This window comes from Crotalus tigris, unplaced genomic scaffold (genome assembly GCF_016545835.1).
Source record: "Crotalus tigris isolate CLP2741 ecotype Arizona unplaced genomic scaffold, ASM1654583v1 scf7180000018217.1405312, whole genome shotgun sequence".
In the NCBI taxonomy this organism is placed as follows: domain Eukaryota; kingdom Metazoa; phylum Chordata; class Lepidosauria; order Squamata; family Viperidae; genus Crotalus; species Crotalus tigris.
Window position 1 is genome coordinate 1,254,597 of NW_024096887.1, and position 144,179 is coordinate 1,398,775.

Consider the following 144,179-nt stretch of genomic DNA (forward strand, 5'->3'; position numbering starts at 1 on the left):
GCGCCAGCAGCGGCCCAGACCTGGCTCGGCTTGGACCGGCTGCTGAGCCAGCCCAGGGTGATGTCGGGGACGCGCATGATGGCACTGCGGCGGCAGGAGCAGGCGTTGTCAGAGGAGAAGGGTGCCCTGGAGGTGGTGGAGGAGGAGGAGAGCGGAGGAGGAGGGCGGTGGCGGCAGCCAGATAGAGAAGCGGTGTCTCGATTTCTAAAAACCATCGGAAATATGTGTTTTCCGATGGTCTTAGGCGACCCCTGTGAAAGCATTGTTCGACCCCCAAAAGGGTCGTGACCCACAGGTTGAGAACCGCTGGTCTAGGGAAAAAGAAAATCAATATTTTAAAACCAGAACAGGTAAAGATGAGTTCAAGACTGCCTTAGCTGAGGACTGGGGATAAGATATAACATTGTTCCTGGGATATGTTCCTGGTGGGATTGGGAGGACATAACGTTATTTGTAGCCCAGTATTATTTCAGTCAGCAGCAACTCAAGGTATCCAAAAACTTTAAAGGTTTAATTGCCTCTTTAAAAAATAGGAATGTGCAAATCATTTTGTGATTTGATTCCAGGAGAAGTCTCCTATTGAAAGATCCCTCATTCCATAAAGTGAGATGACTGTATTTCATAACTAAGCTCACATGATACAAGGCTGATAATAATACATTTAGTGAATGTAAATGTTTATTTTTATTTGAGTTTGCTTGATGCACTTTAAGCTATAAATATACTTCATTGCATTTTAATTTTAAAATAGTTGATACAGCTTAGAATTTACAATATCGGAAAGAACAATTAGTCAATAAGGAAGGATTATAGGACAGTTGTCTACAGGTTGCCTGAATCTGATGAAAATTGGGAAGATCGTGGAAAAGTAAATAGAATACAAAAGTTGCAGTTTCACATAAAGTCAGGGTGCTATTCTGCATAATCTGTGAAACAATCACTCAGGTTTCATGGGGTGAACATATCGGGAAATAAGTTCCATTGGACATAAACATTTTGAGCAAAAATACTATATATTACAAGATTTTTTTCCATTTTGTATGCTGCTTTGATGCTAGATTACTTTGTATTCCTGCTGTAAAATTATGAAATAAAGTTCTAAGATGTATACAGCACCTACACCTGGGATTAAAGTACAAACTTAATATATATAAACATGATACTAAGTGTTTTTATTATTTGGTATAAAATGAGTACAGAAGTATGTAAACATGAATGTAGTTATTCCAAAGAATGCCGTGAAGTGAAATATTTTTTTCCAAAGGGATGGCATGATATGTTTTGAAGAATTGTCTATGATCCGAGTCTTCAGGGGTTTGAGAACACGGTCCCACTGAGTCAAAATTGCATTTCTAGCTTTCTTCCACTTTCCAGGTCCACAAAGGCGATACTGGTAAGAGGTACAAGGACCAAAGAAGATCTTCAAAGCTAGTTTGGGATCCTGTAGTAAAAGTAATGGTACATTGGGCTTAACCCCTATGCAAACAGCAATTTCATCCATGTAGCAAACAAATAATTCTTTTTCTTTCTCTTTGCTGGAAGTACCCCTGGAGCAGAAGACAAATGGAAATAGTAATTAGTATTCTATAGCTATAGATCAGGGCTTTTAAACTAGTGGTACACATACCACCGGTAGGACATTGGCACCTGGCAGATGGTATGTGACCTTGCCTAGCCTAGATAAGTGTAGCGGGGGGAGGGAATGAGCTAAAGTGGCACAACACAGGACTTGCCATAAGAAAGTCATTGGGAGCTGCAGAGCTGCTGGGTCGAGACAAAGGCCCCAGGATCAGCACTTCCAGCACACCCAGAAGAGAAAGGAGGAGGAGGGTGGAGACAGGAGACATATAAAAGGAGGCAGTTTTGGCGGGAGAGGGAGAAAAAAAAAGACACTGGAGAAAGAGAAGAGAAAAGTCTTTTGCCAGAGAATGAATGAATGAACCTTTATTATCAAAGTATAACATGTATACAGTGAGATTGGCTGACCCTCCCTCCATGCCCCCCCACGACTCACAGTGACTACAAACCCACCAACTTATTACACCCTGTGAGCTAATTGCACAGCACGCCGGCGTTACAAGTCTATCATGCATAAAATTATGTCCCATTCAAGAGCCTGACAGCCCATGGATAGAAGCTGTTCTTCAGCCTGTTGGTACGGCTGGCTATATTTCTATATCTCCTACCCAATGGTAGGAGAGTAAAGAGGTACCAACCAGGGTGTGAGTCATCCCTGAGAATTTTCCTCACTCTACCAAGGCAACGGGCCCTGGCGATGTCATCCAGTAGTGTCAGGGAACAGCCCACAATGTTTTGTGCCATGCTCACCACCCTCTGTAATGCCTTCCTGTCCACAGCTGTCAAGCCAGCATACCAAATCACAATACAGTGTGTGAGAACGCTTTCAATAGTAGATCCGTAGAAGAAAGTCATGAGTCGATGTTCTACCCTGTTCTTCCACAAGACTCTGAGGAAGTGGAGTCTCTGTTGGGCCTTTCTGGCCACTTGGACTGTATTAATTTTCCAGGTAAGATCTTCACAGAGGTAGACTCCCAGGAATTTGAAGGAGGAAACTCTCTGGGACAATAGTAGCTGCTTTCAAGCATGATGGTATACAGGCTGTTTGCAAGGAGATGTCAAAGATCCTTGTCAGGATCCCTGCTAATTGATCAGCACAATTCTTTACCACAGTCCCCAGTACCCCATCTGGGCCTGCAGATTTGCTGGGATTCACAGCCTTCAATACAGCTCTCACCTGGTGTTCGTACAAAGTGAGTGGCTAAGAATCAGAAGGCTGGCCAGCAGGGGCTACACGGTCTGGTTCATTCATCTCATAATGAGTGAAGAAGATATTCAGCAGCTCTGCCAGCAAGGCATCGGTATTCACCGTGTTCCTTGTATTGCCTTTATGGTTGGTTAAATGCTGCAGTCCCTGCCACACTTGCTTCAGGTTGTTATCTGCTAGGTGGAGAAGCAGTGAGGAGAAAGAGAGGGAAGGCTTTTGGGGAGAAGTGTGCGTGAGAGAGAGGGGGGAAGGCTTTTGGGGAGAAGTGTATGAGACAGAGAGAAGGCTTTTGGGGAGAAGTGTGTGTGAGAGAGAGGGGGGAAGGCTTTTGGGGAGAAGTGTTCTTGAGAGAGGGAGGGAAGGCTTTTGGGGAGAAGTGTGTGTATGAGAGAGGGAAGGCTTTTGGAGAGAAGTATCTATGTGAGAGAAGCCCGTGTTTTGTGTTAATTGGAAAATCTGATTTCTGACAGCTCCTTTGGGGTTGGAATTGCAACGTTACTTTGTATCTGGAGGGAGGGAATTTCAGTTTTGGTTTCAACTATGTAAGTGCTGATACTTTGTTTTCTAATAAAATATTCTTTAAGGAAGAATTCTTGCCTTGAAGTTCTTTTACTGGTTTCATCTATCGGAACCATGACAGAAGCCTTTTTTGCTCCAGAGACAGTGAGGTAGGAAGTTGGCAAAAAAGCTTTTTATTCTTTCTCCGGGGAGAGAATAAAAAACCTGACCAATTACAAAAATGGTACCGGATAGATGGATGTCAAGCTAACCTGCTATAAGAAGCCTACGACTCCTGCGGTGGCTCCAAGACCAAAACCTGCTAGATGACCATCTCCCCATAAAATCCCAGCAACGAGAGCAGCTGAACCTCCCAAATCTTCCTTGGCACCACCGATCAAGCGTTTCAGATGTGGCCAGCCGGGACATCAGGCAGCGGCTTGCCCTGTCCTGTTCCCCCAGCAGAGAAACAGACCTGGGCCGCTGAAGAGGAAGAAAACTACCCAGCATCCAACCAGAGAAAAGTCAAGCTGCATTGCTCAGGAACCTGTGACCCAGGTTATCTCACCCACTCAGGAGAGGGTTGAGACTCCAGCTGGATTGACCACCATGCTGGCTCCGTACTACAGCGACAATGAAGGAGAAAATGATCTGATGGTGAGTTGATCCATTCCATCTTTTTCCCTCGCTGCCAAACTCATAGTCCCTAAGACAGGGGTACAAATGGGCTTAAGTGTGCTAGTGCTCACAGGGTGCTCCCGGTGCATTATCAGCCTGCCAATTGCCCTTAAAACAGGCATACGAGCAAGGTTGCTCTCCAAACCTATGAGATTTGAACAAGCAGATGGATCTTTAATGAGAGGAACCCTGGTCACCTATCTAACTGAACTGGTGCAGTTAGAAATAGATGCACATTGGGATTTGTGGTGACTCCAAAAATGACTGAGGCTGTGATTTTGGGTCTAGCTTGATTGGATAAGTGGAAGCCTTTCATTTGGTGGGAGAAGGGGATGAGGACCGTGAGATTGCCCATAGGGCCAAATCCCCCTCATGGCTCCTTTGACGTAAGTGGAGAACCAGATCTACCGGCAGAAACTGTGAAGATAGTCACCATCCCCCTGCCAGGGGAACCACTAATCCCCAGTGAATATTGAGACTTGGTGGAAGTGTTCAGTGAAAAGGAATGTGATGTCATACCACCATATAGGCCAAACGATTGCACCATTGAAATATTACCGGGAGCCAAGCTACCAAAAATATATGCCATGATCCCCCTCAAAGTGGAGGAACTATGGCAATACGTTAATAGGAAATTGATCAGAGGCTTCACTGAACTGGCTAAATCCCAAGTGGGGGTTCCGGCGCTATTCAAAGAGAAAAAAGACTGGTTGCTGAGGCTCTGCGTGTATTATAAAAGGTTAAACTGTGTGAATGTGGAGAATAAGTACCCCCTCCTCCTCTTGAAGGACCTACTAACCTATCTGGCGAAGGGGCATATCTTCACCAAATTAGATCTAAGAGAGGCGTACTACTACGTGAGAATAAGAGAAGGGGATGAATGGAAAACTGCTTTTAACTGTCCTTTGGGCAGCTATCAATTCAAAGTTATGCCATTTGGACTACGCTGTCTTCATGCAGCTGATTAACTAGGTGCTGCACAATCATTTATATAAAGGGGTTTTGGTGTATCTTGATGACATCTTAATCTATTCCAAAAATATGACTGACTATGTGAACTTAGTATGAGAAGTACTGAAAAAATTGCTAAGCATTAAGCTATACATTAAATTGTCAAAGTGTGAATTTCATCAGACATGACTGGATTATTTGGGCTACAGAATTTCCAATGAGGGCTTAGAGATGGACCCTGCCAAGGTAAAGACTGTAATTGAATGGCAACCCCCAAAGACTCAAAAACAGCTTCAGAGCTTTCTAGGATTTGCAAATTTTTACTGTCAATTCATCCCTTCATTTGCTGAAATTGCTTTGCCCCTGACATACTTATTAAAAATGGGTAAAGAAGGGGGGAAGCCATGACTGGGCCAGCCACTTGCATGGGCTTTGAACTGTCAAACCACTTTTGAAAATTTGAAAAGACTATTTGTAGCCAAGCCAATCCTAAAACACACTACCCAGGGGAACCATTTGTGATTCAAACCAATGCTAGTGATGTAGCAGTAGGAGCAGTACTTTTGCAAAGAAATCATGAAGGAGTCCTACAACCCTGCACCTATACTTCAAAAAAATTCACCTACTGTGAGAGGAGGTGAGCAGTTTGGGAGAAGGAAGCTTTTGCAATTCGATGGGTGCTACTGACATGATGTCATTACCTGGAAGGGAGCAAAGTACCTGTCAAAGTATGGACTAATCACAAAAACTTATAGGCACTGAAAACTCCTCACAAACTATCCCCCAAAAAGTGCGCTGGGCACAATACTTTAATTGGTTTAATTTCACCCTAAAATACATACCAGGGGGAAAGAATTTCTTAGCTGATGCCCTATCCAGATTGCCTCAATATAAGAGTCAACATGAGCAAGTCATTGACTCTATTATGCCAGCATCCCAGATTGTCATCCAGATAACACCACAGAAAACCCCACCCACAAAAGCTCCTAAACCTGATGATCCTGTAACGAAGAAGTTAAAACTGATCAATGATCAATGTTTTAAGGACAATCAAAGCATCTTGACCTATAGAGATGGGCTGGTGTACAAGGGGGGAAATTATATCTGCCCAAAACTCTCAGGCTCCAAGTGCTCCAACGCAGCCATGATGTAAAACAAGCTGGATACTTTGGTTATTTAAAAACGCTACATTTAATTCGACGACAATTTTGGTGGCCGGGTTTGAAGAAAAACATGGAAAACTATGTCAAAAGCTGCGCAGTGTATGCCACCATGAGAAGAATTCCAGGAAGCCCCCTGGGATATTGCAGCCAGTGGAAGAGATTGCTATGGATTTTATTGTTGAACTACCTGAAAGCAGAGGAAACACAGTGATATGGACTATGATTGATCTTTGCCTGCTCTGGTCTCCCATCTTAGCTCTGGCTAAGATGTTCCTTAAACATATTTACAGACTACATGGTGCGCCAAAGCGAGTACTTTCTGACAGAGGGGTTCAATTTATGGCTAAATTTTGGAGACATTTTCTGAAAATAATTGGCTCATCACAGGGGCTGTCATCGTCTTTTCATCCATCTATGAATGGGGTGGCTGAAAAAGCAAAAGCAATGGTGGAGCAATACCTTAGATGCTATGTGGATTACCAGCAAACAAACTGGGCTGACCTCCTCCCTTTCGCTGAAGTAGCTTACAACAACACTGTCCATAGCAGCACTGGTTTTATGCCTTTTAAGATTGCTACTGGGAAGGAATTCAACCCAATACCTGACTATCCCCAAGACCCCTACCTCCCAGACTCTAGATCAGTGGTTCTCAACCTTTTTAATGCCGTGACCCCTCAACAGGTTGTAAGTCGAGGACTACTCAATGGTCGTAAGTCGAGACTACTCAACTGGTGCAGCACCGTTTGCAGAATGGGACTTTTGGCGGGCTCAGCAGGGCAGAGACAGCCTGGACAATTCCTATTGGCTTTTGAAAGCCAATAGAATTAGACTCTATTCAAGAGAGTCTATTCTATTGGCTTTCAAAAGCCAATAGAATAAAAGGGAGTAGCACAGCTAAGAAAAAGGGGAAAAATGGCGGACTGCATTGTTTGGCGACCCCCGTGAAATGGTCGTTCGACCCCAAATGGGGTCCCAACCCACAGGTTGAAAACCACTGCTCTAGACCAATGGATGTCAGCTTGGAGGGAGGTGTGGGACAATACTAAAAAAGCACAGAAAAAAGCCTTGGAAACATATAAAAAGCAAGCCGATAAAAAAGAGCTCCCCAAAGATTGTTCCATGTTCCATCCACAAAATATCTGAGACTCATATTACCCAGTAAAAAATTGGGACCTAGGTCCTTTCCCAATTGTAAAAATCCTGAACTCAGTTACTGGGGTGTTGAAGTTCCCGCGACTTTTAGGAAAAATCCACCCTGTATTTCATTGCAGTTTATTTGTCAACGCTGCTAACATCGGATGCTCTTGCTTTGACAACATATAGAGATGCAGCCATTTTCCTTCTTATGTTTTACTCTTAGAATTAGAGTTAGAATTAGATGATACTGGGGGGGAGGAGGAGGAATGTGCATGGGAGTTTAGTTACACATAACAATATTGTAACTAGTGTGAGAACCAAGGTTTTTTTTTAAATAAGAGATGATAAGAAATGGTGAATTGAAGAACTGGAGGGAAAGCCTGCATTTCAAACTAATTGGAGAATGTGATTTATGACTGTTAATTAAAGAAGGGTATTGTGCTTTGATACTATGTCCTCAGGGGAGGGGAATCAGATTTTGGCTTTGCCTATATACGAAGAGATGGGTCTCTTCGTCTCTGCATTGATTATAAATCTTTGAACATGGTGAGTGTGGGAAATAAATATCCCCTCACCCTCCTAAAGGACTTACTAACCCACCTGGCTAAGGGGAATGTCTTCACTAAGTTAGACCTGAGAGAAGCATATTACCGGGTGAGGATAAATGAGGGAGATGAGTGGAAGACTGCCTTCAACTGCCCCATGGGAAGCTATCAGTTCAAAGTCATGCCATTTGGGCTACAGGGGCCCCCTGCCGTATTCATGCAGCTGATTAATGAGGTCCTACATGATCATTTATACAAAGGGGTTCTGGTGTATCTTGATGACATCCTGATATACAGCACAAATATGACTGATCATATAAAGCTGGTGAGAGAAGTGTTAAAGAAACTATTGAATGCCAAGCTTTATGTCAAACTGTCAAAATGTGAATTTCACCAGATCCGATTAGATTATCTTGGTTATAGAATTTCCAACGAGGGCATTGAAATGGACCCAGCCAAAGTGAAAGCTGTAATTGAATGGCAGCCTCCAAAGATTTGCAAACAGCTCCAGAGCTTCCTAGGTTTTGCCAACTTCTACTGTCAATTCATCCCCTCCTTTGCTGAGGTTGCCCTACCCCTTACAGAATTACTCGAAAGAGGCAAAGGAGGAGGGAAGCCGTGACCAGGCCAATCACTAGCATGGACTATGAGTTGTCAGACTGTTTGAGAATTTAAAAAGACTATTTGTTGCTGAACCAGTCCTAAAGCACTCCTGCCCAGGGGAGCCCTTTGTAATTCAAGCCGATGTCAGCAACGTGGCCATCGGAGCTGTATTACTGAAAAAGAACCAAAGTGGGACCCTGCAACCCTGCGCCTACACCTCGAAAAAAATACTGAGAGTGAAAGGAGATGGGCAATCTGGGAAAAGGAGATTTTCGCAATCAGATGGGCTCTAATAAACTGGAGACACTATCTAGAAGGTAGCAAAGTGCCTTTTGAAGTATGGACAGATCACAAAAATCTAGCAGCACTGAAAACTCCCCGCAAATTGTCCCCGAAACAGTTGTGTTGGGCACAGTACTTTAACTGTTTTAACTTCACTCTAAAGTACATTCCGGGAGGGAAAAACCTCCTAGCTGATGCTCTACCCAGACTACCGCAGTACAAAAAACAGCGTGAAGAGGTTAATGAGGCAATTATCTCAATCCACAAACTGCTGCTCAATTCACGCGTCGCAGGACCCCTAATCCTGATGACCCTGGGGCAAAGAAAATAAAAGAAGAGCTCATCACCGATCAATGGTTCAAGGATAATCAAACCTCCCTAACATGCAGGGATGGTTTGGCTTACAAAGGGGGGAAATTGTACTTGCCAGAAGCCCTCCATCTTAATGCTCTCAAACACAGCCATGATGTAAATCAGGCTGGACACTTTGGATATTTAAAAACTCTACATCTCATCCACTGGTAGTTCTGGTGGCCGGGGTTAAAACGGGATTGGAAAATTATGTCAGGAGTTGTACTGTATGTGCCACCATGAAAAGAATTCCAGTGAAACCCCCTGGGTTACTGCAGCCAGTGGCAGATCCTTCTCAGTCATGGGAAGAAATTGCTATGGACTTTATAGTAGACCTACCTGAAAGTAGAGGAAATACAGTCATCTAGACTGTGATAGACCTGTTTTCAAAGCAGGCTCACTTCATCACCTACAAAGGACTCCCATCTGCCCAACAACTGACTAAATGTTCTTGAAACATATCTACCAGCTGCATGGCGCCCCTAAATGAATAATTTCAGACAGGGCGGTGCAGTTCACAGCTAGGTTTTGGAGGAGCTTTCTTAAATTAATTGGATCATCTCAAGGTCTATCATCTGCTTTTTACCCATCTACTAATGGGGCTGCAGAATCTGCTAACAAGATGGTGGAACAATATCTCAGATGTTATATTTCCTACCAACAAACCAACTGGATCAATCTCATCCCTTTTGCAAAGGTGGCTTACAATAATTCTGTTCACAGCAGTACCAGCTTCACGCCTTTCAGAGTAGCCACAGGAAAAGAGTTCAGCCCAATACCTGAATACTCTCCAGTGTCCTCTGCTTCTCAGACACTTGATCAATGGGTGAGGGGGTGGGAAAAAGTTTGGAGAGCCATGAAAACTGCTTTAAAAAAAGATTTCTGAGACCTATAAAAAGCAGGCAGATAAAAAGAGGGCTCCTCAAAGAGCATTCCAAGTTGGGGAAAACGTTTATCTGTCGACTAATATTTACACCTCAAATTACCCAGCAAGAAATTAGGACCGAAATTCTTGGGGCCTTTCCCCATCGTAAAGATTATTAACCCAGTCACAGTAGAATTAAAACTCCCTAGGCTTTTAGGGAGAGTTCACCTGTCTTCCACTGCAGCTTGTTGAAACCTTTTCGGGGCTCCACTTTAAGACCTCACCCTAAGAAGGCATCCGGACCCCTTGTGGTAGCAGGTCAGACTCACTATGAAGTAAAGCATATTCTTGATTCTAGAATTTTTAAAGGGAAATTGCAGTACCTAGTACAATGGAAGGGATACTCGCTGTCTAAAGCCACTTGGGTGAAAGCTAGTGATGTGAAAGTCAACAGAGGTTCTATAGGAAACACCCTAACAAACCGAGAGACAGTCCCTAACATATGCTTTTGTTTATGTTACAGGATCTGTCCCTTTTGTAAGGGGAGCCAAATGTCAACGCTGCTAACATCAGATGTTCTTGCTTTGACAACATATGTAGATGCAGCCATTTTCCTTCTTATGTTTTACTCTTAGAATTAGAGTTAGAATTAGATGATACTGGGTGGGAGGAGGAATGTGCATGGGAGTTTAGTTAGACATAACAATATTGTAACTAGCGTGAGAACCAAGGTTTTTTGAAATAAGAGATGATAAGAAATGGCGAGTTGAAGAACTGCAGGGAAAGCCTGCATTTCAAACTAATTGGAGAATGTGATTTATGACTGTTAATTAGAGAAGGGTATTGTGCTTTGATACTATGTGCTGAGGGGAGGGGAATTCAGATTTTGGCTTTGCCTATGTATGTGCCAATGCTATGCTACTCAAATAAAGATTCTTTAAGGTAAACAATGCCTCAAAGTTCTTTGAAGAGTTTCATCTGTCGGAACCATGACATTATTAAAACCTTTCCGTGAATCAGCTTTGTGACCTCCTCCCAAGAAAGCTCCTGGTACTCTGTTAGTGGCTGGGGAAACACATTACAAAGTGAAACGTATTCTTGATTCTAGGTTATACCAAGGGACGTTACAGTATTTAGTACAGTGGAAAGGCTACCCACTGTCAGATGCAACTTGGGTAAAATCTACTGATGTTAAAGCTAACAGACTTATTCATAAATTTTACAGCAAACATCCTAATAAGCCTAGGAGCAACCCTTAACATATGCTTCTGTTTAAATCGCAGGACTACTCCTTTCTATTAAGGGGGGCCAGATGTCAATGCTGTGACAATGGATGTCAATGCTCTGACAACTGAGAATAGCAGCCATTTTACCTTTGCTTTAGAATGCCTTATTTACTGTTTTGAAGTTAAGATGTAGAAGGGGGGGATGGAGTAAATGCTTGAGGGTTTAGTTCACCATAACAACTGCAGCTGTGTGGGAACTCAAGGTCATTACTTGATAAAGTTTTGGCGGGCTGAGAAGCTGGGAAGGAAAGCCCACATTTTGTGTTAATTGGAGAATGTGATTTCTGACAGCTCCTTTGGGGTGGGAATTGCAACTTGTTACTTTGTATCTGGAGGGAGGGAATTTCAGTTTTGGGTTCAACTATGTAAGTGCCAATACTTTGTTTCCTAATAAAATGTTCTTTAAGGAAGAAATCTTGCCTTGAAGTTCTTTTACTGGTTTCATCTATCGGAACCATGACAGAAGCCTTTTTTGCTCCAGAGACATTTTACAACAAAACATAAAGAGCACACCAAAAAGTTTCTTTTGTGAAGAAGAAAGACAAATTTATAAAATGCCATGCTTTTTCATGAAGTTCACAACCATCTCGAAAAGGTGTCTGGAAGCATCTTATGAATTGTCCTTGATAGCAACAAAACGAAATAAGCCTCACACAATCGTTGAAAAATCGTGGTTCCCTCTGCCATTGCAATTGCTTTAATTCTCTTTGATGAAAAAATGGCTGATATTATTCATAATATTCCATGTTCTGATAACACCATCCAAAGACAAATACAAGATATGGCCACAGATGTTATTCAACAAGTAGTGGAAAAGATCACAGCAGGAGAAAAATTTGCATTTCAATTGGACGAAAACACTGACATTGCTGGTGAAGCACAATTAATTTTCTTTGAGTGTGTTCCTGATTCAGATGATATACTGGAACACATATTATTTTGCTGCCCACTACCTGGCAGAACCACTGGGGAAGAAATATTCACAATAATCAACAATTTTTTCAGTGAACATGGAATATTATGGACTCACTGTGTAGCAATTTGTTCCAATGGTGCAGCAGCAATTTACAGTTCAATATCATATTCAATGAATAAAAACCTCTATACTTGCATTAAGCTATGACTTAGCCTGATGTGTCTATCAGTTAGTGTTTGATTTATAGGGAAAGGAACTCTGATAGATCCTGTTGAGTAATAGTTTGAGTTTTCTTTTTGAAACTAAAAAGGAAACTTGCAATATCTGAAACATCAGAAACAATAGAAATAGAACAACAGAAAAGTTTCTTCCTCTCTGAAGTTAAATGTGACCCATTCATATGTAAAGGACATTCATGTCCTTTAAAACAGAGGTCCCCAACCTTTTGGGCACCAGGGACCGGTTCCATGGAGAGAAGTTTTTCCACAGACCAGAGGGTGTGTGGTTTTGTGTGCTGCCTGTATCCCATGGATGAGGCTTTGCTTGTTTGTGCGGACTGGTTGCTGGGCCAGGGGTTGGGGACCCCTGCTTTAAACCAGTAAATTATCTTCCACCCAGAGCAGTAAATTGCTCAGGTCTCCTCAAGTTTTGCCTTGCCTCTGGGGTCTGTTTACTCTCTCTCCTGTAGCACAAGAAAAAGCCAATAGGATATTATTCGCGTTTCTTAATATTATTCCTGATTAAAACAAAAACAATTGTCATATATATCCAGACCAAACATATGTTGCCTGAAATCAGAAGAATCTAATTAGAAGTGTCTAACCATGCAGAGGAGCCACAATTCTGGATAGTTACCACAGTTGAATAACTGAGATGCTTCTAGGTCAGATTTTGTACTGTGCCTCATCCACAGAATTTTACAGAAAAAAAAGGTGAGCATTATAACACCTTCTCCCTGTAATTCTCCTGTGGGTCATTCCATGTCAAGTGGTCTGGGGGTCCCTGCTCAAACATCGTGGATTTTGACGAAATTTTGTATGAACATGCACATATGTCCCCAATGAACATTGGTAAAGTGTTACGTTTGCTGATGCAATACTTGCGGAGATATAGTCATTTGTTTGACCCCATACCGCAGCCTTCTACAGTATGACTCTGAGATTCCAGCAACTTTGAGACATAATATCTCCGGCAATATTTTGCTTGAGAGAAACAAAACTTGGCCATCTCGTACAACTTTTGGTGCTCTATTAAACAAAATAATAAACACATTGTCATGAGCGATCTTCATCTAGATAATTTGGAGCAAATTTGGCCGAAAATATTGCTGCTCAAAAAAAGGTTTAAAGTTTGGCTTTTTATATATTGGAAGGAAAGGTATGATAAACGTGAAACTTTGTGCATAATAACTTAGCACCACAAGGTTTTCAAATATAAAATTTCATTCTCCTACTGCTTTCCAATAGTTTACAAATTGAGTGTAAAGTTGATGTTTTTTTGTAAAAACACCAAAACTATGATATTTTCAGCCCACTTTTACAAAAAAAAATCCTCCTGGAAACTCTGTTAAATCATTCTCATTAGAAAGAGCATGTTTCAAACCCCCTAAAAAAGTAGGGTTGGTTTTTCATCACTGATGTATAAAGCCCTAAAAATAGGCACCAAGTTGAGGACATTGCTATGGCAACATCACATGTATTCTATTATTTTTTCATCTTGTTTGTTTTATATAAACATCATTACTACAATAATATTGCATTGGTCCATGGCACTTGAACCAGCAACCCCATCGCCATAGGGGGCACGCCCAATAGTTGTGTAACACCAGCCACGGGTGGGTTTCTTGGTTTCTTTTTCTTAATGGCATTAAGCCTGGAAATACTTCATGAGTCAAGGTGTAATGGAACTTATTTTTTATGGCCACATGAAGGCACCCTATGGATGGTTGACAACTATAAACTGCATCATATAATAATTTTTTTCCTTCAATGCTTTAAGGCTGAAAACCCCTGGATCTTCAACCTGTCTTATGTTCTCTAATGCTTTTAAAGGGTTTGGGGCCAGTATTGCAGGTCACTATACATAACTCTTCTGTCTGGAGGACCTAGAAGATTTCTTTTTATCTTTGGTATATATCGCCTTTCTATCAGAGGGTACACTGTGTATCTCTGAAAATAGCATTCAACATCTATTTAGATTAAGAAAATAACTTGATAAAGAGTGTTAAAACAGCCAGGAAGAGTTACACACTCTTCTGTACCTGTTAGTTTTTTTACCTACATAAGTGAAGCAGCAACTCTTAGGCCACACCTATATACCAGTAATATCCACAAGCAGTATAATAAAATGTTTTATCCCAATTGCTGATCTTTACAATGCCGCAGTAACAAGAAAGCGGCATGTTCTACCCTTATTGTTTCAATGCATGACAAATTAAAGAAAGTTATTGATAAATTCTCCCAGCTTCCCTTCCCACTATATAGCCCTGCAGTCAGGAAAACACAATCTTCAATTGTAGTCGCTAATGTAGGAATGAGTCAAAATAGGCAGTTGCTTAGAATGCCTGGTTTAGCAATCTGTAAAGTTACTTAACATGACACATAGAACTATATAGAAGAATAGGGTTGGAAAGGATCTTGGTAGTCTTCTAATGCAACCTCCTGCCTATAGCAGCAGATCCTAGATTAGGGGTTCCCAACTGGGGGTGCTCGCACCCCCTGGGGATATGAGATGATATTCCAGGGGTGCAAAAACTTGGGCTTTCAAAATCATAGTGTATATGCATAATTCATTGCCGTTATTTTGAACTATTGTAAGGGGTGTGAGACTATATCAGAAGCGTTCTAGGGGTGCAGGGTATAAGTTGGGAGCTGCTGTCCTAGATCATTCTGGATAAATGGCCGTCCAGTCTCTTTCTGAAAACCACCAGTGATGGAGCACTCACAACTTCTAGAGGCAAACTATTCCAGTGATTAATTATTCTCACTGTCAAGAAATTTCTCCTTAGTTCTAGATTGGAGCTCTATTTAATGATCTTCCACCCATTACTTCTTGTCCTGCCCTCAGGTGGAGAATAAGTTGATCCCCTCTTCTCTGTGACAACTCTTCAAGTATTGGAAGACAGTTATCCTATCACTCTTTATCTTCATTAGACTAGACATACCTAGTTTCTTCAATCATTCATTATATGGTTTAGCTTCCAGACCCCTTGTCATCTTTGCTACTCTTCTTTGCATTCTTTCTAGGGCAGTGATGGCGAACCTTTTAGAGACATGTGCTGGGGCAATGCCACGTGCCCACAGAGAGGACTCCGCGTGCCACTTCTGGCATGCGTGCCATAAGTTCGCCAACACTATTCTAGGGTCTCAACATCTTTTTTGTATGGTGGTGACCAGAATTGGATTTTCCCACTGTGGTCTCACTAGTGGCATTACTACTTTTTAATGTGATCTTGAAACTATCCATCTGTTGATGCAACCTAGGACTGCATTAGCTTTTTTGGTAACTGTAGCACACTGCTGGCTCATACATAAGTGATGATCTACTAGATATGCTGGTCTACTGTAATAAAGATTTGAATTGATTTGACAAACAAGATTTGACAAGAAATTTGAAAACCATTTGCGAGGCATTATACGGGTAGATGTCCAATCTTTCCATGATCAAATGGCATATCCTAATCCTGAGTTACCATATCATTGATGAAATGTGCTAAATTATATTGTATCAGGAGAAAAGAGAAAACAATTACTTTAAAACTAAAACAGATAAAGATGAGTTAAATTGATTCAGCTAGGGTTTGAGGATGAGATGAAGGCAATGTCATCAGGACATGGTATTTAAAACTGGAGCATGATCATGCTGTGGTTAGGGAGATATGAGATTAAGACCTCAGATTCAATTTTTCTTTCTAAACCAGGATAACATAATGTTAAGGTGACCAACTTTTTTACAATGAGAAGGAGGACACAAATAAATTGAAGAAAAAAAAGTGAGTCTAATGTATGTGTGTGTGCCGTGTCGTGTTTTGGTAAGAAGTAAACGAAGCCACTTACGTGCGGCACACTCTCTCAAAACAATTCTCCTGTGCGGAGCGCACATGTCTCATAATCACATCTCGCCGCACTGTACCGAGCCTTGACGAATCATCATGTCAAATACAAATATGGCACATCACAACGGATCGGATCGGCATCGATCGAATATGGAGATTTACAGATTAGTCTTCAAATAGGAGGACATGTAGGAGGACACTTTTCGAGAGAGGACAGAACTTACAAAAGAAGGACTGTCCTCCCTAAAGGAGGACGATTGGTCACCTTAATAATGTCAGTAAAGGACCAGTTGCTAAAATGCACATAAACGTGTCCACGAAATTACCAGAAGTTGAGCTGAATGGAAATAGAGATTATTATTTTACATTTAAAAAAACAGTGTGGATCTTTGCTATGCCCTTTCCAATTTACCTAGTTCTTTGTGATATGTTTTGCCTTGTCTTATTTTAGGAATATCATGTCTTCTCTTTAAAGAATTTCTGTCTGTTAACTTCTTCCCAGGAACTTTGCATATACCTTTCGGGTACTTTGCCAGAATGATACCTTGAAATAATGTTTGTTGAATCTATGGTTTAACATTTTCTAATTCACTGAAGCTGAGAGGCAAAAAGTACTAACTATAGCTTTCAAAATAATATATAACATTTCATACTTTTTAAGGAGCCTTTTCTTCTGCTTAGCAATGTCATTCATCATTCTGTTCACTGGAGGCAGCTTACTAGATCCTGGTAAGGAAAAAAGGAACAATATGGATGAGCTTTGACCACAACATTGTTGCTTTGAGTTTCTTTAGGAAAGATGGCCTGTTAGGCTCACACTCTGTGGCTAGTCACAATGTTAACTATGGTCATTAATAAGATGGTCACCTTATTAATCATGTCACAGATGATTAACCAAAATGTTCACAGCCTCTGTTTGCTTTGCTGCTGAGAACAAGTTTCTAAGTAATTTTTTTAGTGGCCTTCTGTCTGTCCTTCCATCCATCCATCTCAGCAAACTTCTGAATTTTACCCATATGCTACTGCATGTGAAATAAAAATTAATCAATTTCTCATTCAAATTGTTTCAAAACGAAGCACACAAGATATATATGTGAAAAACAATGCTGTGTTAATTGAAGGTTTTAACTAAGTGCTGTTTTTCTGTTATCTTGCACTAATTTGTAGGAGATTAAAAAACAGCAATATTAAACATCAACAATCCACTTAAGCTTTCTATATGGGTCCAATTCATGTGTATAGTATTGGTTAATACTTATGTTGGATTATATATTAGTCATAGCTCTTCTGTGCTACTAATTAATACCGATATCTTTTAAAGTCTCTTTGATTTGTAACAATAGTTTGAAACTCTCTCTCTCTGCTACAAATGAATCAGATGACTATCATCTTGTTTGTCTAGATCCTGATCTTTTTGTGAAATTTTCTTTATCAACTATTTTGCAAGCAGCTATATTACTTTAATTGGGGCAGCTCTGCAATTATCTGCCTCAGTATTGAATATCTGCATTTTAATACTTAATATTAAAAAGTTTTGTTACCGTGTTTCCCTGAAAGTAATACCTATCCTGAAAATAAGCCCTTACTTGATTTTTATGCATGTGTCTAATATAAGCCCTATCCCCAAAATAAGCCCTAGTTAGGAGGCTGTGCAGCTGGCTGCCCGCCCATTCCATCTGGTTGTTCATAGTGCTGCTGCCATGAGATGAGCCAAGGCAAGTGGGGGAGAGGGTGGAGCTGCCCTACGTGCCCCATACCCGTTTACCTCTGGGGCATCGCAGCCAGGTCTCCCACGCCCTGACATCTGCCTTGCCTCGCAATGGTGGCACCAACAATCCCGTCCAGCAGGAGCCTGCATGGCCACCACTGGCCCATTTCTTCTGTGGCAAATCCATTGTGCTGTTCTCGGTTGCAGAGGTCTTTTCCTGAAGACCTCTGCCAGTGAAATGGAGCCCGGAAGCAATGTGCACGTCAACCCAGGGCTCCATTCTTGGCGGCAGAGGTTTTTTGCAAAGATGGCGAATGTCTTTGCAAATGGAGGGAAGGCTTTGATGTTTCAGCCCTTACCTCCATTTGCAAAGCCTTTTGCTGTAAATCTCATCCAGGCCTCCATTTGCAGAGAACAGAGGCCTAAAGTACCTTGAGATCACGTGAGATCAGTAGTGAGAAGTGGGCCAGTGGCGGCCACATAGACTGCTGCTGGATGGGGTTGTTGGTGCTGCTGCCACGAGGCAAGACAGTGGAAAAAATAAGACATCCCCCCAAAAGAAGACCTAATGCATCTTTTGGAGCCAAAAAAATTTATAAGACCAGGTCTTATTTTCGAGGAAACATGGTATATGTTATTTTTGTTTCCTTTTGATGTATTCATCTCCTGTGAGATTGAGCCATCTTTCAAATTGGAAAGGTCTTAATTGTCTGGCAACTATTTCATTTTGCAGCAAAGCCAAGAAGTGAGATTATAGAAATTCAACTTTTACATTTTGACTATTAGTTGCCAGAAAGACAACACTGAGTGATGTGAGAGTCCCATCTTTCTTGCATATTAAAGTTAATGGAAAGATGTCTCCTTTCTAGATGCTACTTGGAAAATAGGCAACAACCCCAGAAATTTCCAAGCTACTATACCACAGCAGGATATGGAACCAGGTTATGAAGACCGAAAAGTTTTGGGCAGAAGAGGTTTATGATATCCAGTCTTCCACCCTGTGGTACTGAGCAATCACCATATCATATAATATAATACAATATAATACAATATCTAAATATTAGCAGAAAATGAGGGCTGGAGTTGTGAAAGATATGAGTCCCCAAAATTTGCAAGATCTCCCTAATTGTATTTTTATGGATCTTATAATAAAGAGGCCAGATGCTTAGCTGGCATTCTAGAAGCTAACATGCCATTTAATTACAATGTAGCATTGTAATGAGATTTCTATGATTTTTGGCTTCATAAAATTTAAAGCTCACGGGTACAGAAAAACCTGAAAATGTTTTAGTATTAAATTTAATATTAATATTAAATTGGAAAGCAACTTAAAGTTAAAATATACTGTTTATAGATTAGCCTTACCATTAAACACTCTTGTAACCCAGCGAGCCTGAAGTTCTACTGCTGGTAGAATAGATCCTGTTACTGATATAAAACCTATGAAGGCAAGTGTGGGCTTCTGCAAGTGAGGAGGGAATACTTGTTTATATAAGGATGTACTGCTTTTGCAAACATTGCGAACAGATTCTTCCAGGAAGAGAAATGAAGCAACATAGCCTGTAGTAAAAATGACCACATCTATATTTTCTTCTACAGTTCCATCTTCAAATATGGCGGAAGTCTCAGTAAACCTCTTTACGTTTGGCTTTATAATCACTGAACCACAGAGGATGCAGCTGGGCAGTTCATCATTTATAATGACGGATGTCAATGAACTGTTAAAAAGAACAAAAGTAAAAAGAAGCACTGTTAGTTCAATTATCCCCATTAGCCTAATCCCATTTTCAGTACTATCCTATTTTGCTTCTGAAAGACTTGCCTATTCATATTGATTCACATGGCACAGACAAAAAAAATGTCAGCACACCTTTTTACTTCCACCACCTCCCTTAACTGCTTGTCTGGATATTAAATACTTCTGAATGTTGGCTAGTTCTTCAATTGGTAGAATTAGATAGTAGATAGAAGACAGCAAAATATTGATCCTAGGCTGGCCTGTCATCAACTGCCATAGAAATTCCATTTCTTCCTCCTCCTATTTTTACCTCAGATGTTTCAGGATAGCTAGGCATAGATTATCCTCCAAATTAGATATGAGAAGTGACCCTAGTTAAGTGGTTGATTGACTGGCTAATCAGCAGATGGGCAATCTAGTTGTTAACAGATCAACCTGAATCAGCTTGGGTGATAGGTTTGGTACAGACGCCTATAGGTATAATCTCTTCTTTGTGAGGTCAGTTCTAAAATTTCTAAATTCATTTCTTTTAATCATCAGAGTGCAAATGATACCCTGCCTTTTGTAACAATTCAACGTTCTGTTCTTCAAAATAATTGTGTGTATCATAAGCAACATATTATCCAATATGGATTTGAGAATTCTCCAGGAACATAGTTCACAAAACACTTTGGAAAAAGGCTTAAGAATCAGCAAATAGTCTAGCTAGCGATTTTACAGTATATATTTCCATTGAGGAAGGGAAATTTGTTAAAAATGCACTGGGAAAAGAAAATTATTTGTTAACAAACCTCTGTCTTGCAAATAGCAAATTAGTTTTTACTTACTAGCAGACTTCATCTTTTGTAAGCTTAGCATTTTGGCAAATACAATATAATGCATAGTAAAAGAGATTACCTTTTAATGGGGATCAATCCATAATTTTTATGGTTAAACCATTGATTGAATTTCTTTGCCAATAACTTGTCCCTAATGCTGACAGGAAGAAATCTTTGAATGAAATTTAGAAATCGAGTTTGGAAGACCATATCATTAGGCCACCCAGTTTTTGACATGCGACTTAATACCCAGGTTCCATTTCTGGTGCTGAGAAAGACCTAAGAGGCAATAAAATAAAATAAAATAAAAATAAATAAATAAATGAAAAGAGCATTCTTAGGGACTCTCAGCTACTGATGAGTGGGCAGTGATCTAATCTATCAGTAAAAGGCAAAAAGGAGGTTAAATCCTTTGGTAAGATAGACAGCATTACTAATACATCCAAAACAAAAACATTAAAACAATATTCTATGGAGGTACATAATATGGAAGAGCAATACTGTATCAGGCTTACAACTAAGAATGTGAGAATAATATGACCTAATAATGCATAACCTATAAGAGGCTACAGAATATGGCAAGCTAAAAACTTTTGGCAATATTTTCAAGAAAGAATTAGAAAGCAATACAGGAGGGGCAATAATTCTGAAATACAGGTAGTTCTCGACTTACAACCACAATTGAGCCCAAAATATCTGTTATTAAGCAAGACAGTTCTTAAGTGAGTTTTGCCCCATTTTATAATTTTTTTCTTGCCACAGTTGTTAAATGAATCAACACTGTTGTTAAGTGAATCTGGCTTCTCCATTGATTTTGCTTGTCAGACATTGCAACCGTCATAAATATGAACCAGTTGCTAAGCATCCAAATTTTGATCACATGACCATGGGGATGCTGCAACGGTCGTAAGTGTGAAAAATGGTCATAAATCACTTTTGTAACTTTGAACAGTCACTAAATGAATGGCTGTAAGTTAAGGACTACCTGTACTCAAGGAGTATTTGATTGCACCATTATGATGGCTTAAAACAGAAACATTTTGGTGATATCTATCAACCATCTGGTCTTTTGTTAGGATTCTGTAGCCCAGAAATAATTTTCTGAACAAAATCTTTAGACCTATACTTGGAGGAAATAAAAAACAACTAAAGTAACACCATAAAAATAGATACCGTGTTTCTCCAAAAATAAGTCCTGGTCTTTTTTTTTTTTTGTCTCCAAAAGAGGCACCAGGTCTTATTTTTTGGGGGGGGGGGGGTGTCTTTTCCACTCACCTTGAAGCAGTGGCACTGACAGCTCTGCTGTCAGAACACATATTCTAATGGGGGCGCTTTTCTATCTTTAACTCATACTCTAGTCTTTCTATACTTCTGGGTTCTGCCATGCTCCTGGAGGGGAGGGGGGAAAAACACTGCGGGTTATTGCTTTGATTTCCTCTATCACTACACTGTGACACTTTGCTGTTTCTGCATACTTCCTCTGTGAACTATCTCTCCCCTTGATGTCAGCTAGAAAGAGGGGGGAGAAGAAAGGAAGGAGCCTCTGGCAACTGGTTTATCTCCGTGTTTGGAAGGGAAGGCAAGAAGAGCTGACAAAACATCACTGCAAACCTTGCTTTATTGGCCCATGTGAACTGACCAGATGAACGTTGGGGTGGGGTTTGCTTGGGACACTTTTAACCTATTGATCTGAGCAGGAAACCCTCAGATCCTGCCTACTATCAGCTTCTCCTAATAAAAGTTCCTTTTGGAAGAAATTGCTTCCACGAGTTCTGTTTCCTTAGGATGAGGTTTTGAAGTAGGTCCTGACATTAGACAGGATCTGCAGTAATAGTCAGCCTGGAAGGAAAGCCTTACCAGGGACTTAGCAAATCATGTCAGATAATGGAATAAAGAGAGAGGAACCGGCTACGGGGGGGGGGGGAATCCTCCCGCCAAGTAGACCTTTGCGAACAGTCCAGCTCCAGATCCTCAAGCTCCTCAGAAGAAGAGGTGGTGACAGAATGATGCCACAAGCCTAGGTGGTCGATTGGTATCGGAAAGAAGGATGACTGGGAGAAGAAAGCTAGAAAGGTGACACTCAGACGAGGCAATCATCAGCCGGGCTGGAAGGAGGAGATGGAAAGATCTCTCCATCTCAGCGAGGATGAGGAGGACCACCTGGGGCATTCCGGCCGGCTGCTGGAACAGGCAATCGGCATGATGAAGATAGCCCTCTATGAAGGGGAGAAAGCCGAACCCTACCAAGGCACCATCTGTCTGGGGTGCAGCAAGAGAGGGGAGTCTGAACCCAAGGTTCCAGATCCATCCAAAGGAACTGTAGAACCCGCCATAGTCACCGCTGCTGCAGCCACTCCTTGTTGCGTGGAAGCAGCAGGCAGAGAGGGAAGACAACACAAGGAGAAAAAAAGGCAATGCTCCATCCAGAAGTTTCCTCCACTGGATGTGAAGTTCCATGGGGAGCCGCGGTGCCTGGGATTCTTCCTAACCCAGGTGCTAAACTACATGGAGGAGTACATCCAGGACATCCCCACCAATCGTGCCAGAATTCGCATCGTGCAAGCCGCCCTAGACGGCATCGCAGCAGATTGAGTTATAGATCTCCAAGATTCTGATGGCCTGGAGCTACTGAACTTCAACCAATTCATGTTCTCCCTCAGGCGCAGATTTGAAGACCCATTGGCCGACCGGAAAGCCCAAGAGTGGATAAAGACAGTGAAGCAAGATAGACGGCCAGTGCCAGAATACACCCAAGAGTTTCAAACCCTGGCCAGAAAACTGAACTGGCCAGAGAACATCTTACTTAGCCACTTCAAAGATGGCTTAAACTACGACCTCTATGATGCCTACCTCCCTCATGGGGACCCTCATCCACTGCAAGATTGGGACGTCTTAGCTGAGGAAGCCAAGATCAACTTAGCTAAGAAGCAACGCAAAGGAAAGGGACCGTGGGGGGAATTGCTGCCGAAGCCAACCTGCGAGCCAGCAAAGCAGTCATCAACCCCGAAAGAACCACTGGGTGTTTCAAGTGAGTCTGCGCAGCTGCCAAGTAGAATGGCTGTACCGAGATGGCGCTCTCGATAAGAGTGCCTCTTTTACAGCCATTTCCCATTGCCTGGCAGGCTTTTTGAAATCCTAGATCCCTCGGAGGGGGATTGGAAGGAAGAGGAATCCTGTGGAGCAGTCCTAGACAGCGGTCGGGTCCGATAGAAGCAGGGAAGCCTTGGAGAAGCCGGACTGGGGAAGGAGACAGCCCAGCATGGTGGCCGTGAAGAAATGACAGCAGCCAGCTGTGCAGAAAGCAACGGAGAACTAGCGAAGTGACGGTGTGATGGTCTGGTGGTGTGTATATCCAATGACCCCGTGTGAGTGATCTGGGAAGGGAGAACTGCCCTGGAGGATTTCCAAAGAGGGAGAAGAGAAAAGGAACCCCAGAAAGAAAAGGTTGGAACTTTTCCCCCCATGGATTAGCGGCGATAGAAAAGTTGGGGCAAATGAGGCTTTTACCTTAACTAGCTAGACTTCGTGGGCTGAAAAGGATAAAATCTAAGAGTAACCCTTCTTCTTTTTCGTGAGAAGCAAGTAAGAATTCAGAACAAAAACTGAGTGATAAAAAGTGCCAATGAAGTAGAGAAAGCTGACATTTTGAACTAGTGTTGAAGGCTGCACAGCATTGAAAGGGAGAAGGGAGACATCTACTGGCCAAGAAGAAAATAGACATAGAGATAAAATAAAAGAAAAACTGTGCCAGAGAGAAAGAAAATTGGTGACTAAAATTAAGGAGAGACCTTTTATATTCGTATACCCTGTTGAATACATCTATAAATATAATTGTTAAATTGTATATTGTACTGCCAATGAACTCATAATATTAATTACTATTTATAAGATAATTAATTACTGTGAATTAATAGTGTGATTGTTATACATCTTATAACATTTTAGCACCATTTAAGATATAAAATATAAAATATTACTTTACTATAAAGGCAATTTCGGACAGAGGAGGCATGAATTAGGCAAATTATCCTCTCAGGTGTGCTGGAAAGAAAAACAAGGATTGTATATAAGTGGGAGGGCTGGTTCACAATATTCCAAAAAATGACAAGTATTCCCAACTTAACAAGAGTTGGGATAGGAAAGAAGCAAATTACTCAAATGACATCACTTGAACTGAGCCCTGCGGGGCAAAGATCAATAGAAGAGATGATGCAGCGAGAAAAAAGCGAGCTCATTTAAGGAATTGCAATTGATGTTACAATCTATGCAGGAAGTAATGTTAAGAAACCATGAAGACTTGAAAAAAGAAATAGGAGAAATAAGGTGTGACACTGAAGAACTCAAAGAAAAGATTGGGGCAATGGATGCGAAATTTGAATGCTTTCAACAACGATCTTAAAAAATGAACAGAAATTACTAGAGATGGAAGAAAGAATGAATAAGGAGGAGAAAAGGGTAGATGAAACGAATGAAAAACTTTTACAAGTTAATAAAGAATTAGAACAAACAGTCATTTCACTTGAAACAGAGAAAGCAGACCACTATCTACATTTCCAAAATGTGAGAGAAGAGAAAGGGGAAGACCTCCCAGAAATGATGGCAAATTTGCTAGCGGAAACCCTAGGAAGTAGGAGGGAAAAAATGGTGAATGAGATGGATGAAATATATAGGATCCATACTAATTACGCTAGAAGACACAATCTGCCTAAAGAAGTTCATATTAGATTTGTCAAAAAATCAGTTAGAGATGAAATTTTATACAGAACTAGAGATGATCCGTTAGAATTTAGAGGAAAACAACTAGTTGTTCTTAAACAAACTCTTAGAAGGGTAAGAGATTTAAAAAGGCCGTATCAACACATAACATCTAAACTAACGAGACAAAATATTAACTTCAGGTGGCTGACGCCAGAAGGCATTATGGTGACATGGCAAGAAAAAAGATACAGGTTAGTTACAATAGATAAGGCAGAAGAATTCTTTAGGCAATATTTTTGTAGTGAAGAAGAGTTAGAAATAAAAGAACCGAGAAGAGAAGGTGCTATAGGAGAACAGGTGATAGAAACAAGGGAATAGTATAGAAAAGGAAACCAGGAGAGGGAAAAAAGCAGAAAATGGAAATGGCGATGTGGGTAGACTTAAAGAATCTAAAGAGAGCAAACCAACAAGGACGACTAGATCGAAATACAAGCAGTGATATGGAAGAAATAGCAATTTTATCTTTAAATGTTAATAGCTTAAACTCCCCTGTAAAGAGGAACAAAATTTTCAATAAGCTTAACAAAATGCACCTGGATATAATAATTTTACAAGAAACACATATAAATAGGCAACATCAAAACTTATTGAATTATCCCAAACTAGGAACTATGTTCATGTCATCATCACAACAGAAAAAAGGAGGAATAGTGGTGTATATTAGGGAAGGAATCTTGGCAAGACAAATTTATCAGGACGAAGAGGGTAGAATATTAATAATCAAGGTTCTTCTGAAACAAAAAAGGTAACCCTCGTTGGAATTTATGCCCCAAATGAAAGACAAAAACAATTCTATAAAAAATTGCATAAGGCTATTGGAGAAATTGAAAATGAGAATATTTGCTTAATGGGTGATTTTAATGCAATAGTGGATAGAACAGTGGTGGCGAACTTATGGCACGTGTGCCAGAGGCGGCACTCAGAGCCCTCTCTGTGGGCACGCGCACTATGCCCTGGAGATGGCAACCTTCCCTCTTCAACCAGCTGCCCACTAACTCACTGAGCTCCCATGTGGCCAGATGCATCCCAGCATGGCTGGTTTCCCTCCCCCCATCTCATCCCTCCTGGCCTCGCATGCTCTCCTTTTCCTGGGCACGACCCACTGCATCGCCTCCTCAGCTGTTGGCTGGCCATCCAGCTCAGAGGCAGCTTCTCTGAACTGCTGGCGGTGGGCTGCAGAGAATGCGCCGGTTGAGGGGCCAGCAGGCTGTGGCTGCTGACGGACACTGTCGGCCCCCATGCGCTCACTGGCCTCTATGTGCAGGGGCCAGTGGTGTCAGGCAGCACCCGCCCTGGCCCCTGCCTCGCCTCGCCCCACAGCAATGGCACCTCCACCCTGTCTCACCTCACCCTGCAGGACAAGCCTCCTGCCCACCACCCCACCTGCCAGAGACCCACTGGATCTCCCCTAACTCTGTCCGGCCCTCATAGGTGTCCCTCCCCATGAGCAACATCGAGGTGGCCATGCCCACCTTGGCCACACCCACCCAGTCTGCCATGACCACAGCCATGACCACCCAGTGGTCCACACCCACCGGGCACCCAGAGATAAATAAGTGGGTTTTGGGTTGCAGTTTGGGCACTCGGGCTCTAAAAGGTTCACCATCACTGAGATAGAGAGTTAGATTATAAAAGTGGCACAAGAAGGAAAGGAATTACAAGAATATTACCCAGGGACTTCCGGTGGTGTAGCGCTGGCGATGGTGGCTACTTTGTAGCCATCCTCCTGAGACAGCATTAAAACCGCTGAGAACAGCAGGCATCAGCTGTTCCGTGGTTTAAAACCTCCTTCCCGGGCCAAGGGAGGGAGGGGAGTTTCACTCTGAATAGTGGTAGAGCCTCTGAAATCCCCAAAGGAGTTTTCTTTTGGGGTGAAAGGAGTGCTCCCACAGAGTTCAGGGTGAATCCGCTTCTCAGGTGCCTTTGTCCCTTGTTGTTTGGGACAAAGCAAGACGCCGCTCCCACCTCCACGCTTAAAGAGAACTGGTGAGTTATTTAAAAAGCAGACAGAGCTGATTAGAGGATTTTATTTCTTGATTTTAAGTTTGGATTTTAAGTTTAAAGAGTTACTTTCATTTTCTCTTTTTTCCTTTGTTGAGAGGGAAAGTAAAATGGCGATTTGAAGTTTTTTCTTTTTAAGGAGACGGAACAGATTTTGTTTATTTAATTATTTCTTTTTTCTTTTCTTTTTCCATTTTTTTTTCTTTTCATATTACAATGATTTTTTTGAAGGAGGATTTGGGTTTTTGGAGTTAATCTCCCTCTCTTTTGTTTAATTCTTTTTTTCTTTTTTTTGTATTTTTTAAGAAGGAGGAAAGAAGAAACAAATTTTTTTCTTTTAAGATGGCTTCAAAGCGCCAAGTAATTTCCACAGTTCCTAAAGTGGCTTCTTCTTCGGCGATATTACCAGCGCAACAACCTAAATCAACATTATTACCTTCTCCTCTTGCACAGTCATTAAGGGTAAAAGATTTGCAAGATGTAATGGGAAATGTTATATCTCAAATTAGGGGAGAAGTGAAAGAGATCTTAGTGGAGAATAACAGGATCTTGAGGCAAGATATAGTTTTGGCTTTAAAAGGACTTGCTTCTGTTGTTGAAAAGTTGGATTTTCGTGTTGAAGAAGTTGCAGATAAAGTGGAGGTGTTGGAGGAAAAATTTGAAGGCATGGAAAAAAAGATGGAAAATTCACAAGATGAGATTCTTATGTTTCAATATAGAGAGATGGAATTCGCTTTAAGAATCAGAGGCTTGAGAGAAAATTTGCAAGGAGATCTGAGAGAGATGGTTGCAAATGACTTTGCTGTGATTTTGCATAGAGAAAAAGAGGAAATATTCAGAGAAATTGAAAAAATATTTAGAGTCAACTCTTGGGTTGCAAAGCAAAGAAATTTGCCAAGGGATGTGGTAATTTACTTTGGGAAAAGATCCCTGCGCAATAAAATTATACAAGCTTTTTACAATAAGAGGTTTCAGATTGCTGCACAAGATGTTATAATTTTAAAGGAGATCCCATCTAAAATTTTAAGAAGAAGAAAGGAGTTTGCTTTTTTAGCAGATGAACTTAAAAAGAGGCAGATGCCGTTTAGATGGGATATTCCGATTGGTGAGCTATGCGGCGATACGTCATAGACTTAATATTGTTTTTAAAGCAAAGGAGTTTTATACTTCGGTCCTGGGAGCACGCTCATCACCACCTATAATGTTTAAAGTTCCGGAAGAGAAGAAGGTAGAACAGCAGTCTGAAGAAGCTGTATTGATGAAAGTTGGAAAACTACAGACTGAGGGGTCTCAACAAGTCGAGATGAAGGAGCAGAGAATGACTCGGGCAGCATACAAATGCAAGGAAAAGGAACAACAGAAAAAGGAGGTTAAAGAAGTATTACAAGAATTTGTTTCTGAGTCTGTGGGAGAAGCAAGACCTAAGAGTTCTTTGGTGCAATCTTCAATGGCAGATCTTCAAGCAGCTTTCTCGAGGTTATTGGATAAGAGAGATGGGTAAAGAATGTAAAGATTGTTCCAAGGTTATTGACAGATTATAGCTCATTGCGGATGGAACTGGTTATTGGAAAAGAGGAGAGAAGATTATGGAGACTGAATGAAAACTTTAGATAAGAAGTGTATGCTTAGAAACTTAAGGAGTATTTAAAGGAATATTTTGTTTTAAATAAGTATAAGGGAATTTCAATGGTAATTAGAAAATATTGTTTAGCTTTCTGAATAATTTATACTTAAATTTATACTTAAAGTTTATAATATTTTAATGGTGGACTAGATTCCAATTAATTTACTTTATATGAAATATGATATTTTGTAATGTTATTAAGTTAGGGAGATGATTGGTTTATTAATTGTGAAAGAAACAGAAGTTGTGAATTATAGATAAAATAAATTATAATGGTAAATTGGTAGGATTGTAATGACAAAGAAATTATTTTAATGTTAAATTTAATTATAGTGGTATGGTTGTTAATAGGATAGTATTGGAAGAAGGTTTTTTTTATTCTTTCTTTTTTTACTCTTTCTGTTTTTCATACATAATGGAGTTAAAGTACTTAATAATTCGTTTATTGAATGTAATTATACTTGTTTGAGGTTTATTTGAGTTTAAAAGTTTTTCCTTTTAAGTTCTAGTTAACCCTGTATTCAGCTCTGGGAAGAAGGGGGGTGGGTTTTGGGGAGGGTTGGGAGGGATTGGGGAAGGGGTTTTTTATTGTAAAATTGTAAAAATTTATATATATATATAAAAAGAATATTACCCAGTACCTTCTTCAAAATGGTGGAGGAATTTAATATTTTGGATAGTTGGAGGGAGAGAAACCTGAAATCAAAGCAATTTACATACTACTCTGGTCGCTATCTATCGTGGTCTAGAATTGATATGGCTTGGATATCAAAAGAACTAAACCTGGAAATAGAGGATGTCACAATAGACACAAATCTATGGGCAGACCATAGTGTAGTTATAATTAGATGGAAAGGACAGAAGAAAAGAAGGAGATGGACCCTAAAAAGAGCAATTTTGAATCAGAAGGAATTTAAATTCAAGATGGAGGAGCAAATGCGTATGTGCCTCCAAACAAATAAGAAAGAAGATACGAACAGCCAAAACTTATGGGACATGGAATTTCTGCATTTCTTTCAATTCCTGCGGGCTCACGATCTAGGCAAGGAAGAGCACCACGCTGCTGAATGCCGCTCCTGCAATCTGGCTGGAACCCCAGACCGGACCCCGGCTGGGAAGACCGGAAAACTCCAGTGAAGCCGAAGGAGATAGCCATGAAGGGCACGGAGACCATTGAGTTCCCGCCTCAGCTCAGTGAGGAAAGGAACTCTGGCCTACACAGCAGGAGGGTCCAGCTCATCCGACAATAACTCCGAGGACAAAACCCTGGTAAGTGGACCCATTGTGCCTCTCACCAGGACAGTAACTTTGCTAGCCCCAACCATGCCCGAAGCTGTAGAAGTTAGCGCATTAATTGTCTCTGGGTGCACCTGCTGTCTTACCAGCCCAACATTAGTGGGGAATTTAGGAATACTGGTGAGGAGGCTGAAGAAACCAATTTTGTTTGGTCAATTAGATGGATCCATAGCAGGGGGGGATGCCCGCCATCCTAGCAATGCTATCCCTTCAACTCACCCTGGGGGACCACATAAAGACTATAATGTTCGTGGTAACCCCTGGCATGGAATGTCCCATAATCCTAGGCATGGTGTGGCTAGCCAAATGGAACCCATGGGTAGACTGGAGAATGGCAGAACTTAGGTTCCCAATAGGGGAATCAATCAAGGCAACCGCCCAGCCACAATCAAGGGAAAGCCGACCAAAAAAGCCACACTAGGGGAAGAAAAGGAAATACCAGAAATACCAGAGGAGTATAGAGACCTAACTGAAGTGTTCAGCAAAGAAAGGTCTGATGAATTGCTGCCGCATCGGCCCATGGACTGTGTAATAGAAATCAGACCAGGGGTGAAAATCCCAAAACCTGGATTATACTCTGAGCCCACAGGAATTGGAAGAAATGCAGAAATTCATAGATAAAAATTTAAAAAGGGGGTTCCTCCAACCAGCAAAGCCAAAAATGGCCACCCCTGTGTTATTCCGAGAAAAGAAAGATGAAACTTTTCGCCTCTGCATGCACTATAGGGCTTTGAACGCCATAAGTAAAAGCAATCTATACCCTCTCCCCCTCATAAAAGACATGCTGTCTCACCTATCAAAGGGGAAGATATTCACCAAGCTAGACCTAAGGGAAGCATACTATCAAATTAAAATTAAGTAAGGGGACAAGTGGAAAACCGCTTTTAATTGTCCCTTAGGGTGCTGCCAATTCCGAGTTTTACCTTTTGGGCTACAGGGGGCCCCTGCCACCTTCATGCAGCTGATAAATGATGTACTAAGCGAGCACTTATACAAGGGTGTGCTTGTTTACCTGGTGACATCCTCATATTCACAGAGACCATGGACAAACATGTCAAACTGGTCAGAGCAGTCCTAAACAAACTACGGGCAGCCCACCTCTATGCCAAACTTTATAAGTGCAAATTCCATAAGGATAAAATAGACTATCTGGGATACCGCATATCCCGAGAGGGCATAGAAACGGACCCCGAGAAAGTCCGGGCAGTACTAGAATGGGCGCCACCCCACACGAGAAAGCAATTGCAGAGCTTCCTGGGATTCGCTAACTTCTATTGGCAATTTATTCCCTGTTTGGCCCAAATAGCCTTACCAATCACAAACTTACTAAAAACCAGAAGGGAGGGAAAACCCAAGCCAAGCCAGCCGTTGAAATGGACAGTAGAATGCCAAGCCATATTCGAAAGACTGAAAAAGTCTACCCTGGGTAGGAGAGAAACTATACATACTCAAAAGTCAGAGCTTGGCATTCATGCAAATTTGCCACGACTCAAAATCAGCAGGCTGCTTTGGGTTTGTGAAAACATTACACCTAGTTAAAAGGCAATTTTGGTGGCCATCAATAAAAAAGGACATTGAAAGCTACATAGCCAGCTGCCCAATTTGCACATCAGCGAAAAGATTACAAGGGAAATCACCTGGTCTGCTGCAGATGGTAGCAACCCCCTCTGCACTTTGGAAGGAGATCTCTATGGATTTTATAGTGGAACTACCAGAAAGCAAAGGAAACACAGTCATCTGGGTTGTAACGGACCTGTTTTCCAAACAAGTGCATTTTATCCCCTGCTCAAAAATCCCTACAGCAAAAACACTAGTGAAACTGTTCAACACATCTATTGCTTTCATGGAGCCCCATAGCACATCATATCAGATAGAGGAGTACAATTCACATCGGAGTTTTGGAAGGAGTTTTTGACTCTGTTAGGGACCATCCAAGGACTGTCATCTAGTCATCATCTGCAAACGAATGATGGGACTGAACGGTCAGACTCAGTAGTAGAACAATATCTTAGATGCTTTATCAATTACCAGCAGATCAACTGGACCGACCTACTTCCATTTGCTGAAGTCACTTACAACAATGCTGTTCATGCCAGGATGGGCTACACTCCGTTCCAAGTACCCACAGGTCAAAAATTTAACCCAATTCCAGAGCTTTCCCCTGCAGAACCTGCCATCCCTTCATTAAAGGAGTGGATTGCACAACTAAAGAACACCTGGCCGGTGGTTAGGAAAGCATTAGATGAGGCTAGACAAGCATGTAAGACTCAAGCAGACAAAAAGAGAATTGAGTCAAAACCTTTTACCATAGGGAAAATGGTTTAACTATCCACTAAGTACCTAAAATCCCTACAACCATCTAACAATCTCAGACCCAAGTATGTAGGACCATTCCCCATTGTTAGAATTATAAACCCAGTAACAGTGGAATTGGAACTTCCAAAATCCCTTAGACAAATCCACCCAATCTTCCACTGCAGCCTTTTAAAGCGTGAGCAACAGTCATCACTAAGACCAGCTATTGCTCTGCCTCCTCTTCCCATTATGGTAGAAGGGGAGCAACATTTCGAAGTTAAAGAAATCTTGGACTCCAGGAAATACCACAGTAGTACCCAATGCATGGAAACACCTCGCATCCTCCAAAAATGAGTGGGTCCATAAACGTCATATTAAAGCCCCTAAACTGTTTAAAAAATTCCACACCGAATACCCAAACAAGCCTGATTAACCTATGCATATCTTTATCTCTATGTCTCCACAGGTGGATCTCTCTTTTTAAGGGAGGCAGGATGTCAGAACCCATATTCTAAAGGGGGCTCTTTTCTATCTATAACTCATGCTCTTGGAGGGGGGGAAAAGCACTGCAGGTTATTGCTCTGATTTCCTCTATTGCTACACTGTGACACTTTGCTGTTTCTGCATACTTCCTCTGTGAACTATCTCTCCCCTTGATGTCAGCTAGAAAGAGAGGGGAGAAGAAAGGAAGGTGCCTCTGGCAACTGGTTTATCTCTGTGTTCGGAAGGAAAGGCATGAAGAGCTGACAAAACATCACTGCAACCCTTGCATTATCTGCTCTTTCCCACAATGGACCTAACAACTGGGGATTAGCCCATGTGAACTGACCAGATGAACACTGGGGTGGGGTTTGCTTGGGACACTTTTAACCTATTGATCTGAGCAGAAAACCCTCAGATCCTGTCTAGTATGCCTACTATCAGCTTTTCCTAATAAAAGTTCCTTTTGGAAGAAACTGCTTCTACAAGTTCTGCTTCCTTAGGATGAGGTCTTGAAGTAGGCCCTGACCCCACCCAGCTGGCCCACTTCTCCGGCTGAAGGAGAAGCTTCATTCTACAGGTGAGAATGGAGCTCTGGCCTGCATTTTGCAGTCAGAGGCCTTTCCGGAAGGCCTCTGAAGGCCGGTGCTCCATTCTCAGCTGCAGAGGCATGTCCTTTGGCTGCAGAAGAAGTGGGCTGGCAAGGCAGGTGTTGATTCATAGGAGGCCTGGCTGCAACGGTAAGCGGATGCGTGGGGCAGCTCCACTCCCCCACCCTTGCCCTAGCTTGATTTTTAGGTTTGTACTTCACCCCAAAACCAGGGCTTATTTTTGGGGTAGGGCTTATGTTATGTATTGATATTAAGAGTTGATGTGTTTTGGTTTAAATGTGTCTCCAACCGTTTTAGAAGGAAAGTTAAGTTTAAGTTTGAGTGGGAAAACACCATTTGATTTGATTGGTCACCGCCTAGAGGCAGCAAGTATAAATAGCCGTCATTTAGCCGGTTAAGCCAGTTCTGTTTTCTCTTGCAATAAATAACATTGCATTAAACCAGTCTGGTCAATGCCTCCAAAACCCCACTATGCAACAGTGGCGATGAGGGTGGATCTTGCTGACAAAACAGAATGATGCCTATTAGAGTTGAAGTCACAGGGTATTAGCCCAGGCACCAGAGCCCTGGTGGGACCACATCCCCACCCTGCCTGCCAGTAAGCCAATCTGGAGGCACAGTGTCCTGAGGGATCCATTCCCAGGATCTAGGAAGTTCATTTCCTATTGCAGCAAGAGAGTCAGCATCCAAGACTTCACTAAAATTCTACCATGGCCAAGCTGGGCAGGCTGAACGAATTTGATGTCTCCCATCCAGAACAGTGAAGTTCTTACATTTCCAGGGTGGACAACTACTTGCACGCCAGGTTAGAAAAGATGGTTTGAAAGCAGCTACTCTATTCTGCACATGTGGACAGGCTATGCTCGACATAGCCGAGAATCTGGTAGTAACAGCCAGCATTGAATCAGTAACTTATGCCAACTTAAAGAGGAGGCTCAAGGAGCACTTCGAGGCAAAGCTGTACGTCATCGCTTGGCATCACACATTCGAACAACGGGAGCAAAAGTCAGGAGAATCAGTAAATGAGTTCATGGCAGCACTTCGTTAGGCTTCATGCAACTGTGAGTTCCCTGACTTGGAACTAAGAGACTAAGAGACAGACTCATGTGTGGACTGTTGAACAGAAAGTTGCAACAGCGCCTATTTGCAAAAGAGAATCTGACCTTCCAAGGTGCTCTGAAGGAAGTCATGGCAGATGAGGCTGCCAGCGGAGCAGTGAAAGCTCTCTGGCCTCAGAAAACACATTTCAGCCCTGCAGCAATACATCAGGAGACCACTGAGAGACTGAGTGACTCAGAAGAAGTTGATGAGATCGACCGGCTGCAGAAAGAGCCTATCAGATGGCATTGCACAGTAGAACACACAATCCTTCCTCTAAACTGCACTAGCTGTGGAGGACTACATAAAAGAACTGAGTGCAGGTTTCACACAGCCATGTGCCGAGCTTGTGGAAAGCAAGGCCACATTGCCAGGATCTGTACAGTATCACCAGAAAGAAGCTAACCATGCAGATGTACTGCAGAAAGGTAGATGGGCCCCGGGACAGAACAGGTTTGGATACTGTTCAGGGAGGAGGACTATTCAGCGGACGGGAACCCAATGCCACCTCAAAGAGAAGTTGAGACTTCAAGTTAAGCTTCAAGGGGTCCCATGTTCAATGGAGCTAGACACCGGGTCAGCTCTATCCATCATTTCATACAGGACCTTTGAGTATATTTGTAGACATGGCAAGAGGCGAGTTCAAATCAAACTATCAAGCCTCATCCTGACTGATTTTCAAAATTGCCGCATGGCTGTTAGGGGTGAAGCCACTGTAATGGTCAAATTCAAAGACTTTGAGAGTCCCCTCAGTGTGGTAGTCGTTGATGGTCAGTGCAGCAGTCTCATCGGATTGGACTGGTTCGAAGCCCTGGGCATCTGTGTAAAGGGCATCTATCGCACACAAGCAGATGACCTGGCAGCAGTATGCCAAGAGTATGCTGATGTGTTCAGTTCTGACCTAGGACAATACAAAGGGGCACTAATTTCCCTAAATCTTGACCTGACAGTCACCCCAATTAGAATTAAACTGCACAGAGTGCCTTTCGCTTTAAAACCAAAAATTGATGCAGAGCTGGACAAACTAGTGCAACAGGGAGTGCTCCAACCCATGGACAGTAGCCTGTGGGAGACTCCCATAATGACCCCAGTAAAGTTGAATGGGGACGTCCGCATCTGTGCAGACTACAAGTGCACAATTAACAAGGCACTTCAGCAGCATGCTTGCCAAGCTAGACCTTGCATAAGTATACCAACAGCTGCCAGTTGATGATGCTACAGCAGAAGCACAGACTATCGTCACCCACAGAGGGGCATTCTGAGTACGCTGCCTATAATTTGGGGTAAGTGTAGCCCCTGGCTTGTTTCAAAGCGTTATGGAAAGGACACTAAAAAACATACCTGGCTTCTCCCCCTATTTTGATGATGTCCTAATTGCAGGAGAGTCAGCTGCAGTCCTAGCAGAATGACTCAGGGCAGTGCTTCAAAGGTTCCGTGAGGTGGGACTTAAGTTAAAAAAGGACAAGTGCCAAATTGGCGTGGACTCTACTGAGTTCCTGGGATTCCAGATAGATGCAGCTGGGCTCCATCTATCCAAGGCTAAGCTCAAAGCCATTCAGCAAGCCCCCAGACCTAAATCTAAGGGGGAGCTACAGGCATTCTTAGGACTATTAAATTTTTATTACTTGTTTTTGCCACACAAAGCAGCATTGGCAGAGCCACTCCACCGTCTGTTAGACAAAAAAGCACCTTGGGTGTGGACAAACAACCATGACAAGGCATTCAGAGCAGTCAAATCACTGCTATCTTCAAGCTCCATGTTAGCTCACTTTAACGAGAATTTGCCAGTGACATTAGCATGTGATGTCTCGCCTTATGGCATTGGAGCAGTGTTAAGTCATTGAATGCCGGACAGTTGAGAAGCCCCTATTGCTTACTACTCTAGGACATTATCTCCAGCTGAGAGGAACTATGCTCAAATTGACAAAGAAGCTCTTGCTATTGTCGCAAGAATTGAGAAATTCCATGATTTCTTATACGGGTGACACTTTCTAGTTTTTACAGATCACAAGCCGCTGCTTGGCCTTTTTACAGCTGACAAGCAGACTCCGCAGATCCTGTCACCAAGGATGCGGCAATAGTCAATCTTTATGGCTGCCTATTCATACAGGGTAGTACATAAGCCTGGCAAGGAAATGGGCCATGCTGATGCACTCAGCTGACTGTCCCTGCCACAAACAGATCCAGATCCAGCCCCTGCAGCTCACATCCTGGCAATCCAGGATCTTCCAGAGACACCCTTACATGTAGGAGATGTGGCTGCTGAAACTGCCACTGACAGAACACTCAGCCGCGTTTTCAACTGGGTGTTGAGGGGGTGGCCAAAAAACAGACCAGGTCCAGAGTTTCAACATTATGCTTGCAGAAAAGATGAACTATGTTGGAATATTCATGAGCAGGAAGAGGCATGTGGTAACTCAGTCAGCCAATGTGAAAAAAGTGCTACTGAGTCTGTGCAAAAAGGGTATTGAGTTAGGAGCTGGATTTCCAGTCTCAGGTTTGTCTCTGTATCTCTCTGTAAGAAGTCATCAATTGAGCTATGTTGCTGTAAAGAAGAATGTATGGTATTGTAAATATTTTGATATAAATATAAAGAAGTTATTTTGAATCAGCTAAATGCAGTCAACTGTGAAAGCTTCTGATTTATTTTTCACCAACAGAGAAATTAAAATTCTCTAACAGGTTATGGGCCCAGAGCTTACTAAGGACTGCATTGTAATTTAAAACTGGAAGAAATTGCCTGTGTTTAGAAAGTATAAGAACAAGGCAGAATTAGCAGAATGGCTGCAATGGAATTTAAGGAAAATTCTGTGCCTCGTTTGGGCCAGAAGAATTACATTGTGTGGGCTGCAAAAATGGAATGTTTGCTCAAAGCAAAAGAGCTGTGGTAGAAAATCCACCACAAGTGTTTGAGCAGTTGATCAGAAAAGTCATGATCAAGCAATGGCTTATCTCATCTTGAATTTAGATGATGAACAATTTCTAAATGTTGTAAATTTAAAGACTGCAAAGGAGATTTGGTTAAGTTGAGAGCTGTGCACGTGAATGTTTCTGCATGCAATATAGTGCAATTGTCAAGAAAACTTTACAGGGCCTGTTTGCAACCAGGTGAATCTGTGGAACAGCATTTAAATAAAATGCAAAATTTATTTTTGGACTTAGAACAATGTGGGATTAAATTCCCTGAGTCCCAGAAGCTTTTATTGGTGTTGAACAGTTTAGATAAAACATGGGACACAGTTTCTGCCATATTTGAGTGTAAAGAAGAGCAAGACTTAAATTTTGAGGCTTTAAAGGAATGTTTGCTTAATGAACAAGAAAAGCGCCATTTTAGAAGCAACCACAAAGAGGTGAAATTCCTGAAGAGGAGGTCCAGACTGCAAGTCTCCAAAGAAGAAACATTTTGCAGGCAGAGAGCTAAGCAAGAAAAGAATTGCTACATTTGTGGAGAAAAGACACATCTGAAAAGGAACTGTTTGCAAAGGAACAATTTGCAGCAAAGGACATTTGTGCAACCAAAAAGGACTGATTTGCAAAAAACATTTTGGTGTTGCAAAAGTTTGCTATAGCAACAACAAAGACAAGTGGCTAATAGATAGCAGGGCAAGTCAAACAATTGTTAATGACTCTGAATTATTTTGCAGGTTTGTCCCAGTAGCACAAGAAGCTGTGGCTTTGGCAAATGGCCAGAAAGCAAAAGTCATTGGAAGAGGCGATGTAAAAATTCCATATTTGGAATCAAAGTTTACCAATTTGCTTTGTGTATCTGAGATGGAACATAATTTGTTAAGTGTATCTAATTTAGACAAACAAGGTTTTGAGATCATTTTTGTAAATGGGAAGTGTCTCATCAAAAGGAATGGGAATATTTGTGCAGAAGGCATAAAAGAAGATAATCTATATGTATTGCAGGGACAAAAGGTTCAATATTCCCATATATTTAAGAATGTTGCAGAGCATGATTCATGTGTTCATCTTCTACATAGAAGACTTGGCCATGCAAGCTTTAAGGTTTTGCAGCAAATGCAAGATTTTGCAGAAGGGCTAAATTTGAAGGGATGCAAACATATTTGGACTATGCAGTATGCAAAGCATCGAAGTCAAAGGCATTCCTAGTTAGTAAATGTAACACAAGACAAACAGAAAGAGTTCTAGAGTTGGTCCATGCAGATCTGGTGGGACCTATGCAAGCCAGTTTGGGAGGAGCAAAATATGCACTGGTAATTGTTGATGATTATAGCAGGTATAATTTTTGCTACTTGCTTAGAGCAAAGACAGAGGTGTTACAACAATTCAAAGAGTAGGTAAGCTTCGTAGAGAAAAGGTACAGACAACAAGTGTGTCAGTTGCAAACTGCCAGAGATACTGAATTTATGTAAACTAAATTCCAACAATGGTTGGGGCAGTTGGGGATAAGTCACAGACGTGCAAATCCTTACACAGCAGCAGAGAACGGTGTAGCTGAAAGAAGGAATGGTGTTTTGCAAACAATGAAAGATTCATTATTACAGGATTCTGGTATGAGCAGGCCATATTGGGGAGAAGCCATATTGACTGTCAATTATATAGTTAACAGGCTGTGGAGTTCCTCCATTAATAATACTCCATATGCCATTCTATATGGGAGAAAGCCATCACTGGCACATTTGAGAATTTTTGGAAGTACTGCATGGGTACATATTCCGAAAGCAATTAGAAGAAAGGGACAGCAAAAGGCAAGAAAGCTCAGATTTGTGGGCTATGAGCCAGGGTCAAAAGGATATCGCTTTAGCGATGGAAGTAAAAAATTGTAATTTCAAGGTCTGCTAATTTGGCAGAACAAAATTGGGATAGAATTAATGCAAATTCTGGGTATGTCTCACTTAATGATGGTGATCTATTTAATGACAATAACTCATCTAATGATGGAAAAATGATTGAAGATGTCAATGTTCAGGGAGGAGAAGCTGAACAAGACATGAAGCCAGATAGACTTGAGACACAGGAGCAGTTAATACCACGTAGATCAGAGCGATGTAACAAAGGAATTCCGCCTGACAGGTATTCTGCCAGCAAGGTAAAGGTTTGCAATGTGTGGTATGACCCAAGAAGTTATAAAGAGGTATTGGCATTACCAAAAGCTGAACAAGAAAGATGGAAGGAGGCCATGGATAAAGAGATGAAATCCATGGGAGACCATAAAGTATTTAAATCAGTGACTTTGCCATAGGGAACCAAAGCTGTGGGTTGTAAGTGGGTATATAAGAAAAAGGTATTGCCAAATAATGATATACAGTATAAGGCCAGGTTAGTGGCACAAGATTTTTCACAATTAAAGAATATGCACTACGATGAAGTATTTGCGTCAATTGTGAAAAGTGAGAGTATAAGATTAGCACTGGCGTTGGCAGCGGCATATAAGCATAAAATCTGGCACTTTGATATCACAACTGCATTCTTCAATGCTGAGTTAGAGGAAGAAATTTATATGATCCAAGCACCAGGATATGAAATTGCAAAACCTAACATGGTATATAAATTAAACAAGGCTATTTATGTGCTGAAGCAGTCAGCCAGAAACTGGAATATCTGTTTAGATACTGCTTTAAAGATCTTGGATTTAAAAGTTGCAAAGCTGATAATTGCATATATACTGGACAGTTACAAGGAGGGAATTGTCTACTGTTATCATTTGTGGATGATCTTTGCTTCATCGCAAAGGATGCATCACAAGTCAAGGAATTTGCTGATAAATTAGGAAAGAAATTTGAATTAAAGAATTTGGGAGAAATAAAAAATTATCTCGGTGTAGAGATACAGAAAAATGAAAAAGGTGGTTATATTCTCAGTCAAAGGAGAAAAATTGAGCAGTTATTGGAGAAATATAATATGAAAGATTGCAATACTGCTCCCACACCCGTGAGTGCGGATTTTTATAATAGTTTAAGTGCGGACAAAGGTGAAACCTGTGATCAAGAGATATATCACTCGGCAATAGGGAGTTTGTTATATCTATCACAGTGGTCCAGACCAGACATAGCTTGCGCAGTAAGCATTTTGAGTCGTTTTACTGCTGCACCTACAAAGTTACATTGGATGGGTGTAAAAAGGGTTCTCAGATATTTAAAGGGAACTATAAATTTGGGTCTTCAAATATAGATTACTGACGAATTGAAATTAAAGTGTTATGTCGATAGGACTATGCAAATGACATAAATACAAGAAAATCAAATTCTGGGATTATAATATTGTTTGGAGGGACTCTGATTGGATGGAAGTCCAGAAAACAAACAACTGTTGCTATTTCAACAGCGGAAGCAGAGTTTATTGCTTTATCTGAATTGTGTTCTGAAGTAACATGGTATGTACAGTTGTTGCAAGATTTAAATATTAATGTAAAAGAATCTGTAAAGGTATTTGAAGACAATGCTGCCTGTATAAAAATGGCAACTGGTGACAGGGTGAAGAACAGAAGTAAATGTGTAGACATTAAATATTGTAATGTCAGGGAAGCTGTAAAAGGAAAATTGATTAGTTTACATCATTGTTCTTCTGAGGATAATTTGGCAGACATGGTGACTAAACCATTGGGTATTGTTCACTATGGAGAATGTATTAAGTTAATAGGTCTGATGTCTCCTCCTGTCATGAAGGGAGGAATATTCATGAGCAGGAAGAGGCATGTGGTAACTCAGTCAGCCAATGTGAAGAAAGTGCTACTGAGTCTGTGCAAAAAGGGTATTGAGTTAGGAGCTGGATTTCCAGTCTCAGGTTTGTCTCTGTATCTCTCTGTAAGAAGTCTTCAATTGAGCTATGATGCTGTAAGAAGAATGTATTGTATTGTAAATATTTTGATATAAATATAAAGAAGTTATTTCGAATCAGCTAAATGCAGTCAACTGTGAGAGCTTCTGATTTATTTTTCACCAACAGAGAAATTAAAATTCTCTAACAAACTGTCAGCCCACAAGGATTACATGCTGTGGGAAAGCAGAGTAATTGTCCTGCCCAAATTGCAAGCCAGAGTGTTAGAATCCCTGCATGAGGGACATCCAGGTATCGTAAGAATGAAAGCACTTGCAAGAAGTTACTTGTGGTGGCCTGGCCTGGACAAGGACATTGAGGCTCAAGTAAGAAGCTGTCAGGTCTGCCAAGAGACCCATCCAGAAATACCCCAGGCACTTGTGCACCACTGGGAGACCATGCAAGCCCCATGGTCTCATGTGCACATTGACTTTGCAGGTCCATTTCAGGGGCAGGTATTCCTCATTGTTGTGGACAGTTATTCAAAATGGTTAGAGGTAGTGCCTATCCAATCTATGACTACTGCTAGGGTCATCCAGGAACTGTGCCGGCTATTTGCCACACATGGACTACCAGACGTTACTGTGTCTGACAACGGGGCACAATTCACAGCAGCAGAATTCCAGTCGTTCCTTAATGCTAATATGATTCGACACACTACTTTGGCTTCATTCCATCCAGCTTCTAATGGCCAGGCCGAACGGATGGTAAGGTCCACGAAAGACTTCCTTAAAAGACTGACTAAGGGAGACTGGAATCATCACCTGGCAAACTTTCTTCTATGCCAGCACACGACTCCAAGCACCACAATGGGACGCAGCCCAGCTGAGCTAAAGTGGGAATGGCAGCTCACGACGAAGCTAAACTGCCTCCATCCTGACAGGATAGCTGCTGAAACAGCGCAACCCAAGCCTCCCCGGAATTTACAGTTGGGTGAGCATGTTTGGGCTAGGAACTATGGGCAGGGGGCACCTTGGGTGGCTGCTACAATTACAAAAGTGTCAGGGCCACTATCATATGAGGTGGCTCTGGACGATGGTCCTGTGATCTGATGCCACATAGACCAGTTGAGGTGTCGGCAGACAAAGCAGAGCTCAGACGCAAATGTAGAAGAGACTGTGGACACTCATGGCAAAGCTATTATCCCAGTATCACCCACACTTGCTGAGACTGTGCTTACCGAGACAGAGGCACCTAGGGTTTTTGCACCGCCTCTGCTGTCTAATGACTCGGACGCACATAGCGGCACAGGTCTACCACCTTTGCTTCCCAATGACTCTAACGACTATAGCGGCACAGGTCTACCCAGTATGGACAACCGGCAAGTCGAGATGGAACCCCAAATAGCTTTGTGGCATTCCGGTAGAACTCGCAACCCACTGGTCTACCTCAAAGACTATGTACATCAAGTATACAAGAAGTCATTTTATCCAGGGGGAAGGGGTGTTATGTATTGATATTAAGAGTTGATGTGTTTTGGTTTAAACCTGTCTCAAACCGTTTTGGAGGGAAAGTTAAGTTTAAGTTTGAGTGGGAAAACACCATTTGATTTGATTAGAGGCAGCAAGTATAAATAGCTGTCATTCGGCCAGTTAAGCCAGTTCTGTTTTCTGTTGCAATAAATAACATTGGATTAAACCGGTCTGGTCAATGTCTCCAAAAACCCACTATGCAACAACTTATATTAGGCCTCCCCCTGAAAATCAAGCTAGGCTTATTTTCAGGATAGGTCTTACTTTTGGGAAAACATGGTAAGAATGAAAGCTTTGAGTAAGCTGCTAAGACCAGCTTTGTTGAAATAGCTATACCAGTCATGGTCAGCGACTCAGAAGAAAATACTGTAGTAATAAAAGTTGTATTTAATGTTTATCTGTCATGCACTTAGCATATGAATCCTCATGAAAGGAAGAGTGAAAGAGCACCAAGTAGACCATGTCTTTGCACTAGAAATATGGCAAAAGCATGCTTCACTGCTTCTGATTCTGCTCTTTTAAAATTGATATTGTGTGATAATGATGGTGACTCCAAGATGATCACTTATTTCCTATTGAAGAGTAGGAGCACAGCAGTCATTGATTCAGCAAATGATACCTTGGCAGCTGTGCGGCTCACTTCCACAGCGACATCGCCTCCGGTGTTCCCAGCACCAAGTATCAGAACTTTTTTACCCTCCAACCCTTTTGGATCTCTGTATTCCCAGCTATGCATGTAATGACCTTTAAAGTTTTCCAATCCTGTAAAATGACAGAGAAGACAATGTCACACTTCATGAGACATTTTTCCTTGACAATAAAACAGTTTTTTTCATTATTACAGCTACTCAATACAGTGCCAAAGGTTATTAAACTTTACTGTGTTTATCAGAGGCTATCTGCCAAGAGAGTTAAGGGAAATACTGTACCATAACAAGAGGTGGCTCCATGGTCCCATTTTTTAATTGAAAGGGAATTACATAGTATGCAAGATGGCTGCCCAGAAGCTTGGATTTAATCCCCTTAAAGGGGCTTCAAAGCATCTGTGAGTGCAACCTCTTTGCAGCACCTTAAAATGTCCTTTCCTATATTGACTCCCTTGATATTCTACGTAGGAGTTTTTTTTAAAAAGCACTTGGTTGGGTCTACTGGCAATATTATGCTGGACTAAATAGTCCTAGTTCACTGAAGTTCTGACATTATCAGATTTATTCAACTGTAAATGGGATTGATTTCCTTCTGATTTTTTCCATATAAGAGGACAACTTGTGAGGCAGATAACTTGTTTTGTTTTAATTCTTCTGCTTCAGGCAATGATTGTAATGATCCATTTTTCATCTATGAAAAAATTGAAATGCAAAAAGGATATGACAGGAATTGTGTAATTTTGAAAACATAAATCGCTACCATGGGTGGAAATTGGCTAGACTAAGAAAATAGGTGGCATAAGGTGACTTTAGGTCTTTATCCCTACTGTAATTGCCATTGTAACTGCATCTCTGCTTTCTAGGTCTGCTGTTCTTCATGGGAGAAAAATCATCTTTTGGAATCAGTGTCATCCTTTCCATTGAAAATAAGCCAGCATATGGGGAGGGCAGCAATTCTCATATGGCAAGAACATGTGATAAAGTTGCTTTTTGCCCAGACCCCATAACACTGAATTATTCCCTACTGGCTATGTATTGTTCAAATTATACATGCCAAAACTAGAAAGGTGATTTTAGTATGGTCCAGGATAGCCCCAAGAGTGAATGCCACTATGAAATATCTTAGAGTGGTTGGGTGTGTTTCTTCTGCTAATCCCCTATGGAGGACAATGGGAAAACTACAGATGGTCCTCGACTTACAAACACAATGTTATTAAGTGAGAACTTTTAAGTGAGTTTTGCTCCATTTTATTATCTTTCTTACCACAGCGGTTAAGTGAATCACTGCATTTGATAAATTAATAATCTGGTCATTAAGTGAATCTGATTTCCACATTCACTTTGCTTGTCAGAAGGTCACAAAAGGTGATTACATGACCTTAGGATACAACAACAGTCATAAATATGAACCAGTTGCCAAGCACCAGAATTTTGATCGTGTGATTAAAGGGATGCTGCAAAGATCATAACTGTGACAAATGATCATAAGTCACTTTTTTCAGTGCTGTTTTAACTTTGAACGGTCACTAAATGAACTGTTATAAGTCGTATTATTATAAGTTGGTGTATAGCTGGCCACTGAAGTCTCTTGGCAGTTTATCATCTTGATGTTAGATAACAATTAGAAGCCAAAAAACAAGTTAAGCAAATAAAATGAATAATTAACAATAAAGCAACAGTTCTAAACCAAAATGTGTTTTAAGGACTTTTTTTAAAGTTAACGGAAACATCAGTACCTTGAACTCTGCAGGAAAACTATTCCAAAAAATTGAAGTGTCAGCCAAGAAGGCTTGACACTGAGTCAATGGCAGATGAAGCCTCTGTAAGTAAACCTCATCACTGCTCTCCAGTGATGAAGTTGCTATGGAAAGAAACTGTCAGGACCCACTTAAATACCTCATCCCAAGAAAGCAGAACTCATGGAAGCAAGCTCTTCCAAAAGGAACTTTTATTAGGAGAAGCTGATAGCAGGCATACTAGACAGGATCTGAGGTTTTTCCCCTCAGATCAATAATTTAAAGTGTCCCAAGCAAACCCCATGCCATAGTTCATCCAGACAGTTCAAACCAGCCAATCCCCAGGTGTTAAGTCCATCATGGGAAAGGGGAGATAACATCAGGCCGGCTCTGGCTTAACTACGATGGTTAGGCGATTCTTTGTACCTTCTCTTGAGAGCGCAGAGATAAGCCGGTTGCCGGAGGCTGCATTCCTTTCTATCTCCACCCTTTTCTAATTGACAGTTTAAGGAGAGGAAATTACAGGGAGAAATAGTGCAGGAAAGCAAAGTGTTACATTGTAGCAATAGAGAAAGCTAAGAAATAATGCAGGAGAGTAAAGTGTTACATTGTAGTGATAGAGGAAGTTAAGGCAATAAACCTGCGATCATTCCCCCCTCCCCTCTAGGAATATGGCAGAACCCAGGGAAAGAAGAGAATGGAATTTGGGTCAGAGAAAGAAGCAAGGGAAGTATGAAATCAAACAGATATGGGTTTTGACAGAAATATTCTCTCAAGCAACCTGGACCAAAGTTTTTTAGTACTTACAACGAGCATTTTGCCCGGAAATTAACAAGCAGCCAGTGCAATAATTTGAGCACCCATGTGCATTTTGCCCCAAACCAGTTTGGCTCTTGATTTTTGTATAAACTGAAGTTTCTAAATTAGACACAAAGGTAGATCCACATACAGCATGTCATCTTGGTTAAGCCTAGAGGTCAGCAGGATGTGTCCTGTACTATTTTAAGGTCATTTTTGTTTTCCCCACCAAGAATGCACTTGGCTTTTTCACCCATGATCAAATCATGGATTATTTATTTTATTTTGAATCAATCTGCCATTACAAAACAGCAAGACAATTTTTTTTAAATAGCTGGAACCACAACCACATTAGCTTATTTGTATTTAGCAAATTTGTTCAAAACTCACCAAGAAAAGAATCTAAGGGTAGATTAACTTCTGTAAAAAGACCACTGCAAATCATAACTGCATCAAAGATAGTTGCTGTCTGGGTTCCATTAGTCTCTGTGTAGACTATCCATTGTCCAGTAGTTGTGAAATCTGGATGTTTTCTGATGCTGTATACCGTTGTCTTGTACAATCCCCAAACAAAACAAAATAATTTGACCTTATTATAAAGTAATGACATTCTCAATTTTGCTGTTATTTTGTGTTCTATTGAGAGTTGTGAGGATTAGTAGATAAGAGGGAAGAGATTCTCAAAAAGCATAAAAGTTAACAAGAGTAGCAAGCACTCAGGAGAAATTCTTGCTTCAGTAATAAATCTCTCACTGCTATCTGTATCTAGTAGGGACTGTGTGTCTCTTTTCTAGCTAAGCCAATCTGAAGTGTAAACTCCAGGTTTTTACAAGATGTGGTATAACCCACTCAAGAGTGTTGTACACATGATCAGAAACACTATATTTTTGGGTATAACAATGGAATAAAATTCTAATAAATAAATAAATGCTTTATAGGGGTAGGAGGCAGACTGCAAGGATGCCCTGCTTATGAGCTTCCCAGAGACAGCTGCCTAGATGCTAGAGCAGGTCCCTTCCAGCCCTATGATACAGTGGTTCTATGGAATCTCTCTAATATAATTGAATTCTAATATTTATAACATATCACAGTGGTTGGAATGTCATTTAACATTTACAGTCCTTTTTATTCTGACTGTTGCAGAAATATCTATTTCCCGCTCACCTTAAACTGAATGCAGTCCAGAAGGTGGAAATATTTAGCGTAATCCTTGAGGTACTCCAGGACTAAGGAGTGATGCACATAGTTAGGACAGCTTTCTGGAAATGGGAAGTCACTGAAGCAGGTCATTTCTTTGGATGTGTTGCTCACCACAGATCTGTAAACATTGGTCCTTCCCTTTTCAGGAATGTCCTGTACAATGGTAGTATATATGAAGTATAGTAAAATGTTAATAAGCCTTTAAAATCATTTTTGAAAGTGTTTTGCAATGCAACCTACTATTTAAATGTTATCTGGTTTTAGCCATGGGATAAATCTGGTTTTATTTAATTCTGCTGACCACTGATATCTAGCTACCTTTATTTTAATGACCTTAGCTGTCCAAAGTCCCTTTGGACAGCAAAATGAGTGGCATATAAATGTAATTAGTAAATAATGAAGAAATAAATAAAATGACCTTGGATTTTCATGTTATTTTACAATCATATTTTAATTAGATACGTGTTTGTGTATTCATTTTTTTCATTTTAACATTCCAAAGGACACTTTTTGGTGCAGGGAGGCTTGAGAGTACAATAAAGGTTTCTGTGACATACGGATATCCATAGATATCATGCTTGCTATCTGTGAAAATGAGGTAGTTTGGGGATCTGTATTGGAGTCTATATAATTAATTAATCCTGGGAATATCTAGCTTCTTCTGGAAGCAGAGAATGCCTGGTTACAGAATGCCTTGTTTCTTTGTGCTTCATCAAGCAGGAAAGTTTACAAAGGAGTTTTAACGTATGTAAGCTATGCTAGTAAAATATGATGGTAGGAAATTTTAATATCTCCTATTTACGCACCATCATCTGAGAGTATATATCATACATGTACAGTTTCATGTGTGTGGCACTCAATCTATCAAACAGCTACAGTATGTGGTGAGATCAATGTGCATACAACCACTTAAATGCATATATCTTGAACTTCATTATAAAAACATAGAAGACTGACAGCAAAAAAAGACTTAGCGGTCCATTTAATCTGCCTTTTGGGTGTTTTTTAAAATCAATTTATTATTATTTTAATTATTTTTTAAATCTTGTTTTATTTTTTATATGCCCAACCCACAGATGAACAGGTCTTAGCATATGAAGGTGCTAAAGTCCATAGGAATTATAATATGTAGAGCATTTTTTCTCATTGTTTGATAAAATTAGTCTCATTTCTTCTGGTGAGCTAAGCTTAGTGTAAGGACCCACCCCACTTTGCATCTTAAGAAGACAGAACTCTTGGAATAATTCTTCCAACAGGCATCCTTTATTAAGAGAAAATGGTTTCAGGCATTCTAGACAGGACTTGGGGTTCAAGCTCTCCCATTCAAGGTTTTAAGGGGTTCCCCAGTAGCCCCACCCAATCACCCCCTTCTTCCAACGACAATTGACAACTAGAGATGAAATATAATTGGATTCTGACATCCTGCCCCTTAAAAAAAAAAGACAGATCCATCTGAAAGAAAACAAAACAGGTATAAAAGTTAGTCAGGCTTGTTAGGATACTCTGTGTGAAACTTCTTTAATAGCTTCAGGGCTCGGACATGATGTTTATGGACCCACTCATTTTGTGAGGCAGGGAGGTGTTTCCAGGCAACTAGGTACTGAGTCACTCCATGATATCTCCTAGAGTCAAGGATTTCCTTTATTTTGAAATATTGTTCACCCTCCACCATGATTGGAGGTGGTGGTGGGGGGATTTTTGGCCGTAGAGGTGACTGACGGTCTCTTTTCAGCAAGCTGCAATGAAAAATTGGGTGTATTTGCCTGAGATTTTTGGGTAATTCTAATTCTATTGTTACTGGGTTTATGATTCTTTTAATTGGAAAAGGCCCTATATATTTTCCTCCAAGTTTTTTACAGGGTTGCAGGGACTTTAGGTATTTTGTAGATAAGTACACCATTTCTCCTATAATGAATGGTGTAGGCTCAACCCTTTTTTTATCGGCTTGTGCTTTGTATGCCTGCCTAGCTTCATCTAGTGCTTTTCTAACTATTGGCCAGGCGTTTTGTAATTGTTCCATCCATTCTTTCAGTGATGGGATCACCGGTTCCTGTGGGGTTAATTCTGGCATGGGGTTGAAACTTTGACCGGTGGCTATTTGAAAAGGAGTGTAACCTGTGCTGGAGTGGACTGCATTATTGTAAGCAATTTCTGCGAAAGGGAGTAGGTCCGTCCAATTTGTTTGCTGAAAATTAATAAAACATCTTAAATATTGCTCAAGTACTGAATGACAACGTTCTGTTTGTCCATCCCCTTGTGGATGATGGCTAGATGTCAGTCCCTGAGTGGTCCCTAAGAGGGATAAAAATTCCTTCCAAAATGCAGACGTAAATTGCACTCCCCTATCAGAGATGATGTGTTGGGGTGCCCTGTGCAATCTGTAAATGTGCTAGATGAAAAGTTTTGCTAAGGCTTTTGCGGTGGGAATCTTTTGGCAAGGGATAAAGTGCACCTGTTTGGAAAATAAGTCCGTGACCGTCCAGATAACAGTATTCCCATTGCTTTCTGGCAATTCCACTATAAAATCCATGGCTATTTCCCTCCAGGGGGCTGAGGGACTTGCCACTGGTTGTAATAGCCCTGGCGATTTCCCTTGCAACCTCTTTGCTGATGCACAGGTTGGGCAGCTGGCAACATAACTTTCTATGTCCTTTTTTATGGATGGCCACCATAATTGCCGTTTAATTAAGTGTAAAGTTTTTACAAATCCAAAATGCCCTGCTGATTTTGTGTCATGGCAAAGCTGCATGAAAGTGACTCTTTGGGCTGTTGGTATATATAACTTTTCCCCTACCCAAGGCAACCCGTCTCTCATTGTGCACCCATTTTTGTTTTTCTGGAACCATTCATCTGTTTCCAAACTTTTCTGGAATTCAATTCCAATTTGGCTGTCCAGTTGTGGTTTTAATTTAGTTTGGGTTCTTGTGGTTACTGGCGTTGCCAGTTGTAACCCCGCCATCATTGTTTTAGAGTCTGTGGCTCGCGCGCTGTTATATTGGGGCCATATATAACAATGATAAATGTTTGAGCTTAAATTGGAACTGGTGAAAATGCTAGGACCAGCGGGCTTGTTTGGGATTGAGTTTCCTGGGCGCTTTCAAGGCTTCCAAATTTTTGTGATCAGTCCACACCTGGAAGGGGATTTTGTTGCCTTCCAGGAACTGTCGCCACATGAGTAATGCCCAATGTATCCCATATGCCTCTTCTCCCATACGGGCCAGCGCTGTTCTGTTTCCGTGAGTTTCTTGGATGTATATGCACAGGGTTGCAATACTCCATCATTGTTTTCTTGTAATAGAACAGCCCCCACTGCCACATTACTTGCATCTGCCTGTATTACGAAGGGCTTAACCATGTCTGGGTGCCTTAGTACTGATTCGGCAGAAAAAAGTCTCTTTAGTCTCTCAAACGCTGCTTGGTTCTCCATTGCCCATGTTAGTGACTGGCTAGGTTTTACTGAGGATGCTCCCTTCATTTTTAGTAAGTTAGTGAGGGGCAAGGCTATCTGGGCAAATGAGGGGATGAATTGGCGGTAAAAGTTTGCAAAGCCCAGGAAACTTTGTAGTTGCTTTCTTGTGCGGGGTGGTGCCCAATCTACTACTGCTCTGACCTTCTCTAGGTCCATTTCAATGCTCTGGGGGGATATGCGATAACCTAGGTAGTCTATCCTTTCCTGATGGAATTCGCATTTTGAGAATTTGGCATATAGGTGGGCGGCTCTCAGTTTCTTTAAAACCGCTCTGACAAGGTTGACATGTTCCTCTTTTGATTCAGTGAAGATAAGAATGTCGTCCAAGTAAACAAGGACCCCCTTAAATAGATGCTCCCTTAGAATGTCATTGATTAATTGCATAAAGACTGCAGGGCCCCCTTGTAATCCAAATGGCAAGACTTTGAATTGATAGCACCCCATGGGGCAGTTAAATGCGGTCTTCCATTGGTCCCCTTCCTTAATTCTCACGCGATAGTAAGCTTCTCTTAGGTCTAGTTTAGAAAAAATTTTCCCTTTCAAGAGGTGTGACAGCATGTCTTTCATGAGGGGTAGAGGGTATAGGTTGCTTTCACTGATTGTATTCAGGGCCCTATAATCCACGCATAAGCGTAAAGAGCCGTCATTCTTCTCTCTAAAGAGGACTGGGGCAGCCACTTTAGGCTTGGCTGGCTCAATGAACCCTCTCTCTAGGTTTTTTTTTTAATGAATCTTTCTATTTCCTCCTTCTCCTTTGGGCTCATGGAGTATAATCTGGGCTTCGAGAGTTTTGCCCCAGGCTTGAATTCAATGGCACATTCTGTGTGTCAGTGTGTGTGGGGGGGGGAAAGCTCATCCGCCCTCTCCTCATTGAAAACTTCAGCAAAGTCTCTGTATTCCTCTGATATTTCTGTTAATCCCTTTTCCTCTCCCATGGATGCTTTTTCTATTCTTGATTCTGGTAGCCCCCCTTGGGATTTTAAGTCCATAGGGTCCCCCTTCAGGAATTTGATTTCTGTCATCCTCCAATTTACCCAGGGGTTCCATTTTTTTAACCATTCCATCCCTAGGATCATCGGGCATTCCATGCCTGGGGTCACCACAAACGTTATGTCCTCATGTTTGCCCAGGGAGAGGTGTATTGGTAAAGTGGCTAGGGTAGCTGGCACCCCCCCCCGCCCGCTATGGATCCATCTAACTGGCCAAATGAGATTGGTTGTTCCAGTCTCTTTGACGGAATGCCCAGATTCCCCACTAGTGTTGGGCTAATGAGGCAGCGGGTGCAGCCAGAGTCTATTAAGTCTTTCACCTTCACCTTCGGGCATGGGGGGAATTAATATAGTCACTGTCTTGAGGATGGGTGCAATGCGTCCACTTACCAGGGGTTCGCCCTCCGAGCTGTCATCTGAGGCATCCACCGGCCCTGCGGTGTAGGCTGGAGTTCCTTCCCCCTGATGAGCAGAGGTGGGGGGGTTCCCCAATTTCCATCATTCTCATGGCAGTTTCTTTTGGCTTAGCTGAAGACTTTCTGGATTTGCTGATTGGGGATCTGTCTGGGTTGTGCTGGGGGGCTTTGGAGCAGCATTCTACAGCTTGATGCCCTTCTCTTCCGCACTTGAAACAACCCATTTTCTTCTTGGCTGTAGCCAATGGTTTCACTGGTTCGTGTGTCAACTCAGGCGGGGAGCGGCTCCATTGTTTTCCTCAGCGGTGTCTCTTCAATATGTCGATCTCTGCTTCCTCTGCCAAGACGTACCATTCGTCAAGTTGGTGTGGGTCCCCTCGGGGCAGGCAAGCGTCATATAGGTCATAATTTAGTCCATCTTTGAAATGGCTAAGGAGGATGTCTTCTGGCCAGTTCAGTTTGCTGGCAATGGCCCAGAATTCTTGTGTATATTCAGCCACTGGGTGTTTGCCTTGCCTCATCATTTTTATCCTTTTGTGGGCTTTGCAATCAGCCAGGGGGTCTTCAAATCGCCTTCTCAGAGAGGACATGAAACGGTTGAAGTTGTTGAGTTCTGGGGCATTGGAGTCGTGCAAGTTCACCACCCAATGTGCAGCCGGTCCATCCAGGGCAGACTGCACGATCCGGATGCGGACTTTGTTGCTGGGGATGTCCCACCTGTATTGCTCCATGTAGCTGAGGACTTGGGTTAGGAAAAACCTCAAGCGTGTTGGCTCCCCTTTGAATTTCACCTCCAATGGCGGACGTCTTGGAATGGATCAGTGCCTCCGTTGTTGGTGGTAGTGTCTTCCATCCAGATCGCCATCTGTGGTTCAGTAGGGGGTGGGGACTACTGGATCAGCAGATGTCCCCGGGGCTGCAGGTTCCACTTCCCCCTCGGTGTCTCTCCCTTTGCGGCTCCAGGAGCTGGGGTGGCCGTAGGGCTCAGGATTCTCCTCTCCTAGGGAGCTGAGAGTTCTCTTCATCAGGTCAATAGCTTTCTCTAGGATCCAGTCTGAGTACAGTGCCCAGCTTTCTCCCTCTTCATTTGCGTGCAGGGATTTCTCCATCTCCTGCTGCCATTCTGGTTGCTTGGCCCCCCGTCTCAGGGTTACCTTTCTTGATTCCTTTCCCCACTCGCTTTTCTTTCCAATGCCCATTGACCAGCGAGGCTTGTGGTCCCGTGTCTCCACCACTTCTTCTCCTGAGGAATCTGACCTCTCGGATCCCGACATCCAGCAAGGTTCCAGTCGGGGCAGCGGCTCTCTTTCTGGGGAGTTTTCCCCCTTTCTTGCTCCATTGTCTGACATGGTAATTTTTTGCAAAATCCCCCGGCAAGGGTCTCCCTTCCAGGTGGATTAATTTTGCAAGTCCTGTCTAATGTAAGGACCCACCCCACTTTGCATCTTAAGAAGACAGAACTCTTGGAATAATTCTTCCAACAGGCATCCTTTATTAAGAGAAAATGGTTGCAGGTGTTCTAGACAGGACTTGGGGTCCAAGCTTTCCCATTCAAGGTTTTAAGGGGTTCCCTAGTAGCCCCAGCCAATCACCCCCTTCTTCCAGCGACAGTCTCAGGCATTACACTCCCACCCCCTTTTCCTTACTGCCGGCTGGATGGAGACTTTAGAGAGAACTACATGAAGGTAATAGCCCCATTGTTATGGTTAGTCCTTTTGGTGATATACACATCCAGTTCCTTTGAAGTGTACTGAAGGAAGTGAGGGCCATAAAGCCCCTTTGTTCACCCCCTTCCCTTCATCGTATGACAGAATCCAGAGAAGGCAGAAATGGTATTTTCTATAATTGATAACTAGAGATGAAATATAATTGGATTCTGACAATTAGACTTTTTCATAGGCAGATACAATGGAAAATTCAATTAAAAACACCAACAATGTTTAGCTAAAAAAAGGTCTCCTGAGTTTTTTACAGACTGCCTGCAGGCAATTCAGGGTTCTTATCTCCCTTCCAACTTTGGAAATAGTCCCAGCCAGCTTCTCAGTCTGCTTTTCACCTGAGCCCTCCCTCTAAGAGCCCCACAATCTCCGGCTTGCTATCTTCCAGTTTGTGATGTCTGGGGTAAACAAAATCCATGGAAAACTGCCCGTAGGGATGAGAATCTCCTGAAGGGGCTGGACCACTTATTATTGTCTTCTCTGATTGAGTTGGCAGGATTGGGCCGATCTCTGGATGGAAGTGATAGATAACTGCTCTTTGGACAAGCTGCATATATTTTACTTCCCATCCAAGAAAGACATACAGAAATCCTGGTTGCATTTGGCAGCAGGGCAGCTTTCTTAAAGAGTTGCTTGTAATGCTTCCTCTATCTTTTTTCTCCGTACCTCCCGCAGCTTCATCTTTCATTTATTTTCCTTTTCTTTGGTCTGCCTGTCTTGGTGCCCCCCTTGGATCCTTCTGACATCAAGTGTCAGTAGTTAGACATTGCTTTCTTGTATATATATCTTTCCTCACGTCAGTTTATAACTTAACAACAGCAGCTTATAATTGCTCGGAGCAAGATTGTCTCTTACTTTGTTTTTGGTCTATAGAACAGGGTTTTTCAACCTTTTCACTGATTGTACCACTTTTAGAATATGGCAACATTCGAGTACCACGAGTTACCTAGCAAGGTGTCAAACACTTGATGACCAAAAAAAAAAAAAAAACTGGAAAAAAGTGATAAAGTACAAGTAGTCCTTGACTTACAACAGTTTGCTTAGTGACTGTTCAAAAGTTATAATGGCACTGAAAAAAGTGACATGATCATTTTTCGCACTTATGACCGTTGCAGCATCCCCAGGGTCATGTGATTTATATTTGGATGCTTGGCAACCGATTCATATTTATGATGGTCACATTGTTCCAGGTCATGTGATCACCTTTTGCAACCTTCTGACTAGCAAAGGTAGTGGGGAAACCAGATTCACTTAACAACCATGTTACTAATTTAATCTCTCTCTCCCTCTTTCTTTCTCTCTCCTTCTCTCTTTCTCTCTCTCCCTCCCTCTCTCTCTCACTTTCTCTCTCTCCCTCTCTATTTCTCTCCCTCTCTTTTTCTCTTTCTCTCTCTCCCCCTCTCTTTCTCTCCCTCTTTCTCTCTCCCCCTCTCTCTATTTCTCTCTCCCTCTCTCTCTCTTTTCCTCTCTCTCCCCCTCTTTCTCTTTCTCCCTCTTCCTCTCTCTCTCTCTCCCTTCCTCTCTCTCTCTCCCTCTTTATTTCTCCCTCTTTCTCTCTCTCCCTCTTTCTTTCTTTCTCCCTCTTTCTCTCTCTCTTTCTCACTCTCTTTCTCTCCCTCTCTCCCTCTCCCTTTCTCTCTCCCTCTCTTTCTCCCTCCCTCCCTCTCTCTCTCTTCAATCGGGGATCGATTTGGAGGTGCGGAGGGGAGGAGAGCAGCCGAGGGCTGCCCGTGTGAACTTGAAGCGGCCACCTTTGGAAGTACCAACGCTGCTCCAGCCAGGCTCGAACTGGGCAGAGCGGGCGATGGGAGAGGAGCGGGCCAATTGCCTTACTGGCAGCCGGGACTTCCCGGCCAGCGGGGACTACGGTAGCGCCAGGATCGCGTGGCTTCCTGGGAAAGGACTTCCTGGCCGCACTTCTCAGGGGGCGGGATGCCCGGGCGCAGGGCCAATCAGGAGCCCCATGAGGGGGTAAGCCTGCATGAAGAGCCATGCCCTTTCTGTGGGGGAGGGACACGATGAGGGAGCCAACCAATTGCGGGATGTAGATTCTGACGGGTGGCTGGCTTGAGCCGAAGCACCAGAAATCGCCTCGAGCCGCAGCCCGATGAGACTGCGCTGTGCCCGACAGGCAGTGCATAGTGGCCAAAGAGTGCCGGGCGGGGGGTGGCACTTGAGGGGTGGCTATTGAGTGTGCAGCACCATTGTGGCTGTCATGCCCCATGGGCTCGACATTCCTATGAGGAAGGGACCCACGCAGCTGGCTGCCGAAGCATGCAGCCGGCTGCCAGAAACGCCATGCAGGAGGAACAACTGATGGCAGCCTACTGGGCAGTGTGTGGGACTCTGGCGCTCTCCAGAATGGCCCGCCAACGCCTGGTTAGAGCAGCTGGATGGCGCTCCGTTGTGGCCCGCTCCAGTGGCGGCGGGGGTTCCCTGGGGAAGAGGCAAGGAAAAATTGTTGGTCTGACCACCTTAGGAAAGGAGTGCACTCCATTAGAATGTGTTTTTAGTAACTGGGAAGTTCTGAGACCCCGGGTGGCAATCAAAATAAGCTTTAGCAAGAGAAAACTTCGAACCTTTTGCACCAATCATCTGGCCCACATATTTCCTTGGATCTCAATTTTTGCCATGGCCAAAAGAAGGTTCTGTGGATATAGAAGGAATCAATGCTTTGACTATCTCAATGCCCAAGGAAGAATAGAAGAGGAATTATATGCAGGTTTCTTCCTCAATTTGGCACTGAGACAAGACATCTTAAAACAGGGGTGTCAAATTCAATTTCATTGAAGGCCGCATCAGCATTGTGGTTGCCCTCAGGGGAAGGGTGGCCAGGGTGGGTGCAGCCTACTGGATGGGTGTGGATGGAGTGGCTGTGGCCTACTGGGTGGGCATGGCCAGCTCTACATCATTCGCATCAAGGGTGCCTGTGGGAGCCTGGGCAGGAGTGGGACAGATCTGAGGGTCTCTGGCAAAAGGGGGTGGCAAAAGTGCCAAGGCATGGTCCACTGCAGGAGCCTCATTGTTCCTTTCAGGCCATGCGGGGGGGGTCTGGATGGTGGCGCGGGCTGCCCAGAGCCCTGGGCAGCAGAGGTCAAACACCCAGCCTGGCCCTCGAGCACCTGCGGCACCAAGCCCAGCCCCACTTCCTCAAGGAGGCGCCCAGCTGCACTTACCTCCTCCTCAAGGCTGCTGCTGCTGTGCTTGCTCTCCATAGCCAGGTTGCTCATGATGGGTACAAGGGCAAAGTCAGAGGGAGGCCCATTCCCTCTCCATGGGAGGAGACCCGGCTTTGTATCCAAAGCTTCCTTAGCAATAGGATGGGAGACCCCAGGATAGGCCAGGAGGAGGGGGCAAGGAGATGGTGAAAGGGCAGCAGGGCAGGACTAAGGCAGGACTTCCCTCAGACCTCCCCTCTCCTTCTTTCCTTCCTTCCAAGTACAGAGTGGTGGGAAAATATTTGAGATGAGGGAGGGAGAAAAACAGGCAAGAAATGCAGCTGGGGAGGTGTTACCCTTCGTGAGGAATGAAGAAATGCACCATCTCCTGGAAGTGGCCAGCACATGGTCCTCACCTACTTCACATATCTGGCTTGGTGGGCTCTGGAGGAGGGGATGCCATGAGCAGCATGAGAGTCAACGTTACCTGCGCAATGCTGCCCAGCCCTCAGCCTGCCCAGTTTCAGCAGACAGTGAGGTGCTCTCCTCACAGTGCCGAGAGGCTGAACCAGGCGGCGCAAATCTGAAAAGAAGCGCGCCGCCGCCCAGCCCCCAGCCTGCTCAGTCTCGGCAGGCAGTGGGAGCTTTCCTCACAGCGCCGAGAGGCTGAGCTTGGTGGCGCGAATCTGAAACCAAATGGTTCAGAGGGCTTTCCCTGGATCTAACGAAGCGATTACCATCGCTTCATGTTTGATGGAGCACCCCTCCTTCACAGTCACCTCTCTGGGGCAACTTCGGACCGATCTAGGGTCCCCCCAAGCAGGAAGAAACTAGCCGTGAGGAGTGGAGGTCCACTCTCATGTGACCATGCACTGCAGATGCAAAATCTGGAAGTCCAGATTCTCCAATTCTTTACCCCCCCTTCCTATGAAGAAGTGGCAAGCTCTGAGGCAGCAACAGGCTCTTTTACAGCTGCAAATAAAAAGGGAGGGGAGTTAAGTCCCCCTCACACCAGAAAAGAAATACCTTATGGAGGATTTGATGGGCCATCTGCGCCCCCCCCCATTAGCTCCTTTAAGGCAATTGCCAATGGGAAATATTTTTGCTTATGTTTACACTCCATTTACAACTAATGATTTGTTCAATTGGCAAAGAGGGATGCCTCCATATAGAGAGGCTCCTCAAGCATATGTAGAACTACATATTATGAAAAGAAAAATTTGGAAAATTAGAATCAGAACTACAGAAAAATTCGCAGAAAAAGATTTTGAAAAGAGAAATGGAAATTATAAAACATAAACTAAATTTGTTGGACTCAGAAAAAGTGGCAGAGCAGATAAAGAGAGCAAACCAGATTTTTTTTGAAAACGCAAACAAACCAGGAAGATGGTTAGCTTACAAACTTAAAAAACAGAAAGAGAAGACAATGATATATAACTTGGTAGATGGAAAGGCTCTCTACAATTTAAAAATGAAGAAATAAAAAAGATAATTAAGGAATACTACAAGGAATTGTACGATAAAGAGGAAACTTCAAGAGAGAGAATTGTTCAATACTTAGAAGGGAATAATCTTCCAAAAATCCCAGAGACATTTAAAACCATGTTAGAGGGAAGAATTACAATGATGGAAATAGTAGAGCCCATAAAAAGACAAAAAAAAAATATGGGAAAACACTGGGTCCAGATGGTGGAGCTATATAAACACTTACAAGATATACTAAGTGAACCATTGAAAGATGTTTGTAATGGACTTTCGTTAGAAGCTAAACTTTCAGCTATGTGGATGGAAGCAAATATTACTCTAATACCAAAAGAAGGCTCAGATTTGACACAGATTAAAAACTATAGACTGATTTTGCTGCTTAATGTGGATTACAAAATTTTTACTTCGATAACGGCAGAGAGATTGAAAAAATACTTAGTTGAATTTATACATCCAGACCAAAATGGCTTTTTACCAAAGAGACAAATTAAAAACAACTTAAGAGTGATAATGGACGTATTAGAATATTATGAATTACATCCAGGGAAACAATTGGCACTAATATTTCTAGATGCCCAAAAGGCATTTGATAACGTTTCTTGGCAATTTATGATTCAGCAACTACAATTAATGGACTTTGGACAGGACTTTATAAAGGACAATATATAATAAACAGATAGCCAAAATGATTGTGAATGGAGACTGTACGGAGATCTTTGAGATAAGAAAAGGCACAAGGCAAGGATGTCCATTATCCCCATTGTTATTCATTTTCATTCTGGAAGTTTTAAATAGAAATATCAGGCAAGACATAGAAATTAAAGGACTGGAGATTAAATATGAAAAATATAAATTACAAGCATTTGCTGATGATTTAGTATTTATTTTAGAAGAAGCTTTGGAGATGGTCCCTAAACTACTGGGAAAGATAGAACAGTATGGAGAAATGGCAGGATTAAAAATAAATAAAGAAAAAACTAAAGTAATAGTCCAGAACCTCACAGATAAACAAACAAACAAAAATGTTAGAAAAGACAGAGCTACAGATAGTGAAAAAGGTCAAATATTTGGGCATATACCTATTAGCAAGATGTTAAACAATAAAAGAAGATAATTGTATAAAGTTATTGAATCAAATAAAATTGGACTTGGAAAGATGGTGTCAGAATCCAATTATATTTCATTTCTATCTACCTACTCTGATATAAAACCAATTCTTTTTTTTTTATTGAAAATTTTTATAAGTTTTTACAAAAAAACAGAAAAAAATATAACAATACAAAAACAGAAAACAACATATACAAAAAACTAAACATAACATCCCCTTCCCCATCCCCCCCAAAACACCCGCCCCTTCCCCCCCCTGAGCTTCCCAGAGCAGAATATAGGCTTAATTAAAAAGGAATTTAAAAAAATTATATATAAAAAAGAAAAAAATAAGACTGAAATATATGTATATGTATATAAAAATAAGAATTATGAAAAAGCAATATGATATTTTTTTATATCCAATTTAAATTGTATAAATTCTATCCATTTATCCCAAACAGCAAGAAATTTCTCTTGCGTTTGTTCCTTTAAAAAAGCCGAAATCTTTGCCATTTCCGCCAAATAGGACACTTTAAAAAACCATTCCTGCAGTGTAGGCAAGGATTCCTTCTTCCAATATTGTCCTACTAACAGCCTTGCGGCTGTAATCAAATTTAACATCAATATAACCTCCTTTGTATCACAATCAGTAACTATACCCAACAAAAATAACTGCGGAGTAAATTTTACCCTCCTTCTAAAAATTCTCTGAATATTCCACCATATCTTAATCCAAAATGCTTTTATCTCTCTGCACGACCACCAAATGTGGTAATAGGTGGCATCCAAACAACCACATCTCCAACATTTAGGCTGTAAGTCCGGGTACATGAAAGACATTTTTTGTGGGTCAAGGTGCCATCTATAAAACATTTTATAAAAATTCTCCCTTAAATTCTGTGCCTGTGTAAATTTGACATTTCTTACCCAAATAGTTTCCCATGTGTCCAATGGGACTGATTCACCAAAGTTTTGGGCCCATCTAATCATACAATCTTTAATTAATTCCGTTTCTGAGTCCAATTCAACTAGCACCCCATAAATTCTCTTAATATGGGCTTGTCTTTGATCCTTCACTTGCTTAATAAGATTTTCATCTTCTCTAAGAAAGCCCACCTTACAATCCACCTTCCATCTATCTGCTAGTTGCCTATATTGAAACCAAGAATAAATAATATTTTCTTGTGCTAACTCCTCCCATGATTTTAATTGCCAATTTTGTCCATCCCATCTGAGTAGCTGTCTATAAGACACCATATCCGTTTTAACACCTCTTTTTATTCCTTCTATCGCATGCCAGGGTATAGCCCATAATGGTACTTTAAAATCACTTTTATAATATTTTCTCCAAATCCTAAGTAAAGAAGTTCTTATAATGTGAGATTTAAAAGCCCAATCCACTTTTTTATTAAATATTAAATAGGCATGCCACCCATAAAGTAAGTCCCATCCCTCTAGATGGAGTATCTCAAGATTTGTCAAATTTGCCCAGTCACTGATTAGTGTTAAAGCCACCGCATCATAATATAATTTCAAATTCGGTACCTTGAGTCCACCTTTCTCACGGAAGTCTTGCATAATTTTAAACTTAACCCTTGGCTTTTTCCCTGCCCAAATAAATTTATTAACACCCTTCTGCCATTCACTTAGATTAGTCTCGTTCTTCAAAATCGATAACATTTGAAACAAAAAAAGAAACTTGGGTAGAATATTCATTTTGATCACTGCAATTCTTCCCATGAGAGATAGTTGCAGCTTCTCCCAATTCTTCAGGTCTTTCTGTACACTAACCCACAACCTGTCATAATTATTTTTAAATAATTTTACATTAGAAACAGAAAACATCACCCCCAAATATTTTACCTTATTAACAATTTCAAAACCCGTCAAGTTAGCCAAAGTCTGCTTCTCCTGAATAGTCATATTTTTAGGTAGGATTTTAGTCTTGTTAACATTAATCCTAAAACCCGAAACCAAACCATAGTGATGAATTAACTGCAATAACTTTACTGCAGAACTAATAGGTTGCGACAAAGTAACCACCAAGTCGTCTGCAAAGGCTCTTAACTTATATTCTTTTTTATTAACTTCTATTCCTTTAATTTCCTGCGAATCTCGAATTTTGATCAACAATATTTCCAATGTTAAGACAAACAACAACGGTGATAGTGGACATCCCTGCCTAGTACCTTTTTCTATTGTAAATACCTCTGACAAACCTCCATTAACAATAAGTTGTGCCGTTTGTTTTTGATATATTACCGTGAGAGCTTGTAATATCTTTTCACCAAAATTCATCTTTTCAATTACTCTTAACATAAAATGCCAATTCAATTGATCAAAGGCTTTTTCAGCATCTAAAAATATCAGTCCTGCAGGGACTTGGTTATTCTTGTCTAAATATTCTAATAAATTAATGATTTGTCTAACATTATTCTTCATATACCTACCAGTTATAAACCCAGATTGATCTTTATGCACAAGATGGTACACAACCCTCATAAACCTATTTACTAAGATTTTTACAAATATCTTATAGTCCACATTTAAAAGAGATATAGGTCTATAATTCTTTGGTAAAGTAAGATCTTGATCCTCTTTTGGAATCAAAGAAATAAAAGCACTACGCCATGAAGGAGGAATCTCTGAACCCTGTAAGATATCATTGAAAAGATCGCCTAGTGGTTGGATCATCTCCTCCATTAAAACTTTGTAGTAAACAGCTGTCAACCCATCCGTACCCGGTGCTTTCCCTAGTTTCAATTGTTTAATTGCTATCGCAATTTCCTCTTTAGTAATTAAGCCATTAATTTCATGTTTCTGATCCTCTGTCAGTTTGGGAAAACTAGCCTCACTTAAATATTTATTTATATCTAGGATTTGCACATTAGTAGATTTGTATGATTTTTGATAATAATCTAAAAAAGATTTCTTAATCAATTCCTTCTGAAAGACTAATTTGCCCTTATAATTTATTTTATCTATTATCCTCTGTCTCTGCTTCTTTCTTAATTGATAGGCCAGCCATCTCCCTGGTTTATTGGCATTACAAAATGTATTTTGTTTCATAAACAATAAGTTAGTTGCAGCTTGATCCGCCAGCAACATATTAAATTGTGCTCTTAACAACTTTACAGATTCTTTAATATTTTCATCTGAAGGATTTAAAATCAAAGACTTTTCTTTTAACTTAATTTCATCCTCCAATTCTTTACGTTTTTGAGTCTGCCTTCGCTTATGAGAATTATTCATTTTTATCAAGATCCCACGCATAAATGCTTTACCTGCATCCCATACCATTGACATTGAAGTCCCTTTATGCATATTTAAAACAAAATAATCCTTTAAAGACTCCTTTAGCTTTTGAATATTCTTTTCTTGTCTAAATAAGTTTTCATTCACCCTCCAGGATCTTCTCTCCTCCTTTTCTTGAGTCAGCTCCATCCAAACTGGACTATGATCCGTCAATGACCTAGGAAAAATCTTTACATTCTTTACTCTATTGTATAAGTCCATTGTAATAAAAAAAAGTCAATTCTTGAAAAGGATTGGTGTCTATCTGAGAAGAAGGTAAAGTCTCTCTCCTCTTGATTACATTCCCGCCAATAGTCCCTTAATTCCCAATCCTCCTTCATATCAAAAAAAGCTTTGGGTAATTTTGCCTGTTTAAAAAGAGGAGAAGAGCCTTTCTTATCCCTTTGTATATCTAAGACGCCATTCCAATCACCCATTAATACCACGGATCTATAGTCCAGCAAAGTTATTTTTTGATGTAGCAATCTGTAAAATTGTTCCTGTTGCTGATTTGGTGCATAAAGTCCCACTATGAGTATTTTCTTACCATACAGACCAAGTTCAATCATCACATATCTTCCTTGGGGATCTGATTCTACCAGACAAGCTGGTAAATTTTGCTTCACATAGATAACCACTCCCCCCTTTTTCCCAGGAGCAGAAGATACAAAGTGAGATCCCAGACGGGCATTAACTAAGTATTTCTGATCTTTAAGTAAGATATGAGTTTCCTGTAGACAAATAACATCATTGTTATGTTGCTTCAAATAGTAAAAAATTTTCTTTCTTTTCTGTGGAGAATTCAATCCGTTAACATTCCAGGTCAGGAACTTTGCCATCTCCCTTGGCCATGAGCCTGGAGAAAACTCCCTGAAGATCTGCCATTCCTGCCTGTATTGCAGAACTCTTGGGTCTTGCTCCTCCCACCGGTGATGAAACACTTTCGGAAGAAGATTCTTTAGCCTCTCTTTTGCGTTGCTCCTTCTCCTTACGTCTATAAGCTGCACGGGTCATTCTCTGCTCTTTGACCTCCGTTTGACGTTGCCATTCAGCTTGCAGCATCCCAGCAGAAACCAGACCTAGTGCTTCAGATTGCTCCAACTCTTTGCCACTCAGGGGTTTCTGAACAGGTGGAACTGAGCCTGCACCCAGGACCGTGTTGTAGAACTCTTTGGCTTTATCAACCGTATTCAACCTGTAACGCATCCCCGCATGGCTCAGAACAATACCCATCGGGATCTCCCATCTAAATGGCATCAATCTCGCTTTAAGCTCATTAGCTAAAAAAGCAAAATCTTTCCTACTTCTTAAAATTTTTGATGGGATTTCCTTTAAGATAATGATATCTTGGGCAGCAATCTGGAATCTCTTGTTGTAAAAAACTTGTATAATTTCATTACGCAGAGACTTCTTTGTAAAATAAATCACCACATCTCTAGGCAAATTCTTCTGCTTGGCAATCCAAGAGTTAACTCTGTAAATTTTTTCCACTTCTCTGCGTAATTCTCCTTTATCCATATTCAGAGCAATAGCTAGGTCAGTAAGCACCACCTCCATCAGGCCTTGATTCATATCTTCCTTAAGGCCCCTGATCCTCAGGGCATACTCCATCTGTCTATACTGGAACATGAGAATATCTTCTTGTGAAGTCTCCATCTTCCTTTCCATATCTTGGAATTTCTCCTCAAAAGAGTCAACTTTATCTGCCACTTCCTCCACTCTTGAGTCCAGCTTCACCACCACCGTAGCCAAGCCTGATACAGCTGCAACTATATCTTGCCGCAAAATGGTGTTATTATCTTCTAGTGAGACCTTCATCCCACTTAACTCTTCCTTAATTTCAGATTTAATCTGTATAACAAGTTGCTTCATTTCATCTCTAATTTGAGATACAACATCTCCCATTATGCCTTTAATCTCTTGTACTGACGGGCCTGGCAAAGGAGGGGAGGGTGGTGGCTGGGTTGGTGGTACATGTTTAAGTTGTTGTTGTGATTGTGCAATTAAAGCTGTGGGAGAGGAGACCACCTTAGATGTTATAGAAGGTGGCTGTCTCTTTGAAGCCATTTTATATGACACAGTTCTCTCTTCCCTTCTTCCCCAAAAAAAAGGGGGGGAGGAGGGAGATAGAATTTAAAAAAAAGAACAAAAACACTGTAATCCTTAAAAGTCCAAGGAAAAAAGGAGAAAAAGTCCAATACCAGAAACAAAAAGATCAAAGGCAGTCATTTAAGTCCAAAACTTTAAGAGCAAAAAGACAAAAGAGAAAAGGAAAAAAGGAAAAAAAAAACCTCCGACACTTTTAAAACGCCATCTTATTTCCTCTCTCCATACCAGCAAAAAAAAGAACAAAGGAGAGATAGTCAAAACTAACTAAAAGAAAGAAATAAAACACTAAACTATATAAAAAAAGATCCTTTAAACCGCTCTGTCCGCTTCGGAAATTACTCACCAAGACGCTGTAAACGCGGAGATAGAGGCGGCAGTTTCTTTTGCTTCAAAGGGAAGCAAAAACAGCTGGGAGGCGGAGATCAGCAGGAGCTCCGAGGGAACACTCCTTCCACCCCCTCTAGGAATAAATCCAGAGGGGGTTAGGGGGTTCTACCTCTACTCCTGCGTTCTCTACCCCTTCCCGTTGCCCGGGAAGGGGATTCCGAACCGCGGGCCAGCTGATACGCGCTGTGCTCCGCGATTCTGACACCTTCCCAGCTGGACGGCTACTAAGTAGCCGCCATCGCCGTCACCCGTACCAGAAGCTCCCCCCTACCAATTCTTACTCTCTTCTGGATTCTGTCACACTATGGAAGGGGAGGAGGGTAAGCATGGGGGTTTTATGACTCTCACTTCCTTCAATAACTACAAAGTGACCAGTTGTTGATTCTCTTTGAGAGGACTAACCATAACAATGCGGCCATCGCCTTTTATCCTACTCCCTCTAAAGTTCTCCCCTTTGCCAGCAGTGAGGGAAAAGGGGAGGGGGGGAAATGCAATGCCTGGGATCCAGGAAAAGAGAGAATGAGTGATCATGTTGACGGAGCGGACTGACGGATTGAATCGCCCGGAAGAACTGTGGGGTGGGGGCTGCTTGGGAACACTTTAAAACATTGAATGGTGGGAGAGGATCCCCCAGATCCTGTCTGGCATGCCTGCAATCAGTTTCTCTTAATAAAGATTCCTGTTAGAAGAGACATTCCAAGACTTCTGTCTTCTTAAGATGTAAAATTGAGGTGGGTCCTTACATTAGACAGGATCTGTAAAATTAGTCCACTTGGAAGGGAGAACCTTGCTGGGGGACTTTGCAAAAAATACCATGTCAGACGATGGAGCAGGGAAGGGAGAAAGCCCCCCAGAGAGGGAGCCACTGCCCCAAGTGAAAACCTGTCAGATGTTGGGATCTGAGGGGTCAGATTCCTCAGGAGAAGAGGTGGTGGAGACACGTAACCACATACCTTGGTGGTCAATGGGTGTTGGAAAGAAAAGCAAGTGGGAAAAGAAATCAAGAAAGGTGACCCTGAGACGGGGGGGCCAACCAACCAGAATGGCAGCAGGAGATGGGGAAATCCCTGTACGTAAGCGAAGAGGAAGGAAGCTGGGCACCGCACTCAAGCTGGATCCTAGAGAAAGCTATTGACTTGATGAAGAGAACCCTCAGCTCCCCAGGAGAGGACAATTCTGAGCCCTGCAGCCGCCCCAGCTCCTGGAGCCACAATGGGAGAGACACTGAGGGGGAATTGGAACCTGCAGCCCTGGGGACATCCACTGATCCAGTAGTTCCCACTCTCCCCTGACCCGCAGATGGAGATCTGGATGGAAGACACTACCACCGACAATGAAGGCACCGATCCATTCAAAGACTCCTGCCGCAGGACGCGAGATTCAAGGGGGAGCCAACATGCTTGGGGTTTTTCCTAACCCAAGTCCTCAGCTACATGGAGGAATACAGGTGGGACATCCCTAGTGACAAAGCCTGTATCAGGATCATGCAATCTGCTCTGGACGGGCTGGCCATAGATTGGGTGGTGAATTTGCATGACTCCAATGCCCCAGAGCTCAACAACTTCAACCATTTCATATCCTCTCTGAGAAGGCAATTTGAGGACCCCTGGCTGATCACAAAGCCTGCAAAAGGATCAAAATGATGATGCAAGGCAAACGCCCGGTAGCCGAATATACACAAGAATTCTGGGCCATTGCCAGCAAACTGAACTGGCCAGAAGATATCCTCCTTAGCCATTTCAAAGATGGTCTAAACTATGACCTATATGATGCTTGCCTGCCCCGAGGGAACCCACACCAACTTGACGAATGGTACGTCCTGGCAGAAGAAGCAGAGATCGACCTACTGAAGAGGCACCGCCAAGGAAAACAATGGAGCTGCTCACCGCCTGAGTCAACGCGTGAACCAGTGAAACCATCGGCTATGGCCAAGAAGCAAATGGGTTGTTTCAAATGCGGGAGAGAGGGGCATTGGGCTGTAGAATGCCGCTCAAAAGCCCCCCAGCACAACCCAGACAGATCACCAGCCAGCAAATTCGGGAAGTCTCCAGCTAAGCCAAAAGAATCTGCCAAGAGAGTGATGGAGTCTGTGGAATCCCCTACCTCTGCCCATCATGGGGAAAGAACTCCAGCCTACACTGCAGGGCCGGTGGACGCCTCAGATGACAACTCGGAGGGTGAACCTCTGATAAGTGGACCCATCACACCCATCCTCAAGACAGTGACTATATTAATTCCCTCCATGCCCGAAGCTGTCAAGGTGAAAGACTTAATAGACTCTGGCTGCACCCATTGCCTCATTAGCCCGACGCTAGTGGGGAATCTGGGCATTCTGTCAAGGAGACTGGAACAACCAATTTTATTTGGCCAGTTAGATGGGTCCATAGTAGGGGGGTGCCAGCTACCCTAGCCACTTTACCAATCCACCTCTCCCTGGGCAACCATGGAGGAAGACATAACATTTGTAGTGACCCCAGGCATGGAATGATGATCCTAGGGATGGAATGGTTAAAGAAATGGAACTCCTGGGTAAATTGGAGGATGGCAGAAATCAATTTCCCAAAAGGGGGCCCTATGGACTTAAGACCCCAAGGGGATCTACCAAAATTAAGAATGGAAAAAGCATCCATGGGAGAAGAAAAGGGGCTACCAGAAATACCAGAGGAACACAGAGATCTTGCTGAAGTTTTCAGTGAGGAGTTTTCAGCTCCCCCCCCCCACTGACCCACAGACTGTGCCATAGAATTCAAGCCTGGAGCAAAACTCCCAAAGGCAAGATTATACTCCATGAGCCCAAAGGAGAAGGAGGAAATGGAAAGATTCATAAAGAAAAACCTAGAAAGGGGTTTCATTGATCCAGCCAAGCCTAAAGTGGCTGCTCCGGTCCTCTTTAGAGAGAAGAAGGATGGCTCTTTATGCTTATGTGTGGATTATAGGCTCCTAAATACAATCAGTGAAAGCAACCTATACCCCTACCCCTCATGAAAGACATGTTATCACACCTCTCGAAAGGAATTATTTTTTACTAAACTAGATCTAAAGGAAGTGTACTACTGCATGAGAATTAAGGGATGATTGGAAGACCGCATTTAACTGCCCAATGGGGTACTACCAATTCAAAGTCTTGCCATTTGGATTACAAGGGGGCCCTGCAGTCTTTATGCAATTAATCAATGATGTTCTAAGGGAGCACCTGTTTAAGGGGGTCCTTGTTTACTTAGATGACATCCTTATCTTCACTGAATCAAAAGAGGAACATATCAACCTAGTCAGAGCGGTTTTAAAGAAACTGCGAGTCGCCCACCTATATGCCAAACTATCAAAATGCGAATTCCACAGGAAACAATAGACTATCTAGGTTATTGCATATCCCCACAGGGCATTGAAATATACCCAGAGAATGTCAGAGCAGTATTAGAATGGGCACCACCTTGCACAAGAAAGCAACTGCAAAGTTTCCTGGGTTTCGCAAACTTTTATCACCAATTCATTTCCTCATTTACCCAGATAACCCTGCCCCTCACGAACTTACTAAAAATGAAGGGAGCATCTTCAGTAAAACCTAGCCAGCCACTAAAATGGACGACGGAGTGCCAAGCGGCATTTGAGAGATTAAAGAGACTCTTTTCTGCCGAACCGGTACTGAGGCACCCAGACATGGATAAGCCCTTCGTAATACAGGCGGATGCAAGTGATGTGGCAGTGGAGGCTGTACTATTACAAGAAAACAACAAAGGGGTATTGCAACCTTGCACGTATACATCTAAGAAACTAACCGAAACGGGACAGCGCTGGCCCGTGTGGGAGAAAGAGGCATACGGGATATGTTGGTCATTACTCATGTGGAGCCAGTTCCTTGAAGGCAATAAAGTCCCTTTCCAGGTGTGGACAGACCACAAAAATGTGGAAGTCTTGAAAACACCCAGGAAGCTCAACCCCAAGCAAGCCCGCTGGTTCCAGCATTTTCACCAATTCCAATTTATGCTCAAGCATTTGCTGGGGGGAAAGAACTTCCTGGGGTAGACTTTTGCAAGGCAGATGGGTGAACATGAAGGAGGGCATGGTGAGTCACCGCATATATCTGTGTAGTACATCCCGTACTGTTTTGGCTGCTCTTCAGAGTCAGTTTGAGTCTCCGTCGTCGAAGTTGCTTGTTGTGTCTCCTCAGAGGGCTTCTTAGTTTCTACATGTAAGGCTGCTGGGTGCTTGTTAATGTTGCACAGGTGGCATTTCACCTTGACTGCACAATCCCTGGCTAGGTGATCTATAGAATCACAGCATTTGAAGCATATCCTATGCTCTTTCAGTAGGGCCTTTCGATCATCTAGGGATTTTTTCCTAAATTCTCTGCAATTGTTTAGAGGGTGTGAGGACTTGTGAATTGGACGAGTCACGCCTCTTTTAGTTGGACGAGGGTTCGAATGAACACTCCGTGGTATTCGTTCATCTGGGGGCTTCTTTGGGCGAGGCGTAATCTCTGTTTTGTACACTGAAACAGTGGTTCTGTCCTTCATGGCATGGACGGGTCCCTTGACTGCATCAGAATTTTGACTGCTTCACTTGGCCGTTGGGAAGTGTGCTTCTCTGATGGAGAGGTATAGAGGGTCATTGTAGAGGTCTGCCTGGTCACTGATAAATTCAGTGAGAACCACAAAGGGGGGGATTTTGTTTTGGTTCCTTTTCCTGTAAGCCAGAGAAAACTCTATCCATTGTTCACATATCAGCCATGGTAGTTTTTGGATGATAGGCTTTTGTGTCCTGAACAGATCAAGGCAGGCTAATCCTGGCAAGGCAGGATCCTGTTGTGCTGTCTGTAGTTGAGTAAGGAGTGACGAGAATGTCTTCAGCTGCTGACGTTCATTGATTCTCATGTTGGGGAAACTGAGAACGTGGTCACTGTCACTGTGGATTCACCATAGTCCTTATCAAGTGTAGCCCAAGTCTTTTCAAGGCCAATGTCAGGGTTACCCAGATGGGATGCGAAGATGTTGTTGACTGTGATGACGGATTTTGGGCTGTCAGGCTAGACAAGTTCCTCATCTGGCCCAGCCTTTTCCTCTAGGATGGCGCACTTGAAGATGTACTTCCACAATAAGTAGTCTCTTCCTGGTTTGACGGAGAATTTTTGTACGCCTCTGGCTGCCAAGTCCAACCTTCTTCCAATGAACATTGGGGGATGCATCGATCCTGTGTGTGGGCTGTGGCTTGGCGGAGGTGGTGCATCGCTTCCGGGAGTGGGGGTGTGCACCATGGCCAGCTGGTAACTTCCTTTGGCGTGTTGTTGGCTGAGGGTATTTTGCCATGTCATGTGCGAGGGGCCTTGTTGGCTTGGTCTGAACTCCTCTGCTCTGGCGTTGAGCTGAGGGGACCCAAGTTTCTGCGTGCTTACTTGTTGGAGGTTCTCTCATCTTTCTGGTGGAGCATAGATGGCTCCCTGGTAGGCTAGCACCGCTGGTGGTCAAGACTCTCCTCTGTGGTCAGGTCTGGTGGTGGTTCCTTGGGACGCTGACTCCTGTTGGCGCAGCAGGGACTCTAGTGTGGCTCGAGCTCTTTCAATCTCATCCCTGAGCGGTGGTTGGTTCTGCTGTAGGGCCGTTGCTGCTGCAGGTGCAGGTGGACCCATCCGGTTGCCATCAGTGGTATGGTTCGGTGGGTTCCGTGGGGCAGCAACGGTGGGAAGAACTTGTAGCCTAGATGTTGCGACGACAACTCTCTGGCTGCTTAGTACATCTGGCTGTTGAGATTCTTCTCTTCATCTATTGGGTCTTGGGGGGCTTGTGGCTGGCTGTGGCGCTCTCACCTGCTCATGCTGGAATGCACTTTGGTTGTCCAATAGGCCTGCACACGGCTATGAGAACTTTCCCTCCCTAGTCCTTCCAACTTGGGCGTTGATGTGATATCTTCCAGCTCTCTCTGCAGGATCGCTTCTATTGCGGCTGCCTCTTTTGCTCTCTGTTGTCGCTGGAAAATCTTAAAGTTGGCCTGAGCTTTGCCCAAGTCTTCTGCATGTAGCTTGTCATCTACTGCTGCTTGTGCAGCGATATCCGCCATTGTGGTATTAATTCGTGCTTCCCTGAGACGGGCGGCAATGCTCTCTGTCCCTGAGGCTCGAGATGCTTAGCTCTGGTGAGAAGACGCCTTTGAATGGCGGTAAGTGCCTGTGACATGAGATTATTGTGACACGCTAGAGTGCGCCTTGGATATATGGCGAACAGATGAGGCCTTTTCAGAGGCGTGAAATGGAGCCACATGTGACCGCTCCAAACTGGAATTGAATTCGGGAAAAGTTTGGAAACAGATGAATGGTTCCAGAAAAATAAACACGTGTGCACAATGAATGACGGGCTGCCTTGGGTGCGGGAAAAGTTATATATGTCAACAATCCAAAGAGTCACATTTATGCAGCTTTGCCATGACACAAAATCAGCAGGGCATTTTGGATTTGTAAAAACATTACACCTAATTAAACGGCAATTTTGGTGGCCATCCATGAAAAAGGACATAGAAAGTTACATGGCCAACCACCCAAAGTGTGCCACTGCCAAGAGGTTGCAAGGGAAATCGCCCGGACTGTTACAAACAGTGGCAAATCCCTCAGCCTGGAGGGAAATAGCCATGGATTTTATAGTGGAATTACCAGAAAGCAATGGAAACACTGTCATCTGGACGGTCACGGACTTGTTTTCCAAACAGGTGCATTTAATCCCTTGCCAAAAGATTCCCACTGCAAAAGCCTTAGCGAAACTTTTTGTGCAGCATACTTACAGATTGCATGGGGCATCCCAATGCATCATATCTCACAGGGGAGTGCAATTTACATCTGCATTTTGGAAGGAATTTTTATCCCTTTTAGGAACCACTCAGGGACTGACATCTAACCATCACCCACAAGGGAATGGTCAATCGGAAAAATTGAACTCAGTATTTGAGCAATATTTAAGATGCTTTTTTAATTTCCATCATTGGACGTACCTACTCCCTTTCGCAGATGTGGCCTACAATAATGCAGTCCACTCCAGCACAGGTTACACTCCCTTTCAAATAGCTACTGGTCAAAGTTTCAACCCCATGCCAGAACTAACCCCAAACGAACCGACAATTCCATCACTGAAAGAATGGATGGAACTATTATAAAACACCTGGCCAATAGTTTAAAAAGCCCTAGACAAAGCTAGGCAAGCATACAAAGCACAAGCCGATAAAAAAAGGGTTGAGCCTACACTATTCATTATAGGAGAAATGGTGTACTTATCTACAAAATACCTAAAATCCCTACAACCCTGTAAAAAACTTGGACCAAAATATATAGGGCCTTTTCCAATTAAAAGAATCATAAACCCAGTAACAGTAGAATTAGAATTACCCCAAAATCATAGGCAATACACCCAATTTTCCACAGCAGTTTGCTGAAAAGAGAACATCAGTCACCTTTACGGCCAAAAATCTCCCCCCAACACCTCCAATCATGGTGGAAGGAGAGCAACACTTCGAGATAAAGGAAATCCTGGACTCTAGGAGATATCACGAGACAACTCAATACCTAGTAGCATGGAAACACTCCCCGCCTCACAAAACGAGTGGGTCCATAAACGTCATGTCAGAGCCTGAAAGCTATTAAAGAAGTTTTATACAGAATATCCTAACAAGCCAGACTAACTTTTATACCTGTTTTGTTTTCTTTACAGGTGGATCTCTCTTATTTTTAAGGGGGGAAGGATGTCAGAATCAAATTATATTTCATTTCTATCTACCTATTCTTACTCTATTCTGGATTCTGTCATACTAGGGAAGGGGAGGAGGGTAAGCATGGGGGTTTTATGACTCTCACTTCCTTCATTAACTACAAAGTGACCGGTTGTTGATTCTCTTTGAGAGGACTAACCATAACAATGTGGCCATCGCCTTTCATCCTACTCCTTCTGAGGGAAAAGGGAGGGGGAATGCAACGCCTTGGATCTGGGAAAAGAGAGAATGAGTGATCGTGCCGATGGAGTGGACTGATGGATTGAATTGCCCGGAAGAACTGTGGGGTGGGGGCTGTTTGGGAACGCTTTAAAACATTGAATGGTGGGAGAGGATCCCCCAGATCCTGTCTAGCATGCCTGCAATCAGTTTCTTTTAATAAAGATTCCTGTTGGAAGAGACATTCAAGAGTTCTGTCTTCTTAAGATGTAAAATTGAGGTGGGTCCTTACAGATGGAGAAATTTGCAATTGTCAATATTAGGAAGAATCGCTACAGTGAAAATGAATGTACTGCCAAAAATTCAATTTTTATTTTAAACAATACCGATAAAACCTAAAAAAAAATTCTTTCAAGATTTAAATTCATTAATTTTAAATTTGGTTTGGCAAGGAAAGAAAGCTAGAATCAGGATGAAAACATTACAAATGGAAGTTTTGGGTTACCAGAGTGGGTTCTGTATTATCAAGCATCTGTTTTTACATGGGTGAAAGAATGGATAACTCTCAGAAAAAAAAAGTTGTTATATTTGGAAAGTTATGATTTACAATTGGGGTGGCATACTTTTTTATGGTATGGGAAAAATAGAGTTCATAAATATTTCCAAAATCACTATATAAGGAATGCATTGTTAACAGTATGAGAAAAAATTAAAAGTAAACTATACATGAAAATTCCAGGGTGGTTGTCAACTATGGAAGCATTTGTACATCCAAATTTGGAAGATTTTGAAAAAACTGGGACATATAGAGATATTCTAAATTCTGAAGGGAATTTAAAATCTAAACAAGAACTGGAAAATCAGGGTATCAACTTGTCATGGTAGGCACATTTACAAATGAAAAATAGATACAAAAAAGACATTAAATTATTTGGCTTTTAGAAAGAACAAACTGCATTTGATAAGATTTTATTAACTTCAGATGAGAAATTAATTAAGAAAATGTATAATTTTTTGTTAATTCTGGAAATGGAAAGCGAACAAATTAAAGAAACAATGATAAGATGGGGGAAAATTTTGGGGTATAATATAGAACTAGAAAATGGCAAAAGTTATGGCCTAGAAATTATAAATTGAAAATGTCAACTTCGTATAAGGAAAATGTATATAAAATGTTTTACAGATGGCACCTGCCACCAGCAAGACTAGCAAAAATGTTTAAAAATATGTCAGATAAATGTTGGAAATGTAAAAATAATTCAGGCACGTATTATCATGTTTGGTGGACTAATAATAATAATAATAATAATAATAATAATAATAATTAGTAATAATAATAGTTGGAAGGGACCTTGGAGGTCATCTAGTCCAGGGGTGTCAAACTCAATTTCACTGAGGGCTGCATCAGCACTGCAGTTGCCCTGGAGGGACTGGGTGTGGCCAGAGTGGGTGCAGGCTACTGGTGGACATAGATGGGGTGGGTGTGGCCTACTGTGTGGGTGTGGCCAGTTCTACATCATTCATGTCAAGGGTGCCTATGGGGGCCTGGGCAGGAGTGGGACAGATCTGAGGGTCTCTGGCAGAAGGGAGTGGGACCGGGGCAAGTGCCAAGGCATGGTCCACCGGGGCAAGTGCCAAGATGGTCACCACAAAATTGTACATTGGCTCCCGGCTGGTCTGGGCCAGGGCCAAGGCAGCAAAGGCCGTTCCCTCACTGTTTCCAGGATGGCTTCACAGGCCACATGAAACCACTTTGTGGGCCGCATCCGGCCCCCGGGCCTTGTGTTTGACATGTCTTATCTAGTCCAACCCCCTGCTCAGGCAGGAAACCCTATACCATTTTCGACAAATGGCTGTCTGATCTCTTCTTAAAAACAAATGGCTGTCTAATCTCTTCTTAAAAACTTCCATTGTTGGAGCATTCACTGCTTCTGGAGTCAGATTGTTCCACTAACAACAATTGTTCTAACTGTCAGGGAGTTTCTCCTGAGTTCTAGGTTGTTTCTCTCCTTGATTAGTTCCCATCCATTGCTACTTGTCCTGTGATAAAGCAAAGAGCTATTGGAAAATGATACATACTTGGTTAGAAAAGATGTTGGGAAAACATGTAGATTTTAAGCCTGAACTTTTTTTATTAGGTATAATGCCAGAAAAGACTAACAAACAAAGCCTATATTTGATTTTACACGTCACAACAGCTGCAAGAATAATATTTGTGCAATGTTGGAAAAATGAAGGAATACCATCAGATGAAGAAATAATTAAAAAATACTAGAATGCACAGAGATGATAGATTGACTATGAGATTGAAAGAAAAAGAAGAAACAGAATATTATCAAACTTGGGACTTATTTTATCAATGGCTAGAGGAAAAAATGAAGGATTAGGAATTAAATATGTATTAACATTTTTTTAAACCCAGATTGCACCTTGGTTGAAAAATTATTATATGTATGTAAGAAAAAATAAGTAAAATCTTTAAAAAAAGAACTAGTTCAAAGGATGCGGCAACTCACAGACCAACTGTACCTGACCTGCATACCCTGCTTGCTGCCTTCCTGGGCCCAAAAGACAAGTGACAGTTTTTGGAAGCTACAGAAAAACATTACAAAGCCAAGTGGGCAGCCATTAACAATCGTCCGACAGAATGCTGGCCAGAACCTGCAAACCTATTGGCTCCAGCTTTTGAAATAAATGCCAATAATGCTACAGGCATGGAAGTTTTGAGGGAGGCACAGAAAGCCATCATTCAGGGTCTCAAGAAAGAAGTCCCAAAAACTGTAAATTTTCACAGAGTACGTCAAATCGTGCAAGAGCCAAAAGAAAGCCCTATAGACTTTTTAATCCATTTAAAAGATGGCTTCCGACGCTTCACTGATCTAGATCCAGATGCCTCTCAGAATGAAGTCATTATGAAAATGACTTTTGTGGGACAGAGTGACCCTGATATCAGAAAGAAGCTTCAAAAATTAGATGCTCCAACTGCCCAATCTTTGGAGGTCCTGATTCAAACTGTCTATTCCCATTAAGAGGAAAGAGAGGAGGAAAAAGAAGAAAAGAAAATGCAGAAACAGGCTACCTCATAGCAGTGGTATTACAGTCCTAGTCTAAGAGAGGACCTCCAAACCCACATCTTGGGAATTTACAGAGAAACCAATGTGCTCAATGCAAACAGATGGGATATTGGAAGAAAGAATGCCCCCTGAATAGACAAAATCCCCAACCCAACAGACGAAGAACTATACTGACAGAGCTCTGGAAGATTAGTTTCTACCCCCAAACCTCTGGTGGAGTTACAAGTGGGGGAAAATTCCAATTTTTTCTTGTTGACACCGGGACAACTTACAGCATCCTCAATGACCCTATGTGCCATGTCTAGCTATTCAAAATATCCCCATAGTAGGCGTCACAGGGAATATAGAAACTGCCAAACAGAGTGGAGGCTTGGAAGTTAAGGGATTTATGGACCAAGCGTAACCCACTCATTTCTCATTTTGCCTCAATGTCCTATCAATTTGTTAGGAAGAATCTATTAGAAAAATTGGGAGCCATCCTCAAGTGCTCCCCTCAAGGAGTACAGCTAAATTTTCCCCATGATCAGGCTTATTTGTGTTTCCTGAATCTGCAGGATTCTAAGCCACCTTCAGACTCTCGCATTAACCCTTTTGTGTGAAACCAGGGAATGTCTGGATATGCTAAATTTGCTGTTCCTCATTTGGCAAAACTGAAGCCCGGTGCAGCCTCTGTTTCAATAAGGCAGTATCCAATAAAAAGGGAGGCTTGCATTGGCATAAAAGAACATATTCAAACATTTTTTAATTTTGACATTCTCAGAGAAACTCAGTCTCCATGGTCCACCCCAATTTTTCCAGTCCCAAGGCCTGATGGGACTTGGAGACCAGTGCAGGACCTTAAAGAGACAAACATTAGAATTCAAGCTTTGCATCCTGTGGTGGCCAATCCTTACACCCTTTTGACCATCCTATCACATCGCAAGTGTGGTACACAGTAATAGACTTAAAGTATGCCCTTTTCTGGCATCCCCTTGGCCATAGAGTGCCAGGATTATTTTGCCTTGCAATGGAAAGACCCAGACAATGGACATCACTGCCAGTTAATATGGACTAGACTACTACAAGGATATAAAAATAGCCCTACAGCCTTTGCTGCTGCTTCATCTGCAGGTTTAAGAGACTTTGATTCTTTACCTACAACACTTTTACAATATGTGGATGATTTACTACTGGCAGCAGAAAGTGAACAACAATTGGAGGCTTTTAAATCCTGCTACTCTGCTACCAAAACTCGAGGAAGATTCACTCCATGACTGCTTAGATGTGCTAGAATGCATCACTGGATCCAGATGTGATTTAAAGACGGAGTGTAAGGACCCATCTCAATCTTACATCTTAAGAAGACAGAACTCTTGGAATGTCTCTTCCAACAGGGATCTTTAATAAGAGAAGCTGATTGTAGGCATGCTAGACAGGATCTGGGGAATCCTCTCCCACCATTCAATGTTTTAAAGTGTTCCCATGTATCCCCCACCCCACAGTTCTTCCGGGCGATTCAATACATCAGTCCACTCCATCAGCACGATCACTCATCCTCTTTTTCCAGATCCCAGGTGTTGTATTTCCCACCCCTTTTTCCTCACTGCCAGCAAAGGGGAGTGAGATGAAAGGCGATGGCCACATTGTTATGGTTAATTCTCTCCATGAGAATCCACAAACGGGCACTTTGTAGTTAAGGAAGGGAGAGTCATAAACCCCCTATGCTTACCCTCCTCCCTTTTCGTAGTATGACAGAATCCAGAATAGAGTAAGAATTGGTTTTTCATCAGAGTAGGTAGATAGAAATGAAATGTAATTGGATTCTGACATGGAGCCATTGATGGAAGGAGAATTGGTGTTCTGGACAGATGGTTCGTCCTTCATGAAAGATGGAAAAAGACACACAGGATTAGTATTAGTGACAGAAGATGGACCGGTGCTTCAAAGACAACTCCCCTCACACATGTGTGTACAAGCCACTGAACTAATAGCTCTCATAAAAGCATGCTATTTAGCAGAAGGTCAAAAAGTGACTATATACACTGACAGTCAATATGCTTTTTTAGCTGCACACTCACATGCCACCTTGTGGAAATCCCAAAGCTATGTGGGAGCAGATGGAAAAACTTTAAAGATGAAACCCCTTCTGGAAGATCTCATGGAAGCAATTCATTTACCCAAGGCTATTGCAATAGTGCACTGTCGTGGACATCAAATTGACTCTGGTCTAGTGTCCAGAGGCAATAAGGCAGCAGACTGTTGGGCAAAACAGGCTGCCCAGAGACCAGGATTTGTGCAGTTGCACTAATATCAGAAGAACCTATTGATTCCCTTCCTCCTTTATATGATGGTAGAGACAGATTAGAAGCAGGTAGTATATGGGAAAAAGGCTGGTGGGTAGTAAATAACAAAGTACAGCTGCCTAGATAGTTAGTTTGGCCAATAGTGAGAAGAGTTCACCAGGCTACCCATGCAGATCCAAGAGTGATGAAAAGATAGTTAGAGAAACGTTACAGAGTTGAGAATGTGAGAAGACTGTGTAAGACAGTAATGGATCAGTGCGAAGTATGTCAGAGGAATAATCCTAAAGGGGGAGCCAAAACCCCACAAGGACATATCAGAATCACCTGTTATCCAGGAGAGGCCTGCCAAGTTGATTTTACAGAAATGCCTAAGAAAGGAGCAAAGAATAACCTTTTGGTTTTAATTGACATGTTCACTGGATGGCCGGAAGCCATACCCACTGCTACCCAAACAGCTAAAGAAGTCATCAAGATCATGATAGAAATAATTATTCCAAGATTTGGAGTACCAAGAAGTATTGAATCTGACAATGGCAGACATTTTACATCCCAAGTTGTCCAGTGGGTTAGTAAATACTTAAGAATCAACTGGTACCTTCACTCCAACTACAGGCCTGAAGCCTCAGGTCAATCAGAACACTTTAACAAAACATTGAAGACCCATTTAGCCAAGTTATGCCAAGAGACCCATCTGCCTTGGGTTTCTTGGTTTTGCCCATTGCTTTAACTAGAATCAGGGCATTACCTCAAGGACAGTGGAAACCTTTGAAATGCTCTATGGTAGACCTTTCTCATCCCAGTCAATATCAAGGGATGAAGGAGAAATAAATATAACCCAATATTTGCAGAAACTGGCCCAGGTTTTGTCTCATATTTCCAAATAGATACAAGTCGCTTTACCACTTGTGACAACAGCGCCACCGTGTGTCCAACCTGGAGAGTGGGTTCGAGTGAAAGAACTCTTCCCAAATGCAACCAGTGCCAAGTGATCAGATCCTCGCCAGGTTCTTCTCAGCACAACCACAGCTGCTAAAGTCGAAGGCATCAAGGTGTGGATCCCTGTTTCCAGATTGAAGACAATCCCAGCGCCCCAGTGGGAGTGTCAACCTATCACTGATTTGAAGCTACGTTTGCAATGTGAAATCAGATGACAACTCATCCTGTCAAAAGTGTATAAAAACCACTTGTACAGGAACTAAAATTACTAAAACTCTGGTTTATCATTCTGATTACATATGTCAGGGAACAAAATCTACCTGCATATATAACCAGACACAATATGCCACCTATTCCAGAAACAACCAAGTGGTGTGTCACACTCCAAAGGGAGTGAGGTACATTTCTAGGGCATGGGTATATGCATATCTTGGGAAAAATTATGGCAAACCATTGGCTTATAATCACACGATGTTTGACCAAAGTCCAGAAATGTCTCTTTGTTTTGACCAGTGGTTCTCAACCTGTGAGTCGTGACCCTTTTGGGGGTTGTACGAGCCTTTCACAGGGGTCGCCTAAGACCATCAGAAACACATATTTCCGATGGTCTTAGGCAGGGCTTGTCAACTGCCTTCTCTCCCTCCCCTCCTCCGCTTCACCTCACTTGATTGTGGAAAATATGCTGCTTGGCGGCAGTCTGCACAAACTCTACCAAATGTGCCCTGCAGGGGGCGCATGAAGAGCGCAGGCGCAGAGCAAGGCCCTGCCCTCCCCAGAGACTCATTGTGCAGCAACCGGATTGATTTCTTCTCGTGCACACAGGTCAGTGAAGGGGAGGCCGCTGCAGCGCCCAACTCCTTCACCCGTCAGCTGGCGATCCCCGAACTTGCGCTTGTCAGCCGGGAGGTCTGGCGATGGCCGCCGGTCTCCTTTGCCACCCCGCCCATCCTTGACTCCTCCTCCGCCCGTTCATGTCGAGCCCGCCAGGACTTGACAGGGAGAGAGGGAGGGAAGGAGGAAGGGACTCCTCCTCCTCTCCTAAGCTTCAAAGCACGATCAGCTTCCCAAGGGCGCCACAATCCTCACAAAAGTGGGGGGGGGATAAGCAAAGGGGGCAAGAAAGCTCACGGTGGGCTCGAAGGAGCACCTGCCAGCGTTGGTGATGAGAAATTCCCCACAAACCCAGGGAAGGAGTGGAGAAAAGGAGCCCCCTTTGGGAGGAAACCACCACCTTCTTCTCCTTGGCTTTCTGCTTTTCTGTTTCTTGGCAGCCGGGCTGGCAAGCCTCTCCTGGCTGGAACTTCCTTTCCTTCCCTCCCTCTTGGTCTCTTCCTCATTCCCTCCCTCTCTCCCCTTGTCCCTTCCTTCCTTCCTTCTTTCCTTCCTTCCTTCCTTTCCTTCACCTCCCTCTTTGTCCCTCCTTCTCTCCCTCTCTCCCCTTGTCCCTCCCTCCCTCCCTCCTCCCTCCCTTCCTTCTTTCGCTTCCCTCTTTGTCCCTCCTTCCTTCCCTCTTTCCCCTTGTCCCTTCTGCCCTTCCTTCCTTCCCTCTTGTCCAGGATCGGGGCAAACCTCTACAGCTGATCCACGCTTTTGCAGAGCAGCCAAGAAGCAGGTCAGCTGTAGCAACTCTCCTTGGCTCCTGCCCAGCAAACTTGCTCCAGCTTTGCTAGCTTTCTAATTTAGCAGAAGCGCGAATCAGCTGCAGCCCGGTGTTGATCCTGGGGCTTCTGCTAACTTAGCAAGTGGCATGTTTTCTGGTGAAGCTGAGCAAGTGAGCTGGGCGGAGCTCTCCTCTGCTTCTGGCAGCCTGTCCCCCTCCCCTTGTCCCTTCCTGGGCATGGAGGAGGGGAGGAAGGAAGGGACGAAGAGGAAGGGAAGTAAGGGACAATGAGAGAGGGAAGGAAGGAAGGAACAATGGAAGGGAGGGAAGGAAGGAAGGAAGGGACAAAGAGGGAAGGAAGGAAGGAAGGAAGGAAGGAAGGAAGGAAGGAAGGAAGGAAGGAAGGAAGGAAGGAAGGAAAGAAGGAAGGGACAATGGGAGAGAGGGAGGGAAGGAGGAAGAGACTAAGGGAGGTGAAGGAAAGGAAGGAAAGAAGGAAGGGACAATGGGAGAGAGGGAGGGAAGGAGCAAGAGACTAAGAAGGAGGTAAAGGAAAGGAAGGAAAGAAGGAAGGGACAATGGGAAAGAGGGAGGGAAGGAGGAAGAGACTAAGCGAGGTGAAGAAAAGGAAGAAAAGAAGGAAAGAAGGGACAATGGGAGAGGGAGGGAAGGAGGAAGAGATTAAGAAGGAGGTGAAGGAAAGGAAGGAAAGAAGGGACAATGGGAGAGGGAGGGAAGGAGGAAGAGACTAAGAAGGAGGTGAAGGAAATGAAGAAAAGAAGGAAGGAAGGGACAAGGGAAGGAAGGCAGGCACCCACCCCAGTCCCATCCCAGAGACCCACAGATTCCCCCCCACAGGCACTCTGCAACCTGAGTGATCAGCTGGCCACGCCCCCTGGCCATTGATCATGTGACCCTGGGACACTGTGAACGTCATAAGTATGAATCAGTTGTCAAGCATCCAAATGTAAATCACATGACCCTGGGGATGCTGCAACAATCATAAGTGTGAAAAATGATCATAATTCACTTTTTCAGCGCTGTTGTAACTTCAAACAGTCACTAAGTGAATTGTTGTAAGTCGAGGACTACCTATACTTTCCCATTTTTTCCTCTTTTTTTTTGGTCAAGTTTTTGATATCCCCCGGCCAGCTGGATGGGGGGTTGGGGGTCACCACAACATGAGGAACTGTATTAAAGGGTCGCGGCATTAGGAAGGTTGAGAACCACTGGTTTTGACGCTTGTAAAACAAAAGACCAAGGACAAGGACCAAATGGTAACTATGGAATCCACTGTGGTTCCTTGGATTGGGAAAGATCAATTGTTGCTAGCACAATTTCTGGCATGACTGCTATAGCCACAGGAAAGCAAGATAAACCATCCAAAGTTCTAACCCTGATGCCACTACCTGAAGAATATGTGCTACTAGTTTAAAATAGAAAGCATTCTATTTTCCTAAAAAGGGAGGAAATGTAGAGATCAAGCCAAGTATAATCTTTCACAATCAATCTCTCATGTATAACAGCTATTGTCCATTTATTTTTGCTTGCTTTCTGTATGTGCTCCATTGTATTCTAAATTGTGCTGACCAAAGAAAATGTTTCTGTTACTTTAAACTGTGTTGTTTCAAGGGAAAGCCTAGTTAAGAAATTGCAACACTTCTCTTCTCTCTCTCTCTCCCCCCCCCCCATTGTAAAACTTTCCCTTCTTGTTTCTCTGCTGTGGCTTTAAAATGTAACAGCTTTCTAAGGCCTGCAAAGTAACAAAGTTAATGGGCTAATTGCCAGCTATTGTGCTATTGTGTGTTCAAGCTTAAAGATGCAGAAGTGTAACGCCAGGATAGACAAAGAGATTCAAAGGAACTTTTTAGATGCCCAGAAACCTTGTGAGGTTTGTTGGTTATAAAAAGCAAAACCTTTTCTGATGACGTGCTCTCTGCTCTCCATGTTCTCTGCTATCTAAAGGAGAGTGGAGTGTCCAGCATATATTCTTTGATCGATCCAAAGAAAATAAAGCTGTGTTCTGATCCAGAGGCCTCGTGTTCAGAGTCTTATTGCAATTTATTTGGATTCTGAGCTGAAAAACCTTACAATCACATGACCATGGGGATGCTGCAAAAGTTGTAACTGAAAAAGGTCGTAAGTCACCTTTTTCAATGCTTTTGTAACCTTGAACGGTCATTAAATGAACTGTTGGAAGTCAAGGACTACCTGTATTTTAATTTAATGGCCCCACATTTTTCTCTGATGGAACAAGCAAAACAGGCCCCACAATACAGAGGAAAAAAAATTCCCAAACTCCAGAATCTTTGGATTCATGTAAAGTTCTTCTCTGTTAATGCTTGCAGAATTACTACAGTTTGATGTTTTTGTTCAGAATTTTAAATTTGAATTAGGGATACTCACTGTGAATTGCCAAAGTCCTCCAATGACATCATTTTTTTCAAAGCAGGTGGGTTCTAGTCCTTCCTCTAGGCAGCACTTGATAGAGACCAGCCCGCTCACTCCTGCCCCAATAATTGCCACTTTTCGTCCCATAGCTTGGTGTCAGAGTAGAGGCTTTTCTGAAGAGGCACCTAGAAAGTTGCACTGGTATTAATTCACACTCTATTATCTGCTGGACACAAAGTACAAAGGTTATAATTCTGTAGCTATACTTTTACTATTTCCTTGTGAAGTTGCATAAGCAGGAAGCATTTCTCTCTCCCTTAAGCAGGGCTTTTTTTCCCCTCATAGAACGCCCAGAACGGAGTTCCGGCACCTTTTTTGGATGGAACGTTATAGGGTAGGCAAGGCGGGGTTGTATGATGTGTGTGAGTTCCAGCACCTTTTTTTAATAGAAAAAAAGCACTGCCCTTAAGTATATATATTTGCCAGCAAGTACCTGTTAGTTTGGTAAATTCAAGCACTGTTTATATTATATATTGGAATACAAATCACTGTTCTTTTCTCAGGGAGGCCCTCTTGCCTCCTTAAACAACATTCCTGAACAACATTCTTCTATACAGTGTCAGAGATACTCATAATAATGCCAAGAATAAATATGGAGAATACAGGGACTCCAGATTCTATTGGTTATTGGGGTGGAAGTGTTCAGTCATGAAAAAAGCAAAGTAAAAATAAAAAAAGTGAATGGTGCTACAATATAGCATTTTAAATCAAGTTAACCAAAATGGTTGCATTGCCAGATCATACTATTTTTATTTTTAAACCACTGGTTATTGAATATGTCAACACTTGCTGTTTTGGCACAGCTTTCCAAATTCCATAATATGATTGGTATTTTGTCTTACTATGGCAGTTTTAATTCTTTATTTCTAGAGAAGGAGGAGCTGTACTGAAGGTGAAAGTCCACAGTAAAAGCAGGATCAATGGCAGTGAATGTAGTTTGTCAGGACTGAGTTGTTACTACGGAGAAACTCAAAAGGTAACCAAGAATCACAGGAACTTCATCACATGATATAACAATAATAGAGTTTGAAGGCACCTCAGAGGTCATCTAGTCCAACCCCCTGCACTTGAAAGAAACCTGTACTACTCGTGGAAGATGTGCACTCCTAAGCATTAGTCTTTCTCCTATTCCTGTGTATTCTCTGCAAGCATCAGTTTTCTCTGGGGATAAAGCCAGCACTTAGTAGATTCTGGATTATTTTCCTTTACCTGGAGGAACATTGCACAGTTCAGCCTCAGCTTGAATTGAGAACTGTGCCTTGATTATTTCTTGTGGGCCTCAGTTCAATAGTTCTTCTCCTTCTTCGAGGATTTGTCAGAGGAAGGCATGACAGTTCTAGATGAGCCACATCAAACAAATTATGTTTTACTTAGCATGATGTGTCAACTAACCTGAGAGGTATTTGATATGCTCCAAGATAGAGAGCGGTTTCTTTAGCTTTGCTTCTAATACAGTAATTCCACAAGCAAAGCAGTACAAGTTCCTTCTTTTGTACATTTCTCTGCCTTTTTGAGTAGAGGAGTTCATAATGAAACTGCAGCAAGCACATTTCGAGAAAGGCAAACCAAATTACATACACCAGTCTACACGCACCTGTGCACATTTAGAACTATGGTGAACTTATTTTGAATTTTGCAAAATAAAATAAAAAAGAATCAGGAAAGGGTGGTGCTAAAAAATGCAGAATTTATTTCTCAGCAGAACATTTCCCTTCCCTAAGCAACTATAGAATGGTTAAATATTTTGTATTTAATTTGTAGAGATTAAATACTGACCATGAAGTAAATTGCAGACTATCACAAATATTCTGTCTTGCACAAAAACAATTTGGACTCATTTTTGTTTCTTCTACAACAAACTGCGATTTTTATTTTTTTGCAACTCTGCCTTTCTTTTTACAAACAAACTCTCCTTTTCTCGGCTGCCAAAATATGCAGAGATGCAGCGTATGGACTTGTTTTCAATACAGTATTGCAGCTAAAATCTAGAGTGTAGGGAAAATGCTTCTTGCCTCTCAAAACCAGTTGAAAGAGTATATAAAACTCTCATGTGGATTTGTCCTAGGGCTAAAGTACATTTTTGTCCTACGGCTAAAGGAGAGGTCCCCAATCTTTTGGGCACCAGGGACCAGTTCCGTGGAGAGAGGTTTTTCCATGTACCAGAGGGAGCATAGTTTTGCATGCTGTCTGCATCCTGTGGATGGGACTTTGATTGTTTGTGCAGACCGGTTGCTGGCATGCTGCGGCCCAGTACTGGTCCATGGACCGGGGTTTGGGGACCCTTGGGCTAAAGTATGTTTTTCCCATAACTTATTTCTGAAGTTGCTTTCTGAGCATACTTTTTTCAAATAAAAGCATATTCATATGATACTATTTCTTGTTTTTATAACAGTTTGAGCTCATTTATTTTGTTTCCTAAAATGTTTTTGCCCACCTCCTTCTGTGATCACAAGGGTATCTTTAAATGCATTCTGCAGGATAATCTGTGCAATATTCATGGAACTGAGTTGTTGATTAATAAACATTTGCAGAACTTGCCTGTGCAAATTTATCTGTCTTTGGGCAAAAATGTTTTGGACATGAGATTTAATCACAAGCACAGGCCAAACAAAGGAACAAGAGTTAAAATTTGTTGTCGCAACTGTGGTTAAGAAACAAAAACATTCCAGATTTCTTTCTCTGCAGCAGCATGAATGCAGCATTTCTAAAAGTTAAACTGTGGAGGAGGAGCTAAGGAGGAAAAGAGAAATCACTTGTATTTATGCTGTCCAAAGGACTTTGACTCATCTGGCAGGAATTAACAACAGAAAGAAAGAGAGGAAAAGAAATTGTGTGTGTGGGAGTGGTAGAGAAGACAGTGAAAATGTTCCCTCCAGTAGCTGCTTTCACAGAGCATTTTTTTTGGGTGGGGGGAAAGAAAATTATTGTACCTACTTTAAATAGATGTGATAACCGAGACGAATGTTTTCTCCTTTTCTCTTTAATCAGCAAACTTTACTGTGAACAGCAGACTCTTCTCATAAAGCTTTATAGAAGGCAGCATTGCACAATCCACCACAGTTGTGGGGGAAAGTTTGTGGAGAGGTTTATTAAATTTTGCAGTGTTTCCATTAATCCCAAACTCTCATTTTAATAGGAAGCACTTTGTACCTGCTTCATCTTTCTCCTCTTCAACGTTACTTTAAAACAAATGTTTTAAATATTTTTTAAAAATACTACAAATACTTTAAAACAAATGTCTGCATAAAGAGTTTTACTGGTGTATTTACATAATTGTTTTTCCCTTTGAGAACTGCACAAATCATAACTTGCATTTGACTTGTAACCACCCCAAAGAGAGATATGATTCATGCTTTTCTCTTGCAAATGTTTTCAGCAGGCTGATATTATCTGACTAGCATCAGTGGGCTTATTTGCAAGGCTTAGATGCTGAATGCTCCAGATATTGTGACACCTAGAAAAGGTTGAAATGGTGCATGAGAGATAAGTAATCATCCTTAGTTTTTCCAATGGTTTTGTTTCCAGGGCAAGTCCCAGATTATGAACATTTCACACAAAGAAGGACAAATTAGTGGGATTCTGTAGTGTTGGGATTAAATCTGAGCCTTTGTTCCCAATCCAGAACCATTGTCTCCAGACACCTCCAGACCATCTACTGTACACATTCTTTTTCTTGGTCCAAGGTTGTGATATTCAACTGGATATTATCTGTTTATTGATGATACAAATTAACTTCATATTAATGCTAAATAAGGGTGTCAGAGTTGACCTCTATGGTACAACACAATGGAAGACTTTTGATACAACCTCTCTTCTGCTCCCCAAAATTTCCCCCTCAAACAGGAACATTACTATAAAACAGTGTCTCCCATTCCTCCATGGACCAGAAAGTTAGTTTGATAGATGTGATTACCACTATTCTTTATTATATGTTGAAGTTATCAAAATCTACAGAGAAATCCAGTAAGTCCATGAGAGTTGCACTACCCATGTTTGAAGATCATCCACAAGTATTGTGGTCTCCCAGTAATATTTTCTTGCTGATTTTTTTTCCATTGTATTGAGAGAGAACAAGCAATTTTCTTCTTGTAGATCACCATTTGCTCATGGACTTTTGCACCCACTAGGCTTCCTACCTAATGTCTTAAAAATTATTTAGTTCCTTTTCCTTTAAAAAAGGAGGTGGCACAGAAAGCCTCATTTACAGAAGTATTGATAGGCCTCATAACCAATATGCATTTAAAGATTGCAAAGAACCAGCACAATATATTTACAGGAAAATGAAAACATGCTTTCATCATAGTGAAATGTTTCTGCTTGGAGAGCTTATGGGAAGGGACAGAATGTACCATTCTGATTGTATTTCCAGATGTCTCTTCCTGCAATTGTTGGATAGCTCCTATGTTCACGGTATATATCGCTAGTGCTTGACTTACTACAGTTCATTTAATGAATGTCTATGGAGATTCTCAGTCATTTAGGTCATGGTTGTCCCAAAGATGCTTTTTTGAAAAGCAACTGGATTTTCTTTGTTTTTCCTTGAAGACATTTTGCTTCTCATCCAAGAAGCTTTTTTTAGTTCTGACTCAATGATGGAAGGATTTATATTCCTTGTTGTCATCTGGTCTTTAGCACTCTGAAGGTCAATCATTAGCTTTCTGAAAATCATTCAGGCCACTTGGGGGGTTAATCTGTGCCCTCAGGATCACCTGAATCAGAGTGAAAATGGGTGTGTGAAACTTTCTTGGAACTGCTGAAAGGACTGTGTGGAAAACAGGAGATACCAGTAGGTGGTATCTTATCTCTCCTCCTCTGTTGAGAGAGGGCTGTTCAATTTTAACACAGATGCCCTCTTTTACCCCTCTTTCAACCTAGTGGTTCTCTGTTCAGAATGTGGACTTTGCTGTCTTCAAAAGAGTGGCCTTTGTCTTTCAAATGCAAATGAACTACTGAATCTTGTCCTGATGAATTTGTTCTCCTATGTTCTACCATGCCTTTGTGAAGTGATTGTTTTGTTTCTCCAATGTACAGATCTGCACATGTCTCATTGCATTGTATTTCATATATCATATGCTGGTCCAGTATATAGCTAGCTTAGGAAACTGTGTGTAGAGCAAGTAGCATTTTAAGGGTTAAAGTGCTGCCCCCTTAAGAGTGGCCTTCTGGGAAATGTAGTTTAGTTGTTACATTGTTATATCTGTGTTCTTATTAGCCACTGGGGGGGGGGGGGTCTTATGTCTTTTATTACGGGACATCCTGTTATGTGCCAGTTTTATTATCTCTCTCCATGAATCCTAGCCACGAGGCTGGGAGCTCCATAGAACGGGGAAAATGTAACCAGAGCAGCATGTGAGATTTATGAAGATGGAGGAAAATTATTCTCTTTTTACCTGCATGAATGGACAGAATATGAATCATGTGACAGATGTATCTACAATAACTGTGAGTTAATGTTTAGGATTCCTGATCAATAAATATTTTGCATGTTACCATTCCGTGGAGTTATTCTATCTGGATTGTGGCCAGAGCAACCGCCTACATTCCAGAATATATCACATTGCTCAATCTGTGTCTGGGTGTTTTATCCTTTGGATGAACAAGCTTCTATCTTAGTGTATTCTTGGGTTTAAGTGTGTATGTATGTTATGTTGGTTGAAAATTCTCCTGAGCTTTTCAGATATTCCTGCAACGTATGGCGTGATATTGTTGCTTTGTTTGTTCTCTTTTTTTGTCTGTTATGGAGGAACTCTTGCTAATTTTTTTCTGGATTTGATGAAGGCCCAGTTGGTATAGCCACAAGTTCTGAGGGCTTCCTGGATGTGCTTTAGTTCTTCTTTTCCCTCTTTGCTGGTAGGCAAATCTTCAGCCTGGTGGTGTAGGGTTCCCATCACTCCCATTTTGTGCTCTGGTGTAACATTTTTTCCTTTTGAAATTTGTCATCTATTTCATTCCATAATTGTTATCATGAATAGAAATTCTTGTTAATTATTATGCAATGACATTTTAAATTGTTAATGTAGTTAATATAAAATTATTTAAAGTATTTATAGTACAATTTGTTTATTATAACAATGCATACCTGATAGCAAAATATCAATGGTATTAAACATATATTTCAGATGATATTATTTAAAATGTTTATAGTGCAATTTGCAAAGCATAATATCTTGACCGCAAAGGTACCTATTGTCAAGGCTACAGTCTTATCAATTTAACATATCAAAACCAATTTAACAATCAAAAAGGCTAAAGAATCAGTACCTTTGAATTGTGGCACTGGAGAAAGTTTTTGGGAATACTTGGACTCTAAGAAGAATAAATTGTTCAATATCAAAATTGAAGTCAAACTATATTGCTCACTGCAAGCACTAGTAAAGAAGTTAAAGTTTAATTATTTTTGATGTAGTGCAAACAAATGTTTTTGGAGAATGCACCAATATATGGTAAACATAAAGAAATAGAAAAAAAGGTTTTAATAGGCACGATTATTCAAACTGATATCATGAAGTTTAGTATCTAAGATAGGATTATGAAACTTCAGTTAAGAGTTCTGAATATTGATATATTTTTGTCAAGTTCAGATTGAACTTTCACAATTTTTTAGAGTATAGTTCCCATTATATCTGATTATTAACAATGATGATAGCCTTGAGAGAATTGTAGCATAAAATTGCATATATCTATATCCATTACTGATCATAGTAAAATGAAACCTCTAAGGTTAGTTGTCAGGTTAAGGAATCATATTGCTTTCATATCCCACATGAGACCTTTCCCAAGCGATCAAGATCAACTATGCTGAAAGCAAAGTTCTCAGTTCTGAAACATATATTCTCTACAAACTTCCATTATTTTAAAAGATAGCACAATGTCCTATAGAGTAAATTAGGAAGCGATCACCAGGAAATAAAACACCAAGGTTTTAATAAATAAAATCAAGCTTTCGATGGCTAACATCTTGCATCATTGTCAGGATACAAGCCAGCTAGTGAGGAAACCTGCTTATAAGCATAGCCACACCTAAATTCTACGCATGGACCTTGTAACAGGTCCAAGCCGACTAATCCTTGCTTCACTTACAGCAGGTTCTCAACCTTTTTATACGGCAACCCCAGTCATAAGGACGCGGCGTGCATGCGTGGTGCCGCCCCCATGCGTGGTGCGCATGCACGGCACCGCCCCCTGAGGAAAAAAAATGGCGGATCGCGTCTGCACTATTGAGTTGATAGTGGTCTATGCGTAGAAGTCCATGCGTAGAGTTTAGGTGTGGCTATACTTATAAGCAGGTTTCCTCACTAGCTAATCAACTCAATAGTGTAGAGGACCCTTTAATTTTGAGAAACACATGTTGCCTATATGACTCAGGAACTAAAGGGAGGGGGAAGTGGGTGGTTGTGTGGATGTAAGTAAGAGCTATAAGAAAGAATCACTGAAGGCTGTAAGTGAAGTAAGGATTAGTCAGCTTGGACCTGTTACAAGGTCCATGCGTAGAGTTTAGGTGTGGCTATGCTTATAAGCAGGTTTCCTCACTAGCTAGCTTGTATTCTGACGATGATGGCAGGTGCTAGCCATTGAAAGCTAGGTGGATGTAAGTAAGAGCTAAAAGAAAGAATCACTGAAGGCTGTAAGTGAAGCAAGGATTAGTCAGCTTGGACCTGTTACAAGGTCCATGCGTAGAGTTTAGGTGTGGCTATGCTTATAAGCAGGTTTCCTCACTAGCTGGCTTGTATCCTGACGATGATGGCAGATGTTAGCCATCGAAAGCTTGATTTTATTTATTAAAACCTTGGTGTTTTATTTCCTGGTGATCGCTTCCTTTTTTACTGAAATGTATGTACCCAGGAATCGCTATTCTTCAATTTTTAATGTAATATATATATATATATATATATATATATATATATATATATATATATAAAATATATATGTAATATAATATAAGTATCTATTATCATATATGCATATGGTAGCCAAGTATATGAAACCACTTTGTTTGTAAATAGTGCATTAATAAGTAAGCTACTTAAAATAGGAAGATATTGCTACCACAAAGGCTAAATGATTACAATCCCTTGCTTCTAGCCATATGAGATGATTTGGGGTATGATCTAAAACAGGGGTGTCAAACTGCCGGTCCGCGGGCCAGACACGTCACAAAGAAACCGCGCCCTTTGGATGTTAGTTCTTTACCTTTGCAAATGCATCCAGTTGGCTGCTAAGTGCCAGACAATGCTTCACTGTGGCCTGATATTCTTGTACTAAGAGAAAATTGCAATTTTAACATCTGATTTACAATGTACCTCTCTGATGGTACCAATGAATGGATAAAAGGAAAGCCAAGTCAATGATTAGAGGATCCAGAATTATGAGACATGACACTCAGCAGAGAGAGGAAGGGTAACAGTAAGTTCAAGCCATTAACTACTATAGTTAATAAACTTTGTGAAGTGGCTATGTTTGCCCTTGAAGAGGTGCTTGATGCCATAGTGACATGGCAGTAATTCACATCAGAGTGTTTCAGACTGACTTGAAGTTTCATTTGGCAGTTCCAATCCAAGTCAAGTAGCATTTGACTTATGATCACAATGAGCCAAAAATTTCTGTTGCTAAGCAAGACAGTTGTTAAGTGAGTTTTGGCCCATTCTTGCCACAATTGTTAAGTGAATCATTAATAACATGGTTGATAAGTGAATCTGGCTTCCCCATTGACTGTATTTGTCAGAAGTCACAAAAGGGTGATCATATGACCCTGGGATCCTGCAACTGTCATAAATACATGTCAATCGCGACTTTTGGTTTTGACTTTGTGGCATTGTAGATGTAAGAAGACGGGGCTCCGTCTTTTGCATTTGGTTTCGCCTTGCTGAGGGACCCTGGAAATGGTTGAAAGTCACCCCATAGAGCTGGCAAGGAAGGGAGTCTCATTGATCATGGGGGGGGAGGGTGGCAGCCCTCCCATTTGATCCAAGGAAGCCCTCCAAACCAGCAGGGAAAAGACTGGCTGCATTTGTATAGCCAGTCCGAAGCTGCTGACAACGGAAGTCAACAAGCACTACCAAGCAACTTTACAGCAATATAGATGAAACTGGGTGAGACCTGATCCTTTCTTTATGATTTTAAGACCTTTTCCTGAAAATCTGCCAAAGCACTCTCCCCAATGAAAGAGGGAAAGGGAATTTCCACCCCATTCCCTCAGAAAAGAAAAGCGGTGAATAATTACTTGGAGAAAATGGTGAAACCTATAAGACTTAGCTGGAATTAATATATACATATAGCTTGACAATTTGGGGACTAAAAGTATTTTTAAGACCCTTTTTTAAAAAAAATGACTTGAAAAGTTTACAATATAAGTTTTGGATTTAAAAACTGGAAAGCGGCGTTGATGATATCTAGTGGTGAATTATGGCACTACAACTTATTTATACCTAAAAGAAACCTGGCTTGAAGCTCAGAACTAGATAAAACTTTGGCTGGCCTTGGAAGCTTTTACTATTGAGAAATTGCAGCTGAGAAAAAAGGAACAGCTTGGGGGCTGCTTATCTGTATGGCAGAGATGATAAACATTCTAAATTTGGCCTGTCTGAATTTTGAACATAAATACTGACTTTCAGAACTGTATTGTGGATTTATTTTCTTGTAGAAGAAACATATGGAACACTTTGGATTATAAATTTTGATTGTTAAACAACCTTCAATTGTTGTTTTTTCTCCCTGGACAGAAAGGATATATTTCTTATTGGACAGAAAATTTTGAATTTTACTTATATCTGCTTAGGGGAGAGTTGTTTGGATAAATCTATAAAGGCTACTTATAAAAAATAAAATATAATGGATGTTTCAGATTCAGTGTTAAATAGTAAAACACCATCTTTAACATCTGTTCTCAGTAGCCTTAACTTGCCATATCACCAAGGAAATACTGATGAAATACAGAAAGTAATTCTCTCCATGTTGAAATTAATAAAAAAACAATTACTTTAGCTTGTGTGCAAGTTAATAATAACACAAAGGAGATAAAAGAACAATTTTCTAATTTAAATCTACAAACTCAGAAAATAATTACAGAGAAGGAACCAGCAACCCAGAAAATAGAAGGAAAACTAGAGAATGCTGACACAAACATTGATGATCTAAAGGAAGAAACTAATGACCAGACTCAGATAAATGAAAACTCAGAAGACACAATGATAATATTGGAAATGGAAAAGACATTTTATAAACTAAGGTTTCAGAACATACTGGATGACAAGGAAGGAGAGCAGATGGAATGGAAGATAAAGTCGTTAACTGAACTGTGGGGAACTGGAGAAGGAGGGAGCATGTTTAATGAATATCAATGGGCTAGCTCTTCCAAAAACACTTTAACCAAACTGTTTCTCTTGTTTCAAATAATATATACAAAAATAGAGGAAGAATTATTTGATGATCCAAATGCACTGACTTGGAAAATTAGTTGGCAAAGAAAGAAAGCTAGAGTAAGATTGAGAGAAACAGAAACTTTGACCTATTAGAGGGGATGCTATATTATTAATTAGAGGTTTGAATATGGTTAAGAATAAATTGTTAGAAATAGAAGTATTATTATAACTAGATAGTTAGGATTTGTAATCAGAATATTATATCTTGATATGAAAAGGGAAATAAGAATATGTTAAGAATTTGAATAAGGGATGCTTTTGGTTGCCCAAATATAACTTGTTTTGAAATTATAAATGATTGGGATATTTTGAACATGGATGGAAAATTAAAATTGAAAAAAGCAAAAATAGAATATGGATTAAATAAGTGGAAGTTGAGTACAAATGCAACTAAGATATGCTTTGGCTAGAAAAGATATTTTAAACTGATATTATTAATATCATTAGAAAAAGATAACAAATGTTGATATGTAATTGTATGTTTACTAACAATAATAAGAATTGTATTTGCTTAGTCCGGAAAATTGGTTATTACTAAAAGAAGAAAGGATGTACTGGCGGGTTTAATATTGGACTTAGTTGGAAGAAACTTATATCTACCAGAAAATCACTAATTGACTCAGTCATCACGTTGTCTATTGAGCACTTGTTTGTGAAAATAGAAAATTAATAAACCATTTATAAAAAAAATAAATACATGTCAATTGCCAACTGACCAAGTTTTGATCATGTAATCATGAGGATGCTGTGACAGTTGTAAGAGTGAAAAAATGGTAATAAATCACTGTTTCCAGTGACATCGTAACTTTGAATGATCACTAAACAAATGTTTGTAAGTTGAGGACTACCTGTAGTAGATATGACCAAAGCCTCTGATTCTTTCAGGTGCTGACTAGAAGGGTGATGTAATGGGTTGTGAAAATAATCTTGCAAGATAGGAGAAAGAACTGCAGTCTAAACAATGGTCTGATAAACAAAATTTGAGTCCAAATGAGGATTGCAGGTGGAAAAAGCATCTCAGAAGGGACTCTTCTTAATTCTGTGGAAAGTAAAGGCAGGGGGTGGGGGTAGGGGAGAGAAATGCTTTTAGACTCTGTTACTGTAACCTTACAATAAAGGTAGCATTGGTACCTATGTTTTGGTTTCCTGCCTGTATTACCTTGAAGGACTGACAGGGAGGAAGAGATGCCTGCACAAGCATTGGAACTTCTTAGGCAAGTAGAATTGCCAGATGACATAAGATCAATGCAAAGCACAGCAATGTAATTGTTTTTGCTTTAGAAAGCAGAGTAGGATCTTTCACATGAAATATGGAATTTGCTCAAACAATGTGGAGTTGGATCTGAATGATTTTGAAGGGGATTAGAAACACTTGTGAAAAGTATTTCTGTCAATAAGTATTAATCACAATGGCTCTGACCACTGGCTTTTGGGGAACAGGAAGTTTAATCGTGTCCTACTTTTCTTGGCCACAGAAAGATCAATCAGTTGAAACTTTTATATATTCTAACAGGACTTTTTATATTATCTGAATGACTAAAACAAACTCAAAAAAATGTCATGGCTAAAGTTGAAGGCTAGATGCTGGCTTTCGTGTAGCATACCAAGACTGCCCTTCAAAAAATAGTTAACTACGTCAGGTCAACATTTACATCTTTTTTTACTTTTAACTAAAATCAAATGTAATTAATCTGATTACTATCCAGTCAAGTAAATAAATTCAAAATTAACATTTGTAATAGCATGTACCTGGAGTAGCACATTTTTTTTAAAAGAGAAATTTGCACCTGGTTATTCCAAAGTGGTCTGCAAAAATTAATTGAAACTAAGGTAAATTCCAACCAAGATAACAAATATGGCAAGCCCTTTCAATAGGCAAGAGAAGCAATTCAAGGGATCTTCCACAACTCGGATTCTTATGGGCTTGAGGACTCGTTCCCATTGGTTCAGGATGGCATTTCTGGCCCCATCCCACTTTCCTGGTCCAGTCAGACGATACTGGTAGGGAGAGCAGGGGCCAAAGAAAATCTTCATTGCTAGCATGGGATCTTTGAGAAGTAGAGCTGGCACACTAGGTTTTATACCAATGAAGGAACCAAGTTCATCACAGTACACAAGGCAATCTGTTTTCAGGACTTCATCAAAGGACAAGCCAAACCTTAATCAAATAGAACAAAAGAAGAGACAGCAAATATGTACAGTTAGCAAATTAAATACAAACCTGGCATTGCAAATTCTGTTCTTTTTCTTGGGAAGTCTGGATCATTAATATTTAGCTTCCTCCAAAACTTAAAATTTCTACAATTCTGTTTGGAAACATTATATTGTACTTGTTATGATTTAATTTAGATAAGCAGAAATATTTACCATTTGAAATGAATTTAGCAATGTGTGCAATACCATTATTTGCCTCATACAGCAGAGGCGACACAATTCACCTGACTGAGGTATGAAGGCAGCACAATTTCAGCTAGCATTTCCAGTATCTGAAAGGGGCTCTTGGGCACACATAGAACTTTTTCCAGTAATCAAAATGCTAGCCCAGGTTGTGAGGGATGCCCTGGAGCACCTCCGAATGAAGAAGAGAAGCTGCTTCTGTTTTAGAAGTGAGGACTACTGTGCCCCTTTGTAAAACCTTTTTGAAGAGGGACTAGTGGTGGGATTCAGCCAGTTCGCACCACTTTGGCAGAACTGGTAGCTAATTTTTTTTAATTATAATATATTTTATTAATTTTTTAACATGATTACCTTAATATTTGGTAAACAGTGTATTGTCTGGGTTTACATTTAAAAAACATTCAGTAACAATTGGTTTCTATGATCTATAATCCATATAATAGCTTTACTTGATTTCTTCTTCTTCCCGTAATGTTCTCTTTTACCAATCTTAAGTTAATACAATTCTTATTGTTTTGATAGATAACAATTGAATATAAATTTTTTCCTAATATTTCCGCAAATAATAATCACATCAATATAATATTTCTTTTCTATCTAGTCATTCTGGTTGCCTCATCATAAATCCCATTTACAGTTCTTGTTTACATTTGTTTTTCCCACAATATTCAAGACATTCTTACTGATTAAGATTTTCTCAAAGTTAATTACATTTAAATATTTGATTCTATTTTTTCTCATATAAACCATCCCATAATTTTTACCTTGCTTAAGGAATAAATAAGACTAAAAAAGAGAAAAAAGAACAAGAGTAAAGAGGGATAAAAAATAGTATACTATTGAAAGTCCATGTTTTCCCTAAGCTAATGTATATTTATTTCCAAAAATTTTCCATTCTTTTTACCATAATTAAGTATATATTTAATCTTTAAATATTCCATTTATTAAATCTAGTCATCTGGTCTTTTAACTCTTATTCAAAACATTTTTTTTCAATCCATTGTAATTTTCTTAAAATCAATTACATTTAAATGTTTAAAATATGTCCTTATATATGTCATTCTAACTCTTTTATATTACTCACATCAAGAAATAAGAGAAGAAAAGAGAAGAAAGAGAGAGTACTATGTTATTTGAGGGACTCCTCCCTCTTAAAGTAAAATTCATATCCAAAATCTTTCTATTACTTTAACCATATTCAAACAGGTATTTCTTTTTTTAAAATATTCTCTCTGATAAGTCCCATCATCTATGTTTTTAATTTTCACTTCGGCCTTCTTCTTTTGCCCAACATCTTTAATCAATATATTCTGCTGAATCAAAGAGTTTTTCCATATTCTTGTAGGTATCACTGTAGATATAAAAAATAAGTCAAGTACAATATCTTTGTAAGAGGCATTTGCTCTTTCATGTTTGTTGAAAATCTTTTTCTTTCTGTATCTCTTATCACTTTTTGTCTCTCCAGTTCTAGTGGTGTTCTTGATGTCTCTGCAATCCATTTTGACCATTTTTTTTCTTATCCTCAAATTTGTCTTGTGATCTTAAAGTATAAGTTGCCTTTTCCAAAACCAATATTTCTTGTAAATTTTTTTCCACTTGGGTTAAATCATACTTCTTTGTTGTGTTAAGTTCCATCTTTGAGTCTCTATCCTCGAATTTATGTTAGTTATCTGTTTTATCTGCTCCTTCTCTAATGTTATTTCCTGGGATTTTTTTGTTGTAAAGTTCAAAGTTATTTTGGATTTCTTTGTGGTTTGAAGTCATTGTTGTTTGAATTAGTTGCAGCATCTCATATGTCTCCTCTTGAAAGGTATTTATGTTTTCTTGATAAGTTATTTCTGCAAGTCTCTAATTTTCCATAGTGGTCAAGAATCGAGGTTTTTGTTTGATGTTGAATCTTATAACAGCTGCAAGATTATTGGTGGGGCAATATTGGAAGAAAAACTCACTGCCTACCTTGGAAGAATGGATACTTAAGGTGTCTAATTTAGCAGAAATGGCAAAAATCTCCGCCTATTTGAAGGATCAATCACAAGAAAAATATATTTATGGTTTGAAGATGGATTAATTATATTCAAAAGAAATATGAAACTGATAAGTGTTATCTTGCATATGTGTAGATGTTAGATAATTATTAATAGTTTTAATTATATTATTATTTTTGTTTTAATTTGTTAATATTTGTTTTGAAAAGGAGTTAAAGTGAGTTATGGTTTTGTTTGATAGTATAGTTGGTTTATGTTAGATAGATTATGTTTGTTTATTTGTTACCCTGTAATCAGCTCTGGGAAGTGGGGAGGAGGAAGGGGTAGGAGGGGTTTATATTGTAATTTTTAAAAAAACTTTAAAAAAAAAGAATCGAGGTTTTCTTTTCTCTGCAAATAGCTTTAGAGTCACAGTTTAGTAGATATTTATAATCCAAAAAGGTTCAAAAAGGTTTCCTGAAGTTTATAATCCTCTCTTTGTCAGCAACCCAAATTGTTTACTTTTTTGTCACAGCTGTTCTCTATTGTTATAGCTTTGAAGGTCACAAGCACAGATTAGTTTTTTCCAGATTTTGTCAAATCCTGTATAAAAGCCATAGCTATCATAATCTTTATCCACCACTAGATATCAGCACCAGTTTATTTTTCAAATTATCAGAATAGAAAATTGCCTTTAAAATGAGAATCTTAGCCCTTCAACAATTCCAAAGTTATCCAAATTTAGGTTTTATATTCATTTCATTTCATTTCTGTATGTTTTGGTCCTCCATAAAAGGTTTAATTTGCCCCTTCCATTAGTAAAAGGGTGGGGCAAAAGTTCCCTTCCTTCACATTCAGAGTTTTTTTGCTTCTTGGGAATTTTTTTCCCCAGGAAAGTTAATAAGTGGGATAGAGAAAATAGATGATCTTACCCAGATTCAAATGCGCTGTTTACAATCAGCTTAAAATAGTGCTTTTTGACTTTGGTTGCTTGTAGCTTGGGCTAGACTCTGAAGTTAGGCTATCCTTTCTCCTGTTGGTTTCTGGAAGGTTTCTCCTAGACCGATTGGGTCGACCGCCATCTCTCTGTGGTCTGCGGGATTTCCTTCCTTCTTTTCTGCCTCTTTGGGGCAGCTTCTGGCCCATTTAGGGTCCCCTAAATCCCTTGGCTGCTGTGCTACTGCACAAGACCAGAAGTCGGTAGCTAATTTTTTGTTGCCCAGGCCCAGAATGGACTTCCAGAAGCGGCATCCACACAGAGAACTGGTTGTTCACATATTTGAATCCCACCACTGAGAGGGACTTGTATGCCCCCTGACCTAGTGAAACCCAACTATGTATAGGCTACTAGACATTCAGCTTGTAATGCTGACCAGTGAAAACAGAATCAATCCATCATCTGTTCAGTTGTCCTAATATTTTGTACTGTATTATGGCTCAAGTAGACTCACTCCTTCCATTCAAGATATTTTAAAAGCTGAACATGTCATCAATTTTTTTATGTGACCTACATGCAAAACAAGTGCTTTGTAATTAAGCTATGATTGTTTGACTTACAAAATCAAAATATTTCCAGGGACCCCAGGAAAGCCAGTTTTATTTGGTATTTCATCGCTTTTCTGAGCTACAAGCATAATTCTCATCAGGAAATCAGTTCATAGATTGATTGCTCCAGAAAATGAACAAAATCTTCATGCAAAATTTGAGATATCACTTGAAGAAAATGTTCCTATAAGTATCTTCATTTAATGACTGACTTATTTAGCGACCATTTGCAGTTGCAATGATGGAAAAAATAACTTCGTGACCAATGCCTGCATTTATGACTGCAAATCTGTAAAGCAATGGAAAGCTGAAGTAAGGTTATCAGCATGGTTGTGGTTAGCAGTCACTTCACTTAATGACCAATTTGCTGGTCCTATTTGTGGTCATTAAACAAGGTCTACTGTAAAGGCAGAATTTCCATATTTACAGGTGGTTCATGTTTAATGACCACAATTTGGACTGGCAATTCTGTTGCTAACCACTGTAGTGGAAAATCATGTGACTGCAACAGGCTTATAATGTCACTTCCCATTCAGTTTGGCAAATCACTGTGTTTGTTAAATGAGATATCACATGACTGTGACTTGTGATTTTATTTCTACATTCTCCATTAACTGTGCTTATCAGAAAGCAGTTGTGAAGCACATTAACGACAGTCACGAATGCAAGGATTGGTCACAAAGCTGATTTGTTTTACACTGTTGTAACTTTGAATGGTTGCTAAACAAGAATGTTGCTAAGTGAGGTCTACCCTGTATTGTTTTGAACTATGATGGCATCTTTTTACTGATGGGAAATACTGCCAGACATTGTCCTTGATTTAAAGCTCATATTTCTCCCACTTGAGCCTTGTAATGCTAACATGAAAGTCAGCAATCATACAGCACTTTGCAAGCTTTGCAAGGGAAGTACCTTTCATTTGCTAGGCTGAGGTGCCACCATGAAGGGGAGATGATGTAGTTCTCCAAAACTATAGACACCACCAGACACATGCACACAAGTATAAGGTGCAATTTCAAGGATTCTATCTCCAGATGAGGAGGGAGGTGCTTGAAGCTGCTTTTTCTTTAAACCTTTTTTTTTATTTAGGAATTCATGGAGTCTTAAATCAGGTGGGAGTAGTAAGTCTGAGACAGGTACAATTAACAGTAGTTGCTCAGAAATTGTGCGTGTTCCATCACTGGAAGTTTTTAAAAAGAGACTGGACAATCACCTGTCTTAGATGGTATAGGTCCTCCTGCTTGAGCAGGGGGCTGGACTAGAAAACCTCCAAGGTCCCTTTCAGCTCTATTCTATTCTATTCTATTCTATTCTATTCTATTCTATTCTATTCTATTCTATTCTATTCTATTCTATTCTATTCTATTCTATTCTATTCTCTGGGCTAAGCTGTGACTATGAGCTGCAGATTAATATGTATATTGAAGAAGTAAGATAAGTGTTATGTCCTGAGCCTGCTGAATGACTCAGCAGGCTCAGGAGGCTGCAGAAAGCCTGGGCAGACAATGTGGTTGCCTGGGACCAGACAGGCTGTCTCCAGCCTTGTGAGCATGTGCAAGGTGGGAGACTAGCCTTGCATTGATAGGCTGATGCTGTCCCTGTAAGGGAAGTATAAAAGAGCCAGCGCCATTTTGTTTGCTGTTCTGTTCTGTTTGTGATTTCAGTAAAGAAGTTGTGTTTGTTACTCCTGCCTCGCTTCGATGTCTCTGATTCTAAAACAGAACATCGGTGATAAAGGTGGGATTGGCTGCAAGAAGAACAACAGGAGAAGCTAGGCTGACTTACCAGAGGAGACCTGAAGCGCTGGGAAGTTCGGCGTCCGGAGGAAGCAATTGCCTGCCAGTATGAGAACCCTGGAGGTGAGGTCGGCTTCGTGGGACCCCTTCTCATACCTTGCAGTGAGAGGCATTGAAGAGGCTCCAGGCTGTAATGATGTCAAAGCTAGGCTGTCTATCAGAATTTGATACTTCTCACCCTGTGCGCTGGAGCTCCTACATCGCTTGAGTAGAGAATTACTTTTGAGTAAACAAGATCCAAGAAGACGGCCTTAAAGCTGCTACATTCTGTGTGTCTATGGGCAAGAGACTTCAATATTGCAGAAAATCTTGTAGCCCCAGCACCACTGGAATCAATTGTGTATGCTGACTTAAAAAGGATGCTGCGAGAGCACTTCGAACCCAAGCTCTCAGTAATTGCATGGAGGCAAGCCTTTGAGCAGAGAGATCAGGGGCCTGGTGAGTCTGCTGAAGAATTTGTTGGTGCCTTAAGACAAGCAGCTAGGCCATGTGCATTTAAGGATCTAGAAGAGAGGCTCTGGGATCGCTTGGTTTGTGGCCTACGAAGTTGTGAGCTGCAACAGAACCTTTTTGCAAAAGAAGATGTCTCATTTCAAGATGCTTTGAGAGAGATTGCAGTTGAAGAAGCAGTGGGAGGAGCTGTGAAGGCCGTGTGGCCTGCCAAGAACCCCCCAATGCCTAGCACCATCCATCACGAGGTCACTCAGGAGATTCGAGAAGAGGATCCAGAGTTGGAGGTAGACAGGCTTCAGCAACAAGCAGAAAGAAGACCTCAGGAAGGTAGACAACAGACAACCTCATTCCCTCGGTGTTTCGGGTGTGGAGGATGCCACAAGCTCTCTGACTGCCGGTTCTGCTCCGCTATCTGCCGGGCATGTGGAAGGCAAGGCCACATTGCCTCCATCTGTTTGGGTCGCCAGAAGGAATGGTCTCCAGAAGAATTGCCTCTGAAAGGTACCAAGGTCCCCAGCCAAAACAGGGTGGGCTTCTGCGCATCCCGTAGGGCCGTTTTCAAAACTGGGGTTCACAGGCCACTTAAAAAGAAGCTTCACATTGATGTGAAGTTGCAAGGGGTTCCCTTGTCCATAGAGTTGGACACAGAGTCTGCTCTATCGATCATTTCCTTAGACACTTTAAAAAAGATTTGCAGCAGAAGTGGCCTACGAGTTAAACTCAGGCCTTCAAATTTAATCCTTACTGACTTCCAGAATTCCAGAGTCAGTGTGAAGGGGGAGACCACACTCAAGGTGCAGCGTAGGAGTTTTGAAGGGCTGCTAGATGTGGTGGTAGTTGGGGGTGATCGTACGAGTCTTATTGGACTCGATTGGTTCGAGGCCCTTGGAATTCAAGTGACTGGGCTTCACAATCTGCAAACGTCAGGCCTTGCAGAAGTTTGCAAGGAGTTTGCTGATGTGTTCAGTTCAGAGCTTGGCTTGTACAAGGGGCCTCCCATTGCTTTACATTTAGATCCAGCCATCACACCCATCAGGATCAAGCCCCAAAGGGTGCCTTTTACCCTAAAGGACAAGCTGCTCCAGCAGGGCATCTTAGAACCTGTGAACTCTAGTCCATGGGAAACCCCTATAGTCATGCAACTGAAGGCCAATGGAGAAGTCCGAATTTGCGCGGACTATAAATGTACACTTAATAAGGCATTGCAGCAGCATGCCTACCCGGTGCCTGTGGTGAGCCACATTCTGGCCTCATTCAAGGGGGCAAATCTTTGCAAAGCTTGATTTTGCTCAGGCCTATCAACAACTACCTGTTGATGAGGCAACGGCTGAGGCCCAAACAATTGTGATGCACCGGGGAGCCTTTAAGGTAAAAAGGCTGCAGTTTGGAGTTAATGTGGCCCCTGGAATATTCCAAAGTGTGATGGAGTGAATGCTCCATGGTATTCCTGGGGTCTGTCCCTACTTTGATGACATACTCATTGCTGGGGAGTCATCTGGGAACTTAGCTGAAAGGCTGAGGGCTGTCTTGCTGCGTTTCCGCCAAGCAGGGCTGAAGCTGAAGCAAGACAAATGTAAGATTGGAGTTACCTCCACTGAATTTCTGGGGTTCCATATTGATGCTGAAGGCATCCATCCTGCTGAATCCAAGCTCAAAGCAATTCAGCAGGCCCCAAGTCCCAAGTCCCAAAGTGAACTTCAAGCTTTTCTGGGACTGTTAAACTTGTACCATGCATTTCTACCTTACAAGGCCACAGTGGCTGAGCCGTTACACTGGCTCTTGGATAAACAGGCTCCTTGGCAGTGGACACAAGTCCATGAAAAGAGTTTTTCAGAAGCTGAGGCCTTGCTGGCCTCAAATGCTGTGTTAGCTCATTTCAATGAGCAATTGCTGTATGCATAGCCTGTGATGCCTCCCCTTATGGGGTTGGGGCTGTGCTGAGCCACCTCAAGGCTGATGGGACACAAGTCCCTGTGGCCTACTATTCCAGGACTCTCTCATCTGCAGAGCGTAATTATGTGCAGATTGACAGAGAAGCCTTGGCAATAGTGGCTGGCATAAAGAAATTCCATGATTTCTTATATGGCCGTCACTTCACGGTCTACACAGACCATAAGCCTCTGCTGGGCTTGTTTACAATAAACAAACAACCCCCCTCACATAATATCTCCACGAATGCTGAGATGGTCAATTTTCCTGTCAGCATATGACTTCACCCTGCTTCACAAACCAGGTAAAGAAATGGGCCATGCAAATGGCCTCAGCAGATTACCTCTAAAACAGATAGAGGCAGATCCTGCTCCTGCTCTGCACATTCTCTCCATTCAGGAATTGCCTGAATCTCCCCTCAATGCTAGGGACGTGGCTGCAGAAACTGCCACTGATCACGCGCTTACATGCTTGCTGACATGATTGTTGTCAGGATGGCCTAACACGTGTCCTGGTGCAGAATTCCAGAGTTTCTGGCAAAGAAAGCACGAGCTTTCCACTTTCAAGGGGTGTATACTATGGGGTAGCAGGGTAGTCATCCCAGCCTCATTGAGGACTAGACTCTCTCTGCATGAGGGACATCCGGGAATAGTCCGGATGAAGGCACTTGTGCGTAGCCATCTATGGTGGCCTGGGCTCGATAAAGAGATTGAGACCCAGGTTCATGTGTGCCAAGTGTGCCAACAGTCAAGGCCTGAAATGCCTCAGGCCCCTGTACATAGGTGGGAGGAGACACATACTCCATGGTCGAGGGTACACATCAACTACGCTGGGCCCTTTCAGGGGCAATTCTTCCTTCTTCTTGTGGACAGCCATTCCAAGTGTCTCCTCCACTACTACTGCTAGGACCATCCAGGTGCTGAGAGGAATCTTCACCTCACATGGTCTTCCAGACGTCCTTGTCTCCGACAACGGACCCCAATTCACGTCTTCTGAGTTTCGGGCTTTTCTTCAAGCCAACTTGATCCGGCATGCCACATCTGCACTGTTCCATCCAGCTTCCAACGGCCAGGCTGAGCGTATGGTGCGTACTACCAAAGGTGCTTTAAAGAGAATCACTCATGGCAACTGGCATCACAGGTTAGCTGACTTTCTTCTTTGCCACTGCACCATACCTTGTACTGCCACTGGGAAGAGCCTAGCTGAACTCCGCTGGGGTCGCAAACTCATTACCAAACTGAACAGATTGCACCCAGACCGGGTGGCTGCACAGGTGTCACAGCCGCGGGCACCTAGGAGACTACAGGTGAGTGATCCGGTCTGGGCAAGGAACTATGAACCTGGACATCTCTGGGTGACCACAATGGTATGCAAGGTCTTTGGGCCACTGTCATATGAAGTGGTCTTGGATGATGGTTGTGTGTTAAGGCGGCACATCGATCAACTACACTGGAGACTTGCCAGCAACACTTCTGCTTCTGGCTCTGCTCTCGGGAGGGAGGAAGACCACGATTATGATCGTGGACCACAGTCTCTCCGCGAAAGTGGAGATACACTGGCTCCAGAAGGGGGTTCTGCCTACGAGGCAGCTCCTGACCTGGGCACTGGGTCTATGGATTTGGCCAGCCAACCGGCACTACAGGCTTCTCCATCTGCTGGTCTTGGGCTCACAGGACAGTGCTCCCAAGAGGGGTCCATTGTGGACTCGGGGAATTCCACCCCACCAAGGAACTCTGGTCTGGGGTTACAGGCTCCGGACAGTCAGTACGATGGATGGCCGCCGGATTCAAGGGGGCATCTACATTCTGGTCTGCCAAGCCTGGCAGGCGAGCTTGCAGGCCAGGCACCCACAACAGCTCTTAGAAGATCAGAACGAGCAAGGGGTCCCCCCCAAGCATTTTCAAGACTATGTAAGGTTCTTGTCAATTCCAGAACAGGCCTAATAGTCTTGTGAAAAAATAGAATGTATGTAAGGGAGGCTTAATAGTTCTCTTGAACTCAGGGCACACTCAGAGTTGGGGTGTTTTGTTTGATAGTATTAAACAATATGTGGTATTCGTGTAAATGTGAGAAATGTAATGACTGGGTCTGCCTGTATGCAGGCATAACTGTGTTCAGAAATAACAACATGCTTAATTGAACACATGTATATGTATGCTGCTATAAAGCAGTAAGTATTCACTTATTGTTTTATACAAGGGGGAGGGGTGTTATGTCCTGAGCCTGCTGAATGACTCAGCAGGCTCAGGAGGCTGCAGAAAGCCTGGGCAGACCATGTGGTTGCCTGGGACCAGACAGGCTGTCTCCAGCCTTGTGAGCATGTGCAAGGTGGGAGACTAGCCTTGCATTGATAGGCTGATGCTGTCCCTGCAAGGGAAGTATAAAAGAGCCAGTGTCATTTTGTTTGCTGTTCTGTTTGTGATCTCAATAAAGAAGTTGTGTTTGTTACTCCTGCCTCGCTTCGATGTCTCTGATTCTAAAACAGAACAATAAATGTCTGCAATCTGGAGTAATTAAGAGAAATTGAGTTTAAAAGCAGATGACATATATAATATTTTGGGAATTAGTTGCAATCAAATGGTTGTTATCTATTCTGCATTGTATTGTGTATTAATAATTGTGCTTATTTTTATTTCAAGGCACCCAGAATTATTTAGGGCAGAAAGGTAAGGATAAAAATCTTAAAAATAAAATATCATATTTAAAGTCTTGGGACTTAGTGGATCCTGAATCTAAAATACAGTGCAAAGTGGTATAACTTATAACAACCTACTAATCTTTTCCCCTAATTAGATTGATCATGACTAGACAGGGAAAATTTCTAAACTCTCAAATATTGTTTTGATGTTCATTATGCTAAATATTAGCATGTTTTCCAAGAATGATCATAGTACATTATTAAGATATTCAAATTGTGTCACCATGTGCATTGAAACAGCCCTCTAGTAGAACTGAATTTAAAATCAAGCTGGTGAGGCTTATGGAATGGTTGTATAAAAGATTAAATCTGGTTTAAGTTTAATTAACATTTATGGAAATAAAATTTAGTGCTCCCAGCCTTTTTAACTATATTGCCAGATGACCTGAACTACCGGTTGTAGGTTTAGGCCGTTAGCTGAGGATTTTATCCATGTTACACAAATTCCTCTTAGTTCTGGACAAAGAGATCTTTAGTAGAGATATTAGTTCCTGTTTCATTTGAAGCAGCTTAAGTTTATGATCAGATAGTTTATCTGCCATGCAATACAAAAATATTAGTAATCAATGTTTATGCTGTATAATTTTTTTTAGTGTTTTCTGAAGTTCAGACATGTGCTGTGTAGAAGGAAAAATGTTCATCAGGGTCCAGTCCAAGTCAGGAACAGACAACATGGAGACTGCTTTAGAAAGAAGGTTGCAGTTTATTGAAGAGGAGAGCCAGACAGAACGATGGCTCTGGAAAAAAACTAACTAACATGTAGTAGGGAGTGGGTTTTCATACCTCCTTGGGCTTTTGTTTGGAATTGTTCCTGAGTCTGAGTGTGCCTTTCTGGTATTCTGATGGTGATGGATTAATCCTGGTATTCTGATGGTGGTGGATTAATCCTGGTATTCTGATGGTGGTGGATTAATCCTGGTATTCTGATGGTGGTGGGTTAATCCCAAAGGTCATATCCTACTTCCCTGGGGCTGTGGTTGATGACTGTTGGGTTTTTTTTTTTTTTTGGTGTGAGGGATTGTTGATTCTAGGGATCTTTCTTTCTAATCCCAGTTTCCTGATTAAAATCTTTCTGACAAGATTATCACATTTGCATTTCTGCAGACCTGGTTTCTGTTTGGGGCAGAAAGACTTGGGGAGGGGGGGGGTTAGTTTCTGCCTTTAAAATCCTTTGGAGAAATATATTCTGCCTTTTTAATATTTCCCAAAATATTTATTTCTCTGGATTCTTCCCACAGCTGGAAGCTGGTCAGCTAATAATTGCAGTGCATTTTTTTCTAGCCAAGGAGATTTGATTCAACATGGTCTTCATTATATAAAAAGACTTACCAGTTGACTTTGTTTTTTTTCTTTTCATTGATTTCTTCCATCATGGTTTTGAGTGGAGGCAATTTACACAAACCTGAAAGGAGAGAGAATGTTTCAACAATATTTCAGAATGTTTTTATGCGCCAAAGGAAGTAAACAATAATTTTAATGGAAGACTATTACCAAACAGAAAAACCGGCTATCTATCTTTCAAAGAAAATGTAGCAAATAAAAAATGCCCAAATGGAAACGATCCTGAAATTATCATGTAATTGGAGTGATCTGATTACAGTTGAAGGTGTACTTATTTTCCTTAGAAATATATTCTGAGATATATTTTGAGAATTGAAATGGATGTAAGTTGCCACCCCAAGGCTTCCTTCCACTATTTTCACCTTAATCTTAAAAACAGTCCCCACCATCAAAACACTGACAAGTGAAACAAGTTGCAGCCTGTGACTTGGCTTACCCCTCCTGCATTTCAACTCCGCAAACAAGAGTGAAGAGATAAAGTAAATAAATGGGTTTAAAGAGTAGAAGTGAGAAGGAGTCTGTGCCTCAGTTCATCTGAGGCATCTAATGGATGCAATCTTTGTGTGCTGGACCAATGTGTAGCCATCTGGCCAGATTGTAGCTAGCTTAGGAAATTGTGTTCAGAGCAAGTAGCATTTAAGGGGTTAAATGCTGTCTCCTTAAGGGTAGCCTTCTGGGAAATGTAGTTTAGTTGTTACATGGTTATATCTGTGTTCTAATTGGTCAGTTCTATGTCTTAATTAGCCATTGGGAGGAACTTCAATGTTTTATGACAGGATTTCCTGGCTATGTGCCAGCATGTAAAGTTTGTGTAATACAGCAACAGGACCCTTTGCTCCATACGAACATGGGGTGAATCTACCTTTAATTTTTTACACCACAAGAATGGACAGATTATGATATGTGGCTCAGAAGAACTCTTAACTGTGAGTTATTGTTTAGAGATTCCTGAAGAATAAATAATCTGAATATTAATCCATCTTTGGAGTTAATCTGTCTGTGATAAACAGGAATAAAGCAAATCTCTTGTTTGGATCAGAACACTTTGGAATGGAGTTATTCTGGAAATTGAATGGAAATACTGTGAAGTTAGAATAGGCCCCTTGAATCTCCAAGTACTTCTATTTTAGAAGGCAGAAAAATGCGGACTTATTTGAGTAAGCAGAGTCGAGCAGCACACAAAATGAACTCAGTTTGTTATGACTAGTTTTAGATTAATAAAGTAAGATAGTTTCAAAAACTAAACAAGGGGAAATCCTCTAAGGCAGCGGCTCCCAACTTTTCTATAACTCGACCCCTAGAATGCTTCTGATACATTCTCGTATCCCTTAGAAAAGTTTGAAATAACGGCAATGAATTATGCTATAATTTTGAAAACCCAAATTTTTGCACCCCTTGGAATATTGTCGAGCACCCTCAAGGTGTGCAAGCACTCCTGGTTGGGAACCCCTGCTCTAAGGCAAAAGTATAAGAAGGTACATGATGCCACCACTCTGCTAAGGAAAAGCAAGAATGGATTTGGTCAGTGTCTCAGAAGGGGCTGCCTGGAGTTAATTATTAAGATCTGAGATATGATAGTAATACTATTGTTAGTAATGGCCTTGGCTGAGCTGGCTGTCTACAATTAATTTGTGATGGTACTGAGCAGGGGTATGTCTGAAATCAGGCTGGTAACTTCTGCTGGGAAGTTACTATCAAAGAATATCAACTTTAGTTCATATCTGATGTCCAGCAGCATTTTGCATATAAAATAGATATGCTCAAGGACTCATTAAAGGATTGCAACTCAATCTACATACCATTAAAGACACGTGTGACCCAGCGTGCTTGGAGTTCCATAACTGGCATGATTGAACCAAATGGCTTGATGAAGCCTATAATGGCTAGTGTTGGTTTCTCTAGTTGAGGAAGAAAGATGTATTTATACAAGGAAGCATGACGGTTTTCAACCTTGAGGATTGATTCATCAATGAAGGGAAAAGAAGCTTTGTATCCAGTGGCAAAGACAACAATATCTACTTCCTCTGCAGTGGGAGCATTTACAAACACAACAGCATTCTCTTTGAACTCTTTCACTGCAGGCATAATAGAGATCTTTCCAGTGATAATGCATGAAGGAAGTAGATCATTTAATATAGGTTCTCTCATGACCCTCCTAGGAAGAAAAATAAATGCAATTAGTAAATTGCAGGCAAAGGAAATACCCAGTGGATTATCCTTTCTTTTCAGCATTTTTATACATCATTCTTATCAGATAAAGTTATGTGAAAGACATTCTCCCTTTGACTCTGAGCCTGGAATTTTCATTCATTTAGCTATGAATGTATAATGGCTAATAATGTTATCCTCCAAGAATGTATATTTTTGTGCATGTGTGTGTTCTAGGCTGGTCTAAACTAAGGGCAATTCTCTCAGCAAGTGAAGTCCATTAGCATGGTGTAAAAATGTATTTCCTTTGAAGTTTTCTAAATCTCTTGCCCATCAATTCTATTAGATGGCCTAGAGATCTAGTAATATGGTGAGGAGAAAATTCATTTATCTCTCTCTTAAACAAGATAAAAGAAGTGGAGTTTGCAAACCTCTGCGCTTCTCTAGCATGGCTTAGGAAAACTACTCCTGTAGATTCAGATAGAAGCACTAAGCATTATGTAAGAAAAACCTCCTTTCAAATGTAGAATTTAAAATGCTTGCTATCTTGTTATTTATAGCTAGATTTGTACATCTATAATTAGCAAATTGCTCTGCTTGCAACCTTGCCTCCAAAATAGTGTTGCCTTGTACTAAAAGACTGAAATGAATCTGCTCAAGGTAAGGAATATCTATTATTCAGGACATAGCACAATCAGCTATAGAACAAAATAATTTTAAACTTTGGAGTGTTTAGTGTTTATATTTTGAATGGAGACTGTATTTCATATTGTATATGTACAATCCATATCTCCTTGAGTGAGGAATTGCTCTTTGTCACATACAGGTCAGCAGCCACTCTCTTCTTTTGATAAGAAAGGGGTTGGTCTTTTTAAAACAAAGGGCAAAAATCTGGAGAAGGAAATTGGGAAGGAGCAAAACTGCCATCTGCCCAGCAATCTCTGATTAATGTTTGGAATCTCCAAGAAGCTGTAAAAATGCAGAAAAGGAAGCAGAGAATATTTATTTTGAGAATCCTGCTGTGGGAGATCAGCCCCCCCCCCACCCAGAGAAGGAAATATTAAAAGGGCAGAATATTATATTTCTTCAAAGGATCTTAAAAATGCAGAAAAGCATGCCCAGTTTTTCTTAATAGCCCCAAGTCTCCTCCCCCAAGCAGAAACCAGCTCTGTAGAAATGCAGATGTAATAATCCATTCAGGAAGGTTGGAGCCCCCCCCAGCTAGAAGTTTAGTAAGACAAAGACACCTAAAATTTACATACCCCACCCAAACTCTAGGAGAGGACATAATAGGATTAACCCACAGATGCCAAAGGGGCACACTCAGACTCAGGTCAAAGTACATGACACAGGAAATACAAAGCCTCAAATAGGAACAGGAAACAACTCCAAACAAAAGCCCAAGAGGGTATAAAACCCACTCCCTACTACATATGCTACTCTTTTCTTCCAGAGCCATCTTTCTGTCTGGCTCTCCTCTTCAATAAACTGCAACCTTCTTTCTAAAGCAGTCACCATGTTGTTTATTCCTGGCTTGGACTGAACCCTGATGAAGACTTTTCCTTCAACACTGTTTATTTTATGGATATATAATATATATAGCCATGAATTTGCACTAGGCTTTTAATTTGTTTTTAGGGTAATGCTAAATCTCAGCAAAAATTACAGAATTAGTATTTAATGCATGGAAATATAATTTTCTTTGAAATATTATGCTTAGTAATAATTTGAATCCCTAATTTCTTTACACAGAATTTGTCTTGCAAGCTCTTCATTGTGATAGAACATGCCAAACTGTGGACTGTTCTATTTTCCTTTATTCTTTTAAAATTACTTTCCAAGTAATGTGATCTTGACAGTTCTATAGTTATCTTTTTCTCAGTCGAATGCTTGCATTTTAATGTGTATGTGCACATATCTTTGAGTCAGGTTTTGCGATTTTTTTTTGAACCAGTCCCTGAAGTTTTCTTGGCAAGAGTTTTTTGAAGTAGTTTCCCATTGCCTGCTTCCTAGGACTGAGAGAAAATGACTGGCCCAAGATCACCCAGCTGGACTCTAACCTATGGCAGGACTAGAACTCATAGTCTTCCAGTTTCTAGTGCAGTGCCTTAACCACTACACAAAATTTATTTTTTAATGCATGAAGTTAAAAAAAGTTTTCTATATAACATAATAAAACACAACACTCCTTTATTTCCAATGAGATTGGTTTGTCTCTCAAGGAATAAATAAATAAATACAGAATTGGTTAGTCAGAATGCTAGACTAGGTGGCCAGGATAAATAGCCAGCAAATGGCACTATTAGGTACCAATCACTAATGCAGGGGAAAGGATCAGGATGTGAAAACTTAGAGGAATTCTGGAGGAGAGGAAGAGGTTTGAGATATCCAGTCCTTCTCTGTATGTGTGTGTGTGTGTGTGTGTGTGTGTGTATAAATTTAGAATTTAGAAGAAACATTTGTATTTGTCAACTTTATTATCTACCCATCTTTAGCCTCCAATTTATTCCCAGTACCTGTCTTGAGGAATTAAGCCATAGTTTGCATGGTTAAACCACTGGCTTGTTCTGTTTGCAATCATCCATGTTGTAATACGTCCAGGAAGGCTATTTCGGATAATATTCAAAAAACGACTTAGAAACACCATGTCCCAGGGGTAGCCATTATCAAAAACACGGCTCAGTACCCAAGCACCTCTTTCTGTGCTGATCATCACCTAAAAAATAGAAGACAATGAAAAGAGAGCAGCAGCCTGATATAATAAAAAACCTAAAGTCATATCTACACCTCACACAAAAATATTTAATAGTATTATCTAAGCCCAGAGAGGCGTGGGACTTTTACGATGAGAACCTGTATTCATTCATTCATTCATTCATTCATTCATTCATTCATTCATTCATTCATTCTCTCCCATATTATGTACAATATAATGTTAGGCTGTGAACTGCTTAATGCCAGTTGTAATTGAGGTGATTATAAAGCTTCATAAATAACATTAACCCATGCAGCGCTGACCATCTTGGAAGGCATTGGTTATCTAGATTAATTTCAGACTTCATGCTGGATTGAGAAAGATCCAGGAACTGCTTATAGTACTTCTTCTATGTGTCTACCTGGTTATTTTAATTCATGCTGGCTATATTGTGGCCTGCCAATATCCATCTAACAGTGCCCACTAAGTAAAAGAAAGAACCAATCCACACACACACACAAAGCTGAAGACCGAGTAAAAACTATCAGTTTCCCCCATGTAATTTGTATACACATGCCAGAGTTACAGTAAATTAACATCCAGGCCTATTGCCTGGGAGATGAGCCAAAACTTCATGGACTTCTGAAAGGCCAATATTTTGATTGACGGATTTCAGTTTTGAGTCTGCCCAATTCCTTAACAACTCTGAGCAGCTTACAACTAAAAAAGAGAAAGAACATATATAGGAAAATTCTCATTTTATTTTTCTCACGCTCATATTAGCTGAGGGGTGTGTTTTTCAGGAAGGTTTACATAGAATTGGGTTCCTCCTCGGTGACTATTCTCTTATCAGTAGGTCTAAAGTGTGAAGAACTTCCCTATCAAAATCAAGGCTAAAATGTAGCCCAGTCAGCTTCCCAAAAGTGAAGCAGTTCTAAGATACTTTACCCTTTTTGCTGTTTGAGTGGCTTCCACAGCAATATCAACTCCAGAATTCCCCATGCCAATCACAAGTACTTTTTTATCCCTGAATACCTCTGGGGTTTTGTATTCCCGGCTGTGAAAATAGTGACCGTTAAACTTTTGTAAGCCTGTGGGGAAACAAAGACAAATCCAATGAACTTTCAAATAAAACTTATAATAAATAATAGCAGATTCATTATTGGTGGGAAATTTGAAACTGTAGCTTGCCAATTAGATACTGTCTAAGAAGTTCATAAAGTGTGTTCCTCAATATTCCTGTAAAAAAACAAAGACGGATAGCATTTAGGGGGATTTTAAGCGCTGCTTCACTTAATAGCTATATCTGAGTTTCATAAAACAACATTCAATAATATGTTTCTGGAATAGAGTTGATACTAGCAGTCTTTGTTGGACATTGTCACATAAATTATCTTACAGTCCTCCATTGCTTTCTCTGCTGCAAGCTAATTCTGTTTGTTCTGTGAAGATTTTTATAAGTTGGCAAAAGGTCAACCAGACAATTGTAGCCATAGGTTTCTTCGTTTCTTGTGAAGAATGCTGGGCTATCTACAGCTTGGTCATCCAGCAAAACTATAATGTAATTCTAAAATAGACAAGTGTTTTAATTGTTCTCAGGCTTCAATTCCTATCTGTTGCAGTATAACCAAGATGAAAATTGGTAGGATTAGCAGTTGATCAACATTTGGAAGGCCACAAGTTGTCTGTGCCAGTTCTTAAACAAGACTGCATAATTAGGATAATTTTTAAGAAATGCTGCTTTGTAAATTTAAAGCATATTCAATAAAGACTTTTGTAAAAACAGAGAAAAGCCTAAACTGGCAGAAATAAAACCATCTCATCCTCTATCATAAAGAGGGGGAGTACAAGCTAACAGGGAAACCAGAGCCAACGATAATGATGCAGATGTAAAACAGAATACAGCAAGGCTCTCTAATAATGCTCCACTTTCTTATTTTTAAAAGAAATTGTTTTGTATCAATATACCTAATTACAACGAGTCATTGTAATTGAGAGGTGCAAACTGTGGACTGGAGAAGGATTTAGGCTCCATTTTGTGCCCTTACAGAGAGCTTCCAGATGGTTGCAGCAAAATGACAATTTTCAAAGGCATTAATTTTGGGTGGGTCAGGGGACTCCTGTAAAAGGCCATAATGTATTAAATTTGCACATAACAATTTATCAGTATAAATTTTCCCCAAATAACATTTGCTTCTCCTTCCCCATCACGTATTGCTGCTTTGCTACATTTTCTGTTTCACTAAGAAACCAAAACGCAAACAAAATTCCTCTATAATTCCAACAAATGCAGTTCTGAGTACAAGAAGCTAAAATTAAAAGATAATTCAAACTTTTCTTTAGCACAGTTTATTAAAATGAATGTGTAATGTTTCAAGAATTTTAGTAAGTGAACTAATGTCCAGTTTAGATCCAGTATCAGTGTCTATTAAGGTGGAGAGTTTTTGAACATTTTTCTCACATCCCTATGGTACAGGTATCTTTATATGTATACAATAAGTTTGTATCTTCACCAATAATGGGGAAGGTTTGTTTATTTAAAGGTTGCTTGAATTTGGATCAGTCTGAGAACTAGCTCTTACACCCTTCCTTGTCTTAACATTGCAAATGTGGTCTCTATGTTTACAAAGTCCTTGGACAGCAAAGGTGATTAACAAGCAGGTACTGGAGTGTGTAACACCAGACATGTCACTAGAAGGCAAAATCACAAAACGGTCTCATTTACTTCACTGAAGCAAACAATTATGTTTGGAAGAGTTTAGCGGTAGGCTATCAAAGAACATGGTGGCTGGGACTTTAGGTGGAGAAATGGCCAGCTAGCTGACATAGCTCTCTGGACTGTTCCAACTCAGCAACGAAGGAACAAGCTTCCTTTTGTTTATTTGACCCTCCTGGATTATGGAGTGTCTTCGAATCATCCCTCAAGACCCTCTGATAACAGCAGCAGTCTGCAAGCCATTTTAAAAGTTGAGCTTTGGGACAGCGGGTGAGCTGAAGCTGGAGGGCGGAGCAGAAACCACGTTGGAGTTGGATAAAACAGCCGTTTTGGAATTTATTTTTCAAAAAGGACAATAAGTTGTGCCCTTCATTTCTTAATCAGTTTATGAGCTTATTATCCTGATGAGGTAAAAGAGGCTCTTTAACTACAGCTTAATACTCCTTTTTGAAACTATTCACATTTTTGAGACTCCTTTGTTGTTAAATGATAAGGGAAGAGGGTTGCTGAAGGCAGCCAAAGGAAGCAAGTGTGGAGTACTTTTTCTGGTGAAATATAAGGATAAAAGCTGTGACTTTTAATTTACTACATTTAAAATAATTCGTAGTTTTGTAGTGGGTGCTGTCAGTGGTTGAAATCTTCCGATTTTTATGAGCTCTGATTGGCCAGAAAAAGGAGAGAAAAAAGAAAGAAATAACATTTTTTGATCACTAGAGGGAGCTGAGGTCAAACATGAAGTCTAATTCTGATTTGGAATCTGTTATTAAAGCGATAAAAGACATTTTTCAAAAGTCTATACAGAAAATCAAATATACAATAAACTCTCTAGGGTTTAAAGGAGATTTAAAAAGATTATCAACCCACTGTAGGAAACTATCAACTCACTGTGTTAACTCTACAAATACCGGATAATTCAAATAATCTAACTGTATCTTTGGAATATAAATCTGACACCAGTTTCTATTATGATGATGCTTTGAACAAAAGCCACCTAGTGCAATTGGAACTTAACTCTTAAGAAGGCAAGTTTGGGACTTTTTCCTTATAGACATCAACAAGGTGGAGAATTTTTTGAGAAAGAAAGATATGATTGATATCTTAGAGATGGAAACTTCACAGGCTGAGAACTTGAAGAAAAATGACACCCTTGAGAGGAATTAAAAACTCGTTCTATGAAGACAAGCTGGAGGGAGTGACTTAAATTTAATGATCCAATTAGGATGGATTTTTATAAGTTTTGACATATGTATTGAAAAAAAGTATTAAGGTAGCTTTATATGTATACAATCTGTTTGTAAATGTATGCCCTCTGGTTTTTTTTTTTTTTTTTGCTGATGTTTTGTTTAGTTTTGTTTGTTTGTGTGTTTGTTCCTTTTGTAAAACTGAGAAAGCCCTAATGTAGTTTTGTGCTTTGGGTTTTGGGTTTAAAATGAAGAAGGGTTTTCTTTTGGTTGTTATTGTTTAGTTTTGTTCTGTTTTCACTTTTATATAATACTAATACTAATACTAATAAAGTTGGAAGAGACCTTGGAGTTCATCCAGTCCAAACCCCTGCTCAGGCAGGAACCCTACACCATTTCGGACAAATGACTGCCCAGTCTCTTCTTAAAAACTTCCAGTGTAGGAGCATTCACCGCTTCTGGAGGCAGGTTGTTCCATTGGTTAATTGTTCTAAATGTCAGGAAGTTTCTTATTTCTAGGTTGCTTCTCTCCTTGATCAGTTTCCATCTGTTGCTTCTTGTCCTGCCTTCAGGCACCTTGGAGAATAGCTTGATTCCCTCTTCTTTGTGGCAGCCCCTGAGATATTGGAACACTGCTATCCTGTCCCCCCTCGTCCTTCTCTTCATTAAACTAGACATATCCAATTCCAGCAATCGTTCCTTATATGTTTTAGCCTCCAGTCCCCTAATCATCTTTGCTGCTCTTCTCTGTACTCTTTCTAGAGCCTCAGCATCTTTTTTACATCGTGGTGGCCAAAACTGGATGCAGTATTCCAAGTGTGGCCTTACCAAGGCATTGTAAAGTGGTATTAATACTTCATGAGATCTTGATTCTATCCCTCTGTTACTGCAGCCCAGCACTGTGTTGGCTTTTTTGGCAGCTGCAGCACACTGCTGGCTCATATTTAAGTGATTGTCCACTAGGACTCCGAGATCCCTCTCATAGTTACTACTATTGAGCAACGTACCCCCTATACTATAGCTGTACATTTGGTTTTTCTTGCCTAAATGTAGAACCTTACTTTTTTCACCATTGAATTTTATTTTGTTAGATAGCACCCAGTGTTCATGTCTGTCCAGGTCTATAGTGTTGGCTATTTCTGCCAGCTTGGTGTCATCCGCAAATTTGATGAGTTCCCCATCTATCCCCTCGTCCAAATCATTGATGAAGATGTTGAAGAGCACTGGGCCTAGAACAGAGCCCTGGGGCACCCCACTACATACTTCCCTCCATGTAGATGCAGTTCCAATGAAGACCACACGCTGAGTACGGCCGGTCAGCCGGCTACGAATCCATGCTGTCTAACCCACATTTTTCTATCTTATCGAGTAGTAGGTTGTGATCTACTTTATCAAATGCCTTACTGAAGTCCAAGAAAATTATATCCACAGCATTCCTCTGATCCACTAATTTTGTCACTTGGTCAAAGAATGCAATAAGGTTTGTCTGGCATGATCTGTTTTTGACAAACCCATGTTGGCTTTTAGTACTGACTTTGTTTGCCTCTAGGTGTTTGCTGATTCATTGTTTGATTATCTTTTCCAGAATCTTCCCAGGTATTGAGGTCAGGCTGATAGGTCTGTAATTTTCTGGATCCATTTTTTCCTCCTTTTTTGAAGATGGGAACTGTTGAGTCCGTGGCGGGAAAACAGACACGAGAAGCAGCTGGAGTTCTCAGTTTCATTTATTCAGCGTTCAGCTTACAGGAAGATGGCTTCAGCCTCGCCCAAACGCCTCGCAGCCTCTTATATAGGCAACTCCCGGGTAAATGGGTTACTTTTTCCCGCGCCAGCACCCGCGCATGCGCACGGCGCTGGCGACAGCCTGTCTGGTCCCGGGCAGCTTTGCACCTGCCCGGGACTGCCTGCAAACGCCCGAGCCGTTTGCAAAGGCTCGGGACATAACACCCCTTTCCCCCGGGCTAAAACTACTACCAACATACAACATTTATTTTATACGACAATTTGCTCCCCAATGTTCCCACTGTTTACTGGCTTTTGCTTTGCCAGCAATGTTATGTAGTCTTCTAGGTACTTGGGAGATTTCTTTGCTCTCTGTGACCTTCTTAGCTCTGGATTACTGGCATAATTCCCCTGACTGGAGGGAGGCGTGAGCCTGTTCTCTCTATTGTGCCCTGGTGTCTTCCAAGGACTGTGCCCCGATGCCTGGCCTGCTTGCTTGCCCACCGGGCTCGTCAGGCCAGGGCTTCTGTTACTTTGTGACCTGGTTGACCTACCTAGCTGTAGACCCTCAGGCCCCTTGAAGTGATAGCCGCTGCTGGGCGTCTCTGTAGAACCTCCTAGGTCAGTCCAAGACCTGTCAGGAGGCTGTCCATTCCCTGAACCCCATTCTGTGTTCGGGCTCGTGTGGGTTTCTGTACTTTCCCAAAACTCAGGTGTTCCCTGATTTGTGCTAGGGTTGTTGTAGTCGGGACTTGGTTCCTCGACTAACTCTGTGTATGTTTGACCCCCTGTATGATTTGGGGTAAGGTCAGGCCAACCTTGGGAATTGTGTGCCAGTTCTCTTGCGGGAAATGATTTATTGGGATGCCCCCGGGTATCCTCCGTTGCTGGAGTGCTGTGTGATGTGTGTGGAAAGTGAGTATGCCCCCGGGGTGACTCCCTGGCTGGAGTAGGCGTGAGTGCCTGTTGTGTGGGTAAGCTCCATGACTTTCTTTTCGGAGCAATTGCAGAACCTTGGGACGAGCCATTTGTGGCTCCCTCAGTGGAGATGGGCAGTAGCTCTTGCCCTTCCCTTTGCTCCAAAGGGTCCCCCTCCCCCCCTGGAAAAGACCCAGGAGTCTCAGCAGAAAAGTCTCGCCTAGAGCGAAGTTGGTCGATGTGCCGACGCAGGACACGACCGTTGTCCAGGGCAACCTCGTAGGAGAGAGGACCTGTGATCCTGGACACAGAAGCGGGGACCCATGTATGACCAGGCCCGTAATTGCGAGCCCAAACCGGGGCACCCACAAGTAGTTGTCTAGGTGCCCTAGGATGTGAGGTAGATGAAGGCAGTCTGTCCGGATGCAACCGGTCAAGTCTAGTAGTAAGTTGGCGCCCCCAACGAAGTTCAGCTGGACTTCTCCCTGTAGAAGTGGACGGTGTGGTGCGATAAGAAAGGAGAAAGTCAGCCAACCTGTGATGCCAGTCCCCGTAGGTGAGTCTCTTCAAGGCGTCCTTTGCGATGCGCACCATACGTTCAGCCATACCGTTGGTGGACGGGTGAAAAGGTGCAGATGTGGCATGACGAATCAGGTTTGCCTGTAAGAAAGCTTGGAATTCGGAGGAGGTGAATTGAGGGCCGTTGTCGGACACAATGACATCTGGCAGCCCGTGTGCAGCAAAAATCCCCCTCAGTACCTGAATAGTCTTTGCAGTGGTGGTGGATGAGACAGGCACAACCTCAAGCCATTTTGAATGGCTGTCAACAAGGACCAAGAAGAACTGGCCCTGAAAGGGCCCAGCGTAGTCAATGTGCACCCTAGACCATGGGGACTGTGTTTCCTCCCATCTATGCACAGGAGCTTGGGGCATCTCTGGGCGAGATCGTTGGCACAGGTGGCATGCGTGTACCTTAGCCTCAATATCTTTATCTAAACAGGCCACCACAAGTGGCTTCGTGCAAGAGCCTTCATACGAACAATGCCAGGATGACCCTCGTGGAGGGATTCTAAGACCCTAGTCCTCATTGAGGTGGGAATGACAACTCTGTTTCCCCAAAGCAGACAACCCTGAGAAAGGGACAGTTCGTTCCTTTTGGACCAGAAACTCTGAAACTCAGGACTAGGGCAGTGCTCAGGCCACCCGGACAGGACCCAGGAGCGGACACGTGAAAGTGTGTGATCTGTACCTGTTTCAGCGGTAACATCCCTGGCACTAAGAGGGAGCTCGGGCAAGGCTTGGATTGATAGAATGTTGACAGCTGGCGCGGGGTCAGCTTCTACTACTGGCAGAGGCAACCTACTGAGGCCATCAGCATGGCCCATTTCTTTCCCAGGCTTGTGGAGTAATGAAAAATCATATGCAGACAAAAAAATAGACCACCTAAGCATTCTAGGGGAAATGATGTGGGGAGTCTGCTTACGTGTGGTAAACAGTCCCAGCAGAGGCTTATGGTCAGTGAAGACCGTGAAATGCCTGCCATATAGAAAATCGTGGAATTTTTTAATTCCAGCAACAACAGCCAGAGCCTCCCTGTCTATCTGAGCGTAGTTGCGCTCGGCAGAAGACAGTGTTCTGGAGTAGTATGCAATAGGAACCTGAGTTCCATCAGACCTGAGGTGACTCAGGACAGCTCCAACCCCGTAGGGGGACGCATCACAAGCGATGCACACAGGGAGAGACTCGTTGAAATGTGCAAGAACACTGTTAGAAGTGAGCAAGGCCTTGACTTCTTTAAAGCAAGCCTCATGCGCTTGTGACCACAGCCACACAGCCTGTTTGTCTAGTAGCCTGTGAAGAGGCTCAGCTACACTAGCTTTATGTGGAAGAAAAGAATTGTAGAAATTCAGGAGGCCTAGGAAGGCCTGAAGTTCGGCCTTAGACTTTGGCCTGGGTGCATCTAAAATAGCAGTTAGTTTGGATTCAGCAGGATGAATCCCAGCAGCATCAATTTTGAATCCCAGAAATTCAGTAGAAGGCACCCCAATCTGGCATTTGTCTTTTCTGAGCTTGAGGCCTGATTTCCTGAATCTTAACAGGACAGCCCTAAGCCTTTCAGCTAGAATGTGTGTGGAGTCTCCTGCAATCAAGACATCGTCAAAGTAGGGGCAGACCCCTGGTATACCTCGTAGTGTGTTTTCCATTACGCTTTGGAAAATCCCAGGAGCGACATTTACTCCAAACTGTAGCCTTTTTACTTTAAAGGCTCCCCTGTGGGTCACAATGGTCTGAGCTATGGCAGCATCATCATCAACAGGCAGCTGTTGATATGCTTGAGCTAGGTCAAGCTTTGCAAAAACACGCCCCCCCTTGAGAGAGGCCAGGATGTGACTGACCACAGGAACAGGATAGGCATGTTGCTGCAATGCCTTATTGAGTGTGCATTTGTAATCAGCACAAATGCGAATGTCCCCATTTGCCTTTAGAGGCGTGACAATGGGGGTCTCCCACGGGCTGGAATCAACAGGTTCTAGGATTCCCTGTTGGATTAGTTTGTCTAATTCAGTGTCAATCTTACTTTTTAAAGCAAAAGGGACCCTTCTTGCTTTAATCCTAATGGGAGTGACAGTGGGGTCTAGCTTTAAGGACACAGGTGGTCCTTTGAATGTGCCCAGCTGGGGGCTGAAAACATCTGCAAATTCTTTGCAGACTTCCTGTAGGTTGAGTGTTTGTAAGCTGTTGAGTCCTGTGACGTGTATCCCCAGGGCCTCAAACCAATCGAGTCCTATGAGACTCGTTCGTTCACCCCCTACTACTAATAAGTCTAGTGGACCTTCAAAACTCTTGTATTGCACGTTAAGGGTGGCCTCCCCCTTAACACACACTCTTGAGTTCTGAAAATCTGTTAATACAATATCAGAAGGCCTTAACTTGGCCTTAGACCCACTTCTGGAACAAATCTTCCTAAATGTATGCAATGAAATGATGGACAGGGCAGACCCTGTGTCTAGTTCCATAGATAATGGAACCCCTTGTAGCTTCACGTTGAGTGACAGCTTTTTCTTCATGGGCTTGTGTGTGCCTGTTCTACAGATGCTTCTTCGCGAAGCGCAAAAACCTACCCTATTCTGGCTGGGGAATCTGGTACCCTTCAGGCGTTCTTCTTGGGGTTGTGCCTTTCGTCGGCTCAGGCACACAGCTGCAATGTGCCCTTGTTTACCGCATGCCCGGCAGGTAGCGGAGCGGAACTTGCAGTCGGTTCTCCTGTGGCGACCTCCACAGCCGATGCACTTGAGCGGAGCCGAAGAGCTTCCCTTCTGGTTCTCTTTCTTCGCGGGGTGTAGACGGTTGACTTCCTCGTCCGGATCCTCCTCGGAATTTCGTCGGACGTCTTCCTGGTGCACGGACGCACCCTCTGCACTGTTTCTGATCGGCCGCATGTTTTTGACGGCGCCGCCTGCTGCTTCTTCTGCGGTGACTTCCCTTAAGGCGTCTTGGAAGGATAATTCTTCCTTTGCGAAAAGTCTCTGTTGTAGCTCGCGATGCCTTAACCCGCACACGAATCGGTCCCTCAGTCGTTCCTCGAGGTCCTTGAACTCGCAGGGCTTGGCGGCCTTCCGTAACGCGGCGATGTATTCCTTGGTTGACTCACCGGGCCATTGATCCCTTTGTTCGAAGGTGTGGCGCTTTGAGATAACGGACACCTTGAGGTTGAAGTGCTCTTTCAGCAGCTTCTTCAGGTCTGCGTAGCTTACAGACTCTACTGGGACAGGTGCTGCAAGGTTTTCTGCGATTTCGAAGGCGTCTTGGCCGCAAACGCAAAGCAGGGTGGCCGCCTTCAAGCTATCTTCCCTCACTTGGTTTGCCTTGAAGTAGTTCTCCATTCTGGATACGTAGGACTCCCACCGCTCTGGATGTGAGACGTCGAATTCCGAAAGCCTTCCGATTTTCGCCATCTTCGGATCTTCAGGAGACGGGTCTATCAGCCAGCCTACCCCCGAATGCGCACCGGATTGGCGGGCAGCTGCCGAGTCGACGCCGTTCCTCTTTCGCCGCTCAGGACTCCTTGGGTAAGCTTACACTTCTTCCTTTCCAGGTAGTGCAAGGCATCCCATCCTCGTCGCCAGTGTTGAGTCCGTGGCGGGAAAACAGACACGAGAAGCAGCTGGAGTTCTCAGTTTCTTTTATTCAGCGTTCAGCTTACAGGAAGATGGCTTCAGCCTCGCCCAAACGCCTCGCAGCCTCTTATATAGGCAACTCCCGGGTAAATGGGTTACTTTTCCCGCGCCAGCACCCGCGCATGCGCACGGCGCTGGCGACAGCCTGTCTGGTCCCGGGCAGCTTTGCACCTGCCCGGGACTGCCTGCAAACGCCCGAGCCGTTTGCAAGGCTCGGGACATAACAGGAACTACATCAGCTCTTTTCCAGTCCTCTGGTAGTTCCTCAGTGCTCCAAGAACTTTGAAAAATATAGTTCACTGGTTCTGAGATCACATCTTCCAGTTCCTTGAGAACCTTGGGGTGTAATCCATCTGGTCCTGGTGATTTGAGGCTGGACAGGTGCTCACTTATCATTTTCTTGCCTTTCTTTTTTTAATTTTAATTTTTCCTTTTTCTCTTTACAAACAACAAAATACAAAGTACATTTTTTCTTTTTTCTTAACAATACTATGTCCTATATCTCTTACATTTATTTACATTTATTTACATTACTTCTCATACTTTTTTATTCCTCAATTCTCACCAATTGTAATACATGTCCCATATCTTATAAAATTCTGAAACTTCTTTGTCCTTTATTTCTAAGGTAAGTTTGTTCATCTCAGCACAATCTAATATCTTGCATATAATCATTGCATTTGTTGGTATGTTTTCCCTTTTCCAGCATTGCGCATATGCAATGCGTGCTGCAGTTATTATATGTATAATGATGTATTGAAATTGTTTTTCCATTTTTGGATTGATTATGCCTAATAGAAATATTTTGGGTTTAAGTTCAATTTGTTGTTTTGTTATTTCCTGTAACCATCTCCTTATCTGCTCCCAATAGATCTTTGCTTTGGGACATTGCCACCACATATGGTAAAATGTTCCTTCTTTATTTTTGCATTTCCAACAATCCGGATTCATATTTTTATATATCTTGGCCAATCTCGCCGGTGCTAAATGCCATCTGTAGAACATTTTATATTGGTTTTCTTTGTATGCAGTTGACAGTGTTAGTTTATAATTTCTGTTCCCTATTCTTTCCCATTCATCTAATTCTATATTTCTACCTATATTTCGTGCCCATGCTATCATTGGACCCTTTACTATTTCTTCTTCCAATTCAACTTCTAATAAGAGTTTATAGGTTTTTCTTAAAAATTTTCCTCCCTTGTTTGTCAGTATTTTGTCCAATTGCTGTGGCATCCAACTTATTCCATACTCTTCCATGTCTTTGCTATATTTTGATTGTATCTGTATATATGGCCACCAATAAATAGTTATTCCCTGTTCTTTTAATTCATCTCTTGATCTTAGCTTCTCTTGGTTATCTAATAATTCTTTGTACCTTATCATCTTTGTTTTATCCAGTGTGTTTGGGTGAATCATTGCCTCCATTGGTGAGATCCAAATTGGAATTTTCGTATAATATATTTTTTTAACTTTTTCCCATGTCCAAATTAATGCATCCCTTATCTGATGCCGGTAAAAGTATGTGTGGGATTTCTTATCTTTTCCCCATAAAAATGCATGCTATCCAGCCTGTAAATCATGACCTTCAATTGTTAAAACCCTTTTGTTTTCTAAGTTTATGCAATCGCTAATCCAAAGCAACCCCGCTGCTTGGTAATAGATTTCCCATTTTGGGAGCCCAAGGCCACCTCTACTTCTACTGTTCTGTAATGCTTTAACATTTATTCATGCTTTTTTACCTAACCATATAAATTTCTTAATCATTTTGTTTAATTTGTCAAAAAAAATTCCCCAATTTTATTGGAACTGTTTGAAATAGATATAACAATTTTGGTAGAATATTCATTTTAATCACCGAAATCCTTCCTAACAATGTTAATTGTAATTTCCCCCAAATCTCTAAATCTTTTTGTATTTGTAGTATCATTTTTTATAATTATCTTCTTTTATTGAAGAACATCTTATGGTGAGCCAAATTCCTAAATATTTAATCTTTTTTACAATTTGCAACCCCAATTTTTCTTCTAATCCCTTTTTTGTTTTTCAGTTAATTTGTTTACTAATATTTTAGTCTTTTCTTTGTTTATTTTTAGTCCTGCCACCATTCCATATTTTTCTATTTCATTCATTAGAATATTACCTCTTTTTAATGGTTCCTCTATAAAAAACACCAAATCGTCTGCAGATGCCTGTGTCTTGTATTCATCTGTTTTAACCTTTAGTCCTTTTATCTCTTTGTTGTTTCTAATTTGAGTTAATAGCACTTCTAACATTAGAATAAAAAGTAGAGGTGACATTGGACATCCCTGTCTTACTCCTTTATTAATTTCTACCTTCTCTGTATTCTCCCCATTTATTATTACTCTAGCCTTTTGTATTTTGTATATTGACTTTATCATTTGTTCAAACTTCTCTCCAAATTTCATATCTTCTATCTGTTGGAACATAAATTGCCAATTAAGTTTATCAAATGCCTTCTGAGCATCTAAAAATACTAATGCAACCTGTTTTTTGGGGTATGCTTCATAATATTCCAGGACATTTAACACCATTCTCGTGTTGTTCCCAATTTGTCTGGTAGATAAAAAACCATTTTGATCCAAATGTATTATTTGATTTAGTATTATTTTTAGTCGTTCCGCAATTATTGTAGTAAAAATTTTATAATCCGAATTCAACAACGAAATTGGTCTATAATTTTTTATTTGTTTAGGATCCGTATCTTCTTTTGGAATAAGAGTTATGTTGGCTTCTGTCCAGGAGTCTGGTAATTTGGCTTTCTCCAATACATCATTATATACATCTAATACTATCATTTCCAGGTCTTCATAAAGAGTCTTATATACTTCCCCTGGTAGACCATCTGGCCCCAGGGCTTTATTATTTTTTTGTTTTTGTACTGCCATTCTTAGTTCCATTGCTGTTATTTTTTTATTCAATAATTCTCTGTGTCCTTCTTTTAATTCCGGGAGACCATTGGCCTTTAGATATTGTTTTATATTCTCCTCCTCTTTTCCTCTTTTTTATATAGAAACTCAAAGTATTTCTGAATTATTTTTTTCTTTTCATCTATTTTATATTGCAACTCTCCATTTTTGTCCTGTAGTTCCTGAATAAATCTTTTTTCCTTCTCTTTTTTTAATTTGTAAGAAAGCCACCTCTCAGGTTTATTTGCATGTTCAAAAAATTTTTGTTTAGTTACTTTCAGTTCTCTTGCCAATTCCTCTTGTTCTACTATATTTAATTTATGTTTAGCCAGAGTCATTTCCACTTGAATCATTTCATCTTGTGGCTCCCGTTGTAATTTGGATTCTAATTTTTTAATCTTTTCCAGAAGTATATTTTGTGTCTGCCTTTTCACCTTATTTTTCCTAGGTGTACATGCTACTGCTATACCTCTCAGTTATGCTTTGGCAGTATCCCATATAATTTGTAATGATGCTTGTTATTTTGTATTCTCTTTAAAAAATATTTCCATTTCTTTTTTAATCCTTACAGTGAATTTTCTTTCCTTTAAAATTTGGGTATTAAGTGTCCATCTTCTCTTTGCTTTTTTCTGACCTGTCCACACTATTTTCAAAGGATTATGATCTGCCCATATATTTGGCATTATTTCTATTGTCTCCACTTCTTGTCCTATTTCCCCGTTCATCCATGCCATATCCAACCTAGACCATGATTTGTGTGGATTTGAAAAAAAAGTATATTCCTTTTTTATGGGATTCTGTTTCCTCCATTGGTCAAATAAATTAAATTCATGTGCCATCTCAAAAAATGTTTTTGGTAGTGTTTTCCGCTTCTTTTTATTTTTCATATTGATAATATAATCCATTTTTACATCCACTATCACATTATAATCTCCTATTATACAGATGTTTCCTTGTCCAATTTCTATAAGTTTTTTGTGTAGATCTTTATAAAATTCTTTTTGATTTTCATTTGGAGCATAAATTGTCACCAATAACCATGATTTCTGTTCCATTTTTAGTTCTATTATTAATACCCTTTCCTCTGTATCTTGATATTTTAAGTTGGCTCTAATTCCTTTTCTAATATAAACTGCTATTCCTCTCTGTTTTTGTTCCATTAGTGATGTATATAATTCTCCTAATTTTGGAAATTCCAAATATTTTCTGTGTTGCTTTTTTGTCTGTACTTCTTGTAGACATACTATGTCTACACCTTGTTTGACTAATTTAGTTAATATTTGTTTTCTTTTAGCTGGTGCATTTAGGCCATTGACGTTAATTGATACTAATTTAATTTTCTCATCCATTATTTTACTTCTCAGTTTGTCTTGCTCTCAAACCTGTTCCTCTTTCTTTCCTTTGTCTTTTTACCTCCTTACTTTCTATCTCCTTCTCTCTCTCTTTTAACTCTAGTTGCTGATCTTCCTGACTTTTAGATTCTAATTCTAATTCTTCCCTACTACTATTCTCTTCTTCTTCCCCTTCTAGTTGTTCATAAAATTCTCTTGCCTTGTCCAGGCTGTCAATTTTAATCCTTCTCTCCTGCCATGTTATCAGCATCCCCTTGGGGATTAACCATCTAAATGGAATGTTTTTTTTTAATGATATGTGCACTGAGACATCTGTAGTTTCTTCTCTGTTCCCTCACTTTCTTTGGAATTTGTTTTAATGTTTGAATTTCTATGCCTTTGTAAATTATTGGATCTTCCCTTGTAATCCTGTGTATTAGGTCTCTAATTTTTTTTCTGGCGAATCTTATATGTATCTCATGTGGTAGTTTATTCCTTCGTGCATAATTTGTGTGGATTCGGTACACCTCATCTATTTCTGGCAATATTTCTTGTTATCTCTTTGTAGAGCTTCTGCTATCAGCTCTACCATAATGGTGCCCAAATCCTCTTCCTTATCCTCCACCACATTTTGAAATCTTAAGTAAAACGCCGCCCTGTCAATTTCCAGATGTATAATCGATTCTTCCAATTTTTTGTTAGTTCCCGTCAATTTTTTATCTACTGTCGACTTTTTCCCCTATTTTATCCAATCCTACTTCTACTGTCAATATTCTTTCTTCATTTTTCTCAATTGTTTGTTGTATTGTTTCAATCTTATTATCTAATTTATTCATATCTCCTCTCATTTCAATATGGTTTTTTGACATTGTCTCCTGCATCTTTAACATTGTTTCTTGAATAGTTAATAATGTTGTCTGCATGCTTTGCATATTTGATAGTACATTTTGCTTCTCTGTCCCCAACATTCCCTCTGTTGTTCTCTGTCCAGGAGGAAATGAAGGTGTCAGTGCTAAACTTGACATTGTTTTTTTCCCTGTTCTCAGTGTTGTCATCTTAATATCTTATTTATCAAATACTTTTTATTCTTTATGTCTCTTTGTTTAGTCAGCAAGCTTTCTAACTTTAGTCCTCTCTTCTCCTTCCCTAATCCTCTTCACTTTCTTTTTCCCTTTTTTATTTAACACCCAATCTCTCTAGGACTCCATTTTTTTTCTCCCAACTTATATCATCAACCATTAGTCTCTCACCGCCCAATCACGTCCTCTAGCCGTCTCCTTCACTTTCCAAACTTTCCACACTTCCAGGTTCACTTCTTCTGTTCTCTTCCAGCCTCGCTTTCTCCAATCTTCTATAACATGCTGTTTCTCCGATCTCTCTCGAATTCCAAGTTTCAATCCATTCCTGTCACTTTCACTTCCGTATTACGCCCTCTCGCTGATTCCTTCACTTTTCAAACTTTCTCTTCCTTTCTGCTCCAACTTCACTATTCTCCAATCTTCCCCGATGTACTGCTTCTCCGCATTTGGCACGCATTCTCTCTATCAATTTCTCTCCTTCTAACCGTTCTTATCACTTTCGCCACTGCAACACGTCCTCTCCCCGTTTCTTTCCTCCTTTCTCCTCCGACCTCACTTTCTACAATCTTCTACAGCTCGCTGCTCTTCCGTCCTTCTCAGATCACCATTTTCACCACCGTTTCGGCTGTCAGCTTGCCAATCATCTTCTTTCATTTCTCTCCTCCTAGTCACTTCGCCTTCTACTCCGTCTCCATCTTTTGTCTCCTAATCTCTCCTTCCACAATCTTTCACCTTCTTTGTTCTGTGCTAAAACATTTACCACAAAACTTTTCTTTCTTTTTATCTCACTCCTGTTAAACCTCTGGCTATTTTAATGCTGAATTACAGCTCTTCCCGCCGGGTTGCCACTTGTGCTGAGGATTCCCTCTTCTATTGAGCTTCTTTACAACACCAGAACCAACAGACAGGTAAATCTTTTAGACTTTTCTAGTACTTTGGAATATTTTTATAAATTTTTAACTCACTCTATGACAAGTCCATTAAGTATATCTTGCTTCCGCATCCTCTGTGGTTAGTCGAGGCCTCAGATCCGCCATCCATTGAAAGCAGAAGTTTTCAAGTTGGATTTAAGGGTTTTCCTCCATCGTAGTGGGTGCTTGCCTCTCACCTCACTACTCCCCAAGGCTTCACCCTTTTCACACGTAGCCCTCCAGACTCTCTGTGCCCCCGAAGGGTCTCCAAACTTGAAAAGATCAGAGTTAGAGGACGGAGACTATCCTCTTTCCCCTGCACCACCTCAACGTCTTCTTGTCTGTCTTAACTTGTGTTTCTATACTGTTTTTTATGGCACTATTTTTGATAGGTTGGTTTTTCCCTTGTGTAAAGACAGATGCAAAAAATGAGTTAAATAGTTCTGCTTTCTCCCTATTGCTAGTTACCTTCTAATACTTTCACCCACTAATGGACCAATTGTTTCCTTCACTTTTTTCTTATTTTTTTACATGTTGAAATAAGCTTTTTTTTATTTGAATATTGCTTAATGCTAGCAAAACTAACACTAGGGGAAGTGTTTTCTCCCTTTAAGGTTAAAAAAAAATTGAATCCTTATTGAGGATTCTTTTAATATGAATCAGGATAAAGATTAATGAGTCAATAGAAGTATATATATTATCTCCCATAGCAATGTGAAGTAGAGATGGTTAAACTGATCCTTTTATCCAAAGATGAGAATATATTTACGTTAGCTTCTATATTGAAATTGCTTCCAGATTTTGTGCTTACAATGATAAAGAAAATGAAAACTTGATTTTGTTTTTGTTAATCAGACAGGTGTATTGTTATAGAAATGGTTTGTACATATTGTTGTGTAAAAGCAAAAAGTTGTGACTAATGTTATCTTCTACTGTGTTAAAGAGAGTCGGAAGTTGGTGCCTTTTTCTTTTTTTCATTTCTGTTTGTATTTTATATTTTGATAAATCAATAAAATTATTTAAAAAAATAAAACAAAACAAAGAACCTGGTGGCTGGACACTATTAAAGCTGACACCAGCCAGAGCATAGAAAAACATAAAGAAATAGTGCAAGATTGGAAGATGTGGAGAGACCTGGCCCATAGAATTGTCAAGTCAGACTTGACTGAAAGGATAAAATCATCATCATCATCATCATCATCATCATCATCATGTTTACAAAGATATTTAAGTGTGTATGTACCTATATATTATATTGTCATTTCCTTAAGTATTGCAACCTGTAATTTAACAAATAAAACAGATGTATTAATGGCAAAAGTCATGAAGCACGTCTAGAGAACACAAGTTCAGCAAAGTGACAATTGATCACTTCTTAAGAATTCTGTCCATGTGTTTTGAAATAAATATTAAACCTGGAGTACCTGATTGTGCATTTCAAATTAGATATATGCTTGGAAATAGATATACCTGGGTAATTGTTGAGTGGCAAAAAAGGCTCAGTAAGGTAGCCCACACAAACCATCACAGCATCAAAAATGGTTGAGTTCTGCTTCCCATTGGCCTCCGTAACAACTTCCCACTGGCCAGTGTTAGAGAAATGAGGACACTTCTTTATGCTGATCACTTTTGTCTGAAACATTTCCAGAAAATAATCAGTTGTGATAATCCCCAAAAAACTGAACTTGTAAATACAGGTAGTCCTTGACTTACAACCACAATTGAGCCCAAAATTTATGTTGCTAAGTGAGACATTTGTTAAGTGAGTTTTGCCCCATTTTACAACTTTTCCTGTCACTGTTGTTAAGTGAATCATTGCAATTGTTAAGTTAGTAGCATGGTTGTTGAGTGAATTGACTTTGCTTGTCAGAAGATTGCAAAAGCTGATCACATGACCCCATGACACTGCAACCTTCATAAATATGAGCCAGTTGCCAAGCATCCGAATTTTGATTATGTGACCATGGGGATGCTGTAATGGTCATAAGTATGAAAAAATGTCATAAGTCACTTTTTTCAATGTTGTAACTTTGAAAGGTCACTAAATGAACTGTTGTAAGTCGAGGACTATCTGTACATCTGGCTTTATGTTCATCTGCATCTTTTTAGATTAGAAATAGATGAATGTACAAATGAAGGTGAATAAGTGAACAAGCCAAAACCATATATTTGCTCTGGAAAGTTTACACTGCGAGAGGCAAAGTCTGGGTTTCAATTGCACTAAACCAAAGTCTCTAGAAATAAATGTACAGCTTTTTTAAAATGTGAACATTCAGCTAATGATACTTTTAAAGCTTACCTTTAATTGAATGTATTTCTGGAGATCAAAATGTTTTGTATACATCCTCAGATATTCCAGGAGTTGGTGGTGGGATAAAAAGGATGGAAAGTTTTCTGGAAATGGAAAATCTGTGAAGGCAGACATCTCCTTAGAGGTGTTACTAACCATTGACTTGTACACGCTAGGTCTTCCATCTTCAACATAGTCCTATCCATAAAATATTACAAGATTATGTATTAAAAAGCCAGTTCAGTATAGTAGTTAAGGCACCAGGCTAGAAACCAGGAGACCATGATGTGTGGGCAGGATTCCAAAAGGCACTTGGAATCTAGGTTTCTTAATTTAAAAAAGGGGTAAACTGCAATTTTCTTGAGTTTAGACAGATTCAGGTAACATTTTCAGGCAAACTTCCATTTTCAGATCAAGCACAATACTTGTTATGAAAAGGATATGTGAGGTGATTAAAGAAGGCTAATTACAATTCTATTATCTGTCGGCAAATATCTGATAAAATACAAACATTTAAACCCAAAAAACTGGAAGGTGGCAAATAGATCAAATACTGTACAATACTTGAAAGCTGGATATATTCTTTCATGATTCACCCACTGTGAATAAAAAATGGAACTTATTTTGCACAATAAAGGGCATAACAATAAAAATTAATTAATTAATTGATGTTGATGTTACTATTCACATGATGTAACTCCTAAAAAGTTTATGCCTGGAGAACATTGAGGTTAATGAGACACTAACGTGTAGAAAATTATGGGATTTTGCCATTATTTTGCAGTATCATCCTTTTTCCTTATATGAAATATGTATGTGTTTGTGTGTGTGTGACTGTTATACAATAAGAATAGAATAGAGCTGGAAGGGACCTTGGAGGTTTTCTAGTCCAGCCCCCTGCTTAAGCAGGAGAACCTATACCATCTCAGACAGGTGGTTGTCTAACCTCTTCTTAAAAATCTCCAGTGATGGAGCACCCATGATTATTGGGGGTAAGCTGTTTCACTGGTTAATTGTCCTCACTGTCAGGAAGTTTCTCCTTAATTTCAGGTTGCTTCTCTCTTTGATCAGTTTCCAACCATTGTTTCTCATCCTTCCCTCTGGTGTTCTGGTGAACAACGTGACCCACTCTTCCTTGTGGCAGCTTCTCAGATACTGGAATACTGCTATCATGTCTCCCCTATTTCTTCTTTTCCTTAGACTAGCCAAACTCAAGTCCTGCAGCTGTTCTTCATATTTTTTAGTCTTCAGGCCTTTGATCATCTTAGTTGCTCTTCTCTGAATTTTTTTCAAACGCTTAACATCTTTTTTGTGATATGGTGACCAAAAGTGCCTGCAATATTCCAGGTGTGGTCTTACTAGGGTTTTATAAAGCGGTACTAATGCTTTGTGTGATCTTGATTCTATGCCTCTGTTTATACAACCCAGGATTGTATTAGCTTTTTTGGTTGCTGCTGCACACTGCTGGCTTATAGTCAAGTGATCATCCACTAGGACTCCAAGGTCCCTCTCACAGTTACTGATTTTAAGCCAGGTCTTGCCCAATCTGTACTTGTACCTTTGATTTTTCCTGCCTAAATGTAAAACTTTGCTTTTCTCCACACTGAAACTCATTTTATTGGATAGGCCCATTGTTCAAGTTTGTCCAGTCCTTTTTGGATCCTGAGTTTGTCTTCTGGGGTGTTGGCTACTCCTGTCAGTTTGGTGTCATCTGCAAATCTGATGAGTTCCCCTTCAATTCCCTCATCTAAGTCATTTATGAAGATATTGTGGAAAACTGGGCCTAAGACGGAGCTTGTGATACCCCTGTCAGGGCCCACTTCAAAACCTCATCCCAAGAAAGCAGAACTCATGGAAGCAGTGTCTTCCAAAAGGAAGTTTTATTAGGAGAAGCTGATAGCAGGCATAATAGACAGGATCTGAGGATTTTCCGCTCAAATCAATAGGTTAAAAGAGTCCCAAGCAAACCCCACCCCAATAGTTCATCTGGTCAATTCAAATGGGCCAATCCCCAAGTGTTAAGTCTGTTATGGGAAAAAGCTGATAACAGTGATCTGCCTCTGGCTTGTAGCAATGTTTGTTGGGTCTTCGCACCTTCCCTTCCAAAACAGGAGATAAACCAGATGGCCAGAGGCGCATTCCTTTCCCCCCTTTCAAGCTGACATCAAGGGGAGACAGTTCAAAGAGCATGTAATCAGAGACAGCAGAAGAATTACATTGTAGTGATAGAGAGAAACAAAGAGGCAGCCCTCAGCATCTTCCCTCCCTTCTAGTAGTATGGCAGAACCCAGAATAATAGAAGAAATAGAAGTAGGAAGAGCCCCTTTAACAATATGGGTTCTGACAACCCCACTGCTTAATTCTCTCCATGTGGCTGTAGTGCCACTGAGGACTACTCATTGAGTACGGTTTGTCAGCCACCTGCAGATCCATCTGGGGGTAATGTTGTCTATTCCACCTTTTTCTAGCTTGCCAAGGTTGTGGTTTACTTTGTCAAATGCCTTACTGAAATCTAAGTATGTCCACAACATTTCAGCGGTCTACTAATTTAATCACTTTATCAAAGAATGAAATAAGATTGGTTTGGCATGGTCTGTTTTTAACAAACCCGTGCTGGCTACTGGTTATGACTTTGTTTGCTTCTAGTTGTTCGCAGATCTATTTTTTTATTATCTTTTACAGTTTGTTCTATTTTCTATCTGTATAACATATGATCTGATTTAAAGAAAGAATTGGGAAAATAGTTATTAAGTACAATTATTAAATATTTTGTGAATATTTTGAAATTATTGTTAGCGTAAATATATTGAATACTTTTCATCAGAACCTGCTAAGGGAAAAATAGTTTTATTTATCAGTTAATTTGCTGTTTAAATAATAAAACCTGTAATAAAAGCCACCCTCACATAGTCCAAACATTCAGTTGTCTCTTTTCATAGTTAAGCAACTTAACACATGGGCATGGTAGAGATGAGTCTACACTCCACTGTCATTAACTTACTGTGAATCGCCACAATCCCCCTATGTCATCACTTTGCTCAAAACAGGTTGGCTCCAGTCCCTCTTCCAGGCAGCACTTAATGGAGGTCAGTCCGCTCACACCGGCTCCAACAATGGCTACTTTTTTCACCATGGCTTCTTGAAGCAAGAAAAGCAGAAACATATGGGGTTACTATTTAAAAAAATGAAAGTAGCTTCCTGTTTTAGCTTGTCATGACAGCTGGTTGGACCTTTCTTAAAAATTGTGTTTAAATTACACTTTTAGGTCTGAATTCTGATTTCCTCTGGGTAGAATACAGAATAACACAGTTGGAAAGGATCTTGGAGGCTTTCTAGTCCATCCCCCTACTCAAGCAGGAGACCTCATACTATTTCAGACAAATGGTTGCCCAGACTCTTGTTAAAAACCTCCAATATGGAGCCTACAACTTCTGAAGGCAAACCATTTTATTGATTAATTGTCCTCACTGACCGGTAACTTCTCCTTAATTCTAGGTTGGATCTGTCTTTTTAAAGCTTCCATCTGTTACTTCTTTTCCTGCCCACAGGTGCTTTTGAGAACAGGTTGATCCCCTCTTTGTGACAGCCCCTCAAATATTGGAACACTGTTATCCTGTCATCCATAGTTCTTCATTAAACTACTAGACAATAGCAGTTTCTGCAACTGTTCATCGTATGGTTTAGCCTGCACTCCCCTAATAATCTTTCTTGCTCTTCTCTGTACTCTTTCTAGAGTCTCAACATGTTTTCCAAATGTGACCTTGCTAGTGCAGTATAAAAGGGTGCTAATGCTTTACATGATCTTGATACTATCCCTCTTTTATGCAGTCTAGGACTGTATAGGCCTTTTTGGCAACTGCAGGATACTGCTGTTAATTGTTGTCTATTAGAATTCCCAGACCCTTTTCACAGTTACTGCTATTGAACCAGGCATCGCCTATTCTATATCTATGCATTTGATTTTTCTTGCATGTGAAAAATCTTATTTTTCTCACCACTGAACTGCATTTTGTTGGATAGGGCCCAATGTTCAAGACTGTCAAGATCCTTTTGGATGTTGAGCCTATCTTCTAGAGTGTTGGCTATTCCCCCCAGCTTGGGGGGATTAAAAAGGGTGCATAATTGAAAAGAGGTTTGCAGGAAGTTCCATTTCATTAATGGATTGTTGGTACAATTCACATGGCCTGTTAATAGCTTATCATTTACTAGAATTCTTGCAAAAATATGTGGAACAGGATAAATGCTTTCATCATGCCTGATCTTCAGATCCATGCCCGGGCTTGGTATATGATTTTCTGAGACAAACTGTGGCAAATAACCCATACGATATGGTAGTATATGTATTCTCGTTGTTTATTCTTATTTCTAAAGACACAGATATTCAGATATGATGAATTGAATTGATTATTCATATTTTGATTATCTTTAGTATAACTTAAATGCAGTATAGTCATTTTTGAATATAAATGGAAGATAATTAGAAAAATTTATAGGAGGCAGAAGAACAGGTAAAAGTAGGTCACGAAGGTATAAATAAAGGAATTGTGCAGAGAAATAGAATTAACTGAAAAGCTGAAATTGGAACTGACCAGGAGACTCTAGTCTGAAAGAAAGAGATAACTAGATATCATATGATTCTCAGGGACAGTCAATCTAATCAATGTTAGCAAACATTTTTGAGGTAACAGGTGCTGGCCTGGGGAAGGACACCATATTACTAAGCAAAGCCTCCCTTGTTGCATGATTGTGTGTATTAGAAGGAACATTGCTCATAAATGCATCTTTTTAATACAGCCAGGTGATGGTCTCAGCTTGGGCTGTTTAATCTCTCTGCATATCTATCTTGCAGAGCAGGACTATCTTCAGATTTGTGTAGGATACAGATATGGTCAGATAAACAGAATAGTGTCTTAGCTTTATGCATAAGAATTCTGTGCAAAACAGTGCATATTATTGGAGACATGTCAATAGTCAAATATATTTTGGCAGATTTCATATTGAGTCCCAAGTTTCTTGGAAATGAAAGTGAGAAGCGATTTACTTATTACACTCACAAAAGATCAAAATATTCTAATGATTTTATTTGGATTAGTTTACAGTGTTTCAGGATATGATAAATTAATATATAGCAAATGATTATACATGCCTAACAGGGTGAAGACTGAACAGTCATATCTGTGCCAATAGGAAAGTTGATATTAGTCAGGTTAAGGTATTGAAGCTCTTGTGAGTTAGAAAAATAACACAGAAGATGAGATATATAGAAGAAGAAAAAAGGAGGAACCTTGTTGTAGTTGTCCCAAGAATAAACTTTATGTTATGTTTAATAACCTTTCAAAAGAAAGTTACTTGAGGTACTATAAGCAGTCATCAATACGAGGGCAATTTGGAAATAAACCTCTGTTTGGTTATCAATGACAGATACTCGCAAATACAGAACTTGTATTATACACCTTAGAAAACTACAACATTACATTACTTTTCAACATAATCACCATTCAAATTGTCATAATGTTTTACAAGGTTTGAGATTTCTTCTGCAAAAATATCTGCCACCTGGGAATCAAGCCACCCTGTAACAGCATTGTGAAGTGTGTTGTCATCGTCAAACCGGTGCAACACAAGCCACTGTTTCTTTTAAAAAAACTGGTTCATTTTCAATTGATCTAGCAGACGAGTCAACTGCAACACAACCTTCTCCTTCCACTCCTTACTGCCTACTGAACTACTGTGCACAGCGCCATAGGACGGGCATTGCTATGGCGCACATGTTCAAACAGAGGTTTATTTCTGAATTCCCCTCATATAAGTATCCAGAACTTGTAAAGGCATAGATATTATCCTCCTAAACCCAGAGTGTTGTAATTCATGACAGTAATATTGAGGGCTCCAGAATCTCTCTGTGCTTTCATATAAACCAGGCTTGATTAGTGTGGAAATATTTATAACTTAACATTCTAAAATATTTCAATTAGCCATTAAGTATTTATCGAAGACTAAAGCTCCGTTTTTTATATAGGATGTAAAGGAGGACACAAATCATGGCTGGAAATGTTTCACCAATGTTCAGTGTTAATAGTTTTCTACCATTAAAGCACAGGGGCCAAAGATAAAAAATTCTATGTCCTGCCCCGCCACGAGGAATGATATGGATAGGAAAAAGGGCATAAATATTCAAAGGGAAAGATAACTGTGGTCAGTTCCTTTCCTATTAATAAATGCATAGTTGAGAGTATTCAAGTGTAGTCTTTCTGTCTTCCAGATGACAAGTGTGGCCAACATTCCTCTTCACAGCTCTATAAGGCATAGGAGATTCCTCCCCTATCAATTACAATATCACTGATGACATCTTATTGGCAACTGATGCACTCCATCACATGATATGGTAGTATGGTGAACGAAAGCATTCAACTGAAAAGACTGTAGTGTCTGAGTTGGCTGGCAATCCTTCTGTTTGCTTTCCTGCTTCTTTTTGCTGAAACACTTAAATTCTTATCTTGAAAATATTGCATAACTTTTTGAAAATGGATTGTTCCCAGTCATCTGGAAATCCCTCCATTACAAAATTAATTGAGTTTCAGGATCTTGAAGTTTTCCTGCACTGTTGACTTAAATCTGCACATTTAAAATATTACCTGGATCAGCTATAGTCCTCATGAAATCAAAATCCTCTCACAGTTAATTTTTAACTGATAATGAGTTGGCATTTCAACTTTCAGTTAGAGTACAATCAGCTTGTCAATCAGAAATAATAGCTAGGAAGCTATACTAATTGTTAGAAAGGTATGGCTGTTTTTCTGTATTGAAATTAAATGGATCTGCTAATAACAAAATTACACAGATGTATTTACTCTTAATACAATTTGAGACAGAATAACATCTGTTTTCCATTCCTTAAAGAGATTTTGTTTTCTAAATGCTAAGTGCAATACACACTGCCTTGGTTTAGAGCAGGGACAACTTTAATATGTATGGACCTACTCCCAGAATTCTAGGAGTTGAATGGATGGGATAGCTGCTCATACATCTTAAAGCCAAGTTTGAAAAAAAAAATAGTTTAGAGAAACAGTTGATAGTACACATATTTCCCAGTAAGAGGATTGGGCAGAGCTGCCATTGTGACGAAACAACATATAGAGATGAGACAGGGTTGATTATAAGAAAATTATAAGAAAACAGCCTTACCTTTCTAACAATTACTACAGCTTCCTAGCTACAGGAAAAGAGAGCAATATTGTAATAATCCTAATATTGTTGGGGGCAATGTAAATATATGTATACATTGCTTACTGGTGTACACCGCTTAGAGAGTGCTTACACTTAAAGCGGTATATAAGTCTCATAAATAAATAAATAAATATTTAGATGTAAAGTGTAAGAATTTTTATACATGGGAAAAGAAGCAATTAGCAGAATATTGTCATACATATATTGACATATATGAAATTATAAGAGAAAATCATAATAACTATACACAATATTAGCAGAACCCAAAGACTGATGTGGTGAATATAATTAAATCAAAGATGAAAATTAAGCATAAACAGAAGAATTAATACATTTAAAAATAAAACAATACCTTTATTATGACAATTTCAGATGTCTAAAAAGTATGCAAGCTTTCAAGTTCTCCAGACCTTTTCTTCATGCAAGACTATAAACATAGTAATCAGTTAGTAGATAAAATGGAGAAAAAAATGATGATAAACATAATTCTGCAGTTACATTTTTTGTATGGTATGGTATACCATTTTCATGGTATTTTGGTTAAAAATTTAAGGATTGGCATATCCACAGATGGGCTCATCCACAAATATATGCAATAGTTTTAAAATAAACCTTTTTTTTTAACAGAAGGAACAACATGCCAGTAGGTATGAAGTACAATGTCTATTTCTTAGCTAAGTCATAGGAAACATTTTTGTGCTGGACATCCATTTAAAAAATTTGAAAATATGAGGTAAATGGGTGGGAAAGCTGCTCATAAAATGGCTGGCACATGTGGCTGGCACAATACACATAGAAGGTTCTACTTTTTCTAATACCCTGAAATACCTCTAATATGATCATCTTGCCTTTGCCTGTTCTCTGGGCAGTGGGTGCCTCCAAGCAAGGCACTTAGTGGAATACCCTTCCCTTTGTTTTTATTATGACTAATGTCCATGCAAGGTACAGAAATAAGGATGCTGTCAGAGATTTTATTGTATGTTGATGCTAAATTATTTTCTTAATTAAAATATTTGTTAAGCTAGAAAAGAAATATGAGAAAGTAGTGGACTTCCAGTTTGCTGACGCAGCTGCCATGGGCGGTTAGAAGGCGAGGTCCATCTTCCACGTCTGATTTCGCACTGCTGGGGGATCCTGGAAAGGGTTGAAAGTCACCCTGTAAAGGCGACGAACAAGGAGGGGATCCCCACTTGATCACAGGAGGACAGTAGCCCTTCTGCTTGATCCGGGACAGCCCTCCAAACTGGCAGATGAAAGACCGGCCATAGAAATATGGCTCATCACTAGGCTGCAGACAGCCAAAGTCAAATCTACCACCAGGCACCCATAAAGCAGTGCAGATGAGACTGGGTGAGATCTACCTTTCTTTAATCCTAACTATTTTTTTGTACCTGCATAAGCTGCCCAACCCCTTTATGGATTACTGCCTTGTCGTGGCGAAGGGGCTTGTGTAACTCAATGAAGCTATAAGCTATGCCGTGCAGGGCCACCCAAGATGGACAGGTCATAGCAGAGAGTTCTGACAAAATGTGATCCACTGGAGAAGGAAATGGCAAACCACTCCAGTATCTTTGCCATGAAAACCCCATGGACAGTACTAAAAGGCAAAAAGATATGACGCTGGAAGATGAGCCCCTCAGGTCGGAAGGTGTCCAATATGCTACTGGGGAAGAGCAGAGGGCTAGTACTAGTAGCGCCAGAAAGAATGAAGCGACTGGGCCAAAGCCGAAAGGACGCTCAGCTGTGGATATATCTGGTGGTGAAAGGAAAGTCCGATGCTGTAAAGATTTTTTCTCCATAGGAACCTGGAATGTAAGATCCATGAATCAAGGCAAGCTAGACGTAGTCAAAAAAGAGATGACAAGACTGAACATCGACATCTTAGGAATCAGCGAACTAAAATGGACAGGAATGGGTGAATTTAACTCAGATGACCATCAGGTATACTACTGTGGGCAAGAATCCCTCAGAAGAAATGGAGTAGCCTTCATAGTCAATAAAAGAATAGGAAAAGCAATACTGGGATACAATCCCCAAAATGACAGAATGATCTCAATTCGAATCCAAGGCAAACCATTCAATATCACAATAATCCAAATCTATGCCCCAACCACTGGTGCTGAAGAGGATGAAATTGACCGGTTCTATGAAGCCCTACAGCACCTTATAGAATTAACACCAAAAAATGATGTCCTTATCATCATGGGGGATTGGAATGCTAAGGTAGGAAGCCAAAAGATAACCGGAATAACAGGCAAGTTTGGCCTTGGAGTACAAAATGAAGCAGGGCACAGGCTGATAGAATTTTGTCAAGAGAATACGATGGTCATAACAAACACTCTTTTCCAACAACCCAAGAGACGGCTCTACACATGGACATCACCAGACGGTCAACATAGAAATCAGATTGACTATGTGCTCTGCAGCCAAAGATGGAGAAGCTCTATACAGTCAGTAAAAACAAGACCAGGAGCTGACTGTGGCTCAGATCATGAGCTTCTCGTTGCAAAATTTAGGCTTAAATTGAAAAAAGTAGGGAAAAGCACTAGGCCACTCAGGTATGAACTAAATCATATTCCTGATGAATATACAGTAGAGATGACAAATAGATTTAAGGAATTAGATCTGATAGACAGAGTGCCTGAAGAACTATGGATGGAAGTTCGCAACATTGTACAAGAGGTAGCAACTAAAACCATCCCAAAGAAAAAGAAATGCAAGAAAGCAAAATGGCTGTCTGGGGAAGCTTTGCAAATAGCTGAGGAAAGAAGGGAAGCGAAAGGCAAAGGTGAAAGAGAAAGATACACCCAATTGAATGCAGAATTCCAGAGAATAGATAGACGAGATAAGAATGCCTTCTTAAATGAACAGTGCAAAGAAATAGAAGAAAACAACAGAATAGGGAGGACCAGAGATCTCTTCAAGAAAATTGGAGATATGAAGGGAATGTTTCATGCAAAGATGGGCATGATAAAGGACCAAAATGGCAGGGACCTAACAGAGGCAGAAGAGATTAAGAAGAGATGGCAAAACTACACAGAAGAACTATACAAGAATGAGCTTAACATCCCAGATAACCACAATGAGATGGTCACTGACCTCGAACCAGACATCCTAGAATGTGAAGTGAAATGGGCCTTAGAAAATCTGAGCAACAACAAAGCTAGTGGAGGTGACAGTATTCCAGCTGAGCTATTCAAAATCTTAAAAGACGATGCAGTAAAAGTGCTACACTCAATTTGCCAGCAAATTTGGAAAACTCAACAGTGGCCACAGGATTGGAAAAGGTCAGTTTACATTCCAATTCCAAAGAAAGGCAATGCCAAAGAATGTTCAAACTATCGCACCATTGCTCTCATTTCACATGCTAGTAAAGTTATGCTTAAAATCCTACGAGCTAGACTCCAGCAGTATGTGGATCGAGAACTACCAGAAGCAGGCAGGATTTCGAAGAGGCAGAGGAACTAGAGATCAAATTGCCAACATACGCTGGATCATGGAGAAAGCTAGGGAGTTCCAGAAAAACATCTACTTCTGCTTCATTGACTATGCTAAAGCCTTTGATTGTGTGGATCACAACAAATTGTGGCAAGTTCTTAAAGAGATGGGAGTACCAGACCATCTCATTTGTCTCTTGAGAAACCTATATGCAGGTCAAGAAGCAACAGTGAGAACTGGACACGGAACCACTGATTGGTTCAAAATTGGAAAAGGAGTCCGTCAAGGCTGTATACTGTCGCCCTGCCTATTTAACTTATATGCAGAGCACATCATGAGAAAGGCAGGGCTAGATGAATCAAAAGTTGGAATTAAGATTGCCAGGAGAAATATCAACAACCTAAGATATGCAGATGATACCACGCTAATGGCAGAAAGTGAAGAGGAACTAAAGAGCCTCTTGATGTGGGTGAAGAAGGAGAGTGCAAAAGTTGGCTTGAAACTCAACATTAAGAAAACCAAAATCATGGCATCCGGCCCTCTCAATTCCTGGCAAATAGATGGGGAAGAAATGGAGGTAGTGACAGATTTTATTTTTCTGGGCTTCAAGATCACCTCAGGTGGGGACTGCAGCCAAGAAATTAAAAGACGCTTGCTCCTGGGGAGGAAAGCTATGGCAAATCTAGACAGCATACTAAAAAGCAGAGACATCACCCTGCCAACAAAAGTGCGTATAGTCCAGGCCATGGTTTTCCCAGTTGCAATGTATGGCTGTGAAAGTTGGACCATAAGAAAGGCTGAGCGGAAAAGAATTGAGGCCTTTGAACTATGGTGCTGGAGAAAACTCCTGCGAGTCCCTTGGACTGCAAGGCGTTCAAACCGGTCAGTCCTAGAAGAGATCAACCCCGACTGCTCTTTAGAAGGCCAGATCCTGAAGTTGAAACTCAAATACTTTGGCCACCTAATGAGAAGGAAGGACTCACTGGAGAAGGGCCTAATGCTGGGAAAGATTGAGGGCAATAGAAGAAGGGGACGACAGAGAATGAGATGGCTGGATGAGTCACTGAAGCAGTAGGTGTGAACTTAAATGGACTCCAGAAGATGGTAGAGGACAGGAAGACCTGGAGGAACGTTGTCCATGGGGTCGCGATGGGTCGGACACGACTTCGCAATTAACAACAACAACAAAGCTGCCTAAAGTACTTTCCCGCCTGTGGAGAGGGAAGGGAGATTCTATCCCACCCTCTAAAAACAGCAGCGACTGACTATCCAGGGGAGTTTAAAACGTTGCAAGAATAACTTGATTCTAACTGGATTTTTATCTTTTCAAAATTTGTGGAC

General features: G+C 41.0%; 2 protein-coding genes across 6 annotated transcripts in view; both read right to left on the bottom strand.

The window, feature by feature from the left end:
- Positions 1 to 665: 665 nt before the first annotated feature.
- Positions 666 to 84,055, bottom strand: FMO4 (flavin containing dimethylaniline monoxygenase 4). 3 transcript variants are annotated; one of them, XM_039349018.1, is made up of 8 exons: positions 83,492 to 84,045; positions 47,142 to 47,330; positions 46,368 to 46,530; positions 43,416 to 43,558; positions 20,458 to 20,657; positions 19,188 to 19,540; positions 16,768 to 16,840; positions 666 to 1,547 (listed from the first exon to the last, which is right to left on the bottom strand). In XM_039349018.1, the coding sequence occupies exons 1-8, from the start codon at positions 83,621 to 83,623 to the stop codon at positions 1,163 to 1,165; spliced, it is 1,638 nt and encodes a 545-aa protein (XP_039204952.1). In that variant the 5' UTR covers positions 83,624 to 84,045; the 3' UTR covers positions 666 to 1,162. The 3 variants fall into 3 exon arrangements, with proteins under 3 accessions (XP_039204952.1, XP_039204954.1, XP_039204953.1); XM_039349020.1 differs by having other exon boundaries at positions 1,284 to 1,441; positions 83,492 to 84,047; XM_039349019.1 differs by lacking the exon at positions 666 to 1,547 and adding an exon at positions 10,738 to 13,307 and having other exon boundaries at positions 83,492 to 84,055.
- Positions 84,056 to 95,595: 11,540 nt separating this feature from the next.
- FMO1 (flavin containing dimethylaniline monoxygenase 1) overlaps positions 95,596 to 144,179 on the bottom strand; it is a 51,702-nt gene continuing 3,118 nt past the window's right edge. The window contains exons 2-10 of one of the 3 annotated variants that reach the window (XM_039349022.1): positions 139,753 to 139,827; positions 135,175 to 135,308; positions 132,183 to 132,371; positions 131,354 to 131,516; positions 113,869 to 114,011; positions 112,742 to 112,941; positions 109,877 to 110,232; positions 108,066 to 108,138; positions 95,596 to 96,112 (exon numbers count right to left, since the gene is read on the bottom strand). In XM_039349022.1, coding sequence (XP_039204956.1) covers positions 95,770 to 96,112; positions 108,066 to 108,138; positions 109,877 to 110,232; positions 112,742 to 112,941; positions 113,869 to 114,011; positions 131,354 to 131,516; positions 132,183 to 132,371; positions 135,175 to 135,306 — 1,599 coding nt within the window. In that variant the 5' untranslated portion in view covers positions 135,307 to 135,308; positions 139,753 to 139,827 and the 3' untranslated portion in view covers positions 95,596 to 95,769. Of the gene's footprint in view, positions 96,113 to 108,065; positions 108,139 to 109,876; positions 110,233 to 112,741; positions 112,942 to 113,868; positions 114,012 to 131,353; positions 131,517 to 132,182; positions 132,372 to 135,174; positions 135,312 to 139,752; positions 139,828 to 144,179 lie in introns of all 3 variants that reach the window. The other 2 variants (XM_039349021.1, XM_039349023.1) reach the window with 2 other exon arrangements.

What these genes read in the sequence shown, in the direction of transcription:
- FMO4 (XM_039349018.1), bottom strand. Translation starts at nt 83,623, where the DNA reads ATGGGACGAAAAGTGGCAATTATTGGGGCAGGAGTGAGCGGGCTGGTC. An exon ending in TGGACTGCATTCAGTTTAAG is followed by an intron (nt 46,531 to 47,141) that starts GTGAGCGGGAAA and finishes GGATTGTACAAG; the next exon opens with ACAACGGTATACAGCATCAG. An exon ending in GGTTACAAGAGTGTTTAATG is followed by an intron (nt 16,841 to 19,187) that starts GTAAGGCTAATC and finishes TTTCCTTACCAG; the next exon opens with GATCTAGTAAGCTGCCTCCA.